This window comes from Malaclemys terrapin, chromosome 1, assembly GCF_027887155.1.
Source record: "Malaclemys terrapin pileata isolate rMalTer1 chromosome 1, rMalTer1.hap1, whole genome shotgun sequence".
Lineage (NCBI taxonomy): Eukaryota > Metazoa > Chordata > Testudines > Emydidae > Malaclemys > Malaclemys terrapin.
Window position 1 is genome coordinate 210,877,793 of NC_071505.1, and position 142,339 is coordinate 211,020,131.

General features: G+C 42.6%; 1 protein-coding gene across 1 annotated transcript; it reads right to left on the bottom strand.

Moving 5' to 3' along the window:
* Nucleotides 1-17,963: 17,963 nt before the first annotated feature.
* Nucleotides 17,964-104,422, bottom strand: PDK3 (pyruvate dehydrogenase kinase 3). The gene is made up of 11 exons (XM_054005942.1): nucleotides 104,132-104,422; nucleotides 70,048-70,189; nucleotides 56,434-56,505; nucleotides 49,483-49,667; nucleotides 46,920-47,009; nucleotides 34,538-34,615; nucleotides 33,871-33,947; nucleotides 32,089-32,190; nucleotides 31,724-31,834; nucleotides 20,835-20,948; nucleotides 17,964-18,402 (listed from the first exon to the last, which is right to left on the bottom strand). Exons 1-11 carry the CDS (start codon nucleotides 104,235-104,237, stop codon nucleotides 18,259-18,261), a joined length of 1,221 nt encoding a protein of 406 aa, XP_053861917.1. The 5' UTR covers nucleotides 104,238-104,422; the 3' UTR covers nucleotides 17,964-18,258.
* Between the last annotated feature and the right edge of the window lie 37,917 nt (nucleotides 104,423-142,339).

The window sequence follows — 142,339 nt, forward strand, 5'->3', positions numbered from 1 at the left end:
TGGCTGCAGCTCTAAACACAGCACTTTTGACTTTCCCTATCTTTTCCCCGCTAAAAATTAGTCAAACATCCCATGACCCTGGTTTCACTCTTTTCCTTCTTTGATCGTAAATTCACTTTAGCAGTTGCAGATGAAACATTCTTCCGACAGTCATAGCTGTCCCTGTGCGTAGGGGAGGGTGGAAGCTGCAGAGAAGAGCTAAGCATGTACTAGCTGGAGATATTTTTATTTTGGAGCATAAAATGTAAGTATTTTAAAAATAATTGAAAATGGCTGAGAAACAAATGATTTAAAGGCACAAGTCCCCACCAGAATCAGCGTTAGTTACACAAGCTTTCCCCCTGGATAAGATGGATTTAAAAAAAAATGTTACATGACTTTCACTCAGCAGATCTGCTTCCTGTGTATGTTGAGTTAAGTCTGCTAACACTAGTGACCAAAATAATTTTTATTACTTTTACTCATAGGAGCCCTTTAGAGTCAACCCAGCTCTAGGAGAGGGAGCTGCACTCCTAATTCTTCAATACATTTGTCACACCAATGCCATTTACTAGTTTCTGACCCCACTGCCTTTAAGACACTGATGTTTTGAAGACAACCAGCTTCATTCTTATCTCAGTTATACCAGCATGAACTGGGAAGTGTTGCAAACCCCAGTGAAAACAAACTTAAAATTAAAAGGCACTGACGACTAGCCGGTGCCCCAACATATATCAATTATCTCTTCCAGGTACCAAAATAAGTTAATGAGACATAAACCAATTGTAAACTTTTAAAAGAGTGTTTACACAGGAGCTTGAGCTTGCATAAGTAAGTCTATTTTAAAATTGATTTTACTTAAATTGGTGCACCTTGTGCATTAATAGTGTGGGGTTGGGTGGATAAAATGAAACATACTCCCATAGGAGGTAGAAACCTGGAAAGCAGTAATAGGAAGAAGCATGTATTGAAGGGATGAGCAGATTTATAGATATTCGCAGTGTGGTGTGTAAGGTTAATGATAATTTGTCTGAATAGGCAGAGATCATATCACAAAGCAACAAGGAGAGAGCTCTTTTCCACATAGCTCTGACATGAAAACATCTAGAATACAGTGTTCAGTTCTGTATACTTGTGTAATAGACATTTAAATACATACACCATCTGTCTATACACACGCACCTAATCTAATATACACAGACACACGTTGGTTGGTTTAACTTACCTGGAAACATTTTAAAGATGAGCTAAACACATATAACATGTGTAGGTGACAATTATGTGGGGACATTAATGACCATTTACAAATATTTCAGGGGCTGAGTACCAATGAAAGAGAGGAAATATTTAGAGTAATGCAAGAGGGTGCTGATAGGCAGAAAGTCATACAAGGAAAATTTTAACTGAATATCAGAATACAGACATTTAAAACTAAAGTAGTCAAACATGAGATGGCATACTGCTGGGAGTAATCCTGAATTGGCCTGGGTACAGGCTCAATGATCTAACAGGGCTTTTTGCCATCTCCAAAGTATATGATTATTTTAATTAATTCTAGGCATACAGCCAACCGGATCTCCCCTTGTTGCTCTGTCTGCTCTTTCCTTTTCATCTTCTGTTATATTCCCCTTCTGCACCTTTTCATTCCTTCTTTCATGTTAATATGGGTCCAATCCTGCTGTCTTCACTCAAACAAGATTTCCTTAAGTGAAATTGTAGGATTGGCTAATAGAGTCACCTCTTTCTTATTCACAACCCCATTTCCCTTCCTTTCTCTTACTCAAATTGTCTTTAGCTGTGTTTCATCCAGTAATCCCCTTCCTTTCTGTCCTCCTCGTTTTATATTGAAATGCTCTAAGGGCTGGTCCACACTAACTCCCCAGTTCGAACTAAGATATGCAACTTCAGCTACGTGAATAACGTAGCTGAAGTCCAAGTACCTTAATTCGAACTACAAGGTACTTACCGCAGGTCCACACGCAGCACGCACTCCTCTCGTGGAGCAGGAGTACTGGCGTTGACAGCGAGCACTTCCGGGATCGATTTATTGCATCTAGACAAGACGCAATAAATCGATCCCAGAAGATCGACTGCTTACTGCCGAACCCGGAGGTAAGTATAGACGTACCCTTTGTTGGTTTAAAAATCATCCTGATGGCTCTGCCACCACAAAGTTCTGTTCTCTTTGTTGTGACCCCCAAGAGGTAATTCTTCCCGCCAGTCATTAACCTGGGGGGGAGATATTGTTGCTGGCTGTGCTGAACTAGAAGCAAGAGGGCACACAGCCATATGAGTCATTGCAAGAGCAACTACAGCAAGAGGATTTTAAACCCAACCGAGATATTTCTAAGAGGCACTTTCTAGAGTAGAACCACTCTTTAGGGTGGCCCACAGACAATAATGCTCCTCTGTCAGCCCAAGTGAAGCAGCAGGGTCTCCCTACTCCCCTTCCAAAAATGGTGCGGCCAAGATTAAACTCCCCTTGTTACAATGGACCCCTGGGCTTGACCTTCTTTCAGCTATACACCTTGATATGCTCATCCACCCGGGACTTCAGTGGAGTGACACCTGTAAAACAGCAGAATTTAAACAGCTCCAGGAACCATTGCTTCAATGAACAAACTGCTTGGGAACTGATTTTTGATACATGATGCACTTTTCTACTGTGAATGTTGAGTGGGTTGGTAATGTATTTCAGGCAAATGTCACTCTTTTTGGCAAGGCACGTGAACATGTGCATTAATACACGGAGGGGCTTCAACACAGCCAGCTTGCCGCCTAGTCTGGAAATACAGTCAAGTGGAAGAACACCACCAAGCAGAGAAGTTGAAAAGCAGCTCTCACTTTATTCAGCACAGACCTAAGTTCTAGCTTCAAGTGCATTACAAACTAACTCCCCAGCACAGAGACTATAGTGCTGGTACCAGCAGAACCGGACTAGAGCTCTATGGTAGGAGGTGCACTCCTCAACTGCTCAGGTTGATGTACAGGGAGGGTTCCCTGGCCTGGACCCGACTGTGGCCTGATGGCAACCTCCATGAGGTGTTTCTTGAGGTGGAAAGTCCAGCCTTCCTGGGTATGGGCAGGGAAGGAGAGGCAGATACTGCATCTGGATGCAACATGGGCTTCCCCCAAGCAATACAGGCAGCATTGGTGCTCATCACTGATTGAAAATGAACAAGGGCAGGAAGTGCAGATCTTGAACCCAGTATCTTTGGCATATTCCAGTACCCAGGCATGGGTACGGGGGGTTGAGGGGGGGAGAGGTGGGAAACTGCCAAAGCAGCATCGCAAGGTCCTTGAAAACTACTACTAACACTAAAATATACTACAAAAACAATAAAAATGCTAACTATATACAATAAAACCGTTTTTCAGAAAAAATTGGAAAGTGCGTCACAAGGTACAATACAACAGCAGAAGCTCTGACTTGGACCATGCGACAGTGAAAAGAAACTGAGGGCACATTCAGTCCACCCGCCCTTTATTGCCTCGGTTGAAACCAAGGGCACATCCGTGGACCAACAGACACTACTACTTTGAAAAGCTGTCCTCAATTTACAAGTCCAGGAGTTCCTTTTTTACTGGATCACAGCAATTTATAATTAAGAGAGTCAAATGTCAACACACTGCATTCATGCAAATCCGCAGCAAACAAGATCTGGCACTTATTTTAAAACATAAAACTATTCCTCTTTATCAAAGTGATTTATGCTGAGTTGATTTTTCTGATTTGGCTGTCTGAAGGGTCTCAGGTATGCATGCTATTCCAAATAAAGAAAACAAGGAGGATCTTTTAAATATTCATACTGTATGTGTACGTAAGTAAAAAGTGACAGAAAACTTTCCTGCATAAGAATTAACATTAGTTTTCATCAGAGACAAACTCATTTTAAGTCAAAGAGTGATTCAAATAAGAGGTCAATTTCTCGCCCTCATGAAATAGCCCCAGAGGTTTCAGCAAGACCACTAATATGAGAAAAGATTGCTGGATCAGGTCCAGCATTTGTATCTAGTTATACCAATCATCAATAAAATTGGTGCCAGCTACTCTAATGGCCGGCTGCCTGGAATTTTATTTTGAAACCCTAGGTCCCCCAATTAGAGAGAAAACAGAAATCAATTCATTGTTAAAATCACACGAATAAAGTGACCTCAAACGTAGGCGCACAAAACAAGTTTATTCTTTAATTAGAATGCAGCCAATCAATGATGGCCCAGTGAACAAATGCTATCATTACTGCACCACCAGACAAAGTGACTCCATGTATATCAGTCGCTTGAAATAACGGAGCTCCAGGACAATGCAACAGGATCATCTTGTTTGGGTATTTGGGTTTTTTATAGATGTTTGAACCTTTATCTCAAAGCAGGAGACTTGTAACATTGTCCAGTGCCACAAACATTGCTTAGGTATAACTTATGACTGGTAAAGTTATGTTCATGCCCCATTAAAATAAAGATGTTCAGTTTGTGTACTGTAAAACAAGAACTTTCAGCAAACAACACCATAATTAAGCATACAGTGCGATATTAAGATCTAATGCTTTTAAATATATCAGCAGATTCAGACTCTTACTGAAACATATTTGAAGATCCCGAGTGCATGATATCATGTTTGTGCAACAACAGTTAAACTAGTGTGCTACAATACAGAATAAACCTTTTTGGCTTAGACACATGATGCAGCATACACAGTAGTCCTCAAACACTGATGTGCTTTGCAAAATTTTGGGCACCATCTTGCAGAAGGTTAGGAGTTGTTGATGCCAGCCTCTTTTAAAGATAAATGAAGATCACCGATCTCCTGCTGGAAAAACTAAACCTTTAGTTCACCAACATCCTGAGGTACAGAAACTACCACTCATGCAGCATATAGAATGGTATATGAACAAACAAAATGAAGAGAGAAAAGAATAAAATAGGTTCCTCTAACTGAATACAAGGTTAAATAGTTTATTTGCAACACAATGACTCTCTCTTATATAGTGACAGAGTTGTCGTAAGCTTAGATATATAAAAGAATCATTCATGGACCAAAGTCATGTATTAAATGTGTTTCTACAGGACAGTGGGTCTATTAACATAAAACAAACATAAGATCAAGGTAAACAAAACAGGAAAAATAAAAAACTTTGCATAGGGAAAGAATACCAGTGAGAAGTCTATACCACAACACAATGTGCAGCATGCTAAAATGGGTTTCGCATTTTAGGTGCCCACATACTTCACGTACATGGGAAAACCCGATGTCACTTTTTAAAAAACACAAAAAATACTAGTGATCCTATCAATTGAAAGAAGTAGTCCAGTGTAATACAAAAAGTAGCAACACCTGATCAATGTTAAAGAGTGGGATTGAAAGTTACAATAATAAGGGATTGTCTATATGAAAACATACTGCAAACATAATTTACTTGTTAAATTGGCATTGCTCTTTATGATTAAACTTGATTAAGTGTTTATTTGACCGCATTACTTTTTTTCCAATCACAAACAATTTCCAATTACTTAGATTAAGAGCAAAGTAAAAGGAAGTGTTGGCAGCTACCAATTTAAGTGTTTTGCCTTGCTAACCTTCATTCCAGCAGAAGCAAATGAGGTGCATACTGTCCTCAGAACAGGAGACACATAAAAAGGAATATGTTTGAATGAGAGATCCAAGAGCAGGTTGTCTCAAAGGCGGATAGGGAACAGTCTTCTAATGAATTGCTTGGAATGAGTCACCGGCCCAGCTGATGCTTTTGATCAGAATGTGTATTAGATTTAATTTATTAATTTCATTTTATACTACGGTTTGAAAAATCAGTACAACCCCAACAAAAATGAACAGCCCCAATGGCAAGAGACACTACGAATACAGACAAATTTGACTCAAACAGTTTACAAGTTTAATTTTTCTATTAAGAAAATTCTTCAGACGAAAAAAATACAGTGTAGAAAATATTTTAAAACTGATTACTATTTAAGACTTCTGGTTACACTAGCAGAAAAAATCCACATACTGAATAACCAGATTGAATTGCATTGAAGAAGTCTGTAAAATAAAAATGTCTGAATAGCGTAATGGGAGATGAGTACTAGTGTCATAAATTGGGTTTTTGATGTGATCCCGTGTCCTGGAGCTACACATCTTAATTATATTGCTGCTGCAACTGGTAGCTCTCTATTCTAAGACAGCTACTGTCAGACATTATAGAGTACATACTGACAGATTTTGCTATTTCAATGCTATGTAATTAACCAGTTCCTACCTCCGAGATGCCAACAGGCACGCAGAGAGGAAATGCAATACAGATTCCTTACAGATAATAAAAATATTTCTTCAGGAAAAAGAAAGTGACCTCAGACCTAGCAATATATTTATTCTTGTAATTTAGTTGAGTGATTAGAGAAAGAGACTGGAAATCAGGGAACCTGGGTTTCAATCCCTTTATCTGCCCCAGCAGTGTTAGGTAAGTAACAAACTCCTCTCTGCCCCTATTTTTCCTTCTATAAAATGAAGAAAATTATACCGTACTTATCTACCCTTACAAAGAGGTTTGAGAATTTCAAGATGAAAGTTGCCTGGTGTCATTTTGACAGTTCAAATATCCAATGTTATCTGAGAACATTTAAAGCCACAAAGATGCATGCACAAAAACAAACATTACAACTCAGAAAAAAAAGAAATAGCATTTAATTATGGAAAAATGTGGTGACAAGACAAACTATCCAGACATACGTATAAGTACTGCACATTGGAATTTTAAATATTTTGCAAATCTATTTTTCTCAAATGTAAGTAACATATTCCAAGACAACAAATAATGCTTTTCCATGCAAATCCAGTCTTTAAAATTAAAATAATTTAGGTATGAAAAATAATCCACTATATACTCATAATAATTAACCTTCCTGGGGTTGATTTTGTCATCCTCATTATTACTGAACAGGAGTGCTTAATAAAAATTCCAGTAGAAAAATATTACCATCTATAGCTTAAAATTATTCTGAATTACAGTATCTGACAAAAGTCTAGCTACATCTAATTAAACTGGATTAGCATGTCTCTGAAAAGGATTTATAGCACAGGGAAAAAAGCGCTTTGCAAATTCAGTCCCATTTCATTGTTTAAGTCTTAGCTTTGACAGTATCAAAAATCCAAAGTCAGTAATTCCTCATCTGGTACATTAAGGATTTTATTTTAAAAATGCATAAAATTTAAAAATAAGAGACACGTGTAACAGAACAGTTTGCAGACTCAAACCATTATAAGTTTCCATCACACTTACCAAAGAAGAGTATGCACTAGAGTTCTAAGCATTTTGCAAGCTACAGGCTCAATTCAGACACAAGAGGTCACATACTTGTCCTATTCAGCTGCAGAACTTTCAACAGAGCTTCTACAGTTTATAGGTCATGAAGCCCAAGATTTCACAAGGCAAACACGAGCTTCTGCATAGCTCAAGTGCAGGAACTTAAACTGGCAAGGAATCACTATATCCCAATGAAATACATGGGAGGTAGCCTACACTGACTGCTGGCATTGTATCCATTCAACTAAGCGAGAACACTAATATTGACAGATAGGTGAGTCACTACGGCCACATGAAACATAGTGCTATCATCTCTTTAAAATGGCTGCAGGATCTGCAATTTTTGTAGCGCCTTGAATTGAGAAAGCCTTGAAGGTGCTCTGATACAATGGTGATGCACACAACACCTAGAAAGGTAAGTTCTACTGCCCCACCAGCAAACGTGAAGGTACATTAGCAAATTCCCAAAGCTGCTTTTTATTGCTTGGGAATAAAAAATCCTTGAGCAAAACCTAATCAAGTTAATTGTCAGAAGTGGCTGTATAGATTCTTCTCAAATGCCAAATGACAGCTGGTCTGTCCAACATGCTCATGGGACCCATAAGAATCCCCCAGTTTGCCCGGGACACCCATGGCTTTAAGCAACAGCAATATCCACCAGTTGCCTTTTGCCTTCCTTCAGTCAGATCTCAAATTTTTTATGCAGCTTGAACCAGATTGTGACGTACAGGAGTGAAGACAATAGAAAGGTATTAGAATGGTCTCTTTCCCCTTTTGCTTCACTTAGGATTCACTTATCTTTTGCTTATATGAACGGTGAGATCAATCTTTCCCTGATCGAAGGACTATGTCCTGTCTACCAACAAGTTTCCTGAGACTTTAGCAGAAAGTCTGGAAGTCTTCAAGACATACCAGAAAAATGAAATTGTACAGCGAGGAATTAATCACTTAAATTTCAAGCTTTTCAGGGGCAACGGTCTTCATATGCATTTGCACAATGTCCAGCACTGGGACCCTCATTCTCACGGGGCTTCTGGGTAATAAATATCAAATACAAATGGTCAAGATTTTCACAACCAGTGATTTGAGCCGCCATAAAAGAAGCCGGATTTTCACAGCGTGGGCATCACTGGAAATCAGGCTGGTAACAAGGTAAGGGATCTGCAGTCTTTAAGAGAGTTAACAGGCCCCGCTGAGCACATGGCTGCTGAGGATGGAATATAAAAGGAAGGGGAAGCTGGGTCAAAAGGGGAAATAAAGGGAAGTGTCTCCCCTCTCCCCTGCTGGCTGGCTGAGGCAGGCAAAGCCTCTGGAGATTATTTGCCTAGTGTTTCTCCGCTGATTTGGGTTTTTGTTTTGTTTTGTGAAGATTATGTGGAAAGGCCCTTAAACGGTTTGGTGATTTATTTCCATTCCCTTGCTGGCAAAACGGCCCACCAGCTTACAGACTCCAAGTTGTCTCCAGTTGGGCACCCAAAATCACGTAACAAACGGATAGTGAGATAAAAGTCAAACAACCTACAGCAATCCTTGCACCAAAAAATGCTGGACATCAAGTTTAGAGTGTGTATTACATGTACAAGTACTGAAGTTCCTTAATTCTTTATGTTCTTCAATATAAACCTTGCTAATGTTTTTTCTATATACATGCTACTGTGTATATGTCCCTCTAACAGGACAGCTTTTTCTGGAAGCCAATTTCAGAGTTTTGCTGTGGTCTTTGGGTATTTCAAAAGAGCACTTCATATTTACAAACTGTCACATTGACCAACTGACTGGTAGGTGGCAACTTACTTTATTTAAATTTACCATAGGACCCTTTAAGATAAAACAACTACTGCAGTTGAATCCACTGACATTGAGGCGAGGACAGGGAGTGTTAGGAGCACCTGTTAGTACTATCACATTCTAGGCAGTAATTTCGCAATTCCTAGCCAGGAGACCTATGACTCTCACTCTCCTATGAATATCCTGAGGGAACAGCAACTAATTTGATTCAGGAAATACAAGTCCATCAGATATACACAGAATGAAAACCAGCTGTGATAAAAGTCACAGTCATAAGCTGTTGAGTTTAGATTATAAATGAAAAGAGGAAAGCAAGTTTTATTCTAGGATCGCTTGGGAAAGCAGATTTACGAAGACATCAGATGAATGTGTGACATCCTTTTTCAAAAGGCTGGACTCAGTATGGTTTGTGCAGTCATGAGTAAAGCATCTATTAAATTCTACAAAAATGCCAGGGTCACACATACGCTTTTTGAGTTATCATACTGTTTAGTAGCAGCCATCTTTTGACTTATGATTCACAACTCTGCCTACTTGTGTTTCAAAATCCTTCTCAAAGCAACTATTTTATTCAATTTTGTTGACTAAAATTTTTTACAAAAGTATTGCAGTGTTGTAGCTTCTTGGTATGGTGCCTTCATTAAAGAACTGGGTAACATAGACCTTGCTAGCATGAGGCTCTGGCTACCTTAAAATAAGTCATAATTATTCCGAGTGTCACAAGAGCCACCAGAAGATAAGTTAACTAAAAAAGAAATTTAATTTACATTTCCTTTAGATTGAAAATGAGAAGGCCTGGTTGTCAAAGTAAATTGTTTCTGACAAGGTTATGAGACTCTTTGGAATTGTGTTCAGAAGTTCCCTAGATAGCAAGAACCTAGATCATATTTGACAGGAATGCAACAACATATATACACCTATATTTATTAAACAGATTAAAACTTTCAACCTGAAAAAATCAATCCAGAAAACTCAGATTACCTTGTAACTACGAAATAAATACACCTGAATGAAACCTACTGAGAAGTCATGGTACTAGAGTAGCTCTTTTTAAGGAAGCAGTTACATCGATTACGTGCAGATCATAGATATAATTGAACATAAAACAAACAGAAACTAAGATTTGGCATTACTAAATAAACCTTTGGGGGGGAAACCATTTGAAACTCCCAGACCTCTGTGTCCAAGATAACCTGGGAAAAATTCAAAATGGCTGATAATAAAAACAGAGCAAACAAAAACTCCACTATTTAAGTACTGATTTTGTGACACACAGTTACCCTGGGCTCTATACGGAAGTACTTCTGACATCAAAAGTAAAATCCACATCAAATTTGAAGAAACTAATGGTATGTTTACAGTTTCCTTGCTAAAACTTCCTAATACCCCCATTCAGCAATTCACTTAACCACCTGCTTAACAAAGTCAGAGAAATTTAAGCATGTGCTTAAGTTAAATATGTACTTAAGTATGTTGCTGAATAAAGGCCTAAAAAAGCCCCTTCTGACTAATATAAATCTACACAGTTGGTTAGTTCCCTTAAAGACCTCACCACCATATAATTATTTTTTTTAATTTGACAACAATGAAAAGGAAAAAGGAAGGAAGATTGAGCATATACAACAAACAGCTGGTTCCCAGATTAGAAACAATTCCAACACAAACAAAAACTCATCTCCATGGAATCTCTTGAAAAAAGTTGACTACCCCTCTCCACACACATCTAAATAGCCAAACTTATTCAAAGCGTTATTTACCAACATTATAACCCATGTGCCCTCAAGGGATTAACAATATGATAAAAGTGCTTTTGCTCTCGAGCATGCCAAGTGACCCAAAACAGTTACCATTATGAATACTTTTCAGTGACCTATTATGCCAAATGATTCTACCAGACAGGTATCTGCACCATAAACCACCTGACAACAATTTCATGCTATATTAGCAGTTTCAGCAGAGAGAGCAAGGAAGAAATGGACATGGAGTCTCACACCTTCAGTCCCTGCTGAACAGTTTTGAAGCACATTGGCAGAGCAGAGTGGGGAAACTTGCACAGCCATTGCTCATAGTTTGTAGACGGAGGGCTTTGATTTCCAGGACTGTCAAACTGGCACCTTTCAGGGGTATTCAATTCAAAGGAAATTTTCAAACAAATAAATAAAAGAAATAAAAAAAGGCATGCTACAGTACTAAGTGGCACACATCAAAGTATCATGTAAAACATATACAGTCCTACAAATATTACCTAAAGCGTTTTGAATTGTAGAAGAAAGGAGCAAATTTAATTATGCCAATCTGAACTACTTTAAGGCATCTTTAGTAAGGAAATTAAAACAAATGAAATAAAAGATCATAAAAATTAAGTCAACAGAGAAAATATTTTACAGAACACCACAGATGGAGATTATTTTAAGGACTGTTGATAGTTTAAGTCCTGATCCTGCAAACAGATTGACTTGAATCGGATTACTCTTGTGAGTAGTTAACATGTCTGTAAGTGTTTGCAGGACTGAGTCCTGAGGTTGCTATATCCTTAGTAGTTGTTTTTCTTTAATAATCTTTTGATAAACTCCTCTTCCTATCAAATACTAAAATAAATCATCCTTAGTGTAAACTGCCTCAGAGGATTATTTTATCACTGAAACACATTAGAATATTTTCATTCATGAGTAAGTGAATATCCAGAAAGAGGAGATGAAGAGCTGTTACAAAACCACAGCATCTTTGCTACAACCAAGGAAACATACATACTAATTAAATGACTAACAATAGCCAACTTGGCATGGATAGTGTTGAGAGATGAATATACTTGACCCTAAAATTTAGGTGTGTTTATACAAAATTATTTAAATCAGTCAAGCTCACTTTGCAATTTATAGCATATTAGATGTAAGCATCTAAAAGCACTTTATAAAAAAATGAAGGGTGAAATCAACGGGAGTTTTGCCACTGACTTCTACGTGGCCAAGATTTCACCCAAATGCTTTGCTAGCTTGTGAGATCACACCCCACCCCACTGAAATGCAGTCACCTTTAGGTTGGAAGCAAAAACTGTTTCATAGTGAACATGAACTCTGCACAACACTTAAGGCCATTAAAAAAAAAATATCCAACTGGAGCTATAGGCAGGATTTATAACTGGAGATAAAATTTGGCAAGAACTCCAAGATGTACATCATAAAAACAAGAATGGCCATACCAGGTCAGACCAACGGTCCATCTAGCCCAGTATCCTGTCTTCCAACAGTGACCTGCATGACATGCTTCAGAGGGAATGAACAAGGCAATTTATTGAGTAATCCATCCTGTTGTTCAGTCCCAGCTTCTGGCAGTCAGAGGTTTAGGAACACCAGCACATAGGACTGCGTCCCTGACCACCTTGGCATTGACAGACCTATCCTCCATGAACTTATCCAATTCTTTTTTGAACTCAGTTATACTTTTGGCCTTCACAAACATCCTCTGGCAAGGAGTTCCACAGGTTGACTGTGTTTTGTGTGAAGAAGTACTTCCTTAAACCTGCTGATTATTAATTTAATTGAGTGATACCTGGTTCTTGTGTTCTGTGAAGGGATAAATAATGCCTAATGCACTCTCTCCATACCATTCATGATTTCATAGATCTCTATCATATCCCTCCTCACTTGTCTCTTTTCTAAGCTGAACAGTCCCAGTCTTTTTAATTTTTCCTCATGTGGAATCTGTTCTAGACCCTTAGTCATTTGTGTTGCCCTTCTCTGTACTTTTCCAATTCTAATATATCTGTTTTGAGATGGGGTGACCAGAATTGCAGTATTCAAGCTGTGGGCGTACAACGGATTTATATAGTGGCATTATATTTTTTGTCTTATTATCTATCCCTTTCCTAATGGTTCCTAATATTGTCAGCTTTTTTGACTGTGCTGCACATTGAGCAAATATTCTCAGAGAACTATCCACAAGGACCCCACAATCTCTTCCTTGGGTGGTAACAGCTAATTTAGACCCCATCATTTTGTATGTATAGTCAGGATCATGCTCTCCAATGTGCATAACTTTGCATTTATCAACATTAAATTTCATCTGCCATTTTGTTGCCCAGTCACCCAGTTTTGTGAGATCACTTTGTAATTCTTCACAGTCAGCTTTGGACTCACCTATCTTGCATAGCTGTGTGTCAGCTGCAAATTTTGCCACCTCACTGTTTACCCCTTTTTCCAAGATCATTTGGGTATGTTGAGCAGCACAGGTCCCAATACAAATCTTTGGGGTACCCAGCTATTGACCACTCTATTGTGAAAACTGACCATTTATTCCTACTCTTTGTATCCTATCTTTTAACCAGTTACTGATCCATGAGAGGATATCCATACTCCTTCCAAAAGTGGGGAGGGAACTACAAAACCATAGGAGGACAGGACCTCCATTTTAAATATTATCCAAAAGATAACACAAACTGCAGCAGCATAAAATTCCTTTGGTACTATGCTGGGTCACCAGGGAAAAATACTCAGATAAAGACAGCACCATCTACTACATTTCCAGACAATACTTACCTGAGCAATTAGCTATTCCTTGAAAGTTTCATCTCCAAGTACTGACCCAGAGAGCCCCTTAGATTGAGAAATTTAGCAGAATTAAGGAGCACAAGGTTTTATGGCTTTTCTTTTAAAAGGAACTTCAATAAGTATCTATCAACATTAGGTATTTGAACTACAAGTCAGCAGATTAAGTTCAAGACAGACATGCCAGAGGATGCACACTAGAAATAAAAAAGTTAAACCACTCCAATCCCATCAGGGTATGAGAGTCAGTTGTAAATTCCCAAGAAGAATCTAGGAGACAGTATGCATAGCTCAGTCTCTCTGTCTTTGTTAATGACAAGGTGCTGAAGACGTCTGTGCTAATCTACCGCACTCTGTAACTCAAGACAAGGGGATACAATAAAGTTAGAGGGCTATAAATCTGAAATGGATAAAAAGAAATAAATTTTTACACTACATAAAATTTAACTTTTGAATTCAGTGCCACAAGATATTGAGGCAAATGGCCTCAAAACAGGATTAGACGCCTATGAATAAGAGCAGAATCTTTAGATACACTAGCTAGGATCAACACTGCAACAACTATCAATCTTAATTTTTCAGGATGTAAGTCAATTTTGTTTTTCTGGGAAACTCTTCTCCCTATCAAACTTTCCCTGCTGACAATTCCTCTCCACTCCCACCGGCCAACATGCTGCAGAGGGAGATTACTTGAGTTAGGGAGGTCAAACCTGGGGCAGAAGTGAGCTCTGTGCAGATAGGTAGGTGGTAGCTTAGGTAAGACAGAAAGGGAGAGGTACTCCTAGGGAAATTCTGCACAACTGCAGCACAGCAGAAAAATGCCCTCCCCGCAGAATCCCTTTGCTTCCTTGCAGAAAATGGTTTCTGTGGGGAAGCAAAGAGAAGCTTCACCAGTGCTCACTCACCCCTCCTGGCAGCTCAGATGCATCTGTTCAGGCAGCCATGGGGTGAGGAGTCTGGGGATGCCCTGGCCACCCAGGGATGTTAGTCCCAGCTGGGGCTGGAGGGGGAGTAGGAGGAGGCCGGAGACGGAGTTTCCCCTCCCCCTTCCCTGCATGAAGCAGCCAGGGCTGGGTCAGATCAAGCCCCAGAAACTTCCCCTGGCTACAGGAAGCTCCTCACCGTGGTGTGTGTGTGTGTGTGTGTGTGTGCGTGCAGGGGGGCGGTGAGGCTCGGGGGGGTTCCAAGTGCGGGGAGGTAAGGCTCAGCAGGGGAGGGGGGTTGATGGGGAGTGGGGGTCCGGATACACAGGTATTGGGTGGAGAAGGGGGGCAGCTCCCTGTATAGTGACCCCTCCCCCCACCCGCACACCTGGAATTCCCCCCCGAGCCCCCTTTGTATCAGGAGCCCCCCCACACCCAGAACCCCCCCACACCTCCTGCATCAGAAGCCACCCATAGCCAGACCCCCCCACCCCACTGAGCTCCAACCAGCTGCACCCTGACCCCCCCCACCCACCAACCCCTAACCACCTTCACCTCATGCCCCCTTGCAAAGTCCCTCGCACCGAGCACCTGTGCACCCAGATTCCCCCCTGCACCCAGACCCTCCACCAAGCAGCCCACACCCAGGTTGCATCATACAGAACCTCGGCACTCTTGAGGAAATTCTGCACCAAAAAAATTAAAATTCTACAAAGTTCTGCATTTAATTGTCAAAATAACACAAACACAATAACAATATAATCACAGCATTTTCAATTATTTTGGTAATTTATTTCAAAATACTTGTCAGCAAATAATTGAAAATGGTGTGATTATACTGTCTTATTTTGACAAATAAAAGATGCAGAATTTTAAAATATTGTGCGCAGAATATTTAATTTTTTGGCACAGAATTCCCTCAGGAGTAGGGAGAGGGAGACCAACCACTGGGAGGGGGTCTGCCTGCACTCAGCAAGAGTGACTAGAGGATGAGAGGAAAACAGAGGAATTAGGGGTGCCTGGTGGAAAGAGTAGAATCTGCTCTCATCTCCCTTCTCTGAACTATTAGGACATACAGAGGATTCAACGAATAAATTGCCAATTGCAGCCATTTCAGAGGACATGAGTTTTCAAGTATGTAATAGGATGTGAAGAAAATGTACACGACACCAACTCCTCTTCCCTAGAGTAGTAAGGAGCATCTGGTGGCCAATCTGCAAGTGACAAAAACTTTCTTTGCTTAAGGAGGACCAAAGCATTCATCCTATTCAGTAGTCAGATTAGCCTTGAATACCAAACAAATTGTTTTAGTTAAAGTAGTGACTCAGCAGTTATGGTAACACTTGCCCTTCATATCTTCACTTCTCATTCACTGGCTTCTGTATTTATTTTCTTAATGTACTTCTGCTACACAAAAGGGAATTTCTGCTTAACATTCCTGTGCATGGACTATTTTATTGATTTTCATTTATAAACCACCAGTCAGCCAAAATTTCCCCAAACAGAAGCAGTCTAGACCTAAAAATCACTCAATGCGTCATAACATGACTTTTTCCTAATAACTGTAAAATTTTTGCACTTTTCATACATATATTCTGTTCTTTGAAGTTCGTAGTCAATTATATTTTCAAGCAAATTTTACATTTTGCCACTTCTTGTATAATCAGTTTCACAGTCTCCCCATATGACCAGTTTTCATCTATTTTGGGGGGGGGAATCTTTCAAACAGCAACAAGGATACAACTTAAAAAGAAGGAGATTTTGAAAGTACAAAAGATGGCAGGAACAGATTTTTTTTGTTTGTTTTCAAAGTGACTAGATTTCTGGTCTAATTTGTCCTTTAAAATTAAGGCTCTAGCCATTTAAAGTATTCTTCAGTGACTACACTGATTTTTCCACAGTGACAGATGGACCACCTGGCTGTAGCATGTGAATGGCAGCTTTCTCTCTCTTCAGTGGTGTCTGCAACCATGGGGGATTATTGTTTAACATCGGCCCTCAATCCTGCACACAATTTTACAGGTGGTTAACTTCCATACAAGTATGTGGAAGTGTCTGCAGGATCAGGAGTTTATCTTTTCTCACTCTGTGCATCAAAAAATGGGGTACTGAGAGACTGAATTGCTTACAAGATGCTTTGAGATTCTTGGGATGAAATGTGCTATGTAAGTGCAAAGTAACATCATTACTCTAACTCAAACTAAGTTTTTTTTTTAAAATATCCAGGAAGTTCTCACCTTTTCCTTATTTATCTAACAGACTAATTCTTACAAAATAAATATTCAGGAGGACAAAGGGATATTTTGCTGAGTTTTAGTAAACAAGTTTTGTCTAGTTAAAATCTTGCAATATCTTTCAAAAAATATCAAAACATCACAGAGATACTGAGGGTACATCTTCAAGTACAGTTGTCATTATAACCCGTTCTACCTTTACTCTTGTAGTTAGGATATTACCAGAACGCCTAACCTCTACAGTACACTCTATGGACCCACAATATCAGAGGCAATATTTGGTGGAAACTTGGTATAGTACAGCTTCTTGACATACATAAGTAACTCTCAACCAATTTTAGAGAATGCTGTTTAATGAATCTCTCTCTCCTTGGAAGAAGTCATCAACTTCTGATCAGCCATCTCTTATTTTTAATTATCCTTCATTGTTTCTATTATGCTCCCAGTTTAATAATATTTAGACCAGTAATGCTTTCCAAAAGCCAAGGTGCAACAACTCTCTCTATATAGTACAAATTCAAATTATCAGACTATTGTCTTTTGCTACATAGATAAATAAGTCGGCAAATTATTTACCGTTTTACAACTAATCAGGTTCCAAGTGACCAAAATTCTTAAGGCAAATTCACTTACATGACTGGCTGTCTGGTTTCTCAGTATGCTTTCCCAAAAGCAAAGCAAAAAAGTATCTGACAGGCAAAGAACATCACATATAAAATTTATTCTCTCACCTCTGTATAAATGGGAGCTGCTTGCAAGAATGGAGAGAAGCATTGACCCCTTATAATCTTTTCTTAAAATAATTAATGTGATTTATCATTTGGCATTTTGTGCAAATTCAGTAAAACATTAAGGTGCATATTAAGAGGTGAAAGTTGCAATGCCTTACAAGAATATATATTTTTGGATGCACTTGACAAATGGATTTGGGAATATGGGGAAAGCATCAGTTTAAAGCTACAGATACCTTCTAAGAACTATGCATCTCTATTGTCACTAGCTATAAGATCTGAAGAGCCCAAAAGGATTTTATATAACAGATGACACTGACTGTGCAATATGAAACTGCAGCGAAGAGTGGATTTTCTAAGCACACATTCAAGCTATGTTAGGACTTGTCTGGTACATAATATTGCTGTGTCAGATGCTATTGACTATTAAAAGGATTCTACAGATTTTGCTGACTTTTATTTGTGCATTAAGAAATAATACCCTTTCACTATACAGTTGTGTACTTAAGTGCAATCTCATTTGTCAATATAAAACCAAACTAACCAAGCATATTTTGGTAAAGTTGTTATAACACCACCCACCCCAAAAATGCTTAGTGCTTTTCTTAAGTCTCATACATCACTTTGGTTTTGTAATTTCAGTGCCCTGATAGGACTTTGTATGGAAGTAATTGGCTACTATGGTTCAGAGGATTTTGGAACAAAGCATAGACTTTAAACTGAATGCAGAAGTCGTCTTCGGGAGAGACAAAGGTGGTAAATTATCGATTAGCTTTGTATTTAGATGCATCCCTGGGTTCACTGCTAGGATTGCTCCAGTCATCAGCTTCAGGTGTAGTCTTGTAGTGTCGCCATGCTGACTTATTAAAAACTGGAAGTCTTTCAAATGATTCACTTGAAAGAGCCTATAAAATGAAAGCAATGGTAAGAGATTATTGTACGTATCTCAGCAACAAAGTGGTAGACATGATAACAGACTCTTTGTGAACACTAACTTCTGCATTCAACAAAAGTTTCAACTATTTACATGTCCCCCACACATGATATTTTAGAAGCCACTTGGACTATGCTTATAGTGACTCAGTTCAAAATGGGTCGACCATATTGCAATAAAAATCCATGAAAAAAATCCATTTTGAAATGCTCCCCGTCTCCATGGGAATGGTGGCTACAAAGAGAATAAAAAGAAAGTGGTTAAAAGAAAAAAGTTTTAGAGGGCCCTTTAGTTGGTTTTTTTAGAACTATTTTGGCAGGTCCATTCCCCTAGATCAGTGGCTCTCAACCTTTCCAGACTACTGTACCCCTTTCAGGAGTCTGATTTGTCTTGCGTACCCCCAAGTTTCACCACACTTAAAAACTACATGCTTGCAAAATCAGACATAAAAATACAAAAATGTCACAGCACACTATTACTGCTTACTTTCTCATTTTTACCATATAATTATGAAATAAATCATTTAGAATATAAATACTGTACTTACATTTCAGTGTATAGTATATGGAGCAGTATAAACAAGTCATTGTCTGTATGAAATTTTAGTTTGTACCTACTTCCCTAGTGCTTTTTATGTTGCCTGTTGTTAAACTAGGCAAATATCGAGATGACTTGATGTACCCCCTGGAAGACCCCAGCGTAGCCCGAGGGGTACATGTACCCCTGGTTGAGAGCCACTGCCCTAGATCTAACATGATTAATCTGAATCTAGAACTGAAGCCAGCTGGCTTGACGCAATCCAGGCAAGACTGAGATAGTGTTGGTGGGTCATGGGGAAGCAGCTGGAAGAGATGGTAGAATTCAAAGAGGGACCACAACTGTGAGTTGTAACACCAGTGCACAACTTGGGGTTTCTGTGGCCTGGTCCACACTAACCCCCCACTTCGAACTAAGATACGCAACTTCAGCTACGTGAATAACGTAGCTGAAGTCGAAGTACCTTAGTCTGAACCTACCGCGGGTCCAGATGCAGCAGGCAGGCTCCCCTGTCAACTCCGCGTACTCCTCTCGCGGAGCAGGAGTACCGGCGTCAACGGCGAGCACTTCCGGGATCAATGTATCACGTCTAGACAAGACGCGATAAATTGATCCCAGAAGATCGATTGCTTACCGCCGGACCTGGAGGTAAGTATAGACCTACCCTGTTAGATCCTGGACTGCTCCTGGATGCAAAGGTAACAGTTTTTTTCTATTTATTGCATTTTCCTGGGCTGGTGAGTAAGCCCACCAACATTCACCTTCTCTCTCCAATTAGGACCTTGCCACACTTATCCATACCTTTGTCAAACCAAGATTAGATTATTGTAATGCACTCGATGTGGGGTTACACTTTGGTACCATTCAGAAGATGAAGCCATTGGAGAATTACTTATTAAGTGCTTACTCAGTGCAGCTGCACAGACTAGCACTATGTGACATGCACTGGCTTGAAATAAGCTTCTGGGTTGGATTCAAGCAGTTGGCTTTAAATGCCCTGATTTATTTGCGACCTGGTTACCTGAGTGATGCCTCTCCCCCCAGGATATACTGCTACAGTTGAGCTCAGCAGACACACTCGAGAGGGAACTCCCTTAATATAAGAGAGAGGGAGTGGCTGGCAGAACGTTCGCCATGAGAGTGTCTCTATTTTGTGATGATCTAGTCTGACCTCCTGTATAACACAAGCCACAAAACTTCCCCACAATAATTCCTACAACTTATCTTTTAGAAAAACATCCAATCCTGATTTAAAACTTGCCAGTGATGGAGAATCAATCCTTGGTAAATTCCAAACAATAATTATCTAACCTTCATTGGCTAGGGGCAAGGCTCGTACTAAAGGGGTGAGCCCCAAAGATGGGAGAAGTAAAAGTGAAGACTGAGAGGAGGAGAAAAAAAAGAATAGAAATGGAACATTTTAATCTGTATCATTCTTCTACACTCCAATGTGCACTTCATTCCTGCTCTCCCAATTTAATCGTGGTCACAAGTGTCAGAAACCAAAAGAACAAAAGTATTAACAAAAGTTGCCTGCCATCACACCAGGGTCTTGGGCATCTCATCACTTAATATGGATCAAAATCAAAATATGGAACAAAGACCCAACATTAAGAGATAAAAAAAAATACTGGAAACAAGCTAATTCAATATCAAAGCCTGTGGTCAAAAATGCCACATTTATTCTTCAGTTTTTAGATTCTGCATGTCTGATTTAAATAAAGTACAATAATACAAGTTAAAAAAACTGTACATATACACTGGAAACAAATTTAAGTGTGAAATGAGGAACAGTTGACTGTTCTGCCTGACAAGAGAATTAATTACTAAGAGCTTTACTATCTTATGATGGAATCAAGTTGTTACCTTCAAATAAATTACAGCATCAGTACCCACGCCTTCCATTGAATAGAGTTTGAGATCTCCTTGAAAGTATCTAGCATAAAGACGAGAGATTGGCAAACCATACCCAAATCCAGCCTACAAAACAAAACAAAAATTTGTGGTGAGGAAGTTAAAAATTAATATACTGTATGAGCTACAATTATTTATCAAAACAAAGTTAAAGAAAGCTAATTACCCTATTTGCATCAATTTGCCCTTCAGACTTTCTTTTGTTCCTCAGCCTATATAACATATTGCAGCCTTCTTTCTGCCTATACAAGATTTACTCGCTTAAATATTAAAGGGAAAAATCACCAGCAGCTGTATACATTTTGGCAACATACAAAAATAAGGACCAAATCGGATTAGAGGCTTTAGTAGACTAACTCGGGCATGTTGTTACTTTCCGAAGAGTACAGCTAATTTAGCAGCACAAACAGTAAGCAGTCCCTACCAAACAAGAGAGGATGGTGCTCTGTACAGCTCTCTCATGAGATAGCTTGTGCTGCAATATTCCATTCATTGGTGGTGGTACTGAGTAGCTGACAGCAGTTTATTATCTTGGAATAGAATGTGGAAAAAGCAAGACACAGCCCTGCATACTTCAGCTGATCTAGCAATGTAGACCAATGACTGTTGATGGCATGTTGCAACATGCTGCAATGGAGGACAGACAGGAGGTGTAGGGAAAGTAATGACTCCAACTTTATTAATAATGTACAAAATAGGAATAGGCAGATAGTCCTTGCTATGGTTACCCATCATCAAAAAAATCATGCTGCAGTATAGTAGCCCTTCTGTTGAACATTAAGGCCTCATTATAAGCCACACTCTACTTGCCTAGGCACAGACTCCTCATTCATAGGCTTGAAGTGGTTACACACTAAGACCTGTATCCCCAATTACATAGGAGACAAAGTCTTCCTCTTTCATGACCCTAGCCTATGGAAATGAGGGTTGTCATACTGGCAGTCTTCTCTTTCACTGCAGATAGTGGAACAAGTTTTTATCTGCAGATCCAAGCTTTCACTCTGTGACAGAGTACAGAGAGTTACCAGGTGAGCTTGCACTCTGATCACTCAGTTCCCATAGAAAAGGATGATTAGATAATTAACTTAAATTACCCCACTTGGGGGGGGGGGGTGGATGGGTGAGCTGAAGAGCCAACTGGCCCATCAGCTCACGACTGATAAGAAGGGCACAGGAAAGCAGCAAGGGGGAGAAAGGATCAGGGCTAGCTGAGCCCAGTCTCATGGAGATCTCAGAGAAAAAAGACCTCAGATCCTCTCAGGCCCTGGGGAAAGGGCCAAAAGCACAGGGTACACTGCAAATAGTACTGCTGAAAGAGACTGTAAATGAATGGCACAGTTGGATAAACAACTAAGGGAGTCTAAGCAGGTTTCTGTGATGCAAAAAGACAGGAGCAGAGCATGCCCTGTTTCTGCCCCCCACAACGTGTGCCCAGCTGAGACAGAGAATCACAATACTTGTTATTTGTTTGAATTCCCCTATATTGGAAAGGACTTTCCAAAGCAAGAAAGATAGGCTGCAATAAACAAAGTGCTTGAAAACTATGCTCTTACAAAGCAATGAACAACAAAATGCTCCCAAAAAAGTCTGAACTACAGCAAAACAACAAGAAAGGCAAACCAGAAGCACAGGAAAAGGACCAAAATGCTCATTTAACATTCAGTCATTTATATAATCTAGTCCTTGTGAAGAATCACATCCCACAAACGTGAACAAGCAAATGGCTGCTCCAGCTTCTTGGCTAACTAACTCACTGACTAGAGGAATCACTCACCTCTGTGGCTCCCTAGCAAGTCCACCCACTGTTTGGGGGGCAGTAATGACGAACAGAACTGTTGTAAGAAACCATGTACGGGAATTCTAGTACCACCAATATCCAGTAATGTGTCATCTTGACAACTTCAGAGAAAAGTTACTAATGAGGTTAGTGTTAATAACCCTGGCTTGAGCCAGGCACTATGTACATGAGTTGCTGTGCTAACTTCCTCACATAGCTCTGCCAAAGAACCTCAGCCCTGACCTTTTTCAGAAAATCAACAATGGTACAAGCATCACATTGCGTGCAAACTGCATTATTATAATTTTGCTCTGTCTTCTCCTCTTCTCCATCCCCTTCATTTAGGACCTTAATTATAAAAGTAAAGTACATCATACTGTCTTCCTCTTTAGTGATACACTTTAAACTGTATGGAAAAGTAGCATCAAATTGCAATGAGTCACTCATTACACAAGCATATATCTACTGGGGGCACTATACTTATTGCTACGGCCACCATCTTGAAAGCTGAAACTTTCAATCAGTTCAGACCCAAAATCTGCCTCCCAGAAAAGAAGGTAAATATCATGTAAGGTCCTCAAGGAAATAGAGTAATACATGCAATGAACACACACATGATATATATGTATATACATTAAAATTATTAGTATGTATATTGTGTTACAAACAAAAATGTGTACACAGAGTGGAAGAGTTTCTTGTGAGAGGTGTACCTTATGAGCATTTTATATTTCTTTAGGGCAAGACCTGGGCATTTTAGATTTTGGAAAGCCAGGAAACCCCCATTGGTAGACTGTAAGATATGTGGTGTCAGATCCTGAGCTGGTGTAAAATGGCACAGCTCCACTGAAGTCAACAATGCAACACTGAATTTACATCAGCCAAGGATCAGGCCTGGATTTTAAAATACACAATGGGATGCTATGTTATAAAGGTTTTATCAGCATGAGTTTGGGATGACCTACACAATTAATGCATGGCTTCAGCACTCATGAGTAATTCAGCTATTCCAAACTCATACTGATAAAACCTTTATAACCCAGCTCCCATGACATATTCTCTCATGCTATGCAGCTTTGTCATTTCTATCTTTATAGACACACATACACACTCTTCCAGAGAAGTTGCCTGATTTTTATAGAAGCTAAATGCAGAGACCTGGATTGGTTTACAGCACTGCTCAACTTTTAAGTTGATGGCTATAACAATAAGTTGGAGGGAAATGGAGGAGAGAAATGGTGAAGATAATTCCTGGAAACATTTGTCATGCTGCTTGTTATATAGTTATTAGTATCTGTGCTTCCACTGTGAAAATAGCTATTTGTTTACTTGATCTTTCTTTTAAATTAAAAACAGCATGCCATAAACTCACTTCTCAAAGACTCCCATTAACACAGGACATACAGGCATATGTATCACTTGGAGACATCTCATTTTAAGAGCACATTTATTTCTTGTGAATCGTTAACAAGGGAAGAATTCTTCCTAGGACAGCAAAAGAATCAATTTCCAAAGAAACATTTTAAAAAACAACACTCAAATCTTTGCTGGACATAGGACACTAGTTCTTTTACTAAAGTTAAAAAGCATGTGAATTGGGAGAGCTAACAGTTGACATGATTCACCCTCAAAAGTTGATCAAGACCAAACAGAACCCACTTCCCCTAAATTTTGGGCACCCCCAGAACACACACTGCCTGTCCCCAGACTCCATCATGGAATCCCATTATCACCCAGTCTTTCTTGTTTCCTGTTCCTTATTTTGTCCGTGCCATCCCACACCAATTCATTCCTTTATTCTACCTTTCCCTCCCATAAGAACATAAGAACACAAGAACGGCCGTACTGGGTCAGACCAAAGATCCATCTAGCCCAGTATCCTGTCTACTGACAGTGGCCAATGCCAGGAGCCCCAGAGGGAGTGAACCTAACAGGTAATGATCAAGTGATCTCTCTCCTGCCATCCATTTCCACCCTCTGACAAACAGAGGCTAGGGACATCATTCCTTACCCATCGTGGCTAATAGCTATTGAATTTATCCAGTTCTCTTTTAAACTCTGTTATAGTCCTAGCCTTCACAACCTCCTCAGGTAAGGAGTTCCACAAGTTGATTGTGCGCTGTGTGAAGAACTTCCTTTTATTTGTTTTAAACCTGATGCCTATTAATTTCATTTGGTGACCCCTAGTTCTTGTATTATGGGAATAAGTAAATAACTTTTCCTTATGTACTTTCTCCACACCACTCATAATTTTATATACCTCTATCATATCCCCACTTACTCTCCTCTTTTCCAAGCTGTAAAGTACTAGCCTCTTTAATCTCTCCTCATATGGGACCCTTTCCAAACCCCTAATCATTTTAGTTGCCCTTCTCTGAACCTTTTCTACTGCCAGTATATCTTTTTTGAGATGAGGAGACCACATCTGTATGCAGTATTCAAGATGTGGACGTACCATCAATTTATATAAGGGCAATAATATATTCTCTGTCTTATTCTCTATCCCCTTTTTAATGATTCCTAACAGCCTGTTTGCTTTTTTGACCGCCTCTGCACACTGCATGGACATTTTCAGAGAACTATCCACGATGACTCCAAGATCTTTTTCCTGATTTGTTGTAGCTAAATTAGCCCCCATCATATTGTATGTATAGTTGGGGTTATTTTTTCCAATGTGCATTACTTTACATTTATCCACATTAAATTTCATTTGCCATTTTGTTGCCCAATCACTTAGTTTTGTGAGATCTTTTTGAAGTTCTTCACAGTCTGCTTTGGTCTTAACTATCTTGAGCAGTTTAGTATCGCCTGCAAACTTTGCCACCTCACTTTTTACCCTTTTCTCCAGATCATTTATGAATAAGTTGAATAGGATTGGTCCTAGGACCACTAGTTACCCCTCTCTATTCTGAGAATTTACCATTAATTCCTACCCTTTGTTCCCTATCTTTTAACCAGTTCTCAGTCCATGAAAGGACCTTCCCCTTTATCCCATGACAACTTAATTTACCTAAGAGCCTTTGGTGAGGGACCTTGTCAAAGGCTTTCTGGAAATCTAAGTACACTATGTCCACTGGATCCCCCTTGTCCACATGTTTGTTGACCCCTTCAAAGAACTCTAATAGATTAGTAAGACACTGTTTCCCTTTACAGAAACCATGTTGACTTTTGCCCAACAATTTATGTTCTTCTATGTGTCTGACAATTTTATTCTTTACTATTGTTTCGACTAATTTGCCTGGTGCCGACGTTAGACTTACCGGTCTGTAATTGCCAAGATCACCTCTAAAGCCCTTCTTAAATATTGGTGTTACATTAGCTATCTTCCAGTTGTTGGGTATAGAAGCCGATTTAAAGGACAGGTTACAAACCCTAGTTAATAGTTCCGCAATTTCACATTTGAGTTCTTTCAGAACTCTTGGGTGAATGCCATCTGGTCCCGGTGACTTGTTAATGTTAAGTTTATCAATTAATTCCAAAACCTCCTCTAGTGATACTTCAATCTGTGACAGTTCCTCAGATTTGTCACCTACAAAAGCCAGCTCAGGTTTGGGAATCTCCCTAACATCCTCAGCCGTGAAGACTGAAGCAAAGAATTTGTTTAGTTTCTCCGCAATTACTTTATCGTCTTTAAGCGCTCCTTTTCTATCTCGATCATCGAGGGGCCCCACTTGTTGTTTAGCAGGCTTCCTGCTTCTGATGTACTTAAACATTTTATTACCTTTTGAGTTTTTGGCTAGCCATTCCTCAAACTCCTCTTTGGCTTTTCTTACTACATTTTTACACTTAATTTGGCAGTGTTTATGCTCCTTTCTATTTACCTCACTAGGATTTGACTTCCACTTTTTAAAGGAAGTCTTTTTATCTCTCACTGCTTCTTTTACGTGGTTGTTAAGCCACGGTGGCTCTTTTTTAGTTCTTTTACTGTGTTTCTTAATTTGGGGTATACATTTAAGTTGGGCCTCTATTGTGGTGTCTTTAAAAAGTGCCCATGCAGCTTGCAGGGATTTCACTTTAGTCACTGTACCTTTTAATTTCTGTTTAACTAACCCCCTCATTTTTGCATAGTTCCCCTTTTTGAAATTAAATGCCAGTGTTGGGCTGTTGAGATGTTCTTCCCACCACAGGGATGTTAAATGTTATTATATTATGGTCACTATTTCCAAGCGGTCCTGTTATAGTTACCTTGTGGACCAGCTCCTGCGCTCCACTCAGGACTAAATCTAGAGTTGCCTCTCCTCTTGTGGGTTCCTGAACCAGCTGCTCCAAGACGCAGTCATTTAAAGTGTCGAGAAATTTTGTCTCTGCATTTCGTCCTGAGGTGACATGTTCCCAGTCAATATCGAGATAACTGAAATCCCCCACTATTATTGAGTTTTTAATTTTGATAGCCTCTCTAATTTCACTTAGCATTTCATCATCACTATCACTGTCCTGGTCAGGTGGTCAATAATAGATCCTTAATGTTATATTCTTATTAGAGCATGAAATTACTATCCATAGAGATTCTATGGAACATGTGGATTCACTTAAGATTTTTACTTCATTTGATTCTACATTTTCTTTCACATATAGTGCCACTCCCACCCCTTGCACGACCTGTTCTGTCCTTCTGATATATTTTGTACCCCAGAATGATTGTATCCCATTGATTGTCCTCGGTCCACCAGGTTTCTATGATACCTATTATATCAATATCTTCCTTTATCACGAGGCACTCTAGTTCACCCATCTTATTATATAGACTTCTAGTATTTGTGTACAAGCACTTTAAAAACTTGTCACTGTTTATTTGTCTGCCCTTTTCTGATGTGTCCAATTCTTTATGTGAATGTTTCTCATCTTATCTGGCTCTTACATTATCCTCTTCCATCCTCTGCTCCTGACTAGAACCTAGAGAATCTCTCTCAATAGACTCTCCTCTAAGAGAAGTCTCCGTCCGAAGCACATGCTCCTCTGCAGCAGCTTTCGCCCATCTCCTAGTTTAAAAACTGCTCTGCAACCTTTTTAACGTTAAATGCCAACAGTCTGGTTCCACTTTGGTTTAAGTGGAGCCCATCCTTCCTGTATAGGCTCCCCCCATTCCAAAAGTTTCCCCAAATATTCTCCAGCTCACTCTTCGGAAAGACTTCCTATTTTTCATGCAGTGTTTTGGTGGACACCTTGAAAGCCACAAGATTCAGATTCCAGGGATCTTATTTTAACATGACCCTGTTCTCTCAAGTAAAAGTACACCAACTAACACACATTAACTGCTGTGTCAGGGCTGTCCTTGCTCTAGGACACAGAATACAGGCAATGGGGGCAAAACTCTGGTCTTTGAGAAAACAAGCTTTCTAACACCAATCTTTCATCACGCATTAGACTGTGCAGCAGATACATGGGAAATATATTCCACACTGTATTAAACATGCTCTGTTAGCATTATCTATTAGATCTAAATTAAAGCACAATTTCACCACTATAAATAGTTACCTTGTAAAGATCAGGCAGATTTTAAATGTGTGACTTAAACCGTTCTCTTAAAGATTTAACTGTCATTAAACATAAGTGTTAATGGACTCAATTGTTGTTTGTCAATTATAAATACATAGTATGGGCGAGACCTTGTCAGGATCAGAATGCTGGTAGCACTGATGCTAGCCCAGTGGGGGCCCTAAGCAGGAATATTTTTGGTGCCTCCCCCACACAACACATACTAATCATTAATGGAGGAGAGGGGGCCCTAAGCAATTGCTTAGTTTGCTGATGCCTACCACCAGGACTGGCTGCCATGGTAACAAGGTTTCTCCACTGACCTAATTGTGTAGCAGAAGTTATTGAAATAGAAGGAACATTCATCAATGAACAAAAACCAAAATCAATGTAACGTTTCATACAAGATGTATGGGCTCGGTTAAAAAAATGGGAGAGAAAGTTAAAACAGAAAAATAAAAATAATCATTTTACATTATATGACAAGTTCTGATATATGTTACATAAACTAAAATAAGAGTATCATACAATCATTTGAAGTATAGACTTCCTTCCTATGTGGGAGTGATGGGTCTTTATTGAGTTATGTTTTATAGTCTCTGATATTCAGTCATGTAAAAACATCTTCCTACGGTATAGATGGGCTGAATGATTCAATTTAAACAGGAAATTCTTTCCTATATTATACTGAACAATCTGATTTTGTGGCCAAAAAACTGAGCAGACCACCATATCATCTCCCTCAACAATGGAATCAGCAATAGGTCTTATATCTCTCGACTCCTGCATTCGATGAAGGAGGCTGGTGAACCTCGCTTTGGAAATACTCTCCACTCTATTTAGATATCTGTGCTGTAGGCTCTCATGACTCTTGGTATTTCCTTCTGAACACACATGGGCCATGTAGTGATAGAGCTCAGTGACTTCTCTCTCTTTCAATATTTGGTCCACTACCCTAGGAGGCAGAAGTCAGACTTCCACGGCAATAATTGCCAGGATCACTTTTCTTTCCTTCTCTCAATTGCTCATATGGGCAGAAGAGGTAAATGACGCCTGAAGATGGAGTAGAGTAGAAGAAAACTGAAGTATAAATGCTATAGAACAGATGTAGCCAAACTGCGGCTCGTGAGCCTCTTTTACAGTTAAAGTGCGGCTCGCAGAGCCCCCCACATCCCCATTCTCCGTCTACCAGACTGGGGGCGGGGACTCAGGGCTTCTGCCCAGCGGCATGATGGTGGGCCTCAGGGTTTCAGTCCCATGGAAGGTGCCTGCTGGGCCTCTGCCCTGTTGCGGGGGGGAGAGCCTGGGGTTGGAGCCCCGGCTGGCGCTTCAGCCTCATGGGGCAGGGGCCCTGGCTGGCATGCTTGGCTCTCAAACATCTGAAGATCATCATATGTGGCTTGGACGGTCAGTAAGTTTGGCCACCCCGCTATAGAATTGCAACTGGCTTGTAGATTAGGAGACAAATAGAAGGTTCCTTTCATAGAAAAAAATTGGTATGGGGAAAAATGAAAGTGGAATATAGTATCAATTACAGGCAGAGAAATTTTACAGTGGAATTCCTAGAGAGAAAGTGATTTAGAGGGAAGGAGTTCCCACACAGATTGGCAGCACAAGTATAACAGTAACACCTTCCCCATCCCCTGAATTTTGTAGAATCTCAAGGGAAATAGAAGATAACAACTGGATAAGCAAAAGCCCCAATCCTGCAAGCACTGATGCACATGCTTAGAAATAAGCATGCTTGTCAGTTGTTGCAGGATTGGGTCCCAAGTGAGAAGGTATGGATTAAGTGGATGAGAGATTAGATATTAAATGGAATGACTGTATACAGAATTAGGAAAGACAGGAAGGAGGTTTTTAACTGGATTCACAGATGGAAAAGAAGCGACTGAAAATGACACAGGAAATAATTTGCTCATAATTGTCTAGATCTTACAAAGTTTAAAAGAGCAGGAGTTTAGGAACACATAAAAGGAAAAATTAAAGTAGTGATGACAAAATGTGATTAAGGAATGAATAAGAGATTTTATCAGATACATGGTATGGAATCTAGACAAAGGTGGTGCAATAAGAAGAGAGACTGGAGTCAAGGAGAACTAAACAATTCCTGATACTGGGAACAAACTTCAGGTTTGAATTAAAAAGACCATTCCATATTGCTGACTATCCAAGAGGATTTTGTAGAAAAAGAGCACTTCTGTTTTTGAAGCATTTGGTATTAATCTAGAATTTGAAAGAGTCAAAAGCAGCAACAGTTAGAAAGATGGGCTATAGAAAGATGAGAGTGCAAGTCAACAGAGAAGTAGTTTGGGGTTCATTTGCACTGAAGGAGCATCCGAGACTGAAGCAAACAATGCGATACCCAAAAAGAGAAGCAGATGGTTGAGGTGGAGCCTTGAAGCTCTCCACTCAAATAACCTGAAGGAAAACAGTAATTTTCTCTGTATCAATGAGATTGTTCCATGCCAAACACATTACGTGTATGAACTAGATTGTAAGCTCTCTGGGGCAGGCATCATATCTTCTTATTTGCTTACAAAGAGCGAAGTAAACTAATGGAGTTCACCACTACCACCAAATACCACACAAGAACATGATTGGTAGGAGAGTATTTAAAAGATGAAGAGGAAAGTGCCCAAGATACCATTTTTTACTTGACATACTCAAGGATAAAAACTGCATAAGAAACTGTACAGAACAAACAAGATGAGAAGAGGGGTATCTGTGATTAGAGGCAAGTGTACTGTAGGTCATTAACCAATCCTCTTATTAAATAATGCCAGCCAAGTGGTACAATAGTTAGACCAACTTTTCAATGATCCAATACATACAAAATGTATAAATCCTGTAACAAGGAATCATACATAACAGAAGGGCCAAATCTGAAAAGTATTCTGCATCCAGCAGCTCCCATTGTTCTTAATGGGAGCTACCGGGTGCTGAACATTTTTGTAAATCTGGCACAGAAGATACTACTGAAGAGGAATAGATTGACAGATGCCACTATTAAAGAGCAAAGACTAAAATGAATTAGCTGGTGACACCACACATTACAAACAAATTTTGATTTCATTTTATTTTTAGAGGACAAAGACTTAAACCTGTATAAAAGTGATTTTTAAAAAATCTGATACAAACTCACTTCCTACTTACGGGCAGTGCTCTGTAAGTGCTATAATACTGAAAAAAGTGGCTCAGCTAATTGGCTACTATTTGGTGTATATGCAAAACACTATAGGTTAGTTAATTTAGATACTAAACACCTTTCACATTAATCTGTTTTAAAATGCTGTACTGCAGATAGATATAGTTATTTCCAAGAATATGGTGTTCAGGACACTCAAAGGAAAGTAATTTCCTACTCCAAAGTTAAGTTGCTAAAAATGAATAATAGTGAAGAATCAGCAGCGTTTTCTCCTGGTAAGTTTTGCCTACACAAATTTCCTGATGATATCCAATTTCTGTGATAGAAAAACTTCAAGAAGTTTTAATGTAGGAAAAAAGATTACTCTAGGAGAGAGACTAGAGGAGTGTAACTGCACTTACATTCTGAAAAAATATTTTACCCTGACCCACAGATGCTTACCAAAGGTGCAGCTCTTGTTGGCTCCAAACTAGGCCTGGGTGCTGTTGAGTACATGTAGTTAAACAGACGATCTATTTTTCTCAGAGGGACACCACCTCCTTGATCACTTATCTACAGAAAAAAGTCAAGGTTTTACTTTAACACTCAATATCTGCTCGGGAACAGAAAGTTCAAGCATCAAATACAGACAAAGGATTATTTAAATTACTTGTATAAACATTAATGCAAATGGAATGAGTGCCAGAACCTATATAGAGTACATAATTTAGTCCTTGTAAAATTAAAGATAAATTTATCAAAAACATTACTAATGTGAGCATTTCTTTGAAAGTCAGTTCAGCAGTTTAAAAACATTATTAGTTTACCTTTATGGATAGATCTTCTTTCCCCAAAGTGACTAACGTTTTAATTGATGGATAGCCTTCTTTCCTACCTTCATGTAATTCCACTGTAGCTCTCATTGAGTTCTAAAGTTAAAACCATATGTTTTAGATTCTGATATATTCTCCACCTCAACTTTACCATAAATACTTTTAGTAACAATGTACAAATCGGATACATTTTCACTGTGTTATTCTGAAAAACTTGTGAATAAAACTGCCCTAAATTTGTATACATGGATGCAGAAGAGGGTATACCTGAGTGAACTCAAGATGTACTTGACAGCAAGTCAACGATCAATTTATTACAGTAAACCATTACAATATAAAAATGTAAGTAACTTAATATTTCTATTGGATACAATACCATAAAGCACAAAACAATACAGTAGAACCTCGGAGCTATGAACACCAGAGTTACAAACTGACCACTCAACCACAAATCTCATTTGGAACTGGAAGTACACAATCAGGCAGCAGCAGAGACAAAACAAAAACAAAAAAAAGAAGACAATACAGTACAGTACTGTGTTAAATGTAAACTACTAAAAAGATAAAGGGAAAGCAGCATTTTTCTTCTGCATAGTAAAATTTCAAAGCTGTATTAACTCAATGTTCAGTTGTAAACTTTTGAAAGAACAACCGTGTTTTGTTAAGAGTTACCAACATTTCAGAGTTACAAACAACCTCCATTTCCGAGATGTCCGTAACTCTGAGGTTCTACTGTAAAGAAATGTATTTCTACATTAAATATACCAAGACTGCCCACCGCCACAGTACAGAAATTAACACTTGTATTAGTCATAAAGATGATATAAATCACTATACTTTGAAAATGACAAGTGCAAGTGCAAGTATAGTAAAGCCTTGATGTGCCTGACCCACACCAAAACTGTTATGTTGCAGTCATTTAATCAACGCAATTTGCACTCACAGTACATCACAAATGTAACACCACTTAAAACTACTACTGTGTGTTTGACTTTTATATTAGTGCATGAATGATATTTTATAGCTTTACAAACACATCTACAGCATCACTCCATAAATTGGCACCAACTCTGTCTTAGAGAAAGTCATATATCATATAGCTCATGACCGGACAGGGGAAAGATAGCAATCAAGTACATGCACATTAACAGAGAACACAAAAAGAAAAATATATTCTTTGGAAAAACTCCACATTGTTTTCTACTAAATTTATTTGTTTTCTTTAATTTATAAAATGTGCCCAATTATGCCTTTTAGGGAACTTGCACATTATTTCACAAAACATACAATTTTTGCAGTTTAATGTCTCTCCTATTCTCTCTGCTTTACAGTTTAACTTGTCAGTTATTCTGAAAATTAGTAAACGATTTTTTAAAAGTTACACCATTCAAAAAGAAAACTGACATCCCTCAAGAGGAAAACTAGCACCCACCCAAATATCCCAGCCTTTAAACCATCCAATAAGGCACAAATCCTGAGCAAAATGATAAGGTCTTGTACTGTACCATGAAGGTTAGTGTTAGAAATTTTACCACAAGCTGTTTTGAGTTAACCAAATGCAGAAAAGGGCACAGCCATCACTGGAGTGTAAATGAGTGTTTGAAGTGTGTGCACTAGGGAAGGGCTCAAGGGCTAACTTTCGTCACATCACTCCAAACTTTCAAAAACAAAAAAATATGAGAACACGAGGAAGAATTTTTTTGCAAACATTATGGCTGAGAAGAATCTTGACTACAACATGCAATTACAGTCAGAGCATTAATAAATCTTACCTACCTTGAACAACTCAAATAGCATATGAAACAGATGTGAGGGTACATAGACTACTTGAATAGGCTTGTCTGGAGCTTTAGCTAGAAATAAATAAAACTTCAGTTAGCTAAAAAGTTTTTTCAACATATTCCCCTTGTGGTATCACAGTTCACTCCATCTACTGTAGTAAGCTGAATTTGTAACAAATAAAGACAACTGTATAACTATGTTCTCTCTCACTTTCCAAACGTGTAATAGTAGAACTTGAAAACATACTTCACAATTAAACACAGAATGCAGTCATATCAGAAGATAAGTAGAATCAGGCCTGGTAATTACCTACACAAGGTAACTCGGAGGAAAGCAAATGCAGCTGCTGGAAGTGATATTTGATTCATCATGCAGCACTTTCCCCTCAGCATCAAGTATTAAACAAATGCTCCTCTATGTTAGGGTGCTCCTACCACTGGCATCACTTTATTTAACTAATTAACTTCTTTGCTGCCCTAGAAGGGAGAGTAATTAGGAGGGCAAGGAAAGAGACATCTCTGTATATGATCTTTGTAACTCAATTTAAAATCTTATCTATTGACTAAACAACAGCTAGCAATTATACTTGTTCTATTAAACTTATATACCCCCCTCCCCAGTATTTCATAGAGCACTTAAAATAAAATGAACTTCCTATTACCATTGAATTCTTCAACTTCCAACTCTGGTGCAACCAGATAGTACTGCTCACACAACATCTTAGCTGTTTCATAAGCATCTGTGAAAGAATAAAGCAGCATACTTTATCCCGAATTCTGCATTTATGCAAAAAGGCTAGCAATGTTCATTCACCATCTTAGAATAACAAGGCTGCAAGCAGATATCTGACTTTTTAGGCACTGATTTACAAGTCTGAAATCAATGTGCATTTTCATGTTATTTTTACTGTACATCTATGTTCCCATCCCCAAGAAAGGGCACATTATCTTAAAAAAGGATTTACTATTGGAAGTACTGAGTTATATGGGTTGTGCATGTAGAGGCAAACAACAGTCATCTTGCCTTGGGCCAAAGGGTGGGTTACAAGTTCTGGCAACTCTGGGATGGTTTAAGCAGAGTAGGTGAAAGCAGTTGAGTATAGGCTAGCTGCTGTTCACTAAGCCTGCCCTCAATTGTTTTTTATTTAGAGAAGATACAGTCTGACAGTTTCTCCTACTGTATCCACGTGCTGTGTTGCCACACTGCTTCAAATCCTCTGGAAGGATAGAATGTTACACAACATACGTTTGGGGACGTTGGAGCTCAAAGAAGGCACAATCAAGATTGCAGGGTGGGATTGGTGTGTACCATAACCCTGTATTTAAGAGATTTAAGCACAGGTGCAATTTGACATTCTGGAAGGATACAAGGCACTATAGGCCAACCTTAAATGTGAATTTATGAAGTTTTTAGCCAGTGAACTTCCCTTGTTTTTTGAATAAGTGGAGATAGTGCGGGGCTCAGGGCACCTGTGGTGGGGGAGTACAAAGGCTTCCTGGGAACACCTCACTGCCACTCAACTCACTCAGTTCTGCTCTCCTCCTGGCCCCTTCGTACCCCTGGTAGGATTGGAGGGACTTGGAGGAAGGAAGAGGGGGGCAGTGAGGAGCATACATATCACCTGCAGTCAGCAAAAGGGAGTGGAATGAAGCCCCAAACTTTGTACTCCGATTTGGGGGGCTAGGTTAGAATGAGGGGTCTGCGCACAAAACTCTTCAACACAGGAATTGCAAAAGTGTTAAGATGCTCATTAATCTCAATGGAATGTTCTCAGATGAATGAGACCAGATGAAGATGAATACGGTCTGATACAATAGCTCTGAGAGGGGTTAACTGATGATTTCATCTCGATGAGTGTTCTCCTCCCCGTCTACCTTAGCTTCTGTTGTGGAATACCAATTTTCAAGGCAACAACACTATGCAAGTGGGTTTTAAAGAAATTTGAATAATAAAGTGAACTCCTTATTGGGGGAGTTGAGGCAGAGCTTATCCATGGAACCCTTTCCCCAAATGACTCCAAATTCACAGCCAGTAGTATATACCCTTGGCCTTAATATGGCACGGCAATATTATCATAGTTCAGTAGTACCACCATAGGTATGGTTGCACCAGGATTTCCTTTTTAACAGGGGTAAAAAAAAAATCCTACAAACATTCTCTTTTGCGTTAGAATATCATTTAAAAATATTTATTGTAGTTTGTGCATTGCTTGATTTTTCTATAGTAGTTTATATTATTTGCGGTTTGTTCTGACTATTTTAAAAAGGGTCAAGCAACTGAATTTTTTTTAAATTGCTTACATTTTCTTCAAATCCCTTTGTCATTTTTTTCCTGTGGTTATTTACCTTACTTACAGTAACTGTGGTTCTTCGAGATGTGGTCCAACATAATCCTCTCAGTGTACATGGGAAGCTTTTGGCCAGCAGCTTCCATTGGCCCATGCTTACACCCTGTGTGTTCTTGCCCCCACTTCCAAGGGCATAAAAGGACAGAGCAGGGCCAACTGCCTTTTACTTCCTTTGCCAAAACAGAATCCAGGTGTTAAAGGATTCCGTACCAGCAGGGAAGGAGGGCGGGTCACAGAATACATATGGACAATACAACTCAAAAAGAACCACAGTTATGCAAGATATCTTTTTTCTTCTTCGAGTGCTTGTCCACACACTCTCTCTCTCTCTCCACTCCTGGTGACTTTCGAGCAGTAACCTGATGCTAAGAAGTGAATGCTCAGAGTCTATGTGAATAGTGATTGTAATACAGCTCTGCCAAAATGGGCAGCTGCTCTGTATGTCTTTACAGGGCAATAGTGTTTAGGGAATGCATGCATAGAACTCCAAGTGGCTGCTCCACGAATTTCAGAAATGAGGACACTTCTGAAAGAAGCGGCAAGAACCCTTGTGGAGTGAGCTTTAACTTGACCAATAGACTCTAATCTAGCTAACTGGTAATATTTTATAAAATCTGATACCCATTTATATAATTTTTGGATTATACAGCCTGTCCTGTAATCCCTTCTGCAAAGGCAATAAACAATTTAGATGAGATCCTGAAGGCTTTAGTTTTAGACAGATAGAAAGAGAGTGCTCTTAACACATTCAGAGAGTGTAGCTTCACTTTACTGTCACTAGAGTGAAAGAAAAACATGTAAGCAAACAGTTTTGGAGGTCTCAGAGAAACTTTGTCCTTGTGAAAAACAGTAGGCCTGCCATGAATGCTTATAATTCTCCTGTGAGCTGATGTAATCACTACTAAGTATTCAAAAGCCAACCCCTCTCTATCCAGTCTCAGCCCCAAAAATCAACCCAGCTAAAACCACATTAAGGTCCCAAGAGGAAGGAGATTCACATATATTGGAGAGAACACATGCATTAAGCCCTCGAGGACCCTAGTCACTTTAAGGTGTGATGTTCTAGCGTAATCCTGTATTGGCGGTTACTGCTCGAAAGTCACCAGGAGTGGAGAGAGAGAGAGAGTGTGTGGACAAGCACTCGAAGAAGAAAAAAGATATCTTGCATAACTGTGGTTCTTTTTGAACCATATTTGCTAGGTGAACTCTTACAGAGCTAACAGAGCCCTAATCTCTTTAATGAGAGGAGATAATCTAAAATTGTAGGAATATCAGACTGTGAGGGAGAGGTGATGCTGCTCCGCTCAGATAGTGATTTTTCCCCCCCACCTGGCCATGTAAACAAATCTATTGTAAATCAAAATGGATCAAGATTTCTCCATGTTGGTTAACCAGCCAGCATCCAGGCTGAGTTGGTGTGGACAAAGGATGAAGAAGTTACTCACCTTGTGCACTAACAATGGTTCTTTGAGATGTGTGTCCCTACGCGTGCTTCACTGTAGGTGTGCTTGCATGCCTGCGCTGCTGATCAGAGAACTTCAGTAGCAGTGTCCATTAGGCCCACACATGCGCTGTCTCCCCTTGCGCCCTACCACAAGGCTAGTCAGCACACATGGGCTAACCCCCCTCAGTTTCTTCTCAACCGCTCCTGGCTAGAAACAGAGCTATTCACAGTCCATGAGGACCATTACTTTCAATTTGCATCTCTATAGTTAGTCTCCTGGTTCTTAGTTGTGGTTCTAATTTTTCTCTTTTTCTTACCTTTTCTCCATAAAAATAAAAAATAAAAAATAAAAGACTTTTCCCCCCACTCCTTTTTTCCTTCCCTTCCTCCACGGGGATGTGCCCAGGTCACCAGGCTTCAAGAAGTGCCTCTCTTGCAAAGAAACGATCCCTGTCACAGACAAGCACTCCCAGTGCATTCACTGCTTTAGGAAAGGACACATTCAACAAAAGCGTGGTCTCTGCCAGCAACTCAGGCCCCGGTCTCATAAGGACAGATTGGTCAGACAGATGATTATCTTCATGGAACTGGCTCTCCAGACCCGCGCCACGAGTTACCTAGCAAATGTGAGACTTCCCCTCAGGCCTCAACATCTAAATGCTGTGGGTTGAAGAAACAAGCCATTGACTCCTCTCACAAATAGTAGAAAAAGAGAGTGGAAAGTCCTTATAGTGAACCCTGAGATAGCCGCAAATGCTCTCTGGCACACTCGGTGCCGACGGCACCAAGATCTTCTCAGACCAGTACCCATGGCTCATGAAAGTCCTCAGTGGCAGGCACCATAGACAAGCCCATGGTCCCGATGGGCACAAGCACTGAGTCAATGGCACCAAGGGACAAGGACATGAGTAAGCACTCCTCTAAAAAGACGTTGCTGGTAAGTTATCCTACATTGATACTGTCATCAACACCTCATTAGGCACCAAAGCGACCAGTATGGACAAGATCTCCATCCCTCCCAGTACCACCAATGGCACCAAGTCAGTCGGTAATACTGGAATTCTAACACTCTAGGGACCTCTGTGTAACAGATGTACTGGAGCCTCCTCAGTGCCAAGACCTTCATGAGTTTTTGCCCGGCTCAGAAGTCTTCTGGACTGCCCCCTTATGTTCCTCCGCTCTCTAGTGAGGTCTCAGATTGCGAACCTGAGGAGGTGGCATCACAGTACTCATTTCAGGCTCTTTACAGTGCCCGATATCAACAGTAGTAATACTGGGAATCTTGGGCTGTATATCGCCACCATGCCTCTTGAGCTTCTAGTCCAACCCTCAAGGCACACCTCTTCAGCCGTGGCTTCCAGAGCTTTGGAACCTCTGGAAGAAATCATGGAGGAACACGAGAGCACTGTAGAGGAAGAAGTGACCCCAAGGACATATCCTCCTCCCCAGATAAGGCTGTCTGCTTCCCCTGCTATCTCTGGTGGATGACTTTTGCCTCTTCCAGGACGTGGCAAAGAGAGTGACGGACACTCTCCAAATATCACTACAGGAAGTTAAGCACACCCACCATCATGTCTTTGACATACTCCACTCATCCTCTTCTTCAAAGATCGCTCTACTATAAACGAGGCCATTCTAGACCTGGCAAGAATCATTTGGCAGACCTCAGCGTTGTTGGCAGCTACTTACAAGTGGGTAGACAATAAATATTATGGCCCAGCGCGGGAGACTGAGTTCCTCTTATTCCACCCTCCACCCAATTCCATCGTGGTTAATTCCCACAGCCATCAACACCAGATGAGGTCCACTGCCTATGATAAGGACTGGAAGAATTTGGAAGCATACTCCTTGCTTCTTTTTCTTTTGGCATGAACTTGAAGCTTTGCTGGTTCATACGCTCCTGGGCAGCAGTGACCACAAGTGATCCAGGTGTAGGGTGAGCATAAAAATATTCAGATCTCAAAGAGGGAACTTATTACCTCCTATCAGCTTTCGTTGACATTGGCAGTATGCTGGGTGATATCTGTCACAAAATGTGTGCATGTTCTTCCATCATTAACGCATTGCCAGTCTTTCCAATAATGAAGTATGCAGGATGTTTAGACGTGTGCGATTTTTCATGTACAACCTGTACCCGCATCTCTAATGTTTCAGCCATTCTTCTGACGAGATTCTGAAAAGTTTTGTAGTTATCTGGATGTGATGGCGTCAAAACTACAGCCTCATCAGTTGATGAACAAATGGCAGCGAGAGTGACATCAGTAGCGTGATCTTACTCGTCAGAGGCCTTTAGTTGTCAAGAGATGCTTAGGCAGCTACTAAGGTTGAACTCCCATAGACTCTACAGGGGAGGGCAATTTGTCTCTGGAGTGGATAGAGGAAGGCTTTCTAACATCTGGAGAGACCCCAGGAGCCCAGTAAAGGCAGGGGTGAGGTCCATAGGCGAACTGTGTATGGAGCCAAAAAGGGGATTGGGGAATACCAGATAGAACATCCCTCCCTATAATTCCTGTGTCTATGTTGATACACATGTACACTAAATTCTCTGACTGAGGTATAATAGACTCAGGAGTCATTAGGAGAAGCCTCCATACTCTGGTCTGAGGCTGATAAGGAAAAGGAATACTCCTCTAATGGTGGAGCAGGAGTCACTGTAATTTCTTTGGGGACAACCCTTACAGACACCATATGTGCACTCTGTGCGAAGCCTCTAGTGCAGCTTGGGAAGCAGAAATTGCTGTAGCATGTATCAAAGAGGCAGGATCCCAGGAACTGGTAGCAGAGCCAGTGCTTACCAAGGAACTCTTGGAAGAAGACTGCTCAGATTTGGATGGATCTTGTTTACCCAGATCAGAGGCTGGTCTCAGATTTATCCAAGAGAAAAAAAGATTTCAGTGAGCTTCTCTTGTTTTCTGAGTTTGTTATGAAAATGAACAACCAACAGAACATTTGCTCATGATGTGCTGCTCACTGAATATACAAATAAACATTTTAAGTGGCCACAATTAAGCGGTATAGCTGTCTTGTTTACAATACTTAGCAATACTTAAAACTGCTTGGAGATGTTTGTTCAGCCGCGAAGATTGAAGAGCCAGTGCCAGATAACAGAAAAAAGCGTTTAAAAGCATTACCTGAAAAGAAACCTAACAACATACACTTTACTAACAAAACTATACTATGACTATTCTAAAAGAAACTATCTACACAAATTTAAAAATTAACTATGCAAGTGTGCAAAAGTAAAACATATTGCTTGCAAGTCTGTGTCTCACCCATGGGCAATAAGAAGGAACTCAAAGACAGTTGGTCCCACTCTGACATGTTATGCTCTCAGGAGGGAGGCTTGAGGGCACTTACAATACGGGCCTGGGCTAACAGATACTGTTGGCCAAAAGATTCCAATCTCAAGAGCACTGGGAACGTGGGCACCAAGAGTGGAACACATATCGAAAAGCACTTGAAGAACTCACTTAGAAGGGTGAAAGTAATAGGTGTGGACCCTTGGGGTGTGTAGCTTAAGTTATTGTAGAAACTTGAAATGTGTTTTCCGTGTTTATTTTTCATGATTAATGTAAGTTACTATTTTGACTAATGGCAGTATCCTACTGCTGTGTTACAATGTCAACCTTACACCAGTCCTTAGAACAGGGCTCTCTATCCTGGGTGCATATCTTGAGCCTCAGCAATCCCTTTGATCACACTGACACTGCTGAGAGTATTATCCCCATTGGTCAGAAATGGGATGAGAAGCATGCATCACGACTACATTAACCGAATGCTGCTCCTTACTAGAGTCTTTCATCTTCCCTCTAATTAATTAATTCAATTTTCCTTGGCAGCTTCTAACATAAATCTGATTAAGCATGTGGATTTCAGAACATGGCTCTTAAACCAGAAACTGTATCCTCAGGGCACAACTTCCAGAAGAAGACCATGCAGAGTACAGGCTGAAAGCAACTAATGATTAAAGGTCTAGAAAACATGACCTATGAGAAAAGATTGAAAAATAAAAAAACCCTGGGTTTGTTTAGTCTGGAGAAGTGAAGACTGGGTGGGGGGAAAAGGGGGAGGGAGGGGGAAGAGACATGATAACAGTTTTCAAGTACATAAAAGGTTGTTACAAGAAGGAAGGAGAAAAAATATTCTCGTTAACCTCTGAGGACAGGACAAGAAGCAATTAACTTAAATTGCAGCAAGGGAGGTTTAGGTTGGACATTAGGAAAAACTTCCTAACTGTCAGGGCAGCTAAGCACTGGAACAAACTGCCTAAAGAGTCTGTGGAATCTCCATCATTGAAGATTTTTAAGAGCAGGTTAGACAAACACTAGTCAGGAATGGTCTAGTTATTACTTAGTGCTGCCTTGGATGCAGGAGACTGGACTAGAAGACCTCTTGAGGTCCCTTCCAGTCCTACATTGCTATGACTCTTTGCACAAAATATACATTCTTTGAAATCTAGGGAAGAGCTCAAACTCACCGCACATGGGTACTTCTCAGGTTCACTGGCTACAGCATGTTAGTTTTTTGATTTGGTGGATTATTTGGGGTGTCCCTTAGTCAAAATATGAGGTCATTTGAACACTAATCCTGCCCCCAGGCCTCTTCAAGACACAGCAACTTTCAACAAATAAACATGTGGATTTTAGTGCACTTAGAAAAATCAGTAAGCTAGTCTCAACTAGAGGTGGGTGACTTTATTTGGCAAATAGTAAAATTCCCAAGAAAATGCATTTTGAGGGGCACTGAAACTATGAAAATTTGGGTCAAATTCAGCAAATAGATTTAGCTGGGAAAAAAACCCCAACATGAAAATTTCAAAAATGTCATTTCATATCAACATTTTGTTTCAAAATATCATTTCAAATTTATATTAAAATATTTCATTTTATCTGAATAAAAAAAAATCAGTTTTTTGTTTTATCAAGAAAAAACTAATAAATTCAAGTTTCAGTCTGAAACTTTTTTTTTCCCCTTCTGATTTTTCAGTTCAGCCACTGAATCAAAAAATAATTATTCATCAACTCTAGTCTCATCTTTAACTAGTGGTGCTACTGTCTCATTATAACAAAACGATTCAAGTGACTAAGGATTATATAGCCATGCCCAAGTGATCAATACTTGTTAGATTTAAATGTTGTAATACAGTAGCTTAAATTTCAAGACTCATCAATATGGCATCAATAATTACAGTGGTTTAGAACAGAAAAACAAAATCAAAGGAACATCAAGAATCCATTTTGATTATATTTCCTGCTTTGGCAATCTATGCCACATCTCCACCTGCTGACAAAAAATTGCAACACAATGCACACAACAGCTATCTTGAAAACACACTGCACAAAACAGCACTTCTTATAAGGCAGCCATCGTTAACTGATAAAAATAAACTGTTTCACCAATTACTATGTATACTGGAAAATACTAATTTATGAAGAATTTGCAACTGCAATGACTTCATAAAAAAGAAAGAAAATCTGAATCTATGGGGTTAGAATTCTTTGATATCAAAATAACGCAAACTCTTATAATTTATTCTTAAGTTCTGTAATTTATAGGTTTCAGAGTAACAGCCGTGTTAGTCTGTATCTGCAAAAAGAAGAACAGGAGTACTTGTGGCACCTTAGAGACTAACAAATTTATTAGAGCATAAGCTTTCGTGGACTACAGCCCACTTCTTTGGATGCATATAGAATGGAACATATATTGAGGAGATATATATACACACACATACAGAGAGCATAAACAGGTGGGAGTTGTCTTACCAACTCTGAGAGGCCAATTAATTAAGAGGAAAAAAAAAACTTTTGAAGTGATAATCAAGTTAGCCCAGTACAGACAGTTATTTATTATCAAACTGTCTGTACTGGGCTAGCTTGATTATCACTTCAAAAGTTTTTTTTTCTCTTAATTAATTGGCCTCTCAGAGTTGGTAAGACAACTCCCACCTGTTTATGCTCTCTGTATGTGTGTATATATATCTCCTCAATATATGTTCCATTCTATATGCACCCGAAGAAGTGGGCTGTAGTCCACGAAAGCTTATGCTCTAATAAATTTGTTAGTCTCTAAGGTGCCACAAGTACTCCTGTTCTTCTTTTTGTAATTTATAGTTATTTATAATTCATACACTACATTTCACATGGTTTCACCAAACATTCAAAAACTGCTTTTAAAAAAGCTCAATAAAAATGAGGTCACTTAGGGATAGACTACTTACTCCAAAAGCAAAACTGGGATAAGGTTAATATTAATTTTCAAATGCTTATAAAGCAGCAAGACTAAGTGAAACATTACAGACACATCAACTGATACACAAATGTATAACAAAGGGTGAAATAAAGTATCACATTGCTTGAATACAGTTCCACTTGCAATCAGTACTATGCAATTAGTATATATATTTAGGCAGCTGCTACTTAAATATTAAAAAATGCTTTGTAATTCTGCTGTATTAGAGGCTTGCTGAACAAACTTGTTCTGTAGGGTTTAGCATGTCCTTTTTCTTCCTTTTTAATATACTTGAACTTTTATACTGTTGCTTACACAAATTACGTATTTTACAGCATATATCAAAATAAAATTTTCAAGTACGAACATGGATAGATTCCATAGTTTTAAAAAGGTGTTTTGTGTTCCACTAGTTTCTCACGTGGTCTCTCTCCTTCCTTCATAAGAATCATAATACCCTCTCCTAGCACTAAGGATTCCCTCCAACTATTTTCTTCATTTTTCTCCCCTCTTTTAAAGCATTGTGGGCACACTCCCTTAGAGGCAATCAGTTTTGCTCTTTAATATGGAGGAAATCAGATCAACAGAGAACAGCATGAAGAGATACCTCCTCTCATGGATGTAAAATGGTTTCTGCTTCCACTATGTTCATAGCCCTTGTCAACCCAAGAACTAAAGACCAAGATTTGATGCCCAACATCAGTTCTCATATGGCCCAATATTCTTCCACTAGATTACATCCTGGCACAGTTGGCCAATATGTCTTGACATGAGAATGTATCAACTGAGAATTCAGATACACACACTGCATACACATACGACACTAATAGGTACCCAATGTTTGTGTGTGTATATGCTCAGATGTATGTGTATAGAACACATATGCATGTGCATTTATTCATGTGCATATGGAACATTTGTGTGTGTGTGTGTGTGTGTGTGTGTGTGTGTGTGTGTGTCTACACACACGCACACTCCATGGGAGCAACACTGTGTGACAAGGTGTACAGTTACATCAAAACTTCCCTATATGCTTGGTGCCCAAAGACAAAAGCCAAGAGTTTCTAAATATCTGAAGATTATTCCTGTATTGTAATACTCCTGGGGGAATTCTGCAACAAAAAATTAAAAATTCTGCGCACAATATTTTCAATTCTGCATATTTTATTTTTCAAAACACCACAATATAATCACATCAGATTCAATTATTTTTGATCATTTATTTCAAAATACCTGTCAGCAAGTATGTCTGTACTGTTACAGACAACAAAAAAGATTCAGGATTATTAATACAGAACTCTGACTAATAATTCATTTAAAGTACAATACAGAAATATATTTCTTGCACTCCTCAGAAGCAGTGCAAAGGCTTGGGGGGAGTCCGGGTGACAGCGGACTTGAGGGAGAGGGAAGTAATTGCTGGGAAGGAGCCTGGTGTGAACTTGGAAGGTTGTTGGGTATGGGTGGGAAAAGTATGGAATTGGTTTTTTGCGAGGGGTGGGGAGGAATTGTTAAGGAGCTTCCCCCATACAGACCCTGGCTGACCTCTAGTCTCTCCCATTCAGTCAGGCACATCTGCCCCTGTCCCCCATGTATCCTTGAACTTCCTGTCCACATGTGTCCCTCCACTCCCACTCAGACATCCATTCTCCCCATCCCCATGTGGCTCTGCACCTCCTCCCCTGTCCCCAGGTGTCCCTGCACCCCTTCTTCCTGTCCTCCATCTCCATGTGTCTCTGTGCCTTCACTCAGCCTCCCCCTGTCCCTATGTGACCCTGCACCCCCTCCACCATTCCCATGTGTCTCCGTGCTCCGACTTAGACACCCTCATCTCCCTATCTGGCCTTGCACCTCCCTTCCCTCTGTGGCCCTATGCCTCCACTCCCATTCAGCACCTACCCCAGTCTGTCCTCCCTCACTAGCCCTTATGAGCCCCTGTCTGATCCCCCAGCAGCACCACGCTGTCTGTCTCCCCATAGCCCCTGTCTCCTGACATCGCCGGACAGGCATTGTGAAGAAGGCAGACTCTCTCTTCCCCAGCTGGCTGAGAGCTGCCCTTTGTTCTATCTCCACAGAGCCCTCTGGTGGGCAAAAGGCAGAACTGCAGCAACTTTCCAGTGAAGTTACAGTATTTTCTGATGGGACTGGTGGGGGAGGCTGCTCTGTTCTAGTGCCATAGAGCCCTCTGGTGAGCAAAAGTTGTAATTGCAGCAACTTTCCAGTAGAAGCTTTTTTCTGCACAAAAAAATTAAAATTATGTATGGCTCATTAATTATGCGCGCACGCAGTGCAACAGAATTCCCCCAGGAGTAATTATAACCTCACTTTCTTATGGTGTTTGTTTCTTTATTGTAGAGCCTTACTTGAATAATTGTACAAGAACAGATGATTACATATTTCCTTGATTTCCTTTAGAAAGGATGTCAAGTAGAATATGTATTCTTAAATACTTTTTGCAAAATAATTTAACCACCACATCAAACATAATAAAACGATAAAAAACTTTAATCGGTCCTTGTAGTACAAGATAAAGTTATAATTCCATTTTTTGTAGCTATATTAACATTCCACTAGTTTCAGATTTTTGGATTTTGAGGCCACTGGAAAGTGTGATCTAGTAGATAAAGCACCAGGCTAAGACACAGAGACATGAGTTCTAGTTCCAGATCTAGTTCTGCCCCTGGCCTGCTGGGTGTCCTTGGACAAGCCTTTACTTCACCTCTGTCTCAGTTTCCCGATATGTAAAAAGGAGATAACTGTACCCACCTTCTTTGTAAATAAAGTACATTGAGATCTACAGATGAAAAGTGCTGTAAGAGCTAGATATTATTAATATTATTAGGAACTTTGATATTTTTATGGCCCCACTATAAGCAACTGAATGTGTATCATTCCTTGGAGGTTTTTTAAAATTTTAATTAAATGGAAATATATTTTCTGTCTTGGACACCTTAACTAGTTATGTATGTATAACTGTAAATTGGGGTTTGAAACATAACACAAATATTAAATTTATCTCCTTACCTTTTACTACCTCAGCCACATTACAGGTAGGATCAATACTTCCAATATGCTTGGGATGAGCAGGATTAGTATCTCCACCAAAAAGAAGTGCTAAGAGGAAAAAAGTTGACAGTTAAGTGAATGGCTATTAAATTTAAAACAACATAAAAAAGTTAAATCAGATAATGTGTTGAAAAGATTCGGTTTCACGCTGCAAAAAGATACTTCACCATAATGTCAGTCCCTGATCAAGACTATTGCCCTCTCTCTAGGGAAAACACTTTGTTTAGTAATTATAGCTTGCAATATCTGATATGATATGAGAAATGAATGCATTGGAGTCCATTTATGGCTATCCAGAAGAAAGAGAAAAAGTCTCATAGTTCTCAGGATAGACTAGAGTCAGTACAGATATAAATGAATTCATATAATTATCTCAGTGCACAGCTATTACAATAATGAGGATGTTACAATAAGAAGGTCCCAGTAGGTAGGAACTGTAAGTATAAAAGGTTTCTAATACTTAGCATCCATTCATCAACAATAAATGAAATAAAATTCTGTAGGGGTCAAGGCCAAATTACATGAAGCCTCTGTTTTCAAAACTTGTCCTAGCCATCTCTCTTTCAACACTTAAGAGAGCCATTTGCCCTTAACTAATCAAGGCCGGATCACTAGAGTTTGTCTACACAAAGAAATTCCACCAGTTTGATTAAAGGTGTAATATTAAACTGGTTTAGTTAAACTGCTGCAACTTTGTACAAAGTAATTATATAAGCCAGGTTTAAATTGGTATGAGTGTCCAGACTCAACGTTGCACCAGCTAACTAAACCAGTTAACATCACGGTTAGTTAAACGGGTGCAACTGTTGTGTTTAGACTAGACCTACAAACTCTGATAGGATGAAACCTTTATTTATTATTAACATTTATTTTCTAAGAGGGGCCTTTTTATTTATCTAGCTTTGTTGTCTTTGTTTCTATGTCTGGCCAGATTTATTGCTAAGTGGATATACTATTTGTGACAAGATGGTCGATATAGTATGGTGGGTCCTGCGCTTTTCTTGGTGGGTGGGGGGGAGCTAAAATACCATCCCTTACCCCTGCTCTTGGGGCACCGAGGGCCCCACTAGTGGCCCAGGAAGGTGGTAAAGGAGGGAAGCGGAGGAGGGGTCTGGGTTTGCTCCTCACTCTGAGTTCCAGCCCCTCTCAAACCCTGCAGGTTCTTACCCTCTTCTCCCTTGGGTGGGGTACCTTCAGTCCTTAAATGCTGGGGGAGGGAATGTCCCTCCCCTGCTGGGGCAGGGTCTCCCTTACTCCGGTTTTCTGTTCCTCCAAGTCTAACAGCACACCTCCAAGCTCCAGTCCTCTCTCCTTCCTCCTTCCCTCTGACTGCCTGAAGCAGGGGGGTTTATTAGGTTTCTAACAGGGCCTTAATTGATTACAGGTGCTCCAATTAACCTGTAGCAACCCTCCCTAGTCTACAGGGAACCACGCCTTAATTAACCTAGGGTTTATATACTTCCCTTCTACCACTTTCCACTGCTCCCTGGCCCTCCTGTATCACATATTCTAATCTTTTTAGCCTTGTTATACTAGTGCAGTTAACACCTTTTACTGGTCATATTATAAATAAGAGTTACTAGATACATATGTAATTGTTAGTAAAATACCCTGGATTTAACGTTTTTCCTAATATATAACCGTACCATATGTAGTATGCCCATGTTTCTAAGATGTCACAAACAGAAAAATATTGGACAGAAACCCTAGAGCCCATGATGCAAATATACACTTCAAGAGATCACAAGATTGACCTTAACTTTGCAATGCAACAAATATTGGTTACTGGGAGCTATGTAAGTAATTCCTTTCACACTACAAGAAGAATACTAACAATGGATACTTAAACGGTACAAACCTGAGCATCTAATTTGAGGGAAAGTATGAAAATCAGAACTACTGTGTTGATTAATAAAGGGAAGAATAAAAATTGAAATCTCAGGTGAGAAATATAGTTTTTTTAGAAAAGAAAAAAAAAGAGGTTGGTGAATTAACAACAGGAGACAGCATAATTTGCTGGAAACTATTTAGCTCTTAAAATATGCACAGTGAACAAACACTACTCAAACACAACAAAACTAAAAAGGTGGAAGACTTTTTTGTGTCTGATGCTGAAACGTGTCAAATCTACAGAGCGGACTGGTAGGCAGAGAAGATGTAGTTATTTTACTAGTACCTAAAAATACCTTATACATCACCTTGCACACTGTATCTGCTAACAGGGTGGGGAAAAAAAATGTAGTCACATTGACAAAACAGAACTGTTGGGCTTCACTGCAAGCCTATCACTTTGGAATACAGGGCTGTTATTCTGCTTAGTGGTTCAAATTAATTTCTAGATACCCTCAAAAATACTGCACTACTTAAATAACCAATTGTCACAATATATCATCTACCATCTTCACCGCAGAATATTAAAATTAGTCATTGGTGCGAGGAATGCCAAATCAATGCTGTCATTTTAGGTTTATAAGCAACAACCAAGTATTCCTCCAAGTTGAAAAACAAAGCAATTACTTACTGTGCTGGTTAATAAGCATACGGAAAGAGATGCGGTTGGTGTAGAACCTATCTAGAAAATACTGGATGTTACTGCTAACAAACGGATCAAAGCCATACTTTTCCTTGTACTCAATCACCCCTTGAGCCATGGTAGGAACCACATCATTGTGTCTATTCCTTACTTTAATTAAAACTTCTAAAAAGCTGAAAGAAACACAAAATTAGAAACAGAATGTTAGAGTAACAGGAATTTCTGCATCTCACACCGCTGTTTTCAAATATTCATTTGCATATAAGAGTTTCTTACTGTTTATCCCCCAGAGTCTCCAAAAGTTTATCAAAGGCACAAAAATCCAACTACATTACTACCTACCACACGTTATGCTAAAGGGAAATATATTAGGGTGCAAATGTATGTTCAAACTAGTGTAAACATTCAAGGCCTCTTGATAACTCTAGTTATGTCCCATAAAAATGTATTTAAAATTGTGTTTTCTCCAGACCTTTCTTCTCCGACAATCCAGAACAGATGTCACACTACTTCTGCTTGGTTCGCAAATTCTGCAGGAGACAGTGGACTGGTGGGGAGCTGACTTAGAAGAGACCAGTTGGCTGTTTATCAGAATTTGTTTTTGGAGTAGATACCAGTTTGTTTTTAGAGTAGATACCAGATGGAAGGAATTTATGAGGATGGTTATGTTTAAGTAATGAGCAGTATCGCCATGTGCACAGACACAATTCTGTTCAGTTTCTTTTTATGCCTCTAGAGGGCAGAAAACACACAATGGCGCTTTCTCCTGTAGCATCTTCCCCTTTGAGATCAAGAAGTTTTAGGAGCTTACTTTCAGTTATTCTTTTTAATGGTATTGATGCAAGACAACAGTAGGCAAATATTCTAAAATAGATGGAAAATTTTACTTTCTTGTCAAAGCAGACCAGAGCCTGTGATATTTAAAGAATTACCCTTTCCTTTTACATACAATTCTTTTGAGGTACAAAATATTGAAAAGAACCATTCACATCTTAAAAAAGGATGACTTAATATCTTTTTATTAATCTTAAAACATGAAAAGTTAGCAATCTTCACCTCTGCCACATCACTGACATTAATGACGATCATATACTACATTGACAATAATGATTTTTCCCTTCCTTCAGGATCAAATAGAAACAAATGCAACATACTTTTCAAAAGGAAGCAAAGATGGTGACGCTTTTATTAAGTTGTAGCAGTGTCTGCAAAACTCAGGAGTCTTTTTATATGCGAACTCTGAAGCAAATTCTCAATGGGTTTATAATGATCACAGAAGAACAGTATTTGACAAACTGGGTGAATAATTCATTAAATTACAACCTAAGCACCACCTCTGGAAGCAAATAATAATACATTAGATTGTATGAAGTTACAGAAAATGGAAGACTGATTAGTCAGTATTTACTTCTTCTAAGGTCTTGTTTACACTACAGAGTTTTGTCAACACAAGTTATGCTGACGATCAAAAACCACTATAATCACATTGCTTGTGCATGTTCACATAACACCCTTTCTGATGGCAAAGCATGTCAATGGTTGGTGCTCTAGCATCGACAGTGAGAGCAATGCACTGTGGGTAGCTATCCCACTGTGCTACTCGCCATCTTCTGCAGCTAGCAATTGTGGGAAGGCGGAGTTGATCGCAATGCATCATGGGTGCAGACAATGTCCTGCGATGCAGTTTTTTCCATCCCATAGGCTTCTGACTGCATTCTGTGGCATTTCCAACGGCCCGCTTACTGTGCGCCTGCCATCTCAGTCTGAAAGGATGGATCCTGCACTGCTGTCTACTGTTGTGGTCACTGTTATGAACATACTGCACATGGTCATGCAGTATATCACAAGCTCCCAAACTGAACAGGAATCAGAGGTGCCTGACCTACTGTGTGCCATGGAAACAAGATTACTTTTGGCATTCACGGAGCAGCTGCACATGGTGGACCATTGCTTTTGAGCTTTGGAAACAAGCACTGAATGGTGGGATCGCATTGTGATGCAGGTCTGGGATGACGAGCAGTGGCTGCAGAACTTTCTGATGCGGAAAGCCACCTTCCAGGGACTGGGTGAAGAGCTCGCCCCAGCATTGCAGGGCAAGGACACCAAAATGAGAGATGCCGTCTCAATGGAGAAGCACGTGGCAATCGCTACGTGGAAGCTGGCAACTCCAGACTGCTACCGGTCGGTCATGGTTTGGAGTTGAGAAATCGACTGTTGGGGCTGCATTAACGCAAGTGTACAGGGCTATTAATCACATTCTGCTACGAAGGACTGTTAATCTTAGAAATGTGCGTAAAATAGTGGATGGCTTTGCGTCAATGGGATTCCCTAGCTGAGGAGGGGCGATAGATGGAACACACATCCCAATTTTGGCCCTGGACCGTTCTGCGATGGAGTACTTCTCTACGGTACTGTAGGCGTTTGTGGATCACCATGGGTGTTTCACTGACATCAATGTGGGGTGCACGCATCTTCAGGAACACTGGCCTGTACAGAAAGCTGCAAGCAGGGACTTTCTTTCCAGACCAGAAGATTCCAGTGGGGATGTTGAAATGCCCATAATGATCCTGGGAGACCCAGTGTGCCCATTACTCCCATGGCTCATGAAGCCTTACAAGAGAAACCTAGACAGAACCAAGGAGTGCTTCAACAATAGGCAAAGCAGGTGCAGAATGACAGTAGAATGTGTGTTTGATGGATTAAAAGCACACTGGCACTGCCTTTGTGGCGGGTTAGATCTAAATGAGGAAAATATTCCCATGGTCATAGCAGCCTGCTGTGCTCTCCATAATATTTGTGAGGTTAAGGGTAAAAAGTTTCCTCTGGGGTGGAGTATGGAGGCAGATCACCTAGTGGCTGATTTTGAGGCTATTAGAGGGACACAACGGGGGCTATTCGAATCAAGGTGGCTTTGAGGCACCATTTTGACAATGAGCACCAGTAATGTGCCTTTCTATACAGCATTCTGCCACGCTTTGTTAACTTGCCACCTTGCATGAAAAATCTGATGATTCCTGACCGTGATTTGTAATCCACAAATGATCCAATTGCCACTGTGTATTAATTGCTGCAGAAACCACAATGTGTAGGAGACAAATAAAGATTATCTTTCAGAAAGTATGTTTTTATTAAATACCAATTAAGAACACACACAAAACACTTGGTGGAAGGGAGATAACAGTGAAGGGCAGCGTAGGCTCTCATAGCTTTGTGTAAGTCCAGCTATCATTTTGCAAGCTGTCCAAATGACTTGTATGCCTCATTACTTGTAATCACCTAAAATTTTTCTTTCTGTCGTTGATGAACTTGTTTTATCTAAACTAGTTTGTTTGGTTTTAAGTGTTTGGGAAACGTCATTCCAGGTAACAGGATTTGTGCATATACTTTTCTATTAATGAAATGATGGACTTTATATGAGCTTGTATTGTCCAGAAGGAGAGAGCTGGACACTACAAGATGCACATGTCTGGCGGAAAGTCTGGGACTGGGAGTTTGCTGGTGTTGCCCTGCAGCTTAATTCATTGGTGGATGGCTGTAGCACTCATAGTAATATCTGGGAGTAATTCACATGCTGAAGGCTGCGTGTGAGCTGAGCAAGAGTGGTTGCTCTCACAGTAAACACTATAAAAGGCACCCTAGGCTGGAGAATTGAGTGGACACTGCTGTTCAACAGTCCAGATTGTACCTTGGGTAATGTCACAGGTACCTCTCTTAATGAGTAATAATGTATCCATTTTCCCTAAAGATGCTTTCCCTTTCACCTTACATTGCTGATTGTGAAGGAATGTTCCTCTTTTAAAATAACATATTCACCATCTCCCATCTAATCAGAAATTCTTAAGTGCCTCCACAAATGGCTCATCTAGTCTTTCAAAATGACATCTTACTTTGCAAAATAAGCAGTAATGTGGACGTCTTAACAGACACTGCCTAATCCCAAATCTAAAGACTTTTAAAATAAAGAAGGGCTGTTCTTACATACTCACCTACCTTGATGATTGGACAAGCATCCCCTCTTCAAAACTACTTTAATGCTTAAGGCTTCAGAGATTCTTTTAAATAGGTTAGGACTTTCTGATTATGTGTGATCTGTAACCACTGAAATCTCAGAGTTAAATGCCAAGAAAAGAGAGGTTTCAGTCCTTTGCTTCCTAGCTGTGAATGGCAAAATCATTTTTTTGGTTGCAAAGAAGTACAGTAACATAAAATCTTATTTTCTCTTCTGCAAATAGAGATATAGTGCTACAAGGAAACAAACTTGAATTTCTTTATGTTTCATATCAGAAAGCATGCCTGCCTAGAAACCAGAATCCTTCAGTGGTACAGAGGACAACATATATTATAAAGGAATCTTTAGTTATTTCTAGGATGCAACTGCTCCTCGTCCTATCTGCAAAGATGCTTTGCTTCACTCTTGAAGATATTTCTGTCTATGAACTAAGATAGACCGAAACGTTTTTTAAAAAGGCTAACAACCTGAATATATTTATGTTTATTTATGAGTTTACCACTTTTCCTTAAGTATCAGGGGGTAGCTGTGTTAGTCTGTATCTACAAAAACAACAAGGAGTCTGGTGGCACCTTAAAGACTAACAGATTTATTTCCTTAATCTTGCTATGCCCCATGTCGGTCAAGTTGGCCCCTGATATTTTCACTTTAGACTGTAGAAGAGCACCAATTATTTCAAACAAAGCTCGCATGACACCAGAATGAAGAAATTTATTAATATTCTGAGTTAGTCACTAGTAACCAAGTTTTCAAAATACTACATACTACTTCAGCAAAAACAGAGTAAGTAACATTGAGTTGCACAGAGCAGGAATTCTTAGAAAACTGGTTGAACCTAGTCAACTTCATGTGCTTTGGCAGATGTGCATGAAGGCAGCATCAGTAAGAAGAAGATGAGTTCTTTACCCCTTCATTTTATAACTATCTATCCAGAAACAGTAGCTACATGAAGACAAGCTGAGATGATGTAACAAGATCTGTAGTAGATCTTAGTAGTCAATACATTTGGAGAACTCTATTGGCAAATAACCTTGTATTTTTCATGAAAAATCTTTCACTGATGTCCCCACTCACAGAGATTACCTAGCATTAACCCCTCTGGAGCAAAGGTGAAGAGCTCCATAATTTGTAAACAGACCGAAGGAGCAGTTTTACCAAAACATGCATCAGATCTAACTTATGATCTGGCTTTTGTATCAACACAAGAGCGTCACCACAGCTTTAGCAGAGTAAGCGTGGCAACCTTCTGTAATGGCAATTTCTGAATAAGTCACAATTCAAGTGAATATCCATTTAGATTACTATTGATTGGATAGGTTAACCCTTTTTGACCTAAACACAAGAAAAGAGTTACGCAAAAACGTTCATTTCTCTACATAAAAGTGGAAGGCATTTTTGATATCCAGCTTATGGAGAAAATCTTCCACTTGAAGGATTTAGAATGAAAGACAGGCAAAGGGACTCATTTTAAATGGAATTGGTATACAAGTTGAGTGAGAAATTTGTGATGAAGTTTGAGAATCACTTAAAAACCAAGAATGAAGCATGAGGACATATCTTATTTACCTTTTTGAAAGAGAATATAGCTATTAGAAACATCAGTTTAAAGTGCTGTCCTGGTCTACACAGGAAAAAACTAAACACTACATCTTACTCTACAGATCAGCACCAAGTCTAATCTGTTTACTTTAATGATGAAAAGAACTTATTACTTCAATACTGTTAGCACTGCAAAACCAATATAACTGAGGGAGCAACAGCAGAGTTTATTCCTTCTCATGCATCATCAACAAAATTGTCTACCAAGTTTCAAATGAAGGGCCAAATTCTGTGTTCAGTCATACCTGTGTAAACTCAAAGGAAGCATATGGTTATACAGATGTAATGGAGAACTTTTGGAACTTGCTTCCTCCTCAACTCTGTAACAGTCCAAGTCCATTAGCCTTCAGAGTCCCCACCTTTTCTCCCTTGACTATGAAGATATGACTGTAGGACAGAGCTGAATAGCAGTGGTGTTGGAGTCTGTTGATTAGTTTTTGTTATATTTATGCTGTTGCTGGGTTATTTGATACGATTTTGGGTAACTGATGGGTCTGCCTATTTATTAGTATATTTTTAAGAGTGTCAAGGGTGACTACAGTATTGGATGGACTCTCTAAATTGCAGTTTATTAAACATCTAAGGTAATTAAAAACACAGAATCTTTCCTTTAATGGTATCGATGCATGAGCAAGAAAGGAGCTAGTATGACTTTCTCATCTGAAGTAGAGTGTTTGTTACTCGCAGTAAGAAAATCAGAATAAGATTGATCTTCAGTGTAAGTTGTGGCTTGCTTTTCTCTGATTTGAATTTGGCCCATGAAACCTTTCACTTCAAAGTCATTAGTCTGAATTCAGCTCTGATAGATAGCAATGAAGGGTTAAATCCTGTCCCCATTGTAATCAATAGCAATACTCCCGTTGACTCCGATAGTGACAGGATTTCACCCAAAGTAATTTTTATTGTATGGTAAGTGTTCTGTTCCAAGTTATAGACCTGTTTGAAATATGAATACATTAACATAATATATTAAAATACCATAATAGAGTATCTGAGCTCAAGGAAAACAGAGTACTTAAGTATTTTTTTTTTTTAGTATTAAAAGTGTTTGGTACCTTTAGTATACCTTTATTTATATATAATTTTTTCTTTTACATACCTTTAATTTAACACATTATACAGTATTGCAAGTTAGGAACTAGCAGGATACAGCATAGGTTGTTCAAACAAACATAGATTTTATGTTTGAGTTAGTACAAACTCAACCTTAACTACCTGAATTCTACATTACAAATTTGATTACTTCTGTGTGTTACAATAAACAGAAATCTTGGCTTGTAACAGATCATTTTCCTATGGTGGTTTTACTTTTAAAATAAATCATTACTTACTTATCCAGAATATGAGGATCCTCAGGGCTTTTATTTTCATATTCTAAAAACTCAAGGAAACTTTGCATGTACCTGAAATATAAAGAGATGTGACATTAAGAACTGGGGTAAAATGTTCAAAGACACCTAAGTGACATAGAAGCCCACTCAGACAGATCATATCTGGCCATGGCACTCTTACTGAAGGAATATCAGGACTTACAGAAACCAGCCTCAAGCCACTCACCACACAAAGGGCCAGCTTCCTTCAAGACACAACCAACTTCCTCTAGAAACTCCACAACATTAACAACCTCCCTCAGAACACCATCCTTGCCATTGTGGATGTCACCTCCCTAGAACCCACATCCCTCACAATAATGGCATCACCGCCTGCCTCACATATGTACAAGGCAATGGACAACACTCAGCTATTCCCCAAGCATACTGTCAAACTCATCCATTTCATCTTCACCCATAACAATTTTATATTCAACAATGTTTTGTCCAAACCCTGAGAACAGCCATGGGTACTAGGGTGGTTCTCCAATATATGATAACCTCTTCATGGGATACCTTGAGAAAGAATTTCTGGACAAATGCACCATGAAAGCAACTATATACCGGAGATACATTGATGATACTTTCATCCTCTGGACAGAACCTAAACTCCCTCACTGATTTCCACCACAACTTCAATGATCACCACGCATCCAATAAACTCTCTCTAGAACACTCCTGCACCAGCATCATCTTGCCAGACACCATGATCAGCTTCAGCAATGGAACCCTACTGACCAATGTATACAAGAAACCCATGGCTCATCACACTTACATACACAGATCAAGTAACCACCCCAAATACACCAAGAAACCTGTTATCTGCAGCCAGGCACTCAGAGATCACAGAATATACTCAGTGGAGAAAGTCCAGGATACACACCTTAACACACGTAAAACTGCCTTCACCAAACAAGGACACTCCCCCAGAGAAGTAGATCATGTCATGGAACAGGCCACACAAATATTCCAAGAGAAACTCCTTCAAAACAGGAAAAAACCCTCTGACTGCACACACCTAGTTGTCACCTACCACTCCACACTGGAATCCATACAGGGTATCATTTAATATTTACAACCTATACTTGTTGGGGAACACATCTTGAAATAAATCTTTCCCGAACCCCCTCGTCTGGTCTTCAAACAACAGACACCCCTGCTCCGCAATCTCACCAACCTCATTAGCAGAAGCAAGTCCCCCACAGACCAGGACCCACCAACTCAACACAGCACCAGACCCTGCCATAACTGATGAAAAACTTGCAGACATATACGATGGTCAATACCCTCCAACACACTTTTCAAGATCCATGGGTCATACAAATGCCTATCACAATACGTTGCGTACCTCCTCCAGTGCACTAAATACCCCAATAACTATGTGGATGAAACCAGACAAACACTACACTTTTGAACGAATTCACAGAGAAAAATGATAAAAGACAAAGACACCATATCACCTGTGGGCAAACACTTTTCACAAAACGACAACTCCATATCTGACCTCTCAGTCCTCGTCCTCAAAGGAAATCTACACAACACCTTCAACAGACAAGCCTGAAAGCTTAAATTCATAACTTTGCTCCACACTAAAATAAAGGCACTGGATTTATGGCTTGCTACAACAATCTGTAACCCACTAACCTCCCTTTTTTGTCCTATGACTGCAGCCGTGTTAACAGACTACTTCACCCTGAATAGTATCATACAATGTGTTAACTACTTATGTTAAACAATCTGTTACAACTTGTATTTAGCTGTGACACTCTTAGTAGGTTTCTCAGACCTTAAGAAGAGCTCTGCATAGCTCAAAAGCTTGTCTCTTTCACCAACAGAAGTTGGTCCAATAAAAGATATTACCTCACCCATCTTGTCTGTCTAACAGGAGCCTAGAACTACAATTTTGTCTGAAACAAAAACATATACAGTACACAAAAAGAGTTCCACGCAAAGGCTGCTACAAAGTGGGACATTTCCAAGAAAAGCAAAAAAAGGACAGTCAGAATCAGCATGCATTAAAAAAATGTATAATTTAAACCAAAAAACAAAAATCCACACTTTTAAATAAAAAAAATCTAATTTAAATAATCAATTTCTTTAAAATAAATACATGTTCATTTTTTAAAAATAAACCTATTCAATATTTAATTTGAAATTGACAACCTATGTTAAGGCAAATTTATTATAAGCCCTAAAAATAATTTAAATACAAAAAATAATATTAAGCAGTACATGTTGGCTGCCAAGTTTTAAAGAAAGTCAAACCATTAAAATGGTTGAAGTCACTGGCTAAAACACCTGAAATAGGTGGTCTTGGCAATATGCATCAGAGCCCAGATTGCAGGTATCCATGGCAACTGTGATGGTAAGGAAGAGAAGAGCTCTCCTACCAATGAAGCTGTTGGAACACTCAAGTCTCCTTTGAAGACTGTTTCCACTGGTGTGCAGTAATGCACCACAGAGTGCTGCAAAGATCTCATATTCGGATGAGCAAAGGGTGTGACACAGGTCATGAGGAGACTATCAGGCCCAGCAGTCTTTGGAAAAATTGTGTAGTTGTTCCAAGATTTGCCAAGGAGTCTTGAATTAAAAAAAAAAAAAAATCTCTCTTCTGGAAGAAAGTATCTGGCCCAAGTGGAGTCCAGGACAGCTCCAATGAAGGTGATCCTTTGCACAAGTTGAAGTGAGGACTTTCTCCCATTTGACTGATAGTCTCCAAGACTGGAAGAATATGCAAATGTATAGGATCTGAGGAGACTCCTGTTAAGAGTTGACCCTTCGGAGTCAGTCGTCCAGATATGTCGGCAAATATTCCTGGGTGTCTGAAGTGAGCAGCAACCACCACAAGGCACTTGAAGACTCATTCGGCTGTGTACCAGCCAAAAGGAAGGACTCGCCTGGTAGCGTCTTGTCCTCACACAAAGAATCTCAGGTATTTGATGAGAGTGATTTCCAAATGACAGTAGATATCTTTTAAACCAAGAGATGCATACTAATCTCCTGGAGATAAAAGGATAACAAATGAGCATCCTTAACTTGAATGTACCTGTTGAGGTTTTTGAGATCCAGGATCAGTCTCAGAGTGCCCCTTTTCTTGGTAATTAGAAAATAGTAGAAAATGTGGCCCTGAGACTAGAGTGGCAAAAATGTGTTTCGAGTCCTGTGCCAGAAGACCTTAGAATAGAGGCTGGGCTCTCAGAAGCATTGATGGGCCTGTCACAGTATCACACTGTGGAGACTGAGAAATCACTGATGAGCCTCAAATCTCTTCCCCATCTAGTAGAGGAACTGAAGACACAGGAAACCATGCACTAGGTTACCCACTGGGTCTCACCCAGACATAGAAAGCACTGGACATGGGCGCTTGTCTCAAGTACGATCACTGGACAAGAAGAGCACCTCTTGAAGCTCTTACATAGTCCCAGTGAGAGCTGAAGGTTCATAGCCTTCTCATACATGTCTAAACTATTTATAAAAAAAAATATTAAGCTAGACTAAAGGAAAGTGTAGTCCAGAAGAAGAAAAGGTGTGTTCCTTGTACTCTCTGCAGTTGTGGCAAAGAAACTGAGGTATACATCACCTTCAGCAGAGTAAGACAACAACATCAGTGCAAAAACTCATGCACTCCCCAGCAGACACTACTCTTCAAATAATTCTGCAGCTCAATGGCAGGGCACTGTATCCGACAAGTTGGAATCAGAGAACTCCAAAGTTATTTTTCTTAGCTTCAAATCTAAGTTCTTCAAAGTTTCTATACTAACCTTGTCAGACTGTTCAAAGCTCTATCTAACTAGGAAGTGGAGGGAAAAACGTAACCCTAATTGAAACATATATCCAAGTCATCTGCAGCTGTTTCCCTAGCAGCTTGTAGCACCCTAATGCACAGAGTGAAAAATAAAGATTAAGAATGCAAACCTAGTCAGAGTGGATTTGGGGTTTTCTGAAACCTTGAACATCAGCTCAAGTCCTTGAATTGATGCTGTTCCATATTTTTCTTCTTTTCTTTGAAGTTAGTTTTTAACCTGCTTTTAGGCACATTTATTAAACATCTTTTTACTTACCTAAGAGCAGTTTGAAAAACTATTAAACTTCAACAAAATAGAAAGGTATAAAACTGAACAAATTTACTTGAAATGGAGATGCACAATTCTGATAAATTAAGTATGTTTCATTATCCAAGTTACATTCTTCCCAATATGCTATAGCAGAAACTGCCTAGGCAAACAGAAACATGGGCAGAAAAGCAATTAATTTCTATAGCATAATCTGTTGATATACAAGTTATTTCATTCCATGTTGCACTTTCCTTTGATCATGAACATGGAGAGACAAATTTGAGTAGCTGAATGTGGGAATAAGAAGGGCTTTAAGCCTGCACAAACAATGTCTGGCAACATTTTAGCAAAACATTACGTATAGTGACTGTTACTCAGCATGAGGAAGGAAAGTACTACCCAGTAGTGGTGTGCTGAACCACTGTAAAATAGACACACACATTATAGGATTTGAACTTTCAAAAATAACTAGCTGATTGGCATAATTTATGAACACAAAGTCAATTACAGTTTACAATTCTGGATGTGTCACTGAAATCACTGATCACAGCCTGTACAAACTTAAAATTTGTCTTCCCCTTAGCATTGAAGTGTTTGTGTTTTCCAATACTTCATTACAACTGTCTTTAAAAAAAAAAAGCAGCTCAGGAATATTAAACATCTGCAGTGTTAGGGTTTTTTGGTTTGTTATTAAAAGTAAATTCAATATGGCACACTTTCAGGTGAAGTGGCCACACTATCGGCTCCTAAATTTTCTCTTTATTGTTTTCTCTACATTTTCTTTACTGGTGCTAGGAGTCTGTAGAAATTTCAGGGGCACTGGCCTACCATTTTCTAAGGTTTTCCTTTAGAGACTATCTCTGTTGTACCCAAGCACTGAACAAATATATCTTCACAGCAAGTCCCGTTAGTATAGTCTCAGTGTGTGAAGTGAAAGACTTCTTCACAGCCATCCCCAAAATGGCAATGGCATCTCCACTTGGGTCAAGGGATCAAGGATTGTTTTTCCACAGAGGAAACAAAATAAATTAAAATTAACATATGATACTATATAGAAGACGAGTACTTATTCTCAAAATGTGTTTGCCTATTTTAACTGGGTGGTTTAAATAGGTTTTTGAAAAGGACTGTGTAGGGCTTTCTGAAAAATGTTATAATTTGTCACCTTCAAGACTCCTAACACCACTGGCTCCATCTCTTTGCTTTCCCTACCACTCCATTCCACCGATGATGCTAGACTCTACTATCCATTGTCCTTTTCACACCTTCATGCTTGCTTCCATACTGCACCTTACACTTCACATGCCCTCCCAAAATTTGCCTATAAAGACCCACTTCTCCCAGGAAGCTAAGAAACTGCCCACCTATATTGGCTGTATTAGGGGCCAGTGAGGATTATTGTTAATTATTTAGTCATATATTTTAAAAAAATCAAAATAATTTGGAACCACCAAAAAGTAAACAGGTCTATGTAACTCTGTAGGGAGCCAGGGTGGCTTCCCTCCGAACCTGAGGGTAAAGGGCCTTTCCCTCAGCCTGAGTGGGCGGGGCCAGCCCAAGCTCGCTCCACCCCCCGGAAGGGGAGGGGTGGAACAGGAAGTATAAAGGGCGGGGCCCTTAGCTCAGTTAGGGCAGCACCAGGGAGGGAGGCAGACACAGACCGCGGGCTGCTCCCTTCAGAGCCTGCTGCCACACCAGGGGAGGCCCTGGACCCGTGGAAACCTCACCTGGAGGACGGACTGGGGCTGCCGGGACTGCCTGCTGCCGAGTACCCAGAGGAACTGGAGGAGCCGGAGGGGGGGCTGGAGCTGCCAGCAGCCGAGTACCCAGAGGAGCTGGAGGAGCCTGAGCCTGAGGGGGAGCCGGAGCTGCCAGCAGCGGACTACCCCGACGCACTCACGGGACCAGAGGGATTCGGGCGAGCAATCGGGTAGGAAGTAGCCCAGGGACGGAGCTGCACAGTGGTGAGTCTATGTAGTGGGACGACCCCGCTGACCCAGTGGTGGGACCCTCGTTCTGCCACTGTCAGGGCCCTGGGCTGGAGCGCAGTGGTGTAGGGTGGGCCTGTGTTCCCCTACCCGGCAGAGCCACGCCGGGACCTTTGCCGGCACTCCCCTGCCTGAGGGGCGCGCTACTGACCTTTGCCGGCGCTCCCCTGCCTGAGGGGCGCGCTACTGACCTTTGCCGGCGCTCCCCTGCCTGAGGGGCGCGCTACTGACCTTTGCCGGCGCTCCCCTGCCTGAGGGGCGCGCTACTGACTCTGGCTGGCGGCCGCCCTGCCGCTAATTCCCCGCTGACGGAGGCGTGACCCAGACCGGCCAGTGACTTCGTAGCTCCCCACCGCCCCCTAGCGGGTAGGTGGGCCGACGCCGATCACAAACTCTATAATCTTATTACCATAACTCTGATCCTCTTTTTCCTTCCCCTCCAATTGTTTTAACACAGACTTATGCCTTATCTTTACTTAGATTATATACTCTTTAATATGGAGTTAGTGTCTCTTGTTTGGGCTACCCTCATGACAGTGGAGCCCCAGGGCACTACTGTAATACAAATAAATAATGTAAATTACCATTAACTATTGCACTACTGATTGGCAGACTTGTTGCTAATTAGCAAGTAGACAGATTAATCAAAAAAATGACTAACGCATCACATGACTTACTTTGCTTATTTATTTTGTCAAATGTTGTTTAGTTTTACTTGTTTGATAAAACCTGGCAGCATATTAATGAATACAATGTAGTATCTTGTTAAAATAATAAGATTTTAGAATTACATCTGCTGACAAATTTTGCTGAAGTAAGAAAAGACTATGATTCGGGGAGGGGAGTTGGCATTTTATAAAGTGAGCCATTTAGCTAAATGTAGATTAGTAAAGTTCTGCTGTACAAAATTCGGAAACATCTTTGAATAATTCTTATAAACCAACAGTTACTCACCTTCTCATAACTATTCTTCTTTGAGATATGCTGCATACATCCATTCCACCATATGTGTCTGTGCGTCTTGTGCACCAGTGCCTAAGTTTTCCCTAGTGGTACACGTAGGGGCAGCTATGCCCATGCTTTGGCTTCCCTCATGATCCAAGCCAAGGGTATAGAGGATGGAGCCACGCTGCCCATCCTTGAATTCCTTCGTACTGGAATCCAGGTGATAGACTGATGTGCTGGAGAAGGAGGAAGGGTTGTGTACTGGACATATGCAACACATCTCAAACAACATCCTCATGAGAAGATGAGTTTTTTCTTCGAGCGACTGCATATGTCCATTACTCTGCAGGTGACTCTTAAGCTGTTTTCAGTGGAAATGGGTCTAGCAGTCTCATCAGAAGAGGGACTGCAGGACTGCTTTCCCCACATTTGTGTCTTCCTTTGCTGTGGCAGTAACTGCATAGGCTCTCTCAATTCTATCTAGAGCAGGGATAACTGATTAAAGAGAAACCATATGGAACTATAATTTTTGTATGTATCTGCTAGATCCAGAGGTATAGAATGGATCTGACAACCCTTCTGGCTCTGGGTATTAGGAAATACTGGAAGAAAAAACCCTGATCTGCTGTTGAGGAGGTAACTCCTCTACAGCTCCCAAAGAATGTACAGATTGCACTTCTTGCCTTAGTATAGTATTTGGAGATGGGTCCGTGAAAAAGAACTGGAAGGGAGGCAGAAGAGAGGGATACAAAGAAACTGCAAGGTATATCCCAATATCATGGTGTTTAGCACCCATTTGTCTCAGGTGATAATCTGCCACACACTTAGGAAATGGGATAACTGGCTCCCAAAGGGAGGGAAAGGGCCAGAAAGATCCAAGCTTATAGGTATGCTGTCCCTGACTAAAACATAAAACAGGCGTCTTAAAGGCCTGTGGCTGACTGGATAAAGTGACTGAAGAGGCAGAAGGTGGTGAGGCCTCCTTCTTTGTGATCTTTGTTTTCACCTAGAATGGTCAGATTGTCTGTAGGGATAGCCTGAGCTGGAAATGAGGACGATATTTTGTCCTCTTTGTGGCCAGTGTGCACAGGCCTAGGGACTTTAAGGGTATGTCTACATAGCAATTAAACACTTGTGGCTGGCCTGTTCATCTGACTAAGACTCAGACTGCAGGGCTGTAAAACTGTGGTGCAGACATTTGGGTTTGTGCTGGAGCCCAGGCTCTGGGACCCTCAGGTACTTCTGCAGGAATCCCCGAAGACCGCAACCACAAGGAATGGTGCAGTTACTGATGTCACCATGACCCTCGCTGCAGAATCTGTGGTATGTAAGGAAGGCTGCAAAGTAGATCAAGAAACCAGACAACTTTCTACTAAGAGGCACTGAAACTCTTCCTTGGAGCCATCAGGCAATTTATTTACAAATCTAGACACTGCCTCCGAATTTGAATAGTCATACCGAGCCAAGAGGGTCTGGTGTTTGGCGATGTGTAGTTGTAACCCTGCAGTTGAATAAATCTCTCTCCCAAAAAGCTCCAGCTTTTGGAATAGCCTTAGGTCTACCTCGACAGTGTCCTTCATTCACTGCAGCCACTACCAGTGAAACTGGGGTAGTGTGAATAAAAATCTGTTCCAACCCCTGGGATGGAACTTGGCATTTGCCCTCTGTGAGCTTAGCCATTGGTGGAATAGATGAGTCGGTTTGCCAGAGTGACCTGGTTGACTGCATTATCACCTCATTCATAGGAAGAGCTACTTTCCCTGCAGTAGCCGGGTGCAATATGTCTGTACGCTTATGCAGATCCTCCTCCATCATCTCCATCTAAATACCAAGATCTACAGCTATTCTTTTCAGGATCTCTTGGTAGCTTTATAAGTCATCTGGAGGATGGAGGAAGCTTCCAGTACCATAATCTCATCCAGTGACAAGGATAATGTAATCAGAGGAGGCAAGGTAGAACCCTCATGAGGCTGATCTTGCACCACTGAGGTAGACAGCTGGTCCAAGGAAGGGTCCAGAAATTTGGTATCCAGCAGCTGTTTGGTACCAAGTACTAGCAGTCTCTCAATACGGGGTAGGGAAGCCTTCCTTCTCATGATCTGCTTCTATGAGGAAGAGGAGATGTCCATCTCGATGCTAGAGGCATCCCCACAGGCACCCAATAGGGCCAATGAGGGAGCTGATACGGCATCAGAAGCCAGTTGTGCCTAGACCAAGCCTACCAATCCTTCAGTCTGCTCATGTCAGAATACCTTCTGTGAAAGTGGGAAAGGGTTCTGGAGGAAACCCTGGACTCTCTGAAGTAGGAGACATGGACCCACTTTGGACTCCAACAGGGAGTAACAGTACTCCTAAGGCCAAGATGGTGCGGTACCAGGAGACATCCTCGGATACTGGGATTGGGATCTATGTTAAGACTGTAATACCAGGGGTAGCATCAGAGGCTTCCCAGCTATTGGTACTGTGTGTTGAGGTGAAGCAGGTACTAGGAGCCTAGACACCCTCAATGAAAAAATCATTGAGGATGGTACCAGTCTTGAGACTGGTGAGGCTGTAACAGATTCCAACATCAGTACCGAAGACTGCACAAATTGTGACAGTTCTGACAGAGGACCTTTGCCTTGAATCAGCAGTGAGAGTGGTACCAAAAGGCACAGCAAATCCTTCACGGCCACACAGATCTCTGGTATTGTCAGCACTGAAATGGATGGCAGTCATTGCTGCTTACAGTGGGACAATCTACTGTCATCATCAATGAAACAGCCAATCTTGACAGTCCTGGGGCAGGTCAATCCTGTGAGAGCCACAGTGGGCCAGTACTGGAGAGCGGTGAGCCTAGGGACATGCTCTACCTTCAATAATGGAGTGTCCTTCCACTGCTGAGGAGTCCCCGCACTGAGGACTTCCAAGAAGTTGATGCCATCTTCTTCTTAAGCTTCAGACAGGAGTGGTCCAAGCTCTTATGCTTTCTAGAGGACAGCCCCAGCGGAGGGGATCTCCTATGATTTCTGTCTGTTGGCAAGGCTGGGGGAACATGTCTAGAAGGAGTGGTTAAAGAGCTCCCATGAGCCAAGTGAGTGGTTCTGATGCTGGGCAAAGAGCACCCTCTATGAGACTGTATCTAAAAGATTAGATCTCTCTCTGCTTCTTTGTTCTGTATTTGAAGCAGTGGCAGATCAGACACCTGTAGTACTCAAGTAACCTCACCCAAGTATTTTGAACAATGAGAGTTCAGGTCACTAACGGGTATCGCCTTATGACAGGGAGAGCAGGCCTTTTTACCAGAACACCTTGGCACAAGCTCTTCAAGTACCTGATGAGGCCCAGAAAGACTTACATAAAGAAAGCAAAATAAGGTTTAAAAACAAGAATAAAAGGAATAAAGAAAGAAAACCACCAAGAGAGGCAATAGCAAGTATCCCTAGTAAAAGTTAACTATAAAAAATATTGTTCACAGAGGAATGTTTTTTGACTGTAAAGCACTGAAATTCTCTGGCCACTGATCACCGATGGTAAGAAAGAACTGAAGAATAAGCAGGATGGCCAAACTTACTGACCCTCCAAATCGCATATGACAATCTGCAGAAATTTGAGAGCTGGGGCAGGCATGCCGGGGCTTGGGGTTTCAGTCCCACAGGAGGCACCTGACAGGGCTCTGGGCTTCAGCCCTGCGTGGAAAGGGATCTCGGAACTTCAGCTCTGCAGGAGGCGCCTGCCGGGACTCAGGGCTTCAGCCCTGCACGGATGGAGTCTTGGGATTTCAGGCTCACAGGAGGCACCTGCCAGTGCTTGGGGCTTCAACCCTGTGAGAAGTGCCTGCCTGGACTCAGGGCTTCAGCCCCGTTCCTGCTGAGGCACCGAGCCCCAGAAGGCATGCCCTACAGTGCTGAAGTCCTGAGACCTCTCTCCCTGCTGGGAGGAAGACAGAGGCGACATGGGGGGGAGGGACACACACCTGGGGTCATGTACCTTCTGAGAGTTTTGCCAGGGTTTGATTGCCCCACTCGGTCACAAGGTGCTGCTGGGTCCCCTCCTCCCTGCATGGCAGCTGCTGGAGCTGGCAAGCTGGGAGCTGCGGCCAAGGGGAGAGGCAGCGGCAAACAGCTGGGAGCTGCAGGGAGTGCCACTGCTTTTGCTGCTACCTCTCCTTATGGAGCTAAAGCAGTGGCTCCTCCCTGCAGCTCCCAGCTGTTTGCCACTGGCTCTCCACATGGAGCTAACATCCGGGAGCTGCAGGGAGGGGTCAGTGAGGGTAAGACCGGGGGTATCCTGACAGGGCATGGCTCAAGCTGTTGGAGGGGAGGGGGATAATCTTTAAATTGTGCCCTCCCCTCCCTCCAGCAGGCACCTGTTGTCTCTAGCAGAAGCCTCTAGCTCCACCACCCCACCGCAGGGCAGAAACCCTGGGCTCCCCACACTCCACGAGCTGCACTTTAACAATACAAATGCCGCAACTACACAGCCACGTTAAAGCACTGCTACGGCAGCGCTTTAACGTTGCTAGTGAAGACATACCCCAGTGTGGTCAAACAGAAGTTTACTTTTCTTGCTCGTTTGGTATATCTTATGGGAGATAACCTCCAGTTTTGGGGTATATCTGCCTTATTTCTCAGCAGTTTGTCCTGAATTTGGTATTCTCAGTTGTGTCCCACAAAGGCACGGTTACACTTGTGAAAAATTCACAGGTTGATGGATTTATGATGATTTGAAAGTATTAGACAATATTTAAAATATGACATTTAAAAGTTGATTAATTTCAGGTATAATAAATTTTATCCAAGATTCTTCATCAATAAATTTTTTAAGTGACCTGTTAAGACGCTTGAATTTCAGCCAGGAAAAAAAAAAAAAAAAGATTTATTCTTCTGACAATGAGTTAGTAAATTTGGCCTTATACAAGTAAATATTTTTCTTTTTAAATAACATCTGATAGCCAAAACAAAACATTTGAGACAGAAACATAACAGAAACATCATTTGAGGAAATACAAAAATCAATATCTTTTAACAACTCTTTAGAGTCAACATTTATACTACATGGAAATACAACACTGAAAATATCTGTTGCGATTTCTCACCATCAAATCTTATCTGTTACAAGTCCAAACCACATGTATATCTATTTTCTCAAAAAACAGCTTTCTTTCTGATCTATTATTTCACACACATCATGTTATTAAACAGAAGGTCAAGAATTTAATCTTCCTAAAATGAACCCATTACAATAACAAATAAACGTAATACATTCCTCTAATCATGGACTTCAAATGTCATTTCCTGAACCACTACAAAAACTCCATCTGTGAGTTTAGCAATCAGTTAGACCTCTGCGTCATCTTGAAGACATTGGTGATTCATTAATATGCTGACAATAAAAGACTGTTGTTCTTCAAGATGTGTTGCTCTGACTTTGGTGCTGGCTGTGCCGCGGGCAGCTTATCCGATGTGGCCTGGGAGGAACAGTGGGAGTACGGAACTGGTACAACAGGTACATCCCATGGGTTCCAGTACTGCCACTGAACAGGCCATTGCCCCTACCTCCACACCGCTGCCACAGGAGCCACGCTGGTCTCGTGGGCTGGTGGCGATTTGCCTTTTATAGGTGAGGGGCTGAATTCCCCTTCAGGCTTGGACCATGGTGGCCCTTCTGGTGACCAGGGCAGAGCCATAGATGCCATAGTGCCTGCCCGAGGAGTGGTACTGGGGAGCCGGAGACCAGTGCAGCGACCAGGAACGATTCCACACCAGGGGTAATCGATGCCTAGAGAAATTCCGCAGAGTATGCAAAGGTATTTTTACATAAATTTTGTGGATTAATTCTTCTCAAACATGAACAGCATGAAGAGCTGTGCCTTGTGGCAGAACTTGTTCCGAGCCCTATGAATGTAACCAAGGAAGAAATTTACAGACCTTTGCTCAATTTACAAGTAAAGTAGAGATAAATGTCACTGAGTAGATGCCAGAATTTGGTATTAACACTAATACAAATCAGCTGAGAAGATAGGATGAATAGATTGTCTCAGGCCAACTGGACAAACTACAGAGTTTTGCAGTCCAAGGGACCAACTGAATTAAAGTTTTAAAAACACAAGCTATGAGAGCAAGAAAAGCTTAAATCAGTTTTCAAATATTTTGATGAGGGGATAGCTGGAGAAAGAAGAAACATTTTAAATGTGCAGGGACTTATTTCTTCTGATGAGAGAATCCATGACAGCTACAATTAAATTAGGTTGATGTTTAGTCTTCCCTTTAAAAATGAAGCAGCTACTGATTTAGAACTCTAAAATCTTTCACTGAAATCACTCATGCACAGAATTTCTGGGCTCCTACTCAAAAAACCAATTTATAGAGTCCCCATTCTACCTCTGAAAATTGTATCAGAGTATTTGTTTAGTATCAGACAGCAGAAAATGAAGCCTCATTTGTATATGTATAATAGTTCAACGGGGAAAAAATGTTATAAAAATAAATTATTCAAATTAGAGAACTGGATAATAAGATTCATTTTCACCTATAAAACTTTTAAATACATTTACAGTAGCAGAAATATACTGATTTCTTAATTTCTTTCTCATTCTCCATACTTACCAACTCTGAACTAGCCCAACTGAAGGCCTGTTTAGCAAGTTATCAGGCAGCAAATTGACTTCTCTCATGGTATTAGCTAGCCGCACAGGAAGTTCTTTCCGTAGGAACATATATGATGTTTTCTCACATGCATTATCACGTCCTGTTAGAAAAAATAAAGAATTCTATTGCAATAGACTATGGTTTAGAATTTGCAGCTCTAGAATGAAATAAATGTTGCTGTTAGAAAACAAAGACCAACTAAAATACCCTTAAGTCTGGTCCCCCTTTGATCCCTCCACTTCCCTTCTCACTCTTCAGGACACCACATTTATCTTTACCTCTCTAGCTCCTTCTCCATGTCCATCTGTCAGTACCTCTTTCAAACCCCTTTCCTTCATTTCATATCTTCAGGTTGCACCTGCCTTAAAAGATTCTGTTCCCAATTCATTCTTCCAAGCTCTACCCAATCGCTGTTTGTCTCTAGTGCTCAAAACCTCTACCCCAGCCACACTCACATGACAGAAAAAAAACTTACTACAAAAGAAAAATAATTTACAGTAATTTTCTCCAATATCGGGAGGCTTTTTTCCTATTGCTTTTGTTGTAGAAGCAATTCCATAATAATTGTATTTCTACAATGCTCTTTTCTACAATACTAGCACTTCAGTTCTAGAAAAGCTACTAATATTGTAGAATCATTTTTGATACAAGGATTACTTAGATTCACTTTTAAAATTAGTATTAAATAAACTTGCCTATGCAAGATAAAATACCTACTAACTCTTTTCAGCACTATTACTACTTCATCAAGAGTTATAATCCCACATTTGGAATTGTGGAGACTCTGTAAACAAAACTACTCAAGATAGTTAAGTCCCAGGCAGACTGCGGAGAGCTACAAAAGGGTCTTTCAAAACTGGGTGACTGGGCAACAAAATGGCAGAAGAAACTCGGTGTTGATAAATTCAAAGTAATGCACATTGGAAAACATAATCCCAGCTATACATATAAAATGATGGGGTCTAAATTAGCTGTTATCACTCAAGAAAGATCTTGGGAGTCATTGTAGATAGTTCTCTGAAAACATCCACGCAATGTGCAGCGGCAGTCAAAAATGCGAACAGAATGCTGGGAATCATTTAGAAAGGGATAGATAATAAGACAGAAAATATTATATTGTCTCTATATAAATCCATGGTACACCCACATCTTGAATACTATGTGTAGATGTGGTCACCGCATCTCAAAAAAGATATATTGGAATTGGAAAAAGTTCAGAAAAGGGCAACAAAAATGATTAGGGGTATGGAACGGCTTCGTATGAAGAGAGATTAATAAGACTTGGACTTTTCAGCTTGGAAAAGAGACGACTAAAGGGGGATATGATTGAGATCTGTAAAATCATGACTGGTGTGGAGAAAGTAAATAAGGACGTGCTATTTACTCCTCATAACACAAGAACTAGGGATCACCAAATGAAATTAATAGGCAGCAGGTTTAAAAACAAACAAAAAGGAAGTATTTCTTCACACAACGGGACTGTTCCTATAAAATCGGGACATCTGGTCACCCTAATCTCTCTTCATTTCTAAGGTGAATTTTTAAAACTGTCATATTTCAAGACATTGCTTTGGAAACTATTTATATTCTGTGCTTCCAAAGTCAAAGTTAGTTAACATTGCTATAAAAACTGCCTTTTGCATTCTAATAGCATTACTAAATAGGGAAAGCAAAATAAAATTAGGCCCTGGTCCACCAAAAAAGTTGACTCTGTAGCTACTGGTCTACAAAATCTTTGTGCCATAGCTGGAGAAACCTATGAGCAAATTATTTCTAAATGGCAGTATTCTGTGCATCCTTTCCCCCATACCTACAATGGCAGTTGTGAACAGCCAGACTGTCATACCAGTATATGGCAACTTGGCTTCTGAGAGGGCTTTTCCAAGAATATTCAGCAGCCATCCAAAGAGGAGGCATAGTCAACATAGCCTGTTAACTTCTAAAGAGGTTGGAAAGGGGAGTGAGCTAACATGTTCTTTCTAGCTGTCATTTCTGTTCATCTAGTCAATTATAAAAGAGTAAGAAGAGGACAACAGGGCTCAAGTATTTAAGGGGAGAAGAAAAAAGGCAGTGGTGGACAACCTGCGGTCCGTCGGCCCATCAGGGTAATCTGGTGACGGGCTGCAAAATGGTTTGTTTACATTGACCATCTGCAGGCACAGCCGCCCATAGCTCCCAATGGCCGCGGTTTGTCGTTCCCAGCCAAAGGGAGCTGCGGGAAGCGGCGGACATCATGTCCCTGCAGCCCGCTCCGCTTCCCACAGCTCCCATTGGCCAGGCACAACAAACCACGGCCAGTGGGAGCTGCGGGCAGCCGTGTCTGTGGACGGTCAATGTAAACAAACCGTCTCGCGGGCCACCAGCAGATTACCCTGACAGGCTGTGTCCGGTCCACAGGCCGCAGGTTGCCCAACACTGCTCTAAGGTTATGTCTACTCTACCACTTTTGTCCATAGGCGCGGACTCTGTGGGTGCTCCAGGACTGGAGTTCTCTCCTGTCAGCATGGAGAGGCTACATGAGTGATCTTACAGCAGCCCAGCTGCATCAGTACAGCTGTACCACTGTAAGCTTTCTAGTGCAAATACGGCCTAAGGAAATTGAAATTTCCTTTGAGTTTCCACTTTAATCTTAAAATGTATCATTTTACTAGATTCCCATTGTGTGAATAAACAAAAGCATTCATTGGAGACATCTGTGTCAAAATATATACACAGGTCATTGAAAGCATTGGTGATGCTTACGGACACTATCCTTCACTGCAGAGCTTAGTTGAGTGATTAGATCTTTGATTCAGTGTCTATGCCTATTTTCAGATTTCCCACCCTTCCCTAGGAGTAGAAAATTCTATGGCAATATCCAAACAGACTAGGTAGGCTCAGAGACCTGTGTTTTACTTGTCATGGGCTATAAGTATTTCACTATAGGCAAAAGAGAAATTGAAAGTGTCTTTTGTGACTATGACCAACACAACTGCCTCAAAAATGAACAAAAAATACAAGGTACTGATTAAGGATACGTTCAGGCAGCCCAAGAAAGGTTAAAAGCATTGCTATGCATATAATAACTAGGATTTGCAATTTGAAAACCCCTCAAGCACATTGCAACTGGCACAATCAAGGTCACACTTTAAGGCAGTCCCATTATAATCAGTTGAACAGCACAGCATTCAACATCTGTTCACAGATAATGTACATTGGTAAGACAGCGCCCAATCAGGTTTAAAACAAGCATTTGAAGCTTTTTTTGTGTGCTCATTTAAGGCATGTCAATCAATGGACTGTTATGTTCTATTGGCATCAGTAATTATTGTTTCAAGGCTCAATCCTGCAAATACTTAATATTATTTTACTCACATGCGTTTCTTGCAGGATGTGCCCCTTCAGTTACACATAAGTAAATATTGAAAATGTTGCATTAGTCAGCAACTGCTAGACACCGAAGGAACTAATTATGAAACTGTATAGTTGCTTTCAATAAAATACACTGATAATTAAGGCTGTGTGTCGGTCATGAAGTCACAGGTTCCATGACTTTCTGGGATTTGTGTGACTTCTGCAGTGACCGGTGCAGCTGACTCTGGGGCAGCCCCGGGGGCCAGCCACACCGGCTGCTACTTGGTCGTTGCCCCGGAGCAGCTGGTCCTGAGCGTTGCCCCAGAGCAGTAGTCTGGGAGCAGCAACGGCACTCCGAGCCACCCTCCCACCTGGAGTAGCAGTAGTCAGCGCTGCCGGTCCGCCCTCCCCAGCAGCGTCGGTGGCAGTGAACGGGGGAGCCAGAGCGCCTCCCAGTAGCAGCGGTGGCACCCCGGGCCAACCCCCCCTCCCTGGCAGCGGTGACGCCCCAGAGCACCCCTCCCCTCACCAAGCAGCAGCATCCCTGGGGTCCCAGAGCACATTGCGCCGGAGCACCCCTCCCCCCCAGCACCTAAGATTTAGCTAGGGGTATTTTTAGTCAAAGTCATGGACGGGTCACTGGGCCATGACTTTTTGGTTATTGCCTGTGACCTGTCCATGACTTTTGCAAAAAATACCCGTGATTAAATCACAGCCTTACTGATGATATACAATTGGAGTCCTATTTTGTCATGTACTTTATTAGATTTTAAAAATCTTAGCATTTTGGACCCCATGTATCCACCTGGTAATGGTTTTCTTTGTGTAGCTACTTCGAAAAATTCCTGAAGAAAATTGGAAGGAAACTCAGGTAAGGGACAGGAGTCTTATTTGTCAATGAAATGACAGATTTGGCCCTCAACCCATAGATTTCTGGTCACCGTAAGGGGACAGTACGATTTTCATGTAGTCCCAGGACTTCTGCAGAGTTTCCTTGACTCCCACCTACAGTCTCAGCAGTTGGGCTGCCATGCATCAAAAGCCATCCTCAAAAAGGAATGGGAAGGTAGGGAAAGAGAAAAGAGGAATTACTGCTCATCTGACCAGCACTAACTGTGGATGTTTTTCCAGACTGAAATCCACACACAAATGCAGGAAGCATGCTATGTCCAGGGGTTGATCTTTAGCCGTTCCTTTTCCCATCCAGAGCTGCAAAAAGGACATCCCACTTGGGCTATGTCTACACTACCGCAGTAAGTCGATCTATGCTATGCAACTCCAGCTACATGAATAACGTACTTTAGGTCAAGTTACCGTGGGGGGGTCGACGGGAAAAAATCTCCCGTCAACTTACCTTACTCTTCTCATCGGGAGTGGAGTACAGGAGTCGACTGGAAAGCGATCTGCTGTCAATTTGGCGGGTCTTCACTAGACCCGCTAAACCGACTGCCAGTGGATCGATCCCAGAGCGTCAATCCCGGCTGTATTGTAGATCTGCCCTAAGTCTGGGGCACTGGAAGAACACAGCTGAGCCATTAATCTTTCCTCACCATGGATCTGGCCCCTAATTTAGAGCATATTTTGTTACCTTCAATTCTGTGAAGCAGAGGATAGGATATGGTCCATTATTTTAAGGAATTACTTCTTAATGCAGATATAAAACACTTTTCACAATCAAGATTGCCCAAGGTGCTTCCCAGGAACCATCATTTATTAAATTTCACAACCTTTTTAACATGTTCAAATTAAAAACAACCTTTGAAAATGAAATTTCTGAACTTATTGTAGTGTTCTTCAAACTTGTTATACTGATCAATTTTTTCTTTTAAAAAGTATCATATGTTCTGTCTCCTACAAGTATGAAGTGTTTTTATGGTTTTATTTTTACCACTACAGTTTAGTCAATACACATACTTCAGGTCAGATTTTAGTACCAGTTATTCTGGTGTAAATATGGTGCTCTCTGAGCACCAACAGAGTAACTTTGAAATTACATTGGTGTGGTTGAGATTGGAATCGGACCCTAAATTTATAAAGCATTTATAAAGCAGCCTCTTCCAAGGCACTACACTATAATATAGATGTATAAAATATAACAAAGACATACTACCATGCTTTTAAGATTTTGCATGAAAGGAATAAATAGCAGACGAAAGGGATGTCCAATGAAGAAAAAGCCAGGCATCGGGAGGAAATATTTTAAACATGAGGGCCAACAGTGATCATACTTTATATTTTCCCAAAATGTGTTTTTTTTTAACATTTTTTAATTGAATTTTGTAAAAGAGTTGAAGACTTGGCAGATTTCAAGGGGGAACAAATTACAATGGTATAGAAAGGTAAACCACATGGTACCATAAACACAGCTCTTGTTATAAATTACTACTCAACAGCCTGCTGTTTTCATACTTCAAGTAATACATCACAAATACAGCTTTATGTTGTCTTGTTAAATTATATGAAATTAAAAAGCACGTATAGCTCTGAGGAGTCATGAATTCCTGCCTAGAAGATGCTAAATTACAAGATATCAAATTCTGCTGAAGTGTGATAAGTAGAAATGTGATTGAAGAAAAAACAGAACAGAATCTGAAAGTCACTATTACGGATAAAAGAAGAGCTGCATCCTAAAAATATATTCACTTAAGTAGTTCCCACAATGAAAGTGGAACTACTGACAGAGTGGTTGGGAATTTTTCAAACCGGTTTTCGCATTGGACAATACCAATTCATCAACATAAACCTTTTGTTGAAACAGTTTCTGAGATGCAGGAGGGAAATTCTGGTGAGAGAGAGAGTCTCTAGAATAGCCAAAAGAAGAACAGGAGTACTTGTGGCACCTTAGAGACTAACAAATTTATTAGAGCATAAGCTTTCGTGGACTACAGCCCACTTCTTCGGATGCAAGTCCCAGCTCTGCAATTCTACCTTATCCCAGATGAACACCTGAACTACCAGGTTATTGGCTATCTAGGATAGGGGTCATTCATTGGGCAAAAGAGAGAATAACTCTATAGCGTGGTGGTTAGGGCTCATTCCTGGGATGTGGGAGCACGGACTTGAACCTGGGCTTCCCACATCCTCGGCGAGTATCCTGACCACAAAGCTATTGGATGGGTAAATCTCTCTCTCTCTCCCTCACCCAAACCTCCCGATGCAGAATGGAAAAGATTTTTGAAATCTCAAAGTTTTGCAGGACAGAAGAACCGTTTCCCATCCAGCTCTAACTCAGATGAGTAAAGAGTTTAACTGTTTACAGAAATGGGACCTAAAAGGAAGAAAGCCTCAGGTTTAGGAGCTCAAAAGCTATGGGATCCACACAGCCTTGTGCTTGTGCACAGACAAGTGCTATATCTGATACTAAAGGAGGGAAAGAGTACACAAATATTCAAGTAGGGAGTTATGACAGCTGGTACATGGCTTGTTAGTGCTTTTTACCAAAATAAATTAAAAAGGTAATACCGTGATCTGTACCAAATTCTTACTTTGGTATTAAATCCATACCTAGCCACCATTGCCTCAACTGTAGGTTATTAATCCTAGCCTCACATTTCTTGTTTGGTATTTTAACCCTGGCCTTTTCATTTTTTAGATTTTTTTATTTTTAACTCTTTTTTGTTTGTTTGTTTGTTTGTTTTAAGATTTATAAATTTAAACTCTTCCCTTTTATTTTTAATTCTTGTCTGTATTTTTAAAATTATTTTTAGCTTTCACCTTTTCATCTATGTTTATTTTGTAGAAGCTTAACTAGTTTGTATTCAAGTGAATACAAGTGAGTTACCCAAACTCTTAACCAGATTTTATTTTCTCTAAGTGATGGATGTACCTTCTTTGAAATATTATTAAACATGTTCCTTAATGAGCAAGAATTTTTGTACAGAATTTATAAGCTGAGTTACATTATATTTACATATATATATATTTCTAACTTAACAACCACAAATAAAATGAAACCTGACTTTTTTCAACAGAACAACAGATTCCAATGTATTGAATAATGTATTTGTATTAATTAATCTCCTCTTCAGTGGAATTCAGTCTGCTGAAGAAGCATACACCTCTCTCATAATGACTGATTCTGGTTCCTCATGATGATAACGCTTTCATCTCAGTGGTGGGTTTTTTTGGTGACAAATAGTTAAGTACTGAGAAACCCCCCCCCCCCCCCCCAAGTTTTAGTCACATGTCTATTGATTAAGCACAATGGAATTGTAACATCTAAAGTTGTTGGTTCAAGACTTTTCTTTTAAAGTTACTCACTCTTTAAAAACACTGAACCCCCATGGCTACTTTAACTTACACTGGGCACATTTTGGCCCCAAATCTGAAGGTCAGGTAAGTGATACAAAACCACATTTTCTCCCCATCCAGAGTCTGTGTCTCCCTTCACCAGCTATAGCTCAGTATGGAAGTCCTAAGTCTTCTGACCCAGTCAGAGGCCAGGACATTATTCAGTTAGACATTTCAACTATTTTTTTTAAATTATTTTTAGCTTTAACCTTTTTAATCTATGTCTATTTTATAAGGCCATAACTAGTTGGTATGCAAGTGAATACAAGTGAGTTATCCTCAAAACTCTTAATAAAAGGCCAGATTTTATGTATACCAGACAAAAATTTTAAGACCCCACTAAAAAAAATTAATATTTTTGAGAGGGAGAACATTCTTTCGGCAGCTTTTTAGTCCAGAAGTGTCAGTTTCATAAAGATTTTTAAATGCCATTTCAGATGTAGTCAACCAAACATATTCAAGAATCTGCTGTAGAAAAAAAGGTTTCAAAATTGTACATCAGAAATGCAACATATTAAATGTGTTTTTACAGATCCCTGCATATTTAATTAAGAGTCTGAATAAAACACTGTACAGACATCCCTACTGAGGAATTAGTAAACGGTTTGCATGACTGTTGCCGCTCCTGTAGAGAATGTAGAGTGGTGAGATAACAGCGTTGTGAATTCAGCACTTCCGTTCTTAAAATGTCCCCTCACTCCAGGTACTTATAGTGTCCCAATCAAAATTTCTACTGAGCAACTTGATAAACACATTTGCTGTACAGAGGGGATTTGAAAGAGGGATTGGGGGCGGGGGGGATTTAGATTTTATACATGCACAAGATAAGCAGGGCAGCTTGTTTTGGCTATGTTCTGGATTCTCTTCATCACACTTGGCAACAAAAAGCACAATGCATTTCCTTTAGAAAACTATTGGAAAGAAACCATCAGAAGAAAATCTGCTAAAAAGAAAGCAACTTCCTAAAGAACAGTGACTCTTAAAACCATGCAGCCAAGAAGGAAAGCTAGAACTACTGCAACCAGTTTAATGAGCCTCAGGCACTGAAAGATACTATAACAAAGAGTCTGGATTTTTATATAAGATTATACACTTTATTAGGTGTGTAGGCACAACTGATAGCAAAACAAAGATTAATACTAGCTAGCTACAAAATGTAATAGCTATAAACATTCTGTGCCAAATTCTGTTCTGGTGTAAAAAGGTACAACTCCACTGGCATCTGTGTGAAATGGGTCTATGTCGTAGAACTGACTTTAGCCTGCTCACTTCTAGCTAAAATGACATTTACAATAGTAATTAAAAATTATTTAAAAAACACTTTCAGAAGAAAGTTAGAAAACACAACCAGAACTAGAAACCTGAGAACTTGGGTGTATACCAGTTTCACTAGAACCTGGATAATTTACTTCCAAATGGCCGATCTACTTAGCCCTTCACTAGCTAATGATTCAGTTTTCTCAAGTGGTCAAGATACTACCTATATACAATGTTTACAGAAACATTTTACCCTCCAAGAGTATTATTTCCTGAGCAAATCTATGGCATCATAACAAAATTCAAGTGTTTGTTGGAGCTGCAGGTAAATGGAATGTGCTGATGTCCGAATTATATACATTCATCTCTGATTACTCTCAAGTGCTCTTCATGAAGCAACAAAGTTTTGTTTAATTCTATTTGAAAGAAAGAACAATAAGACCAAATAGTACTTTATCCAGAAAAATTCTTGATGGGCAAAGTGGACCAGCCTTTTTAGTTCAGAGCTTGGAACAGGCTTCCATGTTTGTTGAGAACAGGGACAGATTAAAGCAATATGAAATCCTAATCATGTTCCACATGATCCCACCCCAGCAGCAAGGCCCTGAACCTCTTCAAGGTGACACTGGCAGGGGCCAGCAAAACCAGAGCAGTTTGCTGAGCTGGTTGGGAGACCAGCAACATTCCTCTTTGGGCAGACTGGGACTCCCTTGGAGATTGGACAACACTGTCCCCACTCAAATGAACAAAGAATCAGAGGGCTGGAAGGGACCTTGAGAGGTCATCTAGTCCAGTCCCCTGCATTCATGGCAGGACTAAGTATTATCTAGACCAGTGGTTCCCAAACTTGTTCCGCCGCTTGTGCAGGGAAAGCCCCTGGCGGCCCGGGCCGGGTTGTGTACCTGCCACATCCGCAGGTTCGGCCGATCGTGGCTCCCGGGGCCGCGGGTCGCTGCTCCGGGCCAATGGGAGCTGCTGGAAGCAGTGGCTCAGCCCGTGCCGCTTCCAGCAGCTTCCATTGTCCCAGAGGGGCAAACCGCAGCCACTGGGAGCCGCGATCGGCCGAACTTGTGGACGTGGCAGGTACACAAACCGGCCCAGCCCGCCAGGGGCTTTCCCTGCACAAGCGGCGGAACAAGTTTGGGAACAACTTGTCATAGAAATTCCTGTCCGTTCCAGCTGAGGAATAAGGAGAGACGGACACAGCTAATCAAGCAAGGAGCCCCGGGAGGGGCGATCCATTTATTTCAATTGCAATTGGGTTCAAGCTCATAAATCAGCAGGAAGAAAGAAAAAACACTTACACTAAAGCTTTATATGCAGTTGCTTATGATAATTTATCGCTCTATGATTGGCCAAAATTTGCTATCATTACCATACATAATTAGCAAGCTACGTGTATCTGCCCCTCTTATGACCCCTTCTTGTTCATTTACTTGCCCCCTCCTCCTTGCTTATTTTGCAAACCAAGCAGTTAGTTATCTACAGGACGCAGGCACAAAAAGTTCCATGTCTCCAGGTTTGGAGTTTGGTTACATTTCCTCTCGAAGGAACTTCCTGAGTTAAGACAACCCATAGCTGATGTTTTCCCTTCTTCTTTCTCCCATGTGTACGTGACAAATTTGCCCCCTGGCAGTTAAGTAGAATAATTTTATATCACACTGATCTAGACCATTCCTGACAGATGTTTGTCTAACCTGCTCTTAAATATCTCCAATGATGGAAATTCCACAACCTCCCTAGGCAATGTCTTCCAGTGCTTAATCACCCTGACAGTTAGGAATTTTTTCCTAATGTCCAACCTAAATCTCCCTTGCTGCAATTTAAGCCCACTGCTTCTTGTCCTATCCTCAGAGGTTAAGAAAAACAATTATTCTCCCTCCTCCTTCTAACAGTCTTTTACATACTTGAAAACTGTTATGCTCCCCCTCAGTCTTCTCTTTTCCAGACTAAACAAACCCAAATTTTTTCAATCTTCCCTCATAGGTCATGTTTTCTAGACCTTTAATCATTTTTGTTGCTCTTCTCTGGACTCCCTCCAATTTGTCCACATCCTTCCTGAAATGTGGCGCCCAGAACTGGACACAATATTTCAGTTGAGACTTAATTAGCGCAGAATAGAGAGGAAGCATTACTTCTCATATCTTGCTTACAACACTCCTGCTAATACATCCCAGAATAATGTTTGTTTTGCAACAGCATTACGCTGTTGACTCATATTTAGCTTGTGAACCTCTAATACCCCCAGATCCCATTCTGCAGTACTCCTTCCTAGGCAGTCATTTCCCATTTTGTGTATGTGCAACTGATTGTTCCGTCCTAAATGGAGTACTTTGCATTTGCCCTTATTGAATTTCATCCTATTTACTGCAGACCATTTCTCCAGTTTGTCCAGATCATTTTGAGATTTAAGCCTATCCTCCAAAGCACTTGCAAACCCTCCCAGCCTGGTATCGTCCGCAAACTTTATAAGACTACTCTCTCTACCAGTGGTTCTCAAAGCCGGTCAGCCGCTTGTTCAGGGAAGGCCCCTGGCGGGCCAGACTGGCTTGTTTACCTGCCACGTCCGCAGGTTCAGCCGATCGCGGTTCGCCACTCCAGGCCAATGGGGACTGCAGGAAGCGGCACGGGCCAAGGGATGTGCTGGCCGCGGCTTCTCGCAGCCCCCACTGGCTTGGAGCAGCGAACCACAGCCAGTGGGAGCTGTGATCAGCCGAACCTGCAGACGCGGTAGGTAAACAAACCGGCCCAGCCCGCCAGGGGCTTTCCCTGAACAAGCAGGGGACCGGCTTTGAGAACCACTGCTCTATACCATTATCTACATCATTAATGAAGATATTGAACAGAACCGGACCCAGAACTGATCCCCGTGACACCCTACTCGTTACGTCCTTCCAGCATAACTGTGAACCACTAGTAACTACTCTCTAGGAACAGTTTTCCAACCAGTTTTGCACCCATATTATATTAGCTCCATCTAGGTTGCATTTCCTTAGTTTGTTTATGAGAAGGTCATGCGAGAGAGTATCAAAAGCTTTACTAAAGTCAAGATCTACCATGTCTACCACTTCCCCCCTATCCACAAGTCTTGTTATCCTGTCAAAGAAAGCTATCAGGTTGGTTTGACACGATTAGTTCTTTACAAATCCATGCTGACTGTTACTTATCAACTTATTATCTTCTAGATACTTGCCAACTAATTGCTTAATTATTTGCTCCGTTATTTTTCTGGGTAAAGAAGATAAGCTGACTGGTCTGTAATTCCCTGGGTTGTCCTTATTTCCCTTTTTATAGATTGGCACTATATTTGCCCTTTTCCAGTCTTCTGGAATCTCTCCCGTCTTCCATGACTTTTCAAAGAATCACTAATGGCTCAGATATCTCCTCAGTCAGCTCCTTGAGTATTCTAGGATGCATTTCATCAGGCCCTGGTGACTTGAAGACATCTAATTTATCTAAGTAATTTTTAACGTGTTCTTTCCCTATTTTAGCCTCTTCTGAACCTACCTCATTTTCACTGGTATTCAATATGTGAGACGTCCAACCACCACCACCACCTCCGCCTAGAACCTGGCGTTCAGTGGTGGGGAGGATCCTTGCTGACAACCCTTCGTGCAAATCTATGATCCCACGAAAGCATACACTTTAAAAAAAAAAAAAAAATGGAAGCTCAGATTTTGAGCTATCAAGTAACTCCAGGAACTCAATCTCCAGGCACACGCTTACGGGTCTTATGCCTTTATCCAGCACTAGTTGAGAATAAAGATGTCAAGGGGAAGGGGTAAAAAAGCCACACTTGCAACCCTTAGAACAGTCTGCACACCTGCAAACATTTAAAACACCACATCTTCATGTGTTTTTAAAACATGCTTAACTATTTCAGAGCAAAATTTCTTCAAATCAAAGAATATGTTCTTCGTTCAGGAATATATACCCATGCAAAGTTTGAAACAAAGCTTAGTTGTTAAAGTACGAAAGATAATTAATAAAAACAGCTGGAAAATAATTTTTATTCCTATTCAGATAATTCAGTGGCCAAATGGATATTTTAAACTTCTTGGCGCACATACACACAAAATCTCTTATGGTTTGAGGGAATATATGAAGTTTCAGCTCAAAAGGTAATCTAAGGAAGTTATAACCAACTTAAAAGTGCATTTAGCAATGGAAACGTCTCACCACAATTAGAGACAATAGTGGTATCCAGAATTAATATAATTGTGGTATGCAGAATTCTTCCCTGGCTGTCTAAAGAGTGAAACATTTGGGAAAACAAGTAGTTGGGAACTGAAATGTTATGATGGGAGCTTGTCCATTTCTCATACAACGGCTCACAAAATGAAAACGTTTGATAAACCACTAAACAAGCCCTTCACATCAGAGCATCAAGATAACCACATCTATACAACGCAAAAACAATAATGCAAGAGGTTTTTTTTAGGTTTCTAGTGTTTGCACTTCGACATTTTTTGCTACTAGACAAATTTGTCATGATAAAATACATATGTCAATTTTGCAGATGTTTTGGGAGTCAATCGTGCACAGGTCAACCTCACCAAAAACAGGACTGGGGAAGTCATACTTATATTACCCACATTTTTCCTTCTTTATTGTAAAGGTGTTCAAGTCAAGGTGCACTTTTTCCAATAGAACAACATTCTACAGCAAGGAGTCTTAATCACCATGATGGACAGAAGAAAAGTACTACATAACATTCCTAACTGGGAGAAGGAAGAAAGCGGAATTACTAGGCAGCTACATTCCCTCTAAGGCAGGGGTCTCAAACACGTGGCCCATGGGGCTCTTGCGTGTGGCCCACCAAGCTCCCCGCCCCACCCCACCCCTCTGCCTACCCGCAGGATTGCCCCCTGTGGCGTTGCAAGCTCCGCCCCGCTCTCTGAAGCAGCTGGCAGCACGTCCCTTCGGGCCGGGGGGGGAGGAAGGGGGAAGAAGGCAGGGGGCTCCTGCATTGCCTCCTTCCAGGCACTGCCCCCCGCAGCTCCCATTGGCCAGGAACAGGGAACCGCGGCCAACGGGAGCTTTGTGGGAGGTACCTAGAGGAGCGGCAAGAGCAGCACACGCACGGAACCCTGAGCGCCCCCCCCTCCCCCAAGGGGCTGCAGGGACACGGTTCCAGCTGCTTCCTGGAACAGAGCAGTGCAGGGCCGGGGGCCAGGGCAGGTAGCCAGGGAGCTGCCCTGGCCCCGGTGCGCACCGCTGCCACCCCAGAGCCGCACTAAGTAAGCGGTGCCGGGCTGGAGCTCACACCCTGTACCCCTCCTGCACCCCAACTCCCTGCCCTGAGCCCCCTGCCACATCCCACACCCCTCCTGCACCTCAACTCCCTGCCACATCCCGCATCCCAACCCCCTGCCCTGAGCCCCCTGCCAGATAGAGCCATAACTAGATATTTTTGTGCCCGAGGCTAGGGAGAGGGGTGGCACGTCCAGCGGCAATTCGGCGATGGGTCCCTCAGTCTCTCTCGGAGGGAAGGACCTGGCGCCGAATTGCCACCGAAGAATGAATGAAGCAGAGGCGGTAGAGCTGCCGCTGAAGCGCCACCGCTGGAGAGACTTTCTGCACCCCTCAGCTTTGCATGCCCGAGGCAAGCACCTCACTCGCCTCGCCTTTGTTACTGCACTGCTGCCACATCCCACACCCCTTCTGCACCCCAATCCCTGCCCTGAGCCCCCTGCCGCATCCTACACCCCTCCTGTACTCCCTGCCCTGAGCCACCTGCCGCACCCCTCACCCTCTTGCACCCCACCCACCAACGCCCTGCCCTAAGCCCCCTGCCGCACCCTGCACACCACCTGCACCTCAACTCCCGGCCCTGAACCCCCAACGCACCCTGCACCCTTTCTGCAACCCCTGGGGGTAGTGTTGGAGTGGGGACTTCGGGGAAGGGGTTGGAATAGGTCAGGGAAGGGGTGGGAAGAGGTGGGGCAGGGGCGGGGCCTAATGGAAGGGGTGGAGTGGGGGCAGGGCCAGAAGCAGCGACAGGGGGTGTCAGTGATGGGGCCCTTGGTTCAATGCACTAGTCCTCATGTGGCCCTCGTGGTCCTTTGAGTTTGAGACCCCTGCTCTAAGGTGTGTGCCTGGGCAGCCACACACAAGGGAATGAAGGGTCTAGGAGGCACCTAATTAGTGGAGCCATGCAGGCGTGGCTATGGCTCCACTAATTAGATGCCTCCTAGACCCTGGAGAGGACGTGGAAGGTGAAGGGGGGGAAATAGGGGGTGGGTGTGGGGGAAATATAACATGGGTGGGGTCAGGTGGGGGTGGGGACTAAGTTTGGGGCATCCCAGCCCCACCTGGGCTGCATGCAGTAGCTGGGGAGAGACGCCCACTGTGACAGCAGGCAAAGGAGAGTCCGATTTTATCTGTTTCAGCCCCAGCTGGGCTGTGGAGGCTGGGAGAGACTGAGTCCCACTCTCAGATCTCCCAGCTCCAGCTGCGCTGTGGGTGCTGGGAGAGGAGAGACTTCTGCATGGAGAATAATCCAGTAACTCTGGTTTGTTTGTTTTTAAAGGAATCCAAATAATTTCCTCTTCTCCCCAAAACAGTCAATAAAAATCACATTTAATAACTTTTTTATAATCACAAAAGTGACAATGTATTATTTATGCCTAGCTTTTGCATTGTATGGCATTTCAGAATTGCTTAACTGGTATGTAGATCAATCTAGTTCCTAAAATGACTATTACCTCCACCAGCTGCTTAAAATGTTTGGATTTAGCTTTGTCTGGGAATATGTATTACAGATTTGATTTGCAGTATCACTCTTATTTTCTAACCTGTCATGACCCAGCCCCAGCTCAGGGGCTGCAGTGGCCAGGAGAAGTGCCTCTCCCCAAACAATTTCTAAAACTTAATGGATAGCACTTGGATTCCAGACAAGTGATTTCCATTAACTTTTAGAATTCGTTTGGGGAGAGGTATTAGCAAAGATCTGGCCTTAATGATTTCCATCTAGTATAGCTCTGGCTCTTCGGAGTACTCCCACTGATTCACAAGTAGCAAGCACTAGGTTTGGTATTAGGTGCTTTGTAGGACGAAGACCTTATTTGCAAGCTCTTTGAAGCAGGGATCTGTCTGCAAACACCAAAGCCATGTGTAAAGGGGCTTGTAAAAACTTAATGAGCCCACTCTGTGTTTTTAAGTTGGTGACACACAGTGTGAAACCAGGAAAACTTTGCCTGTTTCTACAGGGCTCTGTTGCATTTGCACAGCGTGGGTCCTAAACACTCATTTAAAATACCCATAACCAACCACTTGTTTTATTTCCTTTCATATTTTCAGTATTATTTGTTTATTTATAGTTTTGTTTGCTCTCTGTGTTGCTTTATTATTTATTTTTACTGTTGTGTGTGTGAAATATTAAATTAAGAGTTGACATCCCATAGAAATTGTATAAGCCTGAGTGAATGCCTTTTACTCTCCTTTCCAGTATCAGAAAATATTGTATTAGTATTTTCAAAGAGAGCATGATTATTTCTAGTTGACGCATAGATTTGTTTAGCATCTTAAAGCTGAGCTATGTGTGCAAATAATATGCATGCAAGAGCGATAGTTTTGTGGACTGCAAAAGTCTGTCACATGCTAGTGTTTTGGCAGATGCTTTATTTTTTTGAGAGCAGCTTTCCCTGAAGATTTAGTGGTCTATGCTAGTAGGTTATTAAATTGGGCCTGTGGTGCATATTTTTTATGCTTTCACTTAATGGCCATGCCTTTTTTATTTATATAGCTGTTTTCAGTATGCCACATTTTGGTGTGTTTACTAGCTTGAGTAGTTAGAAAGGATGATAAAATACATGTACTCCAAGAGCAGTGTTAATTTTCTTTTTATCTGATTTCATATTAAATAAACATCTTAAGTAGTGCACCTTGTTAATTATTCCTTGTTTTAATATTCTCTCTTCTTCTTCCATACCTAAGAACTTTTTAAAAATATATATTAACTCTAGGTTTTTTGTTTGTACTGGTAGCGCACATCCACACATTACCTCAATATTGGTGTTGCACATAACAGAATTCATTCCGCACATGGATGGAAAAATTAGAGGGAAAATTGCTAGACAGCCTTTAATATATAGTCTATAGACAGCTGTTGACATGTAGTATAAAGGTGGTCTTAACACACTATGCTATTAGAGGGGAACACAATTGGATTTGTTCTCTCTGATACATAATTTGAAAATTTTTCCTAACAGGTATTAGCTTGAGGATGACTTACTATCCTGGGTGAAAAATACCTATTCCACCCACTCAACACAGTGGTCCCCAAAAGCCATGTATTTAACTTACACTGCCACATCTCTTCCCTTACACACACAGGCGCCGACTTCTGCTCCCGCCAGTGGGTGCTCGACCCACCTCTGCCCCCAGCCCCTCTCCCACTCTACCCCTTCCCTCTTCCCACCCCTGCTCCGCCCTGCCTCTTCCCACCCCTGCTCCGCCTCCACTCTGCCCTGATTCCATCCCCTTTCCCAAGTCCCTGCCCTACCTCCTCCCCGCCTTCTCCCTTGAGCACGCTGTGTCCCCGCTCCTCCCCCTCCCTCCTGGAGCGCCACCAAACAGCTGTTTAGGTGTGGGCAGAAGTGCTGGGAAGGAGGGGGAGGAGCAGGAACGCGGCACACTCAAGAAAGGAGGCGAGGAAGAGGTGAGGGGAGCTTGGCTGCCGGTGGGTGCAGAGCACCCGCTAATTTTCCCCCATGGGTGCTCCAAGCCCGGAGTACCCATACAGTTGACGCCTATGCTTACACACTCCTCCCTTCAACCTCACTCCTCTTCCCAGCCTGCTTTGAGGCAGGGAGAAGAGGAAGGAGGCGTGTGAAGATTGCTACCACAAGCTCCAAAACATTAAAAGGGCTCTCTACCACATAGCTATTCTACTGCACCTGGTTCTGATCCTCACTGCCCTACTCCTCCAGTAAAAAGAAGTGGTTCTGGCTGCTCTCAGCACCAGTTCCATTTGCATTGATTGCCAGCTCTCCCCTTACCCTGAGAAATGCAGCAGCTCCTCATCCCAAATTAACTCAGTTGGCTTGGCAGGTTTTTGAGCCCTGCTCATATATTACTACTTCCGCTAGAGACTATAGGCATTCAAAATACATCACTTTAATTAGATCACAATGAAATTAGTTTAAAATTAGTTAGTATCGCCATTGCAGACAACATGACAAAGGGAAAAATGCCAGGTTTCAAGAGTGTCTTGGTTCACAAAAAAAATTGGAGATTGTATTGTATCCGATAAAAGGATGTATGAATCTCCCCAAATGACTACCGCTACTTCATAAATGGATGAAGAAGGTGGGAGAGTAAAGAGAAAAGTCAGGCCCCATAATAGGATTAGAATATCCAATCTTCAGGACAAAGAGGCTTGCCTTTTTATTTATTTTCCAGTGCCATATATGCCAAGGATGATAAAAAATGCAACAGGCAATGACTCATTCATGCTAGCTGTTTGTGTAGGCAAATATTTATTTCTTCTGAACTTATATATTATCCAGCCACCAAGCAAAAAGCTACCTTTTAAACCAAGTTCAGTGAAAGAGTTACAGTTTGATTATAGACAAGATATCAGTGTGAATTAAGAACACGCTTCCTATCTAGGCGTTGGGAATTAATATATTATCATTGTTAATTATTTGTATTGCCATAGTGCCTAGGATCCCCAGTCACAGACCTGGATCCCAATGAGCTAGGCACTGTACAAATGTAGAGCAAAGGGCTGGTCTCTGCCCAAGAGAGATTACAATTTAAGTATAAGATGAGACAATAGATGGATACAGACAGATTGACAGAGGAGTACAAGGAAACAATGAAGTAATACCAGTCAGCATGATAGACAGAGGTCTCAGCATATCAGCAGCCTAACTGTTGTCAAGTTTTTGTAGGCATCACAGAAAAGGAGAGTTAAGGAGGGATTTGAAGAAAGAGAATACATTAGATTTGCAGATGTTTAGGGGGAGCTTCTCTCAAGCATGAAGTACTGCATGGGGAAAAAGCACAAAAGTACTTGTTTGAAAATTTAAGCAGTGGGAGATGGAGGCTGGCATCCTGGGCTATGACGCAGGAGTTGACCTTTCAATGGCACATGAGAGAAAAGTAAGGTAGTAATAAGTTGTGAATGGCCTTAAAAGTGAAGTCAAGTAGCTTATGTTACATGAGATAAAGGGGGAAGATAGTGGATGGATGCAGAGACAGGGATGACATGGTGAAAGCGACTCTGACGTTGCACCCCATAATGCTTTATATAAATATGCTTATGAATGTAAATATGACATAACTGGAATAAGTTTTATGCTAGATATGCCAAGTAACATATCTGTGCAAAGGTTATGTTCTTCTGCACATATTCATCCTATTTGTATGAATCTATCATTCTTCTATCAGAAACTAGGAATATCAAATATAACTCTGAGGTCCTATTATAATTCTGCAAAGTGTGGGCCATTAATGGTGGTTTGGAATCTTGATGGCTCCCATTAACCAGGACAATTGACTGTAGTTGGCTCTGTTTACTTGCAAGCCTTCCTGAGAGTCAGGCCAGAAGAATGAAGGCTTGGAGTCTTACACTGACATGTGATCATGTCACCTGAACTGGAATCCATCTTTAACTTGGTGCTTTTCCAGAGAGGGACAAAGGATTCCCGCCTTATACAAAAGATATCAGAGGGAGTGGAACAGAACAAAGGGGGCTGCAGTCATGAGAAATCCCCTAGTTACCACCTGAGCAGGAACAAGGACTGTACCAGGGGAAAGGATTGGGCCCAGATTAGAAGGAGACTAGTCTGTCAAAGAAGCTTATTGGAACATTTCTGAGGGGGAGATTTACCTGCATTTAGGTTCCTACTGTATTAGGCTTAGACTTGCATGTTTTATTTTATTTTGTTTGGTAATTTACTTTGTTCTGTCTGTTATTACTTGGAACCACTTAAACCCTACTTTTTGTATTTAATAAAATCACTTTTTACGTATTAATTAACCCAGCGTATGTATTAATACCTGTAGGGGCAAACAGCTCTGCATCTCTCTCTATCAGTGTTATAGAGGGCGAACAATATATGAGTTTACCCTGTATAATCTTTATACAGGGTAAAACAGATTTATTTGGGGTTTGGACCCCATTGGGAGCTGGGTATTTGAGTGCAGGAGGCAGGAGCACTTAAGCTGTTTTCAGTTAAGCCTGCAGCTTGTGGAGGACGTGGTTCTGACTTGGATCTGTGTTTGCAGCAGGCAAGCTTGTCTGGCTGAAACAAGGCAAGGTACTGAAGTCCCAAGCTGGCAAACGGGCTCAGAGATAGTCCCAGCACATCAGGTGGCAGACCCAAGGGGTTTCTGTGACCCAACCCATCACAGTGATGTGCTATGAAAATGATCTTTGCAGCAGCTAAATGCATATGAGCACAGCATGATTGCATTTGTCATGGCCAGAGAGAAGTATGTTGCAGTAATCAAGACACAAGGTGATGAGAACTTAGATTACCATTTAGCAGTGATGGAGAGGAAAGGTGGTATCTCAAAGATATTATGCAGAAAGAATATGCAAGATTTAGACATAGCCTGGATGGGAGGTCCTAGAGAGGGGTCGAAGTTGAAAATGATCTCCAGGTTATGGGCATGAGCGACAGGCAGGATGGTGATGGTGTCCACAATGATCAATAAAGGAGGTCGCAAGAGGGGACTTCGGGGGGGATTATGAGCTCCATTTTAGCCATGCTGAGCTTGAACTGATGGCTAGACATCCATGTGGAGATGTCAGAGTTTAGGCTGTACAGGAAAGAAGACTGGAGTACAGAGGTAGAGCGTGTCTTAGTCATAGACTTTATGTTGACAGGTGAGATTACCCAGAGATAAGATTTAGAGGGAAAAGAAAAGGTGACCAAGACAGAGACCTGAGGAAACTTCAGAGAAAGCTAAAGAGGGATATGAAGATGATCCTCTGAAGGATACATTAAAGAAGTTATCAGAGAGGCAGGAGAACAACCAGGAGAGGAAAGAGTCATGGAAGTCATGGGAGGATGAAATTTCATGAAGAAAACATGGCTGAGTGCATCAAAAGCAGTTAACAGGTCAAGGACAATGAGGATGGAGTACAGATTCTGAGATTTGGTTAGAAGACATTAGAGACTTTGGCTAAAGTGATTTCAGTGAAGCAGAAGGGTTGGGAGTCAGATTAGACATACTCTAGAATAGAACTGAAGTAGACGAATTCCAAACAGTGATTGTAAAGAGAGCATTCAATGATCTTAGAGATGAAAATGAGAAGGTGGATGGGTTGGTAACTGGGAGGGAAGTGGGTTTAAGGGTGGGGTTTTTAAAATGGGAGAGACTAAAGCATCCTTGTATTTTGTGGAGAAGAGCCGGAGAGAGTGACAAGTTAAGGAAAAGAGTAAGCAAGGGGATGAGAGTGGGGAAAGCCAAGATCAGGAAATGGGATGGGATCAGTGGGGCACATGGAGGGATTACACCAGGAGCAGTAGATGAGAAACTTCTGTGTTTGTGATGAGAGGAGAAAAACTGTAGGAGGGAAAGGGAAGAGTATGTTGTATTTTGTCAATTTTCTCGTGGAGGAAACTGGCAAGAGATCCTGTGCAGAGAGAAAGGAAGAGGGTAGGGGTTGAGGAGTGAGCTAAAGTTGGCAAAAAGGTAGCTGGGATTGTGGACATGGGATTCAATAAATTGGAAACGCAGAATTGGTTAGCTAGAAAGATGGCAAAAGTGGAGAAGGAGAGAATAAATTAATTGTGGAGGAAGTCAGGTTGGTCCTGGGATTTCTGCTAGAGATGCTCCACAACACAAGTGGAGGATGGGAGGAGGCAGATGTTGGGAGTAAGACCCAATCCTTCCTACTCCCAGAGCGCCATCTTTGATTCTTAAAATCTTATAGAGCAAGCCTAAACTTCAGTCCAAGTTTCATTCTGCTTTCTTATGGCTATTTTGTTGCACTCAGAAAGAGTGCCCCATCACAGGATAAATACTTCATTAGTCATGGGTAAGGCTACGTTTTTAGTCACGGGTATTTTTAGTAAAAGTCATGGACAGGACATGGGCAGTAAACAAAAATTCACGGCCCGTGACCTGCCCTGACTTTTACTATATACCTCTAACTAAAACTTGGGCGGGGGGCCCCGGGTGCTCAGGGGGGCAGTCTGGGGGCACCGCGGGTGGAGGCAGGCAGCCCGGGACCCCTGCTGGTGCTGGGAAGGAGGGGCACCAGCATGTGGCCCGGGACCCCTGCTGGGCTGGTGCTGGGTGGGCAGCGGCATGCAACTGGGGACCCCCACTGAGGCTGAGGGGGGAGGGTTGGCAGGGCTGGCCTGGCAGGCTCGCTACCCAGCTCCGCATGTCCCTGCAGCTCCTAGGGGGAGGGAAGGCCCAGGGGGTCTCCGCATGAGGCTCCACAGCTCCCATTGTCTGGAAACCGCAGCCAATGGGAGCTGCGGGGGCAGGACCTGCGGGCACGGGCAGCACACAGAACCCCCTGGCCCCTCTGCCTAGGAGCTGCAGGGACATGCCAGTGGGCTATGTTCCCTCTAAGGTGCACGCCTGGGAGGCTGCGCACCAGGGAGAGAAGGGCTGCACAGCTAATTAGTGGAGCCGCGCAGGCATGACTCCATTAATAAGGTGCCTGGACCCTAGAGAGGATGCACATGTAAGGTGAGGTGATGGCCTTGGGGGGAACAGGGGGTAGGTGGGGGCAGTGGGTGAAGAAGGGACATAGGAGATAGGCGGGGGTACAGTGGGAGGATGGGGGCAGTTTTGGAGCGTGCAGGGCTGCAGTGGCTGGGGAGAGACCCCCCCCTCCTTCCCAGCCCCAGCTCGAGGGCTTCCGCAGCGGGCGGGGGTGGGGGGGGAATATGTATCCCAAGACAAGCCAAGGGTTCTCACAATAATTTTTTTGGTGGCCTCAGAGTGCAGCCACCAACTCTTGCTAATGGCCACTCTGAAAATGTTTCCTAAAATACTTAATTTTAGGAAAAACAAATAAACATGCACATATCCAAATCATTGTAATTTACTTATGTAGGGGTTTTTTGTTCTTGTTTTTTGCGCAGACTCAATAATAAAAATAGTGTATAGTGGTCTCTATTCTTTACTGGACCTAAACAGAATAGAAATACAAATATGCTTTGCACATTCTTGTATTTTTTGTTGGTTTTTTTGCTTCTTTGGTCACTTTTTATAAAAGACTTACTAGCTGGTAAGTCTGCTGCTAAGAAACCTGATACTTGTATTTTAATACCACTTTTCACAGCCTCGCAGCTAGCTTAGTAGCTAGCTGGGAGGCTGTGAAAAGTGATATTAACAAACATACAAATATCACTTTTCACAGCAGATTTACTCAGCCCCGGCAAGCCCAGGGACAAATTAAACCCTGGATGGAGAGGTGCTCCTCCAGCATTTGTGTCTCCAGAGGGGGGCTTTCGGGGAGGGGCCACTTCTTTGTCCCCCGCCCCCAATCACCGCCCAAGACGCTGTGGCCGCATCTGAGAAACACTGCTTTATAGGAATACAGATCCACATTAGACCTGAGTGGACTATGGTTTTAAATTGAGTTTAGATATTAGTATGAGTGATAGGCCAAAAGCATGTGACCTTCCTTACTATTTCCTTCTTTTTGGAGGATTGTTTGTGTTAAACTTGTGACTCTTGAAATACCAGTATTATATTATTTAAGGTTAGGGATGAGGTCATAGAACTACAGGAAATATGGTTTATTACAGGTATTGGCAGCCTTTGGCATGCGGTCCATCAAGGAAATCCGCTGGTAGGCCAGGTCGGTTTGTTTACCTACAATGTCCGCAGGTTCGGCTGATCACAGCTCCCACTGGCCATGGTTCGCCGTTCCAGGCCAATGAGAGCTGCAGGAAGCAGCAGCCAGGACATCCCTGGGCTGTTGCCACTTCAGGCAGCCCCTATTGGCCCGGAATGGCGAACCGCAGCCAGTGGGAGCTGCACTTGGCCGAACCTGCAGACGCTGCCGGTAAACAAGCCAGCCCAGCCCGCCAGCGGATTTCCCTGATGGGCCGCCTGCCAAAGGTTGCCAATCCCTGGTTTATTAGATTACACATGCAGTAAATATTTGGTTTGTTTCGTTTATTATAAAGAAATGCTTAGTTCTCTAGTTAGGAAGAAATATGGTAAAATGAGATAAGAAAGCCTTAAAGAAAGAGGCCCAGTCATTAATCTTGTCTTGATCAGGGCAAAGAACAGGGTTTCATCTGGCATTAGCTAAAGTTCAATTACCAGCAATGACATCAGTTGTTTGTTACAGTGAAGGAAAAAAAACAAGGTTTCCTATGTTTTTTTGTCAGAACTTTCCTTAACTCCCCGTCCCTCCTTGAGTCAAACCACAATGGGAAGGTCCCTCCCACACCTGATCCTGTTGTAAATATTTTGGCCAATGCTTATAACTGTAATGTTGCTAGGATATGGAATATAGGCATGTATATGCTTAGATGTGTGTTTTGAATGTAAGCAACAAGTGGCATTTGGACTAATAAAGGAATGCTTGTGTGGAAACGGAGTCATGATATACCTTAAAAACTTCTTAGGAAAATTAGTTCCAACATAATTGGTGCTTTCAAAGGGCCAATTTCATATAGCTGAAAACAATTATGACCTTTCAGCTGGGAGGAAGAATTTAGTTAGAAAAATGTGAAAGATGATTAGGAATGTTTAAGAATACTTTATTAGATACCCAAAAAGCCACAATTGAAGAAGGCGGCTTTATTGGTTAAAAAAAAAATCGACCTGGTTTAGAGGGGAAACGAAGGCAGCTATAAAACATAAAAAAAAAATTATTTAACAAATGGAAAAGACGGGAAGCTGACAGTAATAAAGATAAGTCAAAAGCTAGGAAATGTGGAAAATTGATAAGGGAAGCAAGGGGACAAAAGGGAAAGACTTTGGCCAGCAGAGTTAAGGACAATATGAAGGAGTTTTTAACGTATATTAGATACAAAAAACAATTTTAACAATGGTATTGGTCCACTACTAGAGGGAAATGGAAGAATTATCAATAGTAATGCAGAAAAGGCAAAAGTGTTCAATAAACATTTATGTTCTGTATTTTGGAAAAAAGTAGATGATGTAATCATATCATATGATAACACTCTCCCCATTCCACTGGTATCTCAGAAGGATGTTGAATATCAGCTATTGAAGTTAGACATTTTTAAAAAGCAGGTCCAGATAACTTGCACCCAAGAGTTCTAAAAGAGCTGGCTAAGGAGTTTGCTGGACCATTAATGACGATTTTCATTAAGTCTTGGCACACTGGGTAAGTTCCAAAAGACTGGAAGAAAGCTATGTTGTGACAATATTTTAAAAAAAGGGTAAATGGGATGACCCAGGTAATTATAGGCCTGTCAGTTTGATATCAATGTCAGGCAAGATAATGGAACGGCTGATACAGGACTTGATCAATAATATAATTAATTTCAATCAACATGGGTTTATGGAAAATAGATCCTCCCAAACTATCTTTTTTATAAGATTATAAATTTGGTTGATAAAGGTTATAGTGTTGATGTAATATACTTAAACGTCTGTAGGGCGTTTGAATTAGTACAACATGACATTTTGATTAAAAAACTAGAACAATATAAAGTTAACTTGGCACACATTAAATGGATTAAGAACTGGCTAATTGATAGGTCTCAAAATGTAATTGTAAACAAGAATCATCATGGAACGGCTGTATTTCTAGTAGGGTCCCACAGGGATTAGTTCTTTGCCCTACGCTATTTGGCATTTTTATCTATGACCTGGAATCATCACTGATAAAGTCTGCAGATGACACAAAAATTGGGAGGAGTGATAAATAATGAAAAGAAGAGGTATTGATATAGAGCAATCTGGATCGTTTTGTAAGCTGGGCACAAGCAAACAATTCATGTTTTAATATGAATAAATGTAAATGTATATACATTTAGGAACAAAGAACATAGGCTATACTTACAGTATGGGGGACTCTATACTTTGAAGTGGTGATTCTAAAAAGATTTGGTGGTTGTAGTGGATAATCAGCTGAACATGAGCTCCCAGTGTAATGCTGTGGCCAAAAGGGCTAATGCAATCCTTGGATGTACAAATACAGGAATCTCAAGTAGGAGTAGAGAGGGTACTGTACCTCTATATTTGGCATTTCTGCGAACACAGCTGGAACACTGTGTCCAGTTCCAGTATCCACAATTCAAGAAATATGTTGAAAAATTGGACAGGGTTCAGAGAGGAGACGCAAGAACGATTAGACGATTAGAAAACCTACCTTGTAGTGACAGACTCAGGGGGCTCAGTCTATTGAATGTACCAAAAACAAGGTGAAGGGGGTTGATTATACTCTAAGTACCTACATGGGGAACACATATTTAATAATGGGCTCTTCAATCTAGCAGACAAAGGTATAACATGATCCAATGTCTAGAAGTTGAAGCTAAACAAATTCAAACTGGAAATAAGGCATACATTTTTAACAGTGAGAGTAATTAACTACTGGAACAATTTACCAAGGGTCGTGGTGGATTCTCTATAACTAAGGCTGCGAGTCATTCACGGAGATCACAGAAGTCACGGCTTCGGTAACTTTCCCTGACCTCCATGAATTTTGCAGTCGCAGGTGCGGTTGACCCCAGGGCCATCCCAGCAGTGGGGAAGCCCTGGAGCCAGCCACACCGGCCCCTGCTCTGATAATCCCAGGCAGCTGGTCTCCAGCACTGCCCTGGACCGCTGTTCCAGGACCAGCAGCAGCATCCCAAGTTCCCCCCACAGCCGCTGGGGACCTGGGCCGGCCCCCCAGCAGTGGCAGGGGGCCCTGCACTGCCCCTCCCCCCCCGAAGCAGCAGCCCTCAGGAGCACTCCCCTCCCATCAGGTAAGATTTAGTCACAGGTAAAAGTCATGAACGGGTCACAGGGCCATGACTGACTTTTACTAAAAATACCCATGACTAAAACGTAGCCTTATCTATAACTGACCATTTGGAAATAGCTCAGTGGTTTGCGCATTGGCCTGCTAACCCACGGTTGTGAGTTCAATCCTTGAGGGGGCTACTTAAGGATCTGGGGCAAAAATCAGTACTTGGTCCTGCTAGTGAAGGCAGGGGGCTGGACTCGATGACCTTTCAAGGTCCCTTCCAGTTCTAGGAGATGGGATATCTCCATTTAAAAAAAAAATAAAGAAAGAATGGATGTTTTTCTAAAAGATGTTCTCTGTATTGTTTTGGGGAGGTTCTGTGGCTTGTGTTATATAGGAGGGCAGATTAGATCAGTGGTTGTATTGTTTTTAAAATTATTATGAAGAACAAGTTTAAGCTTTGTTGTAACGTGCGTTGTTTGCCTGCACTGCTCAAGACCTGAAAGCTTATGTAGGAGGAACTATTTGAGTTAGCTTCTTAAATACCTTCATGCTGTTTCACGTCTGATACTCCTTGATGAAACATAGGAGCCTTGTCTTATAACAGGCTTATTCAAAGCGATACAAGCTACGAAAGTGAGATCTTGGAAGAGTGTTGCCGTTTTCATAATGTAATAAAAGTACTATAATGACAAATAATAATTAATAATAGTGTGTAATAAGCATGTCATAAAAACAAATTTGATATTTCCAAGATCACGGCTTTTATAATTTATACTCAAGTAAAGGAGAAAATCCCTGGAAATATTCATTTTCAGGAGGGGGTTCGCAAGACTTGACATTTTAGCGAAAGGTGTTTACAGGTTGTTAAAGTTTGAGAACCACTGGGCTAGATGATCACAATGATCCCTTCTGGCCCTGAATCTATGATTACTTTTCTGTAACAGCAATTGCTGTAATTGCCACAGAAATGGAAAGGGAAGGAGGTCCATGAGACCCTCCCATATTAAGACATGGAAATCTCATCTAGTAAGACATTTGAAGAAGTCTGAGACTCCAACCCCCAAGGCATTATATCTTAATGCACTGCTACAAATCTACAGTCTGCCATCCCATTCATTGCTAGCTCTTTTGCACATTACAAACATAGGTCCTGATTCACGGATGCCATGCGCCTGGAACCCCAACACTGCACACATTGCTAACATCAAAATCAAATAACTGAGCATCGCTGCAGGTGGGCCACTGTAAGCTCTCTAGTGTAGCCACTCTAAGCCAACAGGAGAGAGCTCTCCCGTCAGCTTAATTACTCCAGCCCCCGCGAGTGGCAATAGCTCTCCCACCGACATAGCACAGTCCACACCAGCGCTTAAGTCGCCATAAATTATGTCGCTTAGGCGGGTGGCTAATTCATACCCCTGAGTGACATAATTTATGTCAACTTAAGCTGTAGTGTAGCCATAGCCTTTAGTCACAGGACATTAATTATTTGGATGAGTTCCTTCACCGCCCCTCCCCCACCATCCAAGTAGTGGCTATTTGAATTTTTATATATTGTCATTTTAAAAAGGAGGGGAAAGTCTGATCCCTACTTTTTACGCTACATTTAAATTTAGCCTTATAGCTGCAGAATCCATCTCACAAATGTCTTAATGCTGAACTATAGGCGTAACCAAGGAAATATTAAGGTAACTGGCCAAGCCAGTTCTATTGCTAGCCTAATAGCTCCAAAGCACTTAATTATGGGTTTTTGATAACTCAACCTATTTTTCTTGACTGAGCTCTACAATAGCCATGACTGTATTTAAAATTTGGGAAGTTAGTATGTGACTCATTCAAAAAAAAAAGTTATGGCCTGAAGTAGGAAAAAAGTGGCCTGTCCCTGGATGAATGTTGTTTAAGGAAAAAACATCTAAGTGTATGGACTGATTTAAATGAAAGCCCGAAACTACTTTTGGGAGGAATTTAGGGTATGGTTTGAGTATAAGGTTGTCTCTGTAGAAGACTGTAAAGCGTTTCAGTCACAAGGGTTGCAATTCATCCATTCTGTGTACCAAAGTGATTGTCACAAGGAAAGCAGTCTTCACAGACTGGAGAATTAACAAACATGAAGCAAATGGTTTAAATCGGTGTTTCCCAAACTTGGGCCGCCGCTTGTTTAGGGAAGGGGCCCTGGCGGGCCAGGCCAGTTTGTGTACCTGCCGCATCCGCAGGTTCGGCCGATCGCGCCTCCCACCGCAGTTCGCTGCTCCAGGCCAGTGGGAGCTGCTGGAAGCGGCGTGGGCTGAGGGACGTACTGGCCGCTGCTTTCAGCAGCTCGCATGGGCCTGGAGCAGCTAACTGCGGCCACTGGGAGCCGTGATCGGCCGGACCTGTGGACGCGGCAGGTAAACAAACCGGCCTGGCCCGCTAGAGGCTTTCCCTACACGAGCAGCGTCCGAAGTTTGGGAAACACTGGTTTAAATGGAGGACCCATCCAAGTAAGTATCACACTAAGGCCCCATGCTGGGTGAGAGGAGATTTACAATGCTAGAAGGAACGCCCTAATAAATCCTTTAAAAAACTTAATTACTGAAGGGTGAGAGAGAACGGTATACTCTTGAATACTAATAGCTGCACACCACGCTATTAACTATTTACAATAAAGTTACTAAACGAGTAAAGAGGAGCACAAGTGCAGTGACAGCTAGCTGGCTCCACAGGAGACAAGGAGGAACTGAGGGCTGGTTGATCGCTCAGCCCCCTTTAAACCTTCAGTTGAGGGGCCCCCTCAAGGGCATGAAGAGCACAGGTGGATACTGCTGGCTAAAGTGTTCTGATCTCCAGCACACTGGGTTCATGCACACCAGAAGTGGGACACATAATGGACTTATCTACACTTACAGAGCTGCAGTGGCACTTAGTGAGGATGCTACCTACACTGACAAGAGCTTCTATCCTTAAGCTTCATCATAGATACTCCGCCTCCCTAAGAGGCGGTAGCTATGTCAACAAGAGAAGCCCTCCCACCGACATAGCTGTCTACACCAGGAGTTAGGTCGATATAACTGCATTGCTCAGGGGTGTGCACAGAAAGTTGCAGTGCTGTAAAGTGGCAGTGTAGACAAGGCCTTAGAGAGACAAGGTCGGTGAGTACAAATGAACTCTCGCAGGAAAACGATAAAAGATAAAAACACCACATCAGTGATGGGTAAACACTTTTCACAAAGCAATGACTCTGCATCTGACCTACAAGTCCTCATCCTCAAAGGAAATCTGCACAACACTTTCAAAAGACAAGCCTGGGAGCTTAAATTCATAACTTTGCTAAAAATGATGGACTGAATAGAAATGGTGGATTTATGATTTATTACAATCTGTAACCCACTCACAACCTTTCTCCCACCTCCACCCTTTCCTCCCTGTGACTGGACAGGTGTTAAAGGGCCACTTACACACATTTCACGGGACCATTCAAGGTGAACTACTTATACTAAACAATCTGTTTCACCTTGTATTTGAGAGACAAGGTGGGTAAGGTAATATTTTTTTATAGAACCAACTACTGTTGGTGAGAGAGACAAGCTTTCCAATCTTAGGGCATGGCTACACTTGCAGATGTAGAGCGCTGTGAGTTAAACCAGCCTTTGGAGACCGCAGCAGGGAAAACGCTGCCCTGTGTTTATACTGTCAGCTGGAAGCACACTGGCGTGACCACACTAGCAGCTCTTGCAATGCCACAAAGAGCAGTGCATTGTGGTAGCAGTGCAAGTGGCTGCAATGTGCTTTTCAAATGGGGGGAGGGGGTAGAGTGTGACAGAGAGTGTGTTTGTGTAGGTGTTTTGGGAGGCTAAGAGTGTGTCAGCATGCTGTCTTGTAAGTTCAGACAGCTGCAGACCCCCCTCCCCAGAGCCTCTCTCACACGCACAAGCAAGCAGCATTCCACAGTAATGGATGCTTTGTCCTGGAGCAGATAAGCATGCCGGCTATCAGAAACTGAGCCTTAAAAGGGCATATCCGCATTCCTGTAGCTGATTTCAAAACAATGAGAAGAGTGACCACTTGACTTCAGGGGATTATGGGACATTTCCACAGGCCAATCACAGTGCAGTAATGCAACACCTCGTTCACAATGACACCCAGGTCTTTCAGCCGGGGCACAGCAAGCTTTATGCTTTTCCAGGAGGTAGATTACCAGGAGCTCTCCAGCTGCAGAGTCCAGGCACTCTATGTGCCTTGCCAGTGTGGACACATCGGGAGTTAGTGTACCCGGGGCTGCTTTAATGCGCTCTAACTTTCAAGCGTAGACAAGCCCTTACACAGAGCTCTTCTTCAGGTCACCTTGTATTTAGCAGCAATACTCAGACTATGTCTACACAACAGCAGCTGCACTGCTGTAGCACTTCTGGTGAAGACGCTCTAAGGCTATGTCTACATTAGCCCTTTTGTCGGTATAACTTATGTCACTCAGGGGTGTGAAAAAACATCCCTCTGAGTGACACAAGTTACACCTACAGACGCGCCAGTGTGGACAGCACTATGTTGACAGGAGATGCTCTCCTGCCTATATAGCTACCACCGCTCGACAGAAGGACTCTCCCATTGGCACAGAGCAGCTATACAAGCGATCTTACAGCAGCACAGCTGCATCGGTACAGCTGTGTCGCTGTCAGATTGCTAGTGTAGACATGGCCTAAGCTAATGGGAAAGAGCTCTCCCTTTGGCTTAATAACTCCTACCTCCACAAGAGGCACCAACTATGTCGACAGGAGATGTTCTCTCACCGACACAGTGCTGTCCACACTGGCACTTAGTTCAGTACAACTTACGTCAGTCAGGGGTGTGGATTATTCAAACCCAAACCTGAGCAACATGTGTTATACCAAAATAATTTGTAGTGTAGACATTGTGACGTTGTGCAGTCTCTATGGTTTTATAAAAACTTGATAATAAGTCAATATAATGTAACTGAGATAGTTTTAGAGAAAATACGGTAATAAGTGAATGTAACGTAACTGGGATATGCTTCATGCAAAAGGTCTCTTGTAAGGTATCATTACAAAGCTTATAATCTACTGAGTATGATCATCTGATTTGTATAAATGAACCACTCTTGTATCTAAAACGAGAATATAAAATGTAACTCTGAGGGCCTATTGTAATTGTGTAAAGTGTGGACCATTAATGATGGTTTGGAATCTTGATGACTCCCATTGTCTGCAGATGGCTGTATTTACTTGTGAGTCTTCCTGTATATGTGTGTGCTGGCAAGTGAGTAATGAAGTCTTGCAGTGACATGTGATCATGTCACCTGAACTGGAATCCATCTTTAACCTGGTGCTTTTCCAGTGAGGGGGGGTGGAAACCCAGAGAGACAAAGAGTTCCCGCCTTATGCAAAAGATATATAAAGGGGGGGAAGAGAACAGAGAGGGAGGGAGCCATCATGAAGAGTCCCCTAGCTACCACCTGAGCTGCACCAGGGGAAAGGATTGTGCCCAGGCCTGGAAGGTGTCCAGTCTGAGAAAAAACTTACTGAAGCATCTCTGAGGGTGAGATTATCTGTATTCAGTTTGATTAGGCATAGATTTGCGCATTTTATTTTATTTTGCTTGGTGACTTACTTTGTTCTGTCTGTTACTACTTTGAACCACTTAAATCCTACTGTCTGTATTTAATAAAATCACTTTCTATTTAGTAATTCACTCAGAGTATGTATTAATACCCGGGGGAGCAAACAGCTGTGCATATCTCTCTATCAGTGTTATAGAGGGCGAACAATTTATGAGTTTGCCCTGCATAAGCTTTATGCAGGGTAAAACGGATTTATCTGGGTTTAGACCCCATTGGGAGTTGGGCATCTGAGTGCTAAAGACAAGCACACTACTGTGAGCTGTTTTCAGGTAAACTTGCAGCTTTGGGACAAGTGATTCAGACCCTGGATCTGTGTTGGAGCCAGACGGGAGTGTCTGGCTCAGCAAGACAGGGTGCTGGAGTCCTGAGCTGGCAGGGAAAACAGGAGCAGGGGTAGTCTTGGCACATCGGGTGGCAGCTCCCAAGGGGGTTTCTGTGATCCAACCCGTCACAGACATAACCTGAGTTAGTTTCCCAAACCTGAAGAAAGAAGAACAGGAGTACTTGTGGCACCTTAGAGACTAACAAATGGACAAGCTTTTTTCTCTCACCGACAGAAGCTGGTCCAATAAAAGATATTATCTCACCCACCTTCATTATTTTTGCACTCACACACGCTAACAATGGCCTTGGCTACACTGGCAATTCACAGCGCTGCACTTGCTGTGCTCAGGGGTGTGAAAAAACACCCCCTCTGAGCGCAGCCAGTGCAGCGCTGTAAAGCGCCAGTGTAATCAGCGCCTGCAGCACTGCACGCTCGCTCGCAGCCCTGCAAGCTATTCCCCTCAGAGAGGTGGAGTACTTGCAGCACTGCGAGAAAGCTCTCGCAGCGCTGGCGGCGCAACTACACTCGTGCTTCACAGCGCTGCCGAGGCCGTGAGTGTAGCCAAGGCCAATGAAAACTGACTGGTCAGTTTGACTTTCTGGGTTGTCTGTAGATAGGAATCAGAGACCTTGAAGTGTAGTCGCCAGTGTAGTCGCGCTGCCAGCTCTCGCAGCGCTGTAAGTACTCCACCTCTCCCAGAGGAATAGCTTGCAGCGGTGCGAGCGAGCGTGCAGTGCCGCAGGTGCTGATTACACCTCGCTGCGCTGGGGGTGGGAGCGTTTTCACACCCCCGAGGGCAGCAAGTTGCAGCGCTGTACAGCGCCAGCGTAGCCAAGCCCTGAGTCCTTCGGACACTCCTAGCTCCAGCCTGTTCCCCGCCAGCCACACCAGCAGCGTTACCCCGGGAGGCGCCGCACAGAGGACAAGCCAGGGCGTGCAGCTGTCTGGGCAGCTTCCTGGGAGCACCCGGAACAGCCAGCAGAAGTTTTCCAGTGGGAGGAGACACATGAAAGCTGCCGTAGCCACAGGGGACGCAGGAGCCCGCTTGACAAGGAGCCTGCTCGGCCTCCCGCGGCGGCGGCCCCTCCAACCTGGGCGGGCTAAGCACCCGGCCCAGCGAAGGAGCGAGGCAGGAAGCGAGGCCTCTTCACCCACAGCGGGGCTGGGCGCATCACTGCCCCGTGGTGCGGCATGTGCCTGATAAGCATCACCGCCCTCAGCCCCCCCAACCACACACACGCCAGGGGCTGCCAATGCCACCCCCGCCCCTCCCCCAACCGGGCGGGGGAGGGGGCTGCGCATCTCCCTTCCCCCCAGAGAGACAGCAGCCGGGGGCGACACCTCCACCGGGGGCGCCACTCACCGAAGTCCAGGAACTGCTTGATGGAGAGCGGCGAGGGGGAGAAGCGCGAGTAGTGCTCGATCTGCTTGGGGATGGGGCTCTTCAGCAGCGCCCCGCACAGCCGCATGGTGCGCCGCTCCCCGGGCCCGCCTGCGCGGCGCGGCTCGGCCGGGCTAGTGAGCGGGGGCCGCGGCGCAGCCGCCCCCCCTCATGCCGGGCAGCAGCGAGGCCGGCTCCGCCTGTCACCGGCAGCCAACGGGGGCCGGCTGCTGGGAGGGAGGGAGCCCGGCGACAGCACCAGACACGCGCGTGCGCACCCCCCGCGCGCTGCCTGGGCACTGCGCAGCCGGCAACCGCCGGGCACCGCCCTCCCCCCCCCCCCCATCACCCGGGCGCATGCGCCAGCTGCCCCGGCAGCGGGCCCGGGCTGGTGGGGATTCGGGGTTGGGGTCAGGTTGGCAGGAGAGCGGTGTAACCGCCACCCCGGCCTCAGACACAGCAACACCCTGCATGTCCTTCCTGGCTCAGGGGAGAGACTGTCACATGCCCCCTGCCTTGCCTCCCCCACAGGAGAGAAAACACTGTTACAGGCCCAGCAACCACTCTCACATCCACAGCAGGGGAACCGCTGAATGAAAATAGACCCAGCAAAACTCTCTTCTCTCCCTCCCTGCATCACACAGCAGAACAGCCTGTAGCACACCCTTCACCACCACACAGGGAAATAGGTAACATGTTCACTGCCAAAAAAAAAAAAAGTGCCTTTTTACATAGAGATGTTTAATGGTGTAAAATCCCAGTGGAGACAAAGCATTGATAGTTTTACCGAATGTAGCCTGGTGGCAGTGTAGGTTGACCTCAACCAGCTACATCTAGGTTAAAAACTACTTGTGATTTATCTCCATTGATCTTGTTTCTAGAGTTAGGTATCTCAATGTAAAATGAACCTCTTTTGCAGTGAAAAAGCCAGAGACTGTAAGGTCTTGTGATCTGGGAGTAATGGTGTATTTTTAACCCATGTTAAGGTAATAACTCCTGTTAACATTCTATTGTAGATAAGGCAAGTTGTAGTTTCAACCCATATTAGTTGGTCAAGGAAAACCTTCAGATCCCCCCTGGACCAGCGTAGATAGGTTAAAACTATAACTGCTTCATTAGGATTTTAACATGGCTTAAATACCTTTTTTCCTAGTGAAGTCATAGCCTAACTCACCCACTAATACTGCCCATCTCCACATAGGTGGGGACACTAACACATACAGTAATATCCACCTGAGAGAATATAATACAGCAAAATCTTCTAATCTGAGGGACAAAGTGAGGAGCACACATGCAGCGCTCACATTTGTCCATGATAAGGCAATCTCTCCACATGCATAAAAGGTTAGGATTATCAAGTGTAGAAAGGTGACAAATGTTACTGTCTTTATTAGCCATACATAGCAAAAAGACTTCTGAGTACTGGCAGGTGACCTAGCCTAGAGTGACACTATTAACAGCAACTGCATAGGTAAGAGTGGGAGCTGATGAATTAGGTGTTAGACAGTTAGGGGTCATTTTATCTCAGTGGGTGGTAGCCATGAGTTGGGCAGGAAGGAGCACTGCTCTTTTGTGGGGGTGGGAAATCATTAATGTAGGTGGGTATATCAGTCTGGACAGGGCAATTAGGGGCTAAATTTAGTATTAAAGTAAGCATTAACTTCAAGGCAGGAAGTGAGGGAGCAAAAAGTTTGAGGCAATGTTATGGGGAGGAAAGGGAACAGCCAGATGTAGTGCAAAAAAGAGAGCGAGAGAGAACAAAAGGATTTGGGCCAGCTGATGCTATATAGAGAGAGGAGATTGAACGCACCAGCATACAGTACTCACTTATTAAATGAAACGTTGGAACCTGTACCTGGAATTTATGGTGCAATCTGGTCCTTCACAATAAAGCATAATTTATTGATATTCAGGGAGAGGACTGCTCCATATCTGATACACTCTTTAGAGCCCTCATATGTAAGGACTATTGTCAGTGTATGCTAACACAAATGAAGCATTATCTATGTTATTATGTCACAGTAGCAGTTGGATGCTTCAACGGTGACCAGGGTCCCATCATGTTAGGTACTGTACAAACACATCATAAGAGAAAATTCCAGTTGCAAAAACCCTCCATCTAAATAGTTAAGACAGGCAGAGGATGGGAAGGGAAAGAAAGGCAAAATGATTTGCCCTTGGTCACAAAGCACATCAATGGCAGAGCTGAGATAGAACCCAGGTGTCGTGGGTAGCGTCACATCCACTGAACCAAGTTGCCTGTGTAGTAATGCCTTAGGCCATCCAAATATTTGTAAAAGTTTTTGTATTTTTTCTTTTTCTTTTTGAAAAGCCAAATTCCAATGCTTCCATTGACTTCAACAGAGTCAAAATTTTACCCCTTAGTGTGCCTACAATAATTTTCTAAGAAATTTTTGTTTCAAAGGTAATTTTCTTCTTTAACCATTTCACCACTTCGCATTTTGTGTTATTTCTCTCTAGACTTCAGAATTGCTCATTCTTTTTTAGCCTTTGCCACTGGTTGGTTATTTCCTAAATATACAATAATAAAATAATTTTAATTTCCAAGAAAGATATTTATGTCTCTTCTCTTGGAGGCATTATTTGAATTTTCATGTCTGAGAGCAATATTGAGAGAGACTTAGATTGTGGGTCTGACAGGAGAACAAAAAGGCAAGGAAAATTGGTGGGTGTCACTAAGCATCCTAAACGGCAATCCATATAGTTAGTGATGGGGAGATGTCATAATAACAGATGTAAGATAAGGACAGGCTTCTACTCAGACCAGGTATGTCTTGTGCACTGAACTTGGACTCCAATCCTGTAAACACATGTGATTAACTGTATGCATGTTTGCAGAATCAAAGCCATATTGCACACCTGGGTATACCAGATAAATAGTCTTGCAGAAAATGGGGACTTGATACTGCTCCACATGAGGTAATTACAATTTTGCCACTACTCAAATCAGATTCATTGTATGTTAATGGGTATTCAAATTTCTAAAATGTTACCTTCTCTGTCTACCTCACAGGGAAAATACAAGTCCATGTATAGTCCAAGAACATGTTTACTTTTTGTTTCATTTTAAGAACTTCAAAGGCAAATCTTTATCCAATTCAGGAAAGCACTTAAGTATATACTTAAATCCTATTGACGTCAATCAGCCTTAAAAACAAATGCCTGTGTTTTTCTGAGCTGGGAGGCCTTCCTGAATCGGGGGGCCAGAATTCTGCAGTGATTGTGGTTTAAGTCAGAATTTTGCAACCATTTTCTGAAGATTCAGCAATACTAAACTAGGAGTTTTGAACCTCACTCTGGAAGTCATAAAAAGTATTATTTTTCCAACTCCAAGTGATTAAATGTGTTCTTTAGGCTGACTGTGTGTGTCTCACTAACATAAATATCACAGATTTTTCTGAAGAATTCATGCAGAAAGATAGAACTCTGACCCCTCAAGGAAAACCAAGAAATTAGAACAGACAGTGCCATAAGCTTTTTTCCTTTATTTTATAATATGACCCTCAGTTGTCTTACCCTTGGAGAAAAATCACACCTGCATTTAGTATTTTATAACATGTTATTTATATATTTAGAACAGAAAGAAAAGTTAACTTTGTGTGTTGAGATGTCAAGGGGTTGATATAATTTTCTTCCAGTGTTTCTTAATACTTATTTATTTACACCAATACATAGTTTATATCTTCAAAGCATTATTCATTAATGCTCATAATAAGGACATAGTATTACCCCATTTTATCCACTGGAAACAGAGAGCCTCATTCTCTCCAGTCTTTCATCATATGTAGTCATAGTAGTTATAAAATGGTACTGTTCTAATTTGGTAGTTTTTACATCCCCTTTGCACATGTGTAAATGGCTATCTATGGTCTGAGATAATGAACTATCCACCCCACAGCAGAATTCACTCAGAGAATTTGTGAGTTGCCGTGGGCTAACAATGATTCAGTGTCATAGGGTATGTCTACACTACGGGATTAATCTGAATTTAGATAATTCGGATTTGAAAAACAGGTTGTATAAAGTCGAAATGGATGCGGCCACACTAAGCACATTACTTCGGTGGTGTGCGTCCAAGTACCGGGGCTAGCGTCGATTTCTGCACCGTTGCACTGTGGGTAGCAATTCCATAGCTATCCCATAGTTCCCGCAGTCTCCCGCGCCCATTGGGATTGTGGGTTAAGATCCCAGTGCCTGATGGGACAAAAAACATCGTCGCAGGTGGTTCTGGGTACAGCCTCACCTCCTCCCTCCCTCCCTCCCTCCCTGCATGAAAGCAACGGATGGCAGACAACCATTTTCGCGCCTTTTTTCCTGGGTGGGTGAACACTGCAGACTCCATACCATGGCAAGCATGGAGCCCGCTGAGCTCAAGACAGCAGTCATGAATATTGTAAACACCTTGCGCGTTCTCGTGGAGTTTATGCTCAGCCAGGACCAGAGAAACGAGGCGAGGAGGCAGCGGCGGCGGCAGCGCAGCGACAAGCATGATGAGGACATGGACACAGACACGGATACAGAATTCAGTGAAACCACAGGCCCCGGGGCTTTGGAGATCATGTTGTTAATGGGGCAGATTCTATCCATGGAACGCCGATTCTGGGCAAGGGAAACAAGCACAGACTGGTGGGACCGCATAGTGTTGCAGGTCTGGGACGATTCCCAGTGGCTGCGGAACTTTTGCATGCGTAAGGGCACTTTCATGGAACTTTGTGACTTGCTGTCCCCTGCCCTGAAACGCCAGAATACGAAGATGAGAGCAGCCCTCACAGTTGAGAAGCGCGTGGCGATAGCCCTGTGGAAGCTTGCAACGCCAGACAGCTACCGGTCAGTCGGGAATCAATTTGGAGTGGGCAAATCTACTGTGGGGGCTGCTGTGATGCAAGTAGCCAAAGCAATCACTCAGGTGCTGCTACGACAGTTAGTGACTCTGGGAAATGTGCAGGCTATAGTGGATGGTTTTGCTGCAATGGGATTCCCTAACTGTGGTGGGGCGATAGATGGAACCCATATCCCTATCTTAGCAACGGAGCACCAAGCCACCGAGTACATAAACCGCAAGGGGTACTTTTCAATGGTGCTGCAAGCACTTGTGGATCACAAGGGACGTTTCACCAACATCAACGCGGGCTGGGCGGGAAGGGTTCATGACGCTCGCGTCTTCAGGAACACTACTCTGTTTAAAGGGCTGCAGCAAGGGACTTACTTTCCGGACCAGAAAATAACCGTTGGGGATGTTGAAATGCCCATAGTTATTCTTGGGGACCCAGCCTACCCCTTAATGCCATGGCTTATGAAGCCGTACACAGGCAGCCTGGACAGGAGTCAGGAGCTGTTTAACTACAGGCTAAGCAAGTGCAGAATGGTGGTAGAATGTGCATTTGGCCGTTTAAAAGGTCGCTGGCGTTCATTATTGACTCGCTCTGACCTCAGCCAAAGAAATCTCCCCATTGTTATTTCTGCTTGCTGTGTGCTCCACAATCTCTGTGAAAGTAAGGGGGAGACCTTTATGGCGGGGTGGGAGGCTGAGGCAAATCGCCTGGCTGCTGATTACACGCAGCCAGACACCAGGGCGATTAGAAGATCACACCATGAAGCGCTGTGCATCAGAGAAGCTTTAAAAACCAGTTTCATGGCTGGCCAGGCTACCGTGTGAAATATCTGTTTGTTTCTCCTTCATGAAAACCCTCCCCCTTTACTGACTGATTTTCTGTAAGGAACCCACCCTGCCCCTTCCCCCAGCTTTCTTTCAAACCAAATAAAGTCACTATCATTTAAAAATCATTTATTCTTTATTAATAGATTAGAAAAAGAGGGAGGGAACCCGGGTGGTATTTGGGAGGAGGATTGCTGGGAAGGAAAAAGCCACAAAGAAAAGGTTAAAAAAATGACAGCCTTTTGCTTGGGCTGTCTACTGGGGTGGAATGGGAAGGTGTACGGAGCCTCCCCCCCCCGCGTTCTTACACGTCTGGGTGAGGAGGATACGGAACATGGGGAGGGGGGAGGGTGGAACAGGGGCTGAAGCGGCAGTCTGTTATCCAGCAGCCGTTCCTGAACCTCCACCAGATGCCGGAGCAGCCCCAGCGTTGCATCCTTCATCCTCTGGTCTTCCTGCCGCCACCTCTCATCTCGAGCGTCCCTCCTCTCCTCACGTTGGTCCCTCCTCTCCTCACGTTGGTCCCTCCTGTCCTCACGTTCACTGACTTCTTTCCTATACTTTGAAACTGTTTCCTTCCACTCATTCAGATGAGCTCTGTCACTGCGGCTGGATTCCATAATTTCAGAAAACATGTCCTCCCGCGTTCTCTTCTTACGACGCCTTATCTGTGATAACCTTCGGGATGGAGGAGGGAGGCTTGAGGAATTTGCAGCTGCTGTAGGGAGGGGAAAAAAGAGAGAATTGTTTTAAAAGCTACATTTTGCAGAACAATGCTTATACTCTTTCACGGTGACCAACACTGTTCACATTACATAGCACATGTGATTTCTGTGCAAGGTCGCATTTTGCCTCTTAATGCTGAGTGCCTGTGGCTTTGCTGCTAGAGATCACAGGTCTGGGCAACAGAATTCGGCTTGCATGCGGCCATGGTAAGCTTCTACGCCCTCCTTTCCCACATACCAAGCATAGCTTGTAGAGTGCTGCAGAATTGGGAAATGAAGTGGCAGCACTCCACACGAGCTGTGTCCAATCTCAGCCAGTTGGGGGGGGGGCAGTGTGGGGGGGCTTGTCTGGGCCCCTTCAGGCAAGTAGAGTGCTGCGATTTTTCTGTTAACATTCAGCAGCACCAGAAAACAAACTAACCACCCCCCCCTCTCGCCATGAATTCTCTGGGATGATCGCTGTACCCATCCCCCCCACCGCGTGGCTGGTATCAGGGAAGATCCCTGCAGGCACCAAACTAACCCCCCCCCCCGCCGCCGCCCCCCTCCCGCCATGAATTCTCTGGGATGATCACGGTACCCCTCCCCCCACCGCGTGGCTGGTAACAGGGAAGATCCCTGCTAGCCAAACGCGAAAAACTCAGGGCCAATTTCCCATCTGCGCTTGGCTAACTGCAGGGAAGGATTTATTTTCCGCCACAGGCAAACAGCCCAGTAGGAACGGCCACCTCTGTCCCCTTAATTAAGTTCCCGTATTTCAACCAGGTTACCAGGAGTGATATCACTCTCCTGAGGATTACACAACAAGATAAAGAACGGATGTTGCTTGAATGCCAGCAAACACCGGGACCATACGCTGCCAGGCTTTGTCAGGCAATGATACCAGATTACTTGCTGCAAGCATGGCGTGGTCAAGTGTCCTACCATGGAGGAGGGAATAAAGATGCACTGCCCAGAAACCTTCTGGCAAGGCTTTCGGAGTACCTCCAGGAGAGCTTCATGGAGATGTCCCTGGAGGATTTCCGCTCCATCCCCATACACGTTAACAGACTTTTCCAGTAGCTACAGACTTTTCCAGTAGCTGAACTGACCGCGAATGCAAAGTCAGGCAAAGTAATCATTAAAAACCGTTTGCTTTTAAAACAAGTTTTATATTTTAAAAGGTAAACTCACCTGAGGTCCCTTCCATGGGGTCAGAGTCTTGGGTACTGGCTTGGGAGGCTTGGGAGGGTACTTCAGTCAGGGTGATAAAAAGATCCTGGCTGTTGGGGAGAATGGAGTGCTGTGTGCTCTCTGCAAGCTCATCCTCCTCCTCCTCCTCCTCCTCCTCTCCCCCATCGGCAGAATCCTCAGGCGTCGCTGATGAGACTATCCCCGACCCAGAATCCACGAACACAGGTGGAGTAGTGGTGGCAGCCCCCCCTAGAATTGCATGCAGCTCGGCGTAGAAGCGGCATGTCCGCGGCTCTAACCCGGAGCGACCGTTTGCCTCCTTTGTTTTTTGATAGGCTTGTCTGAGCTCCTTGACTTTCACGCGGCACTGATCTGAGTCCCTATTGTGGCCTCTCTCCATCATGCCCTTGGAGATTTTTTCAAAAGTTTTTGCATTTCGTCTTTTAGAACGAAGTTCTGCAAGCACTGAATCCTCTCCTCATACAGCGATCAGATCCAGTACCTCCCTCACGGTCCATGCTGGTGCTCTTTTTCGATTATCAGCCTGCATGGTTACCTGTGCTGATGAGCTATCTGTGGTCACCTGTGCTCTCCACGCTGGGCAAACAGGAAATGAAATTCAAATGTTCGCGGGGCTTTTCCTGTCTACCTGGCCAGTGCATCCGAGTTTAGATTGCTGTCCAGAGCGGTCACAATGATGCACTGTGGGATAGCTCCCGGAGGCCAATACCATCGAATTGCGGCCACACTAACCCTAATTCGAATTGCTAAAATCGATTTTGGCACTACTCCGCTCGTCGGGGTGGAGTACAGAAATCGATTTAAAGGGCCCTTTACATCGAAATAAATAGCGTCGTTGTGTGGACGGTTGCAGGGTTAATTCGAATTAAAGCTGATAAATCCGAATTAAAGTCGTAGTGTAGACCAGGCCTTAGATGTGATTAGAACTAAGGCAGTTTGATGCAGTTACATGCTCTGTCCTCCAAACCATGCTGCCTCCTTCAGGAAGGATTACAACAATGCAAATGTCAACCTGTTTGTTTTTTTTTAATCAAATATTCATCATTATTTATTCTATAAATTCTTGCTGTACCTTTCTTGACTCTACTAGGTTTTACAGTTTGCCTCTAAACTAGAAATTTGTGCCTCTAGCTCTGACAAATGTATTGGCATAAATATTTGTCCAGGAATTCATGAGAGTAGAACTAATTTCCAAGATTAAAAGATCCTTAACTAAGGGACCATGTCTTCCTCTATGCTTAGGCAGGGCCACCCATGCTGATAGGTTCCCAATAAATACTATAAATAATTACACAGCTTCCAAGTACTTTGGAATGTTTGAATAGCCTTGTTTATGACCTCTGGTCTATTACTCTTTTCATCTGTTCCTCATCCCCAGCCACATGGTCTGATTTCTTCCTCCCACCCTGCTCCATAATTTGCTTTTAGCTAGGGCACCTCCAGAATATAGTGGCTGGACTGAATGGTCATTTAAACTATTCATAGACATAAGATATCCCATTCTCTGCAGCAAGTAAAGTGATACGTAGACACAGTGTGTTCAAAATAGAGTATATTTGTGTGATGCTAGCAGACCAGGTGCCAGCTCATGCCAAACCCCTAGGCCTCAACCGAACTCAGACCAATACATAGGTGGAAAACAGTCTGATCGTTCTTGTGTTCTTTTGGTCCACCCATCTCCCAGTCAGCAGTTGTCAGACACCTTCCTTTTCCTCCCAAAATCTTTCTTTTAAGGACCACAAAAGTGATGGGTGGAATAGCTCATCTCCACATTCTTTTGTCCACCAGTTAAGTCTAATTTCCATCATACCGATTTTGGTCCTTTGATTTCTGGTGTTACCCACATAATTGGGGGCACCCTACCTATTCCCTACCAGTGGCTCAAGGCGTGACCCAGTCAATTTAGACACCCCCTACCCCACCCTTTCTCTTCCAAGGGCTTGGGGCATAAGGCACCTACTTCTCCCAGGGCTCAGGGAGCAACCTGATCAATTTAAGTACCCACCATTACTCACAGGGCTCAAGGCGCCTGCGGGACCTTTTCCCAATGAAAGAGCCTTAAACAGCTGTGCTCTAAACATCTATTTATTAGCAAGACACACAGAATACACATGCCAAACAAATCTCTTATGCTCACCACTCCCAATATACAGACAAATTTCATCTCATGGCCAGTCAGGATTTGTCTGAGGGTTCCCGGTGCTCTTACATATCATGGTCGTGTAGGGTATGATGTCTTGTAGCTTGTTGTTGTACTGCAGTCTAGAGTTGATTCCCAAAGAGCATTATTTTTCATTTACATTCAATAGGTAAAACTAATTACCTCCTTCAAATTTACTAAACCTATCACATTATCCCACACTCTTAAGGAACAAAAAAATGTAACCAATCACACTGGCACCTATGTGTCCTCCTTCCTGCCCAAGTTTTTTACAATTTATCTTTCATGCCCAAATTGTCACTTATTTGTGACCTTCTGTGTTTGTGCTGATGGTCGGAGCCTATCTTACCATTTGTTGAGTGGCTCTGTATCCTCGATAAAATTTCCCAGCGCCTGGGTGTCTTTACTTTACAATCCTTTACAACAACAATAGTGGTGCTCAGCACCCACCAGCCGATCAGGCCCTTCCCAGGGCTTCCCGCCGCCACTGATCAGCTGTTTGGCAGCATGCAAGAGACACTAGGGGAAGAGGAGCAGGGACAGGAAGAGGCAGGGAGGGGATGGAGCCTCGGGAGAGGGGGCGGAGCAGGGGCAGGAAGAGGCAGAGCAAGGGTGGGGCCTTGGGGGAAGGCACAGAGTGGGGACAAGGCCTCGGGAGCAGGGGTGGAGCACTCCTGGAGAAAGCTGAAACTCAGAACCTGTGCTTGGTGGTAACTCTTGTTAGGGACATTCCTGCCGTGGGCATGCTCTGTCAGCGGCAGCAGAGCATTCTTTTTTTCAATTTTAGTGGTGAACTCCCTGAATTTCACCCCAGGCTGGTTTAATATGGGGTGCGGGGTGTGATTAGGTCTCAGGCCTACACTGATGCCACTCTTCTCTTGTTTACCATTCATGATCTTAACACAGTCCCTTACTTATATCAGTTGGCCTTTTTGTCTGGACTAATGCAGTCTTCCTGCAGCCCTTTTGCACCTTTTCCTATCAACATTTATTGTTATAGATTATTGTGACATTCTTGAACTTTCACTTATTTCTCACAATTGAGCTCATAATGAGTGTAAATGTGTAGGCCCCATTATTACAATATAATGCAAGTGTGCACACTCTATCAGCTTTTCAACCAATGTGTTGTCCAGTTCTCCTCTGAGGAGAGATAGATGACATCAGTTAAAATGCTAATGGTCAGTCTCATCTCATTGGGCAGCTCTATAATAAGAGTTCCAATTTTACTTACGATCTCACCAGCAATACCGCATTGGGCATTTTTAATACCAAAAAGGCATCTCCTCTAGTATATCTTTGGCCTAATTTTCTTGGCCTAATCTTTTTCTCATTATTTGTCTACCTTCTTATGGAGGATCTTGACAGATAGGGCCAAATCTTGTTCATCTTATCCATGTGGTCCCATTGATTTCAAAATGGTGAGTTTTAGAACCTACACAGCACTTTACAGAGGAGTTGTGATAATTGTTAACATTTGTAATGTAGGTAGATATTATCCCATTTTACAAAGGGGGAAAATGGGGCACAGAGAGGTTAAGGCCGACATTTTCAAATTTGAGTAAATGAAGTTAAGCACCTGAGTATATTTAAGCATCTAAGTGACCTTATTTTTAGAGGTGTTGAGCACTCATAGTTCAGACTGAGGTATTGGAAGCTTTGACTCATCAGTAGCTTTAGATTTAGGTACCTACGTTTAGATATCCAGGTTTGAAAATTTTGTCCTATATGATTTGACAAAAGGCCACAGAAGGTGTCAGTTTCAGAGCAGGGATTACTCCCCTGCTCAGTCCTCTTGCACTTTTGAGCTGAATCTCCTTTTATACATAGGTCATACTAGCTACGCAGCAGAGGATTTGGCTCAGTCACAGACAGCTGTCTGGAAGTCAGTTTTCAATGATACTAATGTTGTTGTAGCCATGTTGGTCCCATGAGGTGGGTGAAGTAATATCTTTTATTAGACCAATTTCTATTGCTGAGACTGACAAGCTCTGAAGCTTACACAGAGCTCTTCTTCAGGTCTGGGAAACATATTTTAGAGTGTCACCGCTAAATATAAGGTGGAACAGATTGCTTAGCATAAGTATTTAATACATATTTCAAGGGACAATTTCATGGTGAAGTGGCCTGTTAATGCCTCTCCAGTCATCGGGGGGAAAGGAAGACAAGAGGCAGCTGTGGGGAGAGGGGGTTGTTAGTACTAGTGTCATTTACAGTAGTCCAGGCAGCACTGTGAAATGACTTGGGGGGGGCACTGGGGCGACCACCCAGGGCACCATGATTCAAGCGGGGGCCATGCAGCAGCACAGAGATTTGCACTGCCAGCAGGCAGAGGAGCTCCACAAACTCCCAGAAGAGACATGTTGGAGACAGGAGCGCTGCCGGCTTTTCCGCCGCCAAGGTCCCGCCCCAAAATGCTGCCCCCCCACAGAGGCGGCGGAAGGTCCCGCCGTGGAAATACCGCTGCGGTCACCGCCCCCCAAATCGCAGCGCCCTAGGTGACCGCCTAGGTCGCCTAATGGGTTGTGCCGGCCCTGGTTGGGGAGCACCCAGATTTCTCTCTGCTTCCTCCCGGCAGAGGAACATGGGGTGGGGGGTCACGAGCAGTGTCGCACAGATACTGCTCCCCCCATGTTCTTCTGTGCCCTCCTAGGGGTCTGTGAGGTGGGGAGCAAGAAGCAACACCAAGCACTCCATGCATCCAGGTCACTTTCCCCACCTGAGCTGTGCTGTGAAGTGAGCATCAGGAACTGCTGCTCTCCTGCCTTCTCCTTACACAGCCCAGATGAGGAAAGTGATCTTGATGCAGGGAGCCCATGGCTATCTTGGGAAGAAAGAGGGCCTGAAATGTACTTTTAAAAAATAAAAGCTGAGATTCTTTGTATACGAGTCCCCTGAGGTTTGTCTCCCAGATGGTGGGGGAACCTGACCACACGCAGTTACTTGCACTGGGAGGCTCCTGCACAGCCCCTAGTTCCTTCCTTCTTACATAGGCCCTTACCTCTTGCAGGCCTTCTTAAGTCTCTCCCGGGGAGTTTACTGCACTCCACATAGGTTCAGGGTGAAGATCTTCTGGCTGGGAGGTCCTTGTGGCCCCAGGTGTCACACAAGCAGTTGCTTGATTAGCAATCCTGCTACTTCTCTTCCCACCCTAGCTGACTGCCGTCACCTCCCTTTTAAAGGCCTCCTGTCTATCATATATAACTAACAAGGCCAGAGGGGCAGGGCTAGCCTCTCTGGTACCTCTGGCCTCTCTGGCACCTTCCTCATTAGTATGGGGTGTGTATACCCCATCACATTCTTCTCTACATTTCCATTTCCAAGGCATTCAAGGGCCCATAAAATCCAACTCTGGTATGAGTGATTCTTCTGGCCCTCACCCAACTCTGGACTTCCCATAACTCATTCTCACCTGCTTGCGTACCAATGAACGGCTCTCTTGGGGCTGTTCTCTACAACTCATTGTGTAACTGCCTCCCCCCACTCTCCATGCAGCAGAACCATGTCCATCTTACTGCAAAAAAGGCCCCCACAGCTATGGAGGATACAGCTGGATTTACCTCACAGTGGGGGTTCAGTGCATCCATAACTGATGAGAGTACAGAACCCTTTGTAGATATCTAAGATCACTTACTTTGTAAAGATTGTTCTTTGCCTGTTTTTCATAGACATCTAGGGCCAAAATGTTCAGAAGTGGCTACTGATCAAAGATGCCTCAAGTTTTGGGTGCCCAATTTGAATCACCAAAGGCCTGATTTTTTAAAAAGTTTGGAGGATCCACTCTTCCCATTGACTTCAAGGGCCACTTTTGAAAATTTGACTACTTTTTTTCTAGCTTTTGTGCTTTAGATATTTATGATGTTTTTATATTTTAATAGGATACTGTGCACTTAACAGATAAAAGCCTTAGCTGCCAGACCCTCACACATGTGACTAGTATTTACTCATGTGAGTAGTCTCACAGAACAAGTCAGACTTGGCCACACATGCTCATTTTTATAGTCTTTTGTGGCCTGCTGTACACTTGAAATTGGTCAGTTTAACTATGTCAGTCGGGTCTGAAATATCCACACCCCTAAATAGCACTGTTAAGCCAACCTAAATCCCATGTAAACAGCACGAGGTCAATGAAAGAACCTAGCTACCTCCTCTTCGGGAGGTGGATTACCTACACCGATGAAAGAACCTGTGCCAGTGGCAAAAGTAGTTTCTACACTGAAGTGTGCCGCTGTAGCATTTTAAGTGTAGACAAATTCTATTTCTATTCCATGTCCTGTATTTCCAAAACTTTGATACTGTACATATTTCAGTTTCTGCTCTTTAGTATCTAGGAAGCAAAAGTTTTTACAGTTAATATTTTTTCTGACTGGGATTGGTTAATTCCATTCTTAATGAATCATTCAGAATATTACATCGCTGTTGCTATAATCACTCTAAGGGTATGTCTACACTACAAAATTAGGTCGAATTTATAGAAGTCGATTTTTAAGAAGCAATTTTATACAGTCGATTGTGTGTGTCCCCACTAAGCGCATTAAAGTTGGCGGTGTGCGTTCACAGTACCATGGCTAGCGTCGACTTTCGGAGTGTTGCACTGTGGGTAGCTATCCCACAGTTCCCGCAGTCTCCGCTGCCCATTGGAATTCTGGGTTGAGCTCCCAATGCCTGATGGGGCAAAAACATTGTCACGTGTGTTTTCAGGTACATGTCATCAGTCGCCCCTCCCTCAGTGAAAACAATGGCAGACAATTGTTTCGCGCCTTTTTTCCGTGCAGACGCCATACTGCTTTCAGCAGATGGTGCAGTAGGACTGCTAACCGTCGTCATCCAACCACCGCTTCCACTGCAACTCTGCTCTCCTGCTCTCCTGGTGCCATGAATCCACCTCGCAGGTCCTCTCGTCGTTCTTTATAAATATCTGTCTCGGTGTGACAGTTCTGTTTGTTTCTCCTTGATGAAAACCCGCCACCTTGGTTGACTCTACTTCCCTGTAAGCCAACCGACCTCCCCCCTTTGATCACCCCTTTCAGAGGCAATAAAGTCATTATTGTTTCAAAATCATGCATTCTTTATTAATTCATCACACAAATAGGGGGAAAACTCGCAAGGTAGCCCGGGAGCAGTGGTTGAGGAGGGAAGCACCGGGTGGGGTGGTGGATGAGGGGAGGAGGGAAGGACAGTGCCACACTACAGTTCAAAACTTATTGAATGCCAGCCTTCTGTTGCTTGGGCAATCCTCTGGGGTGGAGTGGCTGGGTGCCCATAGCCTCCCTCTCCCCCTCCCCCCACACACGTTCTTGGGTGTTTGGGTGAGGAGGATATGGAACTTGGGGAGGAGGGCGGGCGGTTTCCATACAGGGGCTGAAACAGCGGTCTGTGCTCCTGCTGCCTTTCCTGCAACTCCACCAGACCCCTGAGCATGTCGGTTTGCTCCCACATTAGGCTCATTAGCCTCTGGGACAGAGATGATAGGGGGAGTGTAGAAACATTTGCAGCTGCGTGAGGGGAAAAAAGGGAGAGTAGTACCCACAACGAGCCGGTTCTGAGAGTGTGCGGAGTTGGTCGACGCTACGCCTGGTTCATGAGACATCTCATGGTGTCCGACACCATCAGGTGGTCCAGAGACATTTATACGGAACACATCACAAGACACTGCCAATACCACACTGAGTAACTGAGACCACTGACCAAGGAAATAACCCACTTCCTTCCCTGACGAACCAAGGGACGCACCCCACCCATGTACTCATTCGCTACACCGATACTGACTTGGGCTCCTTATACATTCCATGGGTGGCGTACCCGAGCCCACTTATCCACTGACACTTGAAAAACTCTTACACCCCAATCTGGGTCTATGCCAGTTATGTGATATGTATGTATCTCTTCACCCTTGCAACCGACACCTATAATCCCTCGTAACCCAAGCCTGACCCCAGATGTACAGTACCTTCCCTCTTAACTTGTGTATATTTAATTTTAAACATTCACTTTAAAAAGATACTTTTTTCACACTGAATCAAGCGATTCACATTACATAGCACATGTGTTTCACCCCCCCGCTCCCACCGTGTGACCAGTATCAGGGAAGATCCCTCTCAGCCAAAGGCGAACAGCTCAGCATGAACGCGTCTCCACCCACCACATGGCAAAGGCTTTTAGAGTACCTCCAGGAGAGCTTCATGGAGATGTCCCTGGAGGATTTCCGCTCCATCCCCAGACACGTTAACAGACTTTTCCAGTAGTTATACTGGCCGCGAATGCATCCCAAGTCTTCGGGGAAAATTAAACATTAAACACGCTTGCTTTTAAACCCTGTATTATATTTACAAAGGTATGCTCATCAGAGGTGCCTTCTCCGGCTTCATGGTCCGGGAGCCCGCTTTGGGAGGGTTGGGAGGGTATTGGCTCCAGGGTGATGAATAGTTCCTGGCTGCCGGGGAGAAGGGATTTTCTGCTTGCCTGCTCTGCACTTGCCTGCTACACGGATTTTTCTCCCCATGCAGCAATCAGATCCAGTACCTCTCGTTCGGTCCATGCTGGAGCTCTTTTGTGATTCTGGGACTCCATGGTCACCTGTGCTGATCAGCTCACCATGCTGGCCAAACAGGAAATGAAATTCAAAAGTTCCTGGGGCTTTTCCTGTCTACCTGGCCAGTGCATCTGAGTTGAGAGCGCTGTCCAGAGCGGTCACAATGGAGCACTCTGCAATAGCTCCTGGAGGCCAATACCGTCGAATTGCATCCACACTACCCCAAATTCAACCCGGCGATGTCAATTTCAGCACTAATCCCCTTGGGGAGGAGTACAGAAATCGATTTTAAGAGACCTTTAAGTCGACAAAAATGGCTTTGTCGTGTGGAAGGGTGCAGGGTTAAATCAATCTAACGCTGCTAAATTCGGCCTAAACTCGTAGTGTAGACCGGGGCTGAGAGAGCTTATTTTTCATCATCATAGAGCATTTGGTAGCCTTATATGCTAACAGCTGGGATTCAGTGTAATGAATTTCAAGTGGATGTCAAAGGGGGGGGAGAGATTGCATGTTAAGCCATGAAACAAGAATAACATGGTCATTACTTTATTCTAGATGCGACTTTCATTGTAGAATTTTTATTTTACTGAAAAAATCTATTCTGAAATCATTGTAACCCCTATATCAAAGTTCACAAGCACAAGTATTGAGAATGGGTATAATACAATTGAAAATCTAACAGAAACCAATAGCAGTTATTTTGGAGAAATTCCCACAGAGAATTACATTTCCAAATCATGTTTTACAAAATGACAGAAAAACAGCCACTATATAGAGAAACTGGTACGAGTATAGTTCTTTACACTTCAAATGCACATTACAAATTACAGCCATTCGTAATGCTGATTTTTCTCAATAATAATGTATAAAGGCAAGGGAGGAAATACAGCACCTTTAAGGATAAATTAAGGCAGCTGACAGTAGGAGGACATGTTGGGATCACTTCCTATATGTGGAAAGACAAGGGTCTTTAAACTTTCTCAAACTTCAAAAAGATTTGGGTTTGTTTCTTACTTTTACTCATTTTGTCCATACCTAGAGTTCATTGGGATAAGTTTGGATGGGTTATTCCTATGTTGCTCAAAAGCCTAACAGCATGCAAAGACGGGTACTTCACATGAAGTAAAAATACAATATTTACATTTGGAAGTCCACAGGTGGTGTTACCAAGGAGTTGCACTTGTATTAGAATCTAGCCCCCTGCTGATAGTCACCACTCTCTCAGCCGTTTCTGTCTGTTACTTGGGGAAACTCCACTTGTATCCCAATACACTCCTTAGCAAAGGCTGAAACTCATTACATTTAGAGTTCTCTGTCCTGTATAATAGATTGTAAAATATCAGGGATTTTCCAGTGAAAGGAGTTCTTTATTTGTAATCATAGGAAGAATGTGCACTGGGAAAAGGTGTATAAGTAACTAACTCATATATATTACAATGGTTTTTAGAGTACAAACTGTTTTCCTCCATTAACTACTCAGGCACTCTGAGTTAGCTTATTGATGATTTAGGTCAAGATAGGAAATGATTCCTTTCTTAAATTACATAGGACATCTATTAGATAAAACTTCTCCCAGCCTTTTCCTTTCCCTTATTCTGGATTTTTCTTGCAATTGTTCTTTGGCTGGAGATCATAATTTCCTTTCTTTTTCCTCACCACAGGGTTTGACCTTGCCCCTTTCCTAACAGCATTTTTTAGAGGAGTGAGGAGAGGTGTGCATAGTGAAAGAAAATCTTTGTACTTGTCTAATGCCCTGTCTATACTGCAATAATAACTATTAAGCACAATTCTGAAACTTGATTGTAATACAACTGAAATTGGGTGAAATTTTTTCAGCAAATAGTTTTTTCACTGAAAAATGCAGTATCAGTCGACCTGAAATTATTCCCATATTTGTGGATGGATGGCCATATTTAAAGGATGATCCTGCTTCACAACCTGGAGGCACACCACTATGAAAATCCCATTCTAGCAGACCTGTGGACCGTAACATGAAGAAGAATAGTAAACTTTCTACATGCTTACCTGACAAATTCCTATCTTTGAATAATAAGGTCCACAGATCTGGCCTACCCTGGAGACAGATGGATCCAGAATAGAGATAGAAATTGACATCCATTTTGGATTTGGGTTTGTTGTCATTAAGTGGAATTTGCCATGCTATACAGTAGGAGAAATTATTATGTTTTTTCCGTAAGATATATTTAACACAGACTATAATTTAGGAAATAGATTTGAATTATCCTAACTTCCACAGTTCTATCTCGGCTTGAGGAAACTTCAGGAGTAGAGCTTGTGGGGAATTTTCCATTAGAATGATTTTCTGATGGAAATTTCACTTCCCACAAAATAAAGATTTTCCACAGAAAAATTTCAGTTTTGCTTGAAAATGTTGATTTTCTCTTAGAAAATCATTCCCAGCTCCCTGGCTCCCCTGCTTTTCAGCAGCCTACCATCAGGCAGCTGAGGAGCCTGGGTTTCCAGGCTCCCTGGTTCTGTGGCTGCTGGTTAGGGGTGAAGCCAAGCTTCTCAGGGAAAAGAGTTTGTTTCAGGAACATCAAAGAGTTCCCACTATGGAAATATTCTGCTGTTTCCAAGAAAAAATATTGCAGAATTTCAGTTCTGTGAAAATGTTCACGTTTTTTTGTTTGTTTGTTTGTTTGTTTTTGGGGGGGTGTCTTGACTTGGGATAAAAAAAACATTCTGAAAATGCAAAAATATTTGCTAGAACTGAAATTCTTTCCACAGCCAGCTCCACTCTGGAAGCAGGGCATCCCCCTGCTGTCACAAATAGGTCTGGTTCTGCCCCCATTGCAAGCAGGCTGTAGTACCCTAGTGTAATGGATCTGTGAATCCTATTACTCAAAGAAAGGATATTTTCAGGTTAGCACAGATACATTTCCTTATTCTCTCCTTTCCCAGAGCTGGGGTCATAGGCAAACGCAGCCAGGTAGTAAGAGCCTCCACTGCAGTCGCAGCAGCCTCTCCCCAACATTTGCAGTTGCTCCTTGTAATCAGACAACTTTTCTCCCCTTTATGGTATTTCTAGACATATCTCATCCTTCAAACTTCAAAGATTTTTTAATCCAGTATTGTATCAAGTACTTACTGAAATCAATATACATTACATCCACCGGATTGTCTTTGTCTAATACACATGTAATTATAACCTTTTAGATAGCAAGTGTGACCTGATCATTTTATTAACCTGTGTTCCTTGTTGCTCATTGGGTTCCGTCCCACAACTGTTTACACATAGATATGTTAGTTTTTCATTTTAGATTTTACATGGGACTAAAATTAAACTCACTGGATCATAATTTCCTGTCTCCATTTTTAAAATGTTTTACAGCATTATTGTGACCAGTAAATCTTTAATTGCTCTTAAATTATTTCTTCCAAGTGTTGTTGGCTTTTTCCCTTGTTTGTTTCACGTGTTCATTCTACATTGCTGATTTGCAAAATCACCACAGAAAAACTGCCTGCATTGGAACACAAGTTAAATATTATCTTTAACCTGTCTGTGATATCATGACCTTCAAATATACTCTTGCACCTTCTGCTGATACTTTGGCATGGATGTAATGCTTCCTGCAGATTCTGAAGGCCCTGAATATTTCTCCGTACTGAAGAATGCAATAAGCAGTGTATTGTAATACAGATTTTGTTTGGTTTTCTGTAACATTTCACAAACTGAAGCTTTGTGCCTATCATTTTAAAACAGTTCTACAAACCTGTCTCCTTGTCTAGTCCAGAATCCTGGCTCCTAATCCACTCAAACAGTGGCAAAGTTCAGATGAGGGCACAAATGTCACAGCTCAGACCTATGTCTGTAATGGAACTCAAGATGAACCCCAAATCAAAACCTTCCGAAATTTCTATTCACCCGTATGTTTCTACCTCTCCTCCATCTGTTTCTACCTCCCCTCCTGCTATGTATACCATTCTCATTGCTATAATATTAAAGTACCTGATCTTGGGAGAGTTTGAATCTGGATCTGAATTCAGGGGCCGAGGTCCATCTCTAATTTGGTTAGATGACAGCTATTCCAATGTTATCTTTCATGTAATCCTCATGGGTCTCTAAAAAAAGAGTTTCCTAAAAGCACTAAGGGGAAGAATGCCACAACTGAGGCACAAAAAAATCCCAAATTTCTAAACAAATTTTTAAAAATCATTTCCCCCTTCTACAGAAATAACATTTTCATGACTTAAGTTCTATACGTGTTCTGCTGTTTAACATATTTAATTTTTTTAAAGATTACATTATTTTAATATAACTACAGTACATCCAAAAGCCATTCTCCTGCAAGCAACATCCTGCCATTCATTTGACTAGTGAACATAACCACTAAGCAATACACAAAATCTTATCTTGCAAGATATTCTGGTGAGCAGTAAGCAAGACAGTGCCCAAAGCACTCCAGACCTGGGGAAGAAAACCTTTATTTGGTTGTTTGCTTTTTAGATTGGAGACATTTAAGTGGATTTATTCCACACGAAAGGGGTAAAATCACAAACACTGGAACTTGATCCTCCTTCCAAAGAGTAAGTACAGCACAAATGCAACTTCCTCACATTTATCTGCAAGCTGCACCTGCCTCGTGATAATAAAAGTAATTAAATGCTATGCTTCAGGACATAAACTGATAATATATACCGATCTGACTATAAGCAAGACATTCCTGCCCCCATGCAAAGCATTGTACTGTTTGGTAGCTTATTATAGGGTGGATTAGATTTTTCTGACAGATTTGTTATTGCTTGAAACAGCACCTCTGTTTGAGTGGATTGAGAGCCAGGGTTCAAGTTCACCTACACAACATTAATAGTTAACAACCAACCTAGGAAGTTCTACAATCAGACGGTTCAAAAAATTTCCACTTTCCCTACAGCTATAATACTTCACTTCCTTGTGAATAGTGTGTTTTTGTGATTTGGATACCTACCTACTGGAAATTGGACTGAGACTTAGACTATCATTATAGGCAGAGTAGTAGCTCCACCCCATATTAAGGTTGTCTGACACTTCCCATTATAAGACCCTGTTTTCAGTTTCTTAAATCTGTGCCAAATTAACTATGTGGGCTGAAATTTTCCATGCTGGGTGTCTGCCTCAGGCTGAACAGTTTTGGAAAATTTCAGCCAAAACAGTTCAGCTTTTTCTGACAATGAGGCTAGTGGAAACAAATGTTGTTTAGTACATGTTTAATTCCGGTGACCTTTTCTTTGAACAACCACACCTTCCCCCCAGGCTCTGCAACACAAACTTGACATTGTGGCCTTTGTGTCAGAGATGTGCCTTTTGCTATCCCCAGGAAAATCCCCCCAAATCTGGCCAAATTGTAAGCCTCTGGAAAAAAAAAATCAGAGTTTGTGCATGCTCAGAGACTTTCAATTTTAACAGCCAAAATCTCTGAACAGTCTGCCTTCACTGAGCATATTGAGCCTCTCACAGCTGTTCCTGCTGACCAAACGGTGCATGCTGCATTCCCTCATGCCTCCTATTGATGATTAAACTGTGCATATTCCATCCCCATAAGACCAACTGAGCATGCTCCCTCCAGCCCATGGCTACAGGGGTGAAGCCAGACTTTCCCTGTAATGGCTATTCCCAGCTGCTCTGGACTGAGGTGGAGCCAGTCACTGGTATTAAGCAGGAAGCCTCCCTCTCCTGTGCTCTCCGTAACCCCCATGCTGATAATCAGGCAGTGTGGAAGAGGAAGCCACCTGATTTGAATGCAGAGAGTGCATAAGCCAGACCAGAGTGAAGGGAAAAGAATAGATTGTGACAAGGAGTCTTGTGATATGGGGACTGGATGAGGAGAGGAAAGTGGGACTGGGGCTGGCTGGGTGAGGCGACTGGGACTAGGAACCAAGGAAGAGGAAGCTGGACAAGGAGAATGGGGGCTGTTGAGGGAAAAGGGGGACACTGGGACAACTCAGATCGGCTAAGGAGCTGGAGGGGAGTGGAAGAGTAGGACTGGCTGTACAAAGAGACTGGGCCTAGGAGCCAGTGAGTGCAGGAATTGGGGTGGCAGAGAGGAGAAACGTCTGACAAGGAGTTGGGGTGCAGGGAAGGAACTGGGACCAACTAGGAAAAGATACTGGAACAATGAGCCAGAGAGTGGGGAGACAAGTGAGAAGCTGAGGAGGAGATGGAAGGGGAGACTGAATGAGGAGTCTGAGGAGAGAAACTAGGACTGGGAACTAGTGTGGGAAGAAAAGGAGACAGATTGGATGATGAACCAGAAGGGAGGAACTGGGACAGCTGGGAAAGGAGACTGAGATGGGGTGTGGGGAGGAGGAGAGACTGGAAGTCAGGGAGGACATTGGGAAAGCAAACTCAGCGAGGGAGACTAGGACTGGGATGGGGAGACTGGGACAAGGAGAAGGAGCCAGAAGTGATGAAGAGACCGTAGTGGGTCAAGGATGGAGCAAAAATGTCTGTGCTCACTAGAGTATGCTCCCCTCCAGAGGCTGGAAAGGAACCCAAGATTCCCAAATTTCAACATTCCTTGGCTATCAGCAAATATCTGTGAAACTCACTGGCAAAGTGTGTGTCGCTTCCCCCTCTAATGCTGGGTCACATAGACAATTACAACCCACTATTGCTGACAGTTACTCCATTAGCTCATGTGGCAGATATCTGTGTGGTGGACCTAAAGGTTCCAACACTGCTGATGACACACACAGATGTCAATATGATGCCACATGGTGGAATTTCTGGTGGGGGGTTCAGTTTGCTTTTTTAAAAAATCTAAGAAATCTCAGACACACACACACCTCTGTGTTAAAATAACATTATTAGGGTTGCAAGTCAAGCATTCAGAAGTTAGGAAATGCCAGAATAAAGGTTATTGGTGCAATTAAATTAATATAATGTTTGTGAAGCATTCAGCTGCTAAAATGCTAAGTGCCGTAGAATGAGGAAATGAATAATTCTGTCTACAGAGCCAGGTTAGAAGCGCATACAGTAAATAATGCATGGGGGCCACATGATGAAATGTGAGGGGAAAACAAATTATGGAATAGCTGCTCATTATCTAAGAACCATTCAACCTGTGCACAGAATGAGGTAGGGGTCCTGTGGAAAAAATGAAATGATCATGTAACTAAAGAGTGTATCATAGGGGGCCAAATTAAGCTTGCATTGGCAAGTGTAGTTCTGACATTTCCCAATCTTTGAGCAGTTGATTTGGAATCTTAATGTCCTTTTATCAGTTTTTTGTGTGTGATACAGGTCTGTCACATCTTACGCACATTTAACATGCGCCAATTCAGCTTTACGCGGTCGGCAAAAACAAAAAAAGAGAGAAAAATAACTATTTAAATACTGTACCTGCCTGTTTTTTTGTTTTTTTTGTTTTTTGTTTCGCCGACAACTTTCAGTGCGCCCCTGTAGGGGGCGGCGGCGCGGAGGAGGGGAGCGGCTGCACCCTACTGGGAGCAGGCTGCATGCTCCGTCTGCCCCAGCCGGTGCCAGATCTGCAGCAATCCCAGCAGCCCACGTCCTTCCCTCCTCACCGACCGACGACTTTCAATTCACCTGCAGGCAGGAGTGGCGCGGAGCCCTCCTGGCAGGCGGCGTGGCGGGAGGGGCCAAGTGGCAAGTGCCCTGGCTGAAGGAAGCCCTGGCCGCCCCCCTTCTCTCTCTCCCTCCCGCTAGCCGGGGCGCGCACTCCACTGCCCAGGGCATGTCTGCAGTGCAGGGAGTCCTGCTAGCCAGAGTGCAGCCGCCACCTGCCCAGAGGCTCGCTCTGGCCACTCTGCACCCTGGTTTTTGTTGTTGTTGCTTCGCCGCTCCAGCTGCCCTTATTTTTTTGCTTGGAGCGGCAAAAAAGCCAGAGCCGGCCCTGCCTCTAGTGCGGGCGATTCTGCCCGCCATTACACTCAATGTAATTTTGACTATACGCGATTTTTGTTTTACGCGCTGACTGCAGAACGTAACCCCAGCGTAAGATGAGACAGACCTGTATAACTAAGTAAGTTCTAATGGCCCTGCTAAGCAGGGAACTACAATTCAGCCCTATCCCCACTGAATATACCTTGTTCCTGGCTAAGCAGAGACTAAGTTTTCCAGACCCCACTACACTTCCCTGTCCCTTCACCATGTAAGCAGGTCCTGAACAGCTCTGTTGGAAAAGCAACAGCTGCATGCAAGCCAGGAAGTGGAGAGAAACTGCATGCAGAGTAGAAGCCCCACGAACCATATGCAGAGCCACATGATGGATGATACAATTGGGCACAGGTGTGGGACTTTTGGGGGAGCAGCAGCAGCAGCTGAGCAGGGAGTCAGTGTAGAAGAGGCCCAGTGCGAGAAACTACCTGAGCCTAGCCTGCAAACCCCCATTTGTTTGAACAGCAACTGAGCTGTAGAGGGCACTCCATCACTAAGCCTGGAGAGCCCTAACTTTCAGTTGGACTGTCACCGGGACCTAAACAAGAACTGCTATTGCTCATGTTGAATAGGAACTGCTTAAGCCTCTGGTATTTGCAACCTTTCCCCTTTTTCATAAGCCCTAGTTAAAAACCTTTTTGCTTAGACATGTATCTGAGTGATTATTGGTACCCACAGACTTGGTGCCTACAAGACCTAGCTGCAGAAGCATCTACAATGGTTGCATCTGAGATATGTTACACCTGGCATGCTACTGGCACCTTAAGGCAGGAGTTCTCAAACTTCATTGCCCTGTAACCCCTTTTTGACAACAAAAATTACTACACAATCTCAGGACAGGGGACTGAAGCCTGAGTCTGCCAGAGTCCCAGCGCCCCAGGTTGGGAGCCAAAGCCTGAGCATCACTGCCCCAGGCAGGGAAGGGGTGAAAGCCAAAGCCCAAGGACTTCAGCCCCAGCCAGGTGGCCTATAACCTGAGCCCCGCTGCCCAGGGTGGGGCTTGGGCTTCAGCCCCAAGCCCCAGCAAGTCTAAGCCAGCCCTGGGGTCCCGATCTACAGTTTGAGAACCGCTGCTCTAGGGGTTTGGTGTATTCCAGTGCTGAGCAGTCACTATTATTACAAAGTTTTGATCACTTTTAACCTGAATGTGGGTTGCATTAATGTTAGTGATCTACTGCTGAAGAGATCCACGTCCCTTGGTACATTTGTTTTTTAAATTGTTCTAAGGCAATTACCATAGTGTTAAGATGACTAACAGTTATAAGAGGCTAAGCTGAAGAATAGCATAGCAGGTCTCTGAACCATGAGCCCAATGCAACTATCTCAAACAAGGGCTCAGTAACTAGAGAAGTCATAAAACCTTTTTTATTTTAATATACAACATTGACAAGAATGCCTCTTATATCTTGCAATTTTATTGATGTTTGACCTTATCCTTCAGAAATTACAGTATTTATTGCAGAACAGAGCAAAAATCAGCCTTAGATGAGAGAATACAAATTAAGTCACATTTCCCAATAGATTTTATCAGAGAAGCTAGGGGCCATATTATCCCCTTGTGTAGTGATGCACGGACTCACCCCTTTGCCACCTCCTGCTGGTCGTCTCAGGGAATTAGCTGTCCAACCATTGGAGCACCCTCTGCAGGCCGGCATCCCGCTACCGGTTGGCCCCCATGTCCCTCCCGGACTCCAGATGACCCTTTCTCTGGGTGCTGCCCCCAGGCAGTATCCCCAGTTTCTGTGGGTCTCCCCACTCAGGGGAACCCCCACCCACTATCCCCACCTTGCCTCAATATTTAGCTACTGCCAGTCACCATCTAGCCCCCACTCACTGGGGCAGACTGCAGTGTCTCAGCCATTCATCATAGGCAAGGTTGCGTCTAGACCTGCTGCCTCTCTCTGCAACCCAGTGCCTCTATGGGGCCTTGGACAAGGCCGTGCAGCCTGGAGCTTCCCCTGCCCCTCTGGCCTTTCCCCAGCCCTGCCTCACTCTAGGCACCCTGAGATTCCCAGTAGCCAGGCCCCTCTCCCTCTCTCTGAAGGCAGAGAGAGACTCCCAGCCTCCTTTATAGGGCCAGCTGAGGCCTGATTGGGGTGTGGCCCAGCTGCGGCTTCTTCTCCAACCAGCCTATTAGCTGCTTTCCCTGCCACAGCCCTCTCCCAGGGCTGATTTAAGCCCTTCAGGGTAGGAGTGGGGTAACCACCCTGCTACACCTTGGTAACACCGCCCAAATATCAAGAAACACGTTGTTTGGTACTAGCAAGTGAGGAACCTGCTCTGTGTAGTGCAGGAGTCTAGGAAAATGCCAAAATGGGTTGTAGGAATGTGGACGGAGTCATCGGCAGAGAGGTTTGTATCATATAATTTCCCCTACAGAAAATATCATTAAAAATTAAAATAGAGCAGTGTTAACTTTTGGGGTAGTGTTCAGTGTGATTTTGGATAGGACAGAGTATATAAGTAGTCCTAGGTCTTGTCTATACTGGCAAAAATGAAAACATCCGTACAGCTTCACTAGTAGAAGCTGTAGCAAAAGAGGATTAAGAGTCCAGTGAAAATATGGTGCTAAAATGTCTGAGTCCTATCTACTCTGCAGCAGTTACCATTGGCAGAGCATAAATGGTAAATTACAGATCCCATTTTTGCCAGTTAAGATACAGCTCCCAAAATGAGCTACCGCACAGAATAGGAGGCAGCCATGCAGAGTAGACACATTGAGAGCCTAACAGCAAGCAGGATCACTGGAGCAAGCTAATATAGGAAATTATATAATCCTAAACAGTTAACAAGTCTCTCTAGAGAGGGAGGAGGGTTCAGTTGTCTGGGAGCTGTTAACGGAGAGCCAATGGACTGAGACACAGGCCCTGCAGGATGGGTCTGGAGCAACTAGGCTTGCCCAAGCTTGGAGGGAAATTATAAGCTTTAGGTAAGAGCAAGGCATAGAGGCTTTTTTCCTTGTTATATCCCTGTTCTCTGATTGTTATGTATATTTGGGTGAATAAACAATGTTCGTTTTGAAGAAGTTGTTTTGCGTCATTTTAATTAACTGCTGGTCACAAGCTCCCAGAGGGAAATTTCTTGCAGCTGCCAAATATACCGGTAGTTGCAAGTGTGTGAACATGGTTGGTAAACGGGGCTGCTGCCCAGAGATCCAGTCTGAGGATGGCAGGATCTCTTGGTTCCACCCAGGGAAGCATGAAGGTAGCACAACCTGGCACTTGGGGTACATACTTGCAAGGGGCTGCAAAGGGGCCTAAGGCACAGCTCGCCCTGTAACCGTGACACTATCTTTCTGCTTCCCCCCAATCCTAAAGCCAGCGGGGACCCCATTCAAGCCCTAGCACAATTTAGAGCAGTTTTAGGTCCCTTCTAAATTACAGTGGCTAAACTGCTCTCAAGGAGCCATTCCCCCAATTGGAGATTAGCAAAGTGCAGCAGCATTCTGGCATGCCTCCCCTAACTGGCTGCAACGCAACACGCCTCCTACAGAAAGGGCTGCAAGAGGGAGGGGTGGAATGCTGGATCTTTGCAATTTAGGATTCCTCCATACTGGTTAAAGCAGTTTTCCAGCCCAATGGGGCAATATTGAAGGCAAGCATCCGGCTCAATTTAAAACAAAAATAACCTTGTATTGCACTCTCTTAACTGTAAACCCTCATTCAGTTGAGTGACTTGCATTTCCCTTTAAGAACAGAGCTGCTATAGCATCCACAGATTAATCAATAGATAGGCAAATATTAGCATTACCACAAGATAGAAGAGCTTTACAACCTTTAGACAGTATAATTTAAATGCATCTCCTGCCATCTTCCCAACTGGTAGCACAAAGTGTTTTTTAATCACTGTGCTCTGTTCATGGAACATGCAGCTGATATGAAGCTTGAAACAGTTTTCTTCGTAGGAAAAATGGAGCTCAGTAGATTTATCCCAAATAAAGGAGAGGATTAACACTGAAAAATCTCAAAGCCATATTCAAACATTACTTTGTTTTGAAAATAATGGCAATGGTTAACAGACCAAAGCAGCCTGCGAAGAGAGATGGTGTATTTACAGGACTCCCACTTCCATAATCTGTACTTCCGACAAAGAAGGGGCCCAAGTCTTGTACTCAGGGGGCAGACACATCAGTACCACAAAAGCAGATTTGCTGCCAATTCTTTTCTTTTTGTTGCAGGAAGCACTTACCCATCTATAGTAGCTGCTTTTATTAAATGGTTTTTTCTATTTCGAATAAACTGCTAATAAAATACAAAAAAGAAAAGCAAACAATACACACACCATGGAGCAACTGTAAGCAGCTATTATAAACGCATTAGCCCATTAGGTCAGATTGTTATGGCCAATCCAGAGGAACAGGAGAAGTGGGGGGGGGGGGAATCAAAATTGTAAAGGAGAGATAAAAGAAATGCTGTCTGTCATGGAGTTACATTCACTGTAAAGACTCCCAGGAGCCCCATCCCAAGTAACCGAAGGCTGCCTTCAGCTGCCTGAGAGCTGTTTGACATATTAGAATCAGTAGCTCAAATCTTTCTAAAGACCCTAGTCTTTATGTGCACATTATATGCAACTACCAACAGCTGCTTGTACCAAGAATTTTCCTTAAATTTGCACCTAAACAAATCTTTTCCCCTCAGCAGGCACTCTCTTGTGAGATGTCAGCAAGGTAGCTCACTCAGCAATACACACCTGCCAAATTGAAGCTGACATTCATCTTGGTAAGGTTGACCTTCTTAGGAAAAAGGTACAGTCCTTTTTTTTTTTAAAGTATAGAGGAGGTCCATGATTATTGTCTCCAGATCAAAGTCTCAGTTTTCAAGTTCTTTTGCTAACTGCCAACCTTACAAGCTCAAAGTGGGATTTAAAAGCAAAGCTGTGGCTTTTTTTCTTTTTCTTAGTTTGTACATTACTACCAGGAAAGATTCCAGAGCCTACAGACCCATGGCCACATGTTTCAGTGCCCTAGAGGCCACCCCTTCCAAGTGCAGGGAGGACCATGAATAGCCCATGATCTTTAGTGCAAAAAATCACAGTAATAGAACATAAGATCTAGTGACTGGTTTCCATGTGAAGGCTGTCTTTGCAAGACAGAGCTGTAGATCAGGGGTGGCCAACCTGAGCCTGAGAAGGAGCCAGAATTTACCAATGTACATTGCCGAAGAGCCACAGTAATGTCAGCAGCCCCCGCTCAGCTCCCACCCCGCTCCCTGCACCTCCTGGCCACTGGCAGCCCTGCCGATCAGCGCCTCCCCATCCCTCCCTGCACTTCCCGATCAGCTGTTTTGTGGCATGCAGGAGGCTCGGAGGGGGAGGAGCGAGGGCATAGCAGGCTCAGGGGAAGGGGTGGAATGGGGGCAGAGCCAGGGGTTGAGCAGTGAGCACCCCCCGGCATATTGGAAAGTTGGTGCCTGTAGCTTCAGCCCCGGAGTCGGTGCCTATACAAGGAGCCGCATCGTAACTTCTGAAGAGCTGCATGTGTCTCCAGAGCCACGGGTTGGCCACCCCTGGTGTAGATGCTTCCCTGGAGGGGAGGCGGGGGCAGAGAGAGAGAGCGAGGGAGAGATTCTCTTTCATAAGTTTATGTTCCAGTATTGCCAACCTCAAGAGATCAGCCCTACCCAGCCTCACCTATGCTCCCCAAGGGACTCTTCATATGCCTCTCCCGGACTTATGGGGGAACTGCAATGGGATCCCCTATCCCCCTTCTGGGGTGGGGGCAGTTCCAGAGGCTCTTCACCCTCCTCTGCCCCTTTTCAGGTTGGGTGCTATGGGGGGAAGAATCCTGTCCCTGTTGCTCACAGGGCGGGAGGGGCAGAGCACCCTGAGCAGCTAGACTCTTAAGTTCCCTCCTCCCTTCTTGTGAGAATGGCTTCAGGTTGCTAGATAGGTAGAGGGCCTGCAGTAGTTCTGATTCTGCCCCACGAGGTGGGCAAGTGGAGCAGACAGCCAATCAGAAGGCTTGAATTTACTAGAAAGCTGGAGCTTCTTGCTGCTCATCACCAGATCAGCTCTAGCCCCAGCTAAAATCACAGGTGGTAAGATGGTCTTGTGGTTAAGGCAGTGGACTGTGGTCTCAGAAGAGCTGGGTACAGATCTAGGCTGTACCACAGACTCTCTGGGTGACCTTGGTCAAGTCACTTCATCTCTCTGTTCCACAGCTAAAATCATGTCAGTGGTGAAAAGATTGTTAGAGCCATGCAGATATCCACAAAAATTAGGGGGCCTGAAGCAGTGTTTTTCACAGACTTCAAAGGTCTACTCTGCTCCAGGATTTTCAGCAAGTAATTACACTCATATTCCACACCCACGAAATGCCAAGTCAGTGAAAATTGCACTCATTTACCTCTTGCACCTGTAACTGACATACTCATTTTTATCGCACTGAAACTGGCCCATTGTTATTTCTTCCAAGTTTGTCAAAAGTCTTAATGCAAAGCCTGTCCCAACTACTGTCAGAAGAGTTTATTGGAACAATAGCTGAATATTTGGGAGGTGGCTACAGCAAAAGTACTAAAATTCACAGCATTCTCCTCCAGAACAGGGCATACTGATATTATAGGCCCATCAGAGCCAGTGAGAGTTTGAAGGCACGTACAGTAGCAAATGTGGTTAACTTTGTATTGATTTCTCTGCAGTAAATTTTGATTAACTGTCAAATCAAAGAGCTTGTTTCCAGCTGTAATATCAAGATCACAAGCTTAGTTCTCTCCATGTGTGGTTTCTGATAACAAAAAGGACTCCTTATCAAATAGCTAAGAGCATTTCTACTCTGCTGTTACGGTGACTAAGATGAAGACTCCTCTCTTTCCCATCAGCTTGAGTATTAAAATCAATTTTTTTAAAGTTTTTTTTGTACTCTACAGAAAGATCCCCTCACAAAATCAATTGTTCATATCTTCTGCAGCCGATTTCAGAAACCTGGCTTTTTATTGAAAGTGTATCTGATGTATTTGGTCACATTAGATGCTGCATATCCTGCAGAAACAATTAACCAGCAGAACAATTTGCCACAGGTTGGTAAGTTACATCACTGGAAATTTTTAAATTAAGAATGATTGTTTTTCTGAATGGTATGTTCTAGTTTAAACAGGAATTGATCCAGGGAAGGTCTGTGACCTATGTTGCACAGGAGGTCAGACTAGATGATCACAGTGGTCCCTTCTGGTTGCAGAATCTAATCATCTAAATGCTATGTTCAAAAACCAATTAAAGATACTGTTTTAATGACTGGTGTGACGTCAGTATAGGTGACATCATAATCAAGGATGTAATACATGCATCTCCATTTTGATGGGAACTTACATCTAGCTGTCAAACACTTCCATTTACTCCCATTTCCTCTCCAGTGCGTGTGTGTTACTGTGATCCTAAGAACCTCTCAGTTCCAACTGGTAAAAGGTTCATTGTTCTGCAATAGCAACTCCTAAGAGGCAAAACATTATTATCCCAATTATTTTTACATGTGGGAAACAGGCACAGAGGTGGGAAGTAATTTAGCAGAGGAGCCAGGAATAGAATGCCGCTATCCAGACTCCCAGTCCTGTGCTTTATGTGCCGGACCATGATCCCTCTCTCGAGTACACAGAGGTCCCATATGTGAGTGATGCAGTCCTGGGCATGCCCTCTTCTTCCCTGCTTTATTCGTCCCTGTCGTACACATCAATCTCAAGGTCCTAGGTCAGGTCCTACCACCATCACCTACGATAGTAGTGGATAAACTGACTGCACCACTGGACCACACCAATAACACTCCTTGAATGGCAAAAGGGTTGCTGATAAGTGTCATGAGGAATTCGTCTTCTGTTGTTAAGTGCCATCAGCAGACTATCTCCACCCACCCTGAGGGAGCAACTGTCTCTCCAACTTGACTACTGCTCCTAGGCCACCCAAAACCACATTTAGTCAACCATGGGGCAGAAAAGATCCCAGTGACGGGGAAAGAACGAGAGGTGACACGTAACTCTTGATAGTGGGGGGACACAATGTAAAGGCTGGGGAGCCTCATGCATCGCTTCTGGTTCCTTACCCACTCCCCCCACCATAGGTGCCAGCTTCCTCATCTCCCCCAGGGGTGCTCGACCCCCACTGCACCACAGGCCTCACTCCCACTCCACTCCTTCCCCCAAGGCCCCATCTCAGTCCTGCTCTTCCCACCCAACTCCCTCCCAGCCTCTTCCCAGCACCTGCCCTCGGTCCACCCCCACCCCCACCCCCTGCACAGCTGATTTGCACTGGGCGGGAGGTGCTGGGAGGGAGGGGGAAAAGCTGATCTGTGGGGCTGCCGGTGGGTGCTGAGCACCCAATGTTTTTTTTTCCATGGGTTCTCCAGTCCCAGAGCACCCATGGAGTTGGCACCTATGCCCCCCAAGCCTCCATACCCACTCCACGCTGGCACCACTCCCCTCACAGCTCCTTCCCCACTGCTCCCATTGTCTCCCTGCTGTGGGCATGGTACAGGCCAGAGCGGGCTCCAGACACCTACTACTGAGCATCGATAACTGCGACTGTGGGCAAGGAAGAAACAGGACTAAGCGGGCTTCCCCTTGCCCTGTCTGGCAGAGCTGAGCTGCCAGCCCGGTCTCTCTTCCCTGCTCCAGGTGCCTCCTAGCGGGGCTCAGCAGAAGTGCTGGGGGCCGGTGCCTTTCTCAGGCACATCCCCCTCAGCCGTGTTGAGCCTGACTCCCACCCTGGAAGAAATCTGGGGGGCCATGTGACCCCACGTGCCCTCTCCCATGCGTCACCTCTGGAAAGAACTAAAGCTGTTAAGGAGCACATCTGTGTGGGCTGACTGCTATTCCAACATAGGCAGATGAGGAGAACATTAGCACGGCTGAACACAGAGCTTCTCTGTAGGAATCTTCAGCTTCTCCTGGGCACCGTAGGCCATTAGATACAGAACAGAAACATAACCAGTTGCCTACAGCATAGAATAGAATCTATCTAGATTCTTTATGCCATGTCCATCAGCACCTCAGGACTGCAAAGCCTGTGATGGACATATCTGGCATCACATGGAAATAACAAAGAAGTGATATTCTCCTTAATCCAAGGGGAGAATCATTTTGAAATCTATAAATTTGAAGTAAATGTATAGAATGGAGACCAATTGGTGGAAAGGATGGAGACCTGGGAAGCTTTATGTTATCCCTAGGGTACAATTTGACCCAGGGAAGAGGTGCTTCACAATATTAGGGAGGAGCTTTTAACCTGTACTGGACAAAGAGCAAAATTCATCCCTGCACAAATGGCCAGGCAATCCAGACACTTATTGGAATGATGATAATTAATGGGACATAGTAATACCAGAGTATAAGTTGTGCCCTATTTACATTCAGCTAAACCCTGATTTGAGGACATAGGCCAGATCCTCAGCAGCTGCAAACGGGCATGCCCCGTAAGTAGTCTTTTGTGGGTCCTTTGCACAGGTGAAAATTTCACCCAGAATTAAGCTGTAAGGGGGCATTTTTTTGTACAGCATTAATGATGGTTTATTTATTTGGGGGGTTTATAGCACACAAGCCTAGTAGGCACTGCATAGTACAAAGAGAAAGCCTTTGTCCCCAGACTGAAGAAGCTTATGTGATAGATGCATGCTAAGTTATTATCAATCAACATTTCTTTCCATCATGCAGTTTGAGTTCACGATTTTTTTCTGATGGTAACTGAAAGTCAGTGTGATGTTAGGCTACTACATGCAGCATTTGTGGCAATGATATCAATCATGACGGCCCTTACAGTTTTAAAATATTTGGAATTGTAAATTAAGTTGTTCCTCCCTCCCCCCATGAAAGCAAACTGATCAGTGAATGTTGTTTGTTTCCAATATAATAGCAGTATCTAAGGGTGCTTGTTTGTGGTGACCCAAGTCATTATTTCCCCAAAAATAAGTCACAACAAGTAATCCATGTCTTGCAGCAACAGTGGCAACAGCAGGAGTGGAAAGCCTGGTTTATGTCTTTTTTGCGGACATTTCTCCAGGCAACTGAGGAGCATACCGTCCTTCAACATTTCAATCACCGAGACTTATTTACAAGCACAGAAACTGAGCTTTTGTGTATTAAACTGCAATTTTACCAATTAAAGAAGAAAACTGAAGGAAAAACTAAAACAGTTCAAAGACGCTCTAATAAGGTTGTGTGCTTATTAAGGCACCTCTTGCTTCTCTCAATAATAATGTTTTCTAGGGATAAATTTGGAATGGATTGAAAGAGGTAAGAAATCGACAATTGTGAACTGTTCAAGTGTGCCACCTAGTGGTACTCATTTGTACTACAATGAAGTCCACACGAATATTTGATATGACACAATAATAATGTTATATATACTTTACAAGCTTTTTACACCTTGTCACTAATTATATACTGTGGAGATTATCCAATCAAATGTGAGATTACTTAAAAATCAATGTGTTTTTCTATATCAACATCTTATGATAAAGAGGAGATCAGATTAGACGCTCCATACCTGATGAACCTGCATAATCCATGAAGAATTACAATCTGGGGCCATTTTAATTTTAAATTAGTGACACTAAGGACTGGAAAAACTCTGATTTCCAACGCTATCCATTTCTTTGGAAGATTCATATATTTTCTTGCTGCCCATTGCCATTTAGTAATTTACATATGGATTTAAATAACGTGTTCAGAGGACCTGACAAAAGTATGATGAACCAAAGCTAGGTAAGAGGTCATTTTAGCTGAAATGGGGTGAAGAAGTAGATTTTTTTTCAGCCCTAACTCTCTCAGTCCTGATCCTGGGAAGAGTTTGGCAAGTGTTTAAGTTTGCTCAAATGAATAGTTCTATTCAAGTCACGGCATGTGTAAATTTTTGCATGCTCAGGGAGTTAGGAGCCTAAACACCTTTGAGGAGCTGATCCTGAAATATTATGCATTTTCTAAGTTGCAGTAGGCTCTTAAAGATACTTCTAGAAAAAAAGAAAAAGACTGCATAAGAACGGCCCTACTGGGTCATACCAAAGGTCCATCTAGCCCAGTATCCTGTCTTCTGACAGTGGCCAGTGCCCGGTGCCCCAGAGGGAATGAATAGAATAGATAATCATCAAGTGATCCATCCCCTGTCACTCATTCCCAGCTTCTGGCAAACAGAGGCTAGGGACAGCATTCCAGCCCATCCTGGCTAATAGCCATTGATGAACCTATCCTCCTTGAATTTATCTAGTTCTTTTTTGAACCCTGTTATGGTCTTGGCCTTCACAACATCTTCTGGCAAGAGTTCCACTGGTTGGCTGTGCTTTGTGAGAAGAAATGCAGTTTTTGTATACTTTGGTGTGATTGTTATACAACTATTTCTCTGTGCCTTTCTATATATGAGTACAGCTAATTTGAAACTAGTAAAATAGGCAAAAAATGAACAGCATGCCATTCACTTTTCTTCTAGCAGGGATAATCTTCTTATACCAGATTTGGTAAATAATGCGTCAAACTTTAGTACAGCAACTCCCATGTTAAGCCACTCACAGTGAAGATGTTGCAAGAAAAGACAACAGCGGCTGGAGAGAGAGATCCAAAAAAATATATACGTTTAAAAATCACTTTAGAAGTCTATTTTGTTGATAAATTATGTGGTAAAGCAATTGATTATATTTCAGTTTATTATGAAATATATTGAAGAGATCAAATAACCAATGTCAGTCAAGTTTATTGTTAAAAGCCAATAATATTATAGTACAGGAAACCAATTCAATATAATACTAGTCTCTAGGAAGCCATCTTGTTCATCACTGTTACATTCACCTTACGCAGATAGTGCTCCCAAAGTTATAAATTTTAGCTGATAGTATGTATAGGATGATTTTACAAGCCACTAAAATTCAACCCATCAGTTTGTCCTGGTTCCTTTCCTTATCTTTCTTTTGGATACTAATATTGCAGGCACGTCCATGAAGGAACCTTCTATGTTTGTATCAAAGTTGGACAGTCATGTATCTTGTCCTTTTCCTTTGGGATGTTTCAGTAGTAGCCTGTGAGAGTAATTTCCTTTCTGTTGCTATGGTAAAGCACTCATCTGTCCTGATATTGACAGCTTCCATTTTTGCTCAAGCCAAAATTTACTTCAGTCAGTGCAAGGGGCTATGGGATTCTTAGTGTAAGTGAGCAGATACATACACACACATTATCCACACATATTAGTATTCATTAAGCACAAATAGTATAGCAGCGTTATAGCCTAAATTGGCTTGTGTGTGTGTGTGTGTGTGTGTGTGTACGTACACACATACACATCAGCATATATTGGTCAGTTTTTTGTAACAAATTTAATTTTTTTAGACTGAAAAATAAGGATGTATTATTAAGAGACTGGCAGCTATAGTCAATTTACAGTTAAAAATAAATGAAGACTATTGATATGTTTGCATATTATCTAGAAAAGGTTTCCAACAATATTTCCATGCTGTCATTTATATGTTAGATTGTTCATATATAGCCAGGGAGTAAGCTTTTCATCCAGCATTATCAACTGTATCAGCCTATTCTTTGTCTATGTTTTGTTTGCTAGTTTTGTACCTAATTCAATAAACTCTTTCTAAATGAAAAATAGAAAAGGTACCGCAAGGGGGGGAAAAAATCAGTTTTTGCAACTGGAGAAGCATCTCAAGATTTAATCAAGTCTCAAACAATAAGTGAACAGATACTTAATAGAATGATTTACTATTCAGACTCCTGTAGTTGTAATTTTCTGCTTGCTGGTGACATCTGCTTCATTACTATCTTTAAGATACCAAAATATGAACTTCCAGAACCAAGTGCCGATTTAAATCCTGTGTAGCAGACCAATTATAATAACCAGGTAGGTATCCTGGATTAGTGGCAGTTGCCTCAAGGTGAAATTCATCTGGGCTAAATCCCACTTATGCTCTCAAAATAGGATTAACATGAAGCACAGAACAACATGCTAACCCTCTGCCCAGAGGTGAGTTTCACCCCATGAGCTTTGGGCTTATACTATGAAGGGCTTTATTGCCATTTGTACACCACCCTAACTGTGCTGGATGCTTTATGGCGGGATACAAAATGTTGGTTGAGATTTTCAAAGTTGAATAGGGCATTTAGCCAAACAATTGCCTTTGAAAATTGTAGCTATTGCCTCTGCCTGTTTACAATCTAAGGGCCCCAAATAGTTTCATTTGAGTATATTTACTACAGTGGATAGTACCCCTGAAGTCAGTCACAGGTTTGCAGGATCAAGTGCCAAGTGAAGACACAACATGAGAAGGGGATGTAACAAAAATCAGGGATAGGGAGGGCAAGAGGTAAATAAAATAATGCAGGTACTTGTATTAACATTGCGGAGCTTGAGGGCTTTGTGGTTAGTTTTAAAATTAAGTCATGACAATGAGGGACAATTTAAGTTTGTAGGCCATGAAGAAATACTTTTTAAAGAGAGACTGAGTAGAAGAGGAGGAGGCAGCACCATGGCAGAGCAGGTCAGGAAGGGCGTTCCTGGTAGAAGGGGATACATAGATTATGCTCAAAGATAAGAAGAGGAAAGGGAAATAGAGTAGGTGATTGTTTTTAAACTTAGTCTCACAAAAATATTCCATCTAGGATGGGAAAGTAGACAGGACCCAATATAACAGATACATTAACAAGGGGCCCAATTCTGCCTTCATTCAGACAGGCAAAATTCCCCATTAACTTTCAAGAGCACTGCATCACTGAAAGAAAATAATTTACCCTTAAGTTGCCAATTTTAGTTTTGCTAGTATGGAGACCTGTTCAGTCAAAACTGGCCTGAGCGCACTAATTTATTTCTCATGGAGTACTAAGTTGGCATTAGATGATAGCTCAGTTCAGACCCAGTCCACTTCTTTGAAGTAAAAGAAAGTAAAGAAATTCTCCACACAAGGGACCTGAACTGTACCCAAGTCTCCCATCAAGTCTACACATGATTGCAATGTGATCTGTAGCTGGTGGGGGTGGGCTCAGGAGGGTGGATGTTCCACATAAAGAAGAGAAAATGTTTACCTAGGTGTTACAC

Coding starts and splice junctions, on each gene's coding strand:
- PDK3 (XM_054005942.1), bottom strand. CDS start 104,237: ATGCGGCTGTGCGGGGCGCTGCTGAAGAGCCCCATCCCCAAGCAGATC. Junction 49,668..56,433: donor GATCCTCATATTCTGGATAA/GTAAGTAATGAT, acceptor TGTTTCTTTCAG/CTTTTTAGAAGTTTTAATTA. Junction 32,191..33,870: donor TGCTATTTGAGTTGTTCAAG/GTAGGTAAGATT, acceptor TTTTAACTTTAG/AACTCAATGAGAGCTACAGT.